This window comes from Panthera onca, chromosome E2, assembly GCF_046562875.1.
Source record: "Panthera onca isolate mPanOnc1 chromosome E2, mPanOnc1 haplotype 2, whole genome shotgun sequence".
NCBI lineage: Eukaryota > Metazoa > Chordata > Mammalia > Carnivora > Felidae > Panthera > Panthera onca.
The window spans coordinates 3437854-3581158 of NC_138353.1; the positions used below are offsets into that span (position 1 = coordinate 3437854).

General features: G+C 45.6%; 7 protein-coding genes across 30 annotated transcripts in view; 2 read left to right on the forward strand and 5 right to left on the reverse strand.

Moving 5' to 3' along the window:
- The first annotated feature begins 302 nt into the window (after positions 1-302).
- On the forward strand, positions 303-29169 carry LOC144614672 (NACHT, LRR and PYD domains-containing protein 7-like). The gene is given in 9 exon segments (XM_081791424.1): positions 303-356; positions 13788-15460; positions 15506-15631; positions 17571-17819; positions 20385-20556; positions 21984-22231; positions 22548-22780; positions 24689-25037; positions 28031-29169. Coding segments are annotated over 9 exon segments (3504 nt in total). The 3' UTR covers positions 28431-29169.
- Positions 29170-41520: 12351 nt separating this feature from the next.
- On the reverse strand, positions 41521-48415 carry LOC132691189 (natural cytotoxicity triggering receptor 1). The gene is given in 8 exon segments (XM_060652632.3): positions 41521-41694; positions 41697-41813; positions 41935-41982; positions 43182-43232; positions 43497-43775; positions 45780-46064; positions 46248-46283; positions 46367-48415. Coding segments are annotated over 8 exon segments (912 nt in total). The 5' UTR covers positions 46401-48415; the 3' UTR covers positions 41521-41632.
- Positions 48415-56125, reverse strand: LOC144614693 (immunoglobulin alpha Fc receptor). Its single transcript, XM_081791459.1, is given in 4 exon segments — positions 48415-49998; positions 50891-51098; positions 53519-53806; positions 55922-56125. Coding segments are annotated over 4 exon segments (648 nt in total). The 5' UTR covers positions 56016-56125; the 3' UTR covers positions 48415-49940.
- Positions 56126-56131: 6 nt separating this feature from the next.
- KIR3DL3 (killer cell immunoglobulin like receptor, three Ig domains and long cytoplasmic tail 3) lies at positions 56132-82480 on the reverse strand. Its single transcript, XM_078439325.2, is given in 14 exon segments — positions 56132-56206; positions 59110-59145; positions 59560-64334; positions 64432-64484; positions 65471-65546; positions 65548-65576; positions 76706-76756; positions 77356-77512; positions 77515-77663; positions 79425-79457; positions 79460-79723; positions 80978-81268; positions 82050-82082; positions 82280-82480. Coding segments are annotated over 12 exon segments (1383 nt in total). The 5' UTR covers positions 82371-82480; the 3' UTR covers positions 56132-56206; positions 59110-59145; positions 59560-64178.
- A 3386-nt stretch (positions 82481-85866) lies between these two features.
- Positions 85867-101875, reverse strand: LOC132676678 (leukocyte immunoglobulin-like receptor subfamily A member 6). 5 transcript variants are annotated; one of them, XM_078439323.2, is made up of 9 exons: positions 94042-101875; positions 93717-93850; positions 93523-93558; positions 93049-93333; positions 92596-92898; positions 92075-92371; positions 91555-91857; positions 86535-86582; positions 85867-86389 (listed from the first exon to the last, which is right to left on the reverse strand). In XM_078439323.2, exons 1-9 carry the CDS (start codon positions 94065-94067, stop codon positions 86244-86246), a joined length of 1578 nt encoding a protein of 525 aa, XP_078295449.2. In that variant the 5' UTR covers positions 94068-101875; the 3' UTR covers positions 85867-86243. The 5 variants fall into 5 exon arrangements, with proteins under 5 accessions (XP_078295449.2, XP_078295448.2, XP_078295447.2 ...); XM_078439322.2 differs by having other exon boundaries at positions 86535-86585; XM_078439321.2 differs by lacking the exons at positions 85867-86389; positions 86535-86582 and adding an exon at positions 90534-90821.
- A 92-nt stretch (positions 101876-101967) lies between these two features.
- On the reverse strand, positions 101968-111076 carry LOC132675856 (leukocyte immunoglobulin-like receptor subfamily B member 3). 16 transcript variants are annotated; one of them, XR_014136202.1, is made up of 14 exons: positions 110953-111023; positions 110761-110796; positions 110295-110579; positions 109846-110148; positions 109325-109621; positions 108809-109111; positions 108444-108494; positions 107418-107534; positions 107046-107088; positions 106931-106968; positions 106694-106749; positions 105889-105933; positions 105413-105680; positions 101968-102127 (listed from the first exon to the last, which is right to left on the reverse strand). XR_014136202.1 is itself a non-coding variant. In XM_078439309.2 (13 exons), the coding sequence occupies exons 1-13, from the start codon at positions 110984-110986 to the stop codon at positions 105534-105536; spliced, it is 1749 nt and encodes a 582-aa protein (XP_078295435.2). In that variant the 5' UTR covers positions 110987-111023; the 3' UTR covers positions 105314-105533. The 16 variants fall into 16 exon arrangements, 11 of the variants coding, with proteins under 11 accessions (XP_078295435.2, XP_078295433.2, XP_078295434.2 ...); XM_078439309.2 differs by lacking the exon at positions 101968-102127 and having other exon boundaries at positions 105314-105680; positions 105889-105930; positions 106694-106746; XM_078439307.2 differs by lacking the exon at positions 101968-102127 and having other exon boundaries at positions 105314-105680; positions 106694-106746.
- Positions 111077-141912: 30836 nt separating this feature from the next.
- The window catches only part of CDC42EP5 (CDC42 effector protein 5), a 5203-nt gene continuing 3810 nt past the window's right edge, over positions 141913-143305 (forward strand). The window contains exons 1-2 of one of the 5 annotated variants that reach the window (XM_060652696.3): positions 141913-142354; positions 142610-142745. The gene's annotated coding sequence lies outside the window, so the exon portion shown is untranslated. Of the gene's footprint in view, positions 142355-142587; positions 142746-143305 lie in introns of all 5 variants that reach the window. The other 4 variants (XM_060652695.3, XM_060652694.3, XR_013552675.2 and 1 more) reach the window with 4 other exon arrangements.

Here is a 143305-nt window from a genome sequence, read left to right on the forward strand (position 1 = left end):
TCAAGTCTCTTTTTTAATAAAGAAGGGTAGTGGTCCAGGAGACAGAGACAAGGCAGGAGCAATGCAAAAGATACATGGAAGACACACACCCCTTCATGGTAATCTCCCACATCTCTGGTTTATTTATACTTACCAGCATCTAACACCAATTTCACATTCAGGCAAGTCCACTTTTGCATTCCTCCTGGGGTGTGGTGATGACTTTTTCCCCCATGGGAATGGAAAATGCTAGGTGGTCCTCCCCTAGCCTCCATCCCATGAAATCGACTGTTCTGGACATGAACAGATAAGCTGGCTTTGACATGGAGTACCCATGCCCCTCGTGGCTGCAGGGTGCTGATGCTGGCACTGCCATGGTGAGTGATTGCAGTGAAACAAGGCTCCTGTTGTGGATATCACAGCAGCGGAAGCTGGAACACATTGTGGTCTGTCGTAGAAACAGCATTAACCCCATATGACCTGGCCTGTGGCGGGATTTAGGGAATAAGACTTGAGCCTCATTCATCAGCCCTATGAATCTGAAACATCGCACTGTTATTGAATACTTGTTTTAAATGAATCAATAGTGATAGATTCCATGACACGAACAAATGGAAAGATATTCCATGCTCATGGGTTGGAAGAATTATTATTAAAATGTCCATACTACTCAAAGCAGTCTACAGATTCAATGAAATCCCTATCAAAATACCAACAGCAGTTTTCATAGAACTAGGATAAATAACCAAAAATTTGTATGGAATGACAAAAGACCCCAAATAGCCAAAGCAATCTTGAAAAAGAACAACAAAACTGGAGGTATCACAAAAACAGTATGGTATTGGTACAGAAATAGGCACACAGATCATTGGAACAGGATAGAGAGCCCAGAGATAAACCCCTGCTTTCATGGTCAATTAATATATGACAGAGACAAGAATATCCAAAGGGAAAAAGACAGTTTCTTAAACAAATGGCATTGGGAAAACTGGATAGCAACATGCAAAGGAATGAAACCGGACCATTTTCTTACACCACACACAAAAATAAATTCAAAATAGATGAAAGACCTAAATGTGCGACCTGAAATCATAAGAATTCTAGAAGGGGCTCCTGGGTGGCTCAGTCAGTTGAGCGTCTGACTTCGGCTTAGGTCATGATCTCGCAGTCTATGAGTCCGCGTCCCACGTCGGGCTCTGTGCTGACAGCTTGGAGCCTGGAGCCTGCTTCAGATTCTGTGTCTCCCTCTCTCTGCCCCTCCCCCGCTCATGCGCGCGCGCGCGCTCTCTCTCTCTCTCTCTCTCTGTCAAAAATAAACATTAAAAAAAAACTTCTAGAAGAAAACATAGGCAGTAATTTGTTTGACATTGGCTATAGCAACATCTTTCTAGATATGTCTCCAGAGGCAAGGGAAACAAAAACAAAATAAACTATTGGGACTTCATCAAGATAAAAAGCTTTCACACAGCAAAGAAAACAATCAATAAAACAAAAAGACAACCTACTGAATGGGAGAAGATATTTGCCAACAACGTATATGATTAGGGGTTAGTATCCAAAATCTTTAAAGAACTTAGTCAACACTCAAAAACAAATAATCCAGTAAAAAAAATGGGCAGAAGACATGAACAGGCATTTTTCCAAAGAAGACATCCAGATGGTCGACAGACACATGAAATGATGCTCAACATCACTTATCATCAGGGAAATGCAAATCAAAAACACGATGAGATATCACCTCATATGTGTCATAACGGCTAAAATAAAAAACACAAGAAACAAGTGTTGGTGAGAATGCAGAGGAAAAGGAACACTCATGCATTGTTGGTGGGAATGTAAACTGCTATAGCCACTCTGGAAAACAGTGTGATGGTTCCACAAAAAATAAACATAGAATTACCATGTGATACAGTAATTTCACTGCTGGGTATTTGCCCAAAGAAAACAAAAACACTAATTCAAAGAGATCTTCTGAACTCTATGTTTATTGCAGCATTATTTACAATAGGCAAATTATGGAAACAGCCCAAATGTCCACTGATAGACAAATGGATAAAGAAGATGTGGTATATATGTCCAATGGAAAATTACCCAGTCACAAAAAATAATGAGATCTTGTCATTTGCAACAACATGGATGAAGCTAGACAGCATTATGGTGAATGAAATGAGTCAGTCAGAGAAAGACAAATACTATATGATCTCACTTATATGTGGAATAAAAAAAAAATGGGGGCACCTGGGTGATGGCTCAGTCAGTTAAGTGTCTAGTTTCGGTTCAGGTCATGATCTCATAGTTTGTGGGTTCGAACCCCACATCGGGCTCTGTGCTGACAGCTTGGAGCCTGGAGCCTGCTTTGGATTCTCTATCTCCCTCTCTGTCTCTCTCTGCCCCTCCCTTGCTCGTTCTTTCTCTCTCTCTCAGATATAAATAAACATTAAAAAAATGAACAAATAATGAAAAAATAATTGAAAAAATAGATTCTTCAATACAGAGAACAATTTGGTGATTGCCGAGGGGAGGAGTGTAGTGGGATGTGTGAAATAGATAAAGGAGATTAAAATCACACTTATCATGATGAGTACTGAGTAATGTATAGAATTGTTCAATAATTATATTGTACATCTGAAACTAATATAACACTGTAAATTAATTATACTTCAATACATAAAAAATAGTGATAGCTTTGGCTGATGCCATCTAAAAACCACAGATTAAAAAATTTTTTTAAACGTTTATTTATTACTGAGAAACAGAGAGACACAGAGCGTGAGCAGGGGAGGGGCAGAGAGAGAGGGAGACACAGAATCTGAAACGGGCTCCAGGCTCTGAGCTGTTGGCACAGAGCCCCACACGGGGCTCGAACTCACAAACTGTGAGATCATGACCTGAGCAGAAGTTGGTCGCTTAACCAACTGAGCCACCCAGGCACCCCCACAGATTTTTTTTTTAAGGTTTAATGTATTTGTTTTGAGAGAAAGATTGCATGTGCTCACATGAGTTGGGGAGGGGCAGAGAGAGGAGGGGCAGAGAGAGAGAGAGAGAGAGAGAGAGACAAAGAGGGAGAGGGAGTGAGGGAGAGGGAACCCCAAGCAGGCTCTTTGCTGTCAGTGCAGAGCCAGGAGCAGGACTCCATCTCATGAACCATGAGATCATGACCTGAGCTGAAATTAAGAGTCAGAGCTTAACCTCCTGAGCCACTCAGGCGCCCCTAAAAACAACACATTTAATGAATGGTTGGTTCTGGGGCTGATAAGACAGGGAGATAAGGATAGATGTCTCCCAGATTTTACTTGAGTTACTGAGTGGAGGCTGGTGTCATAAGCAAGGAGAGGCTGAGCTTGTGTGGGTGCGTACATGCGTGTGTGTGTGCATGCGTGTTGTGTCAATGTGACTTTTGTATTCACTGTATTACCTCAAGGTTCTATGCCTTCAGAACAGAGGTGGGCCCTGGAGGGCCGGGGCTGCGATGCTTGATGTTATGGCACCAAACTCATGCTACCATTTATTTAGGGATCGCCTTTACCTATTTAAAATACCTCTGTGTTTATAATCAGCTGCATCACACAGAGTCTTACATTCCCTTTGACCTTGGCCATCTCTTGCTAAAGTCCCTAGGACGGGTCCATATACCCCGTGTCAACAGCTCTTCATTTATTTGCTTCTGTGGCCTTTGTAGACAGCGGTAGAATCATACGCAGTTCTTCAATTTCAGAAACAGCTCTTACTTCCACTAGGATTTCCCTTTGGTTATCATATATCAGTAGCAGCATGAGGGCCTGGCCAATTAGGCCCAGACAATCAGACAATTTTTAAAAAAATGGTGCATACATTGTAATTTTTGAGATGCCTATGGCTGAAGAGAAGGAGTTTCCCTAAGGACTGAGAAGATAATCGAATGTTCCAACCCAGAGGAGGAGCCAGACAGGTTTTGTTGGCAGTGTTTGTCTTTCTCTGCCTGACTTGCTTCACTTAGCGTGAGACCCTCAAAGCCCACCCATGTTGTGGCAAGTGGCAGGGTTTAGAGAGCCTACTTGGAATCAGGTGACTTACATGGTGGGTTCTAGTTCTCCTTCTGAGGATCACAGTCCTGCGTTGTCCAGGAGATTCATCTGCCTGCCCGCTGGCAGGGACTTATGGCCTGGCTTGGACAGGTTCTAATGGCACTGGGCATTCTATTGAATTATTTATTATTTTTTTTTTTTTAATTTTTTTTTTTTAACATTTATTTATTTTTGAGACAGAGAGAGACAGAGCATGAACAGGGGAGGGGCAGAGAGAGAGGGAGACACAGAATCTGAAACAGGCTCCAGGCTCTGAGCTGTCAGCACAGAGCCCGATGCGGGGCTCGAACTCACAGACCGTGAGATCATGACCTGAGCCGAAGTCGGGCGCTTAACCGACCAAGCCACCCAGGCGCCCCTATTGAATTATTTTTTGATTGTGGCTTCTAATCAGTTCACCCACTGCTCTGGACACATAGTTCCTCTTTTACATACTCAATCACCTTTGCAGTCTGTGTCTGCCCGTCACAAAACTCACTTATTCCAACAGAAGTCTGCTTAAATCTATCTTTCTCCCCTGTTGCCTATCGACTTGGGGATGTTGCTTATCAGTTCTGTCTCACTGTCTTCATTTATAAGTGAGGATGTTAGAGCCCTAAGAATTATAGGGTGACTAAGTGAAAAAATGTAATGACCAACGCATGGTACCTATGATTCCCGAAATAGATACATACGAGATTATTTGCCTTTCTAGTTGTTTTTCTGAACTCAAAGGTGTGTGTGTGTGTGTGTGTGTGTGTGTGTGTGTGTGAATAAACAACTGTACACTTCATGCATTTGGTTAGTTAGCTAGCCAGCTAGTGTTCTTAGTTTTATAGTTCAAGGCACTGACAGTCATTATACACTATCTTTTGATTTGAATCCTGGATCGGCCAGTTATAATCCTGTAAGTAACATCAGTCAAACTGAAATGTTAATTGTACGTCCGTCAAAATTAATACACCTGAGATTGAATACAAAATAAATCAAATGAATTCACATTTAAATGTCAACACAAATCAATATCATCAACCATAGAACCAATGAGCTTGACTGTTAGGATATATAAATTTTATTTAACATAGGCTATGGATGGATTTCAATATGCTATGTATGATGGCAAGGGGTGGCTAATTGCAGCTACATCAGTGATTCTCAACCGGGGGTGACTGCACCCCTTGGGGGACATTTGGCAATGTTTGGAGACATTTCTGGTTGTCAAAATTGGAAGGTGCTATTGACATTGAGGGAGAGGAGGCCAAAACATCCTACAGCATATAGGACGGTTCCCTTGGTAAACAATTGTCCATCTCAAAGTGTTGACAGTGCGGAAGTCGAAAACCCCGATTCTAGATGGTCTAGAACACAGTCTGTGCATTAGAATTTCCTGGGTGAGATTTTGAAGGCTCCTGATTGCCTGAAGCCTACCCCAGACCTATTCAATTAGGATCCCTGAAATAGGGCCCAGGTAATTTCAGTGTGTCTCATTTTAAAGGTTGAGAACCAGCCACTGGTAATCATAGTGGGAGTCATTCTACCCTGGGCAGGAAGACGTGCCCCCACCCAGGGTCCCGCCCGTTGGTCATGGAGCTTGAGTCAGAGGAATAATTCTTTTTGGAGATTTTGTTTGCAATGAATATCCACAGGCTGCAGGTAAGCCCTAGCCTAAGAGAAGTGAGTACCAGTTCCTTTGGTTTTGGTTTCTTCCCATTTACAGTATTGTTTTTCTTTTTTTGAGTATAGTTGACACACGGTGTTGCACTGTTTTCAGGGGTACACCACGGTGACTCCACAAGTCCATACACTGTGCTGTGCAGTGTCATTGATATATTCCAATTCTCATGCCTATTTAAGTCAACAGCAGTGCTTGGTTGAGTCTCTACCACAGAACTTTGGAAGCTTACATGGGCAGCCTGAGGCTTTTTGGAAGGGTTATTGAGGTCCTCGAGCTGAAATCTCTGTTAAGTACAAGAAAACAGATTTGGAGTAGACAGCTGCCAGCGATTTCATCTATAATGTTTTTCTTATGTTATTTTAAAGTGTTCTGCTGAGGTGAAAATTACCCTGTAAAACCCACCCATTTTAAGTGAGCAATTTTTGAGCAGACTTAGAGTTGTGCAACCATCCCCACAATCCATAGTCAGAGCATCTCCCTCACCCCCAAATGTGCCCTCGTGCCCACATGCGGTGTCCTTGTGTTGTGGCAGGGCACCCCTGCCTGTGAGCCTCCGTATTCCATCTGTAATATGGGATGGTATCCTTGATCCCCAAAAATGGGTGTGGTGTCAGTCATGTAGACAGAAGGAGAGTCGTCTGCTCATGGAATTTACGGGTTTGTAATCCACACCCCCCCAATACTTGAAATGACAGAGCATCAAGGAAAGGGCTACTGCTAATTATATGGGCTACATCTAACAATTCTGTAGTTCTAGGCTGCAGGCTCCAGCTTGCTTGCTTGCCAAGGGCACCTTCCTTTTTACTTTGCAAGGACAGAGCCCCTCAGGCTATTCAGGCTCAGCTCCAAGTTTATCAATGCCTGGTCTTCCTCGGAAGTCATTGACCCCTGTTTAAAACAAATGCTTGCACTCCAGGCTGAGGATCCCTACCTGGAGACCTCTGGGATTCGGTTCCTCCATGAACCCACTTGCTGTCCTTCTTCTAAGGCTGCCTCTCTCCATCTGTGCACATACCCATTCCTTCTGGGTGGAAGCAACCATTGTCCACAGTGGCAACACCAGAAAGAAAGACGTAACCAAGGGTGCGTCTGCTGCCCTGATGAGAGGGCATATGACCCAGGAAAGGAGCCTCAGTGTTTCTGGCATCGCAGGGCTCCACGCAAAGCTGGAGCATATCAATGGGAACTGGAATTAAATGACCTACTATCCACCGTTAGTTGAGCAGGGGCAGTGTGGGAAGCAGAAGTCTTACGATACTCCCCAGTCATGGGGTTCTTAAATGTGCATGTCTTAAATGTTCTTACGCATTCGTATGAAACCAGGAATTCCTCTCTTGCCTCCTTCTCTGACTTTGTCGCGGTTTGCATCCACTCTGTCCCTCGAGATGTTATGCACCATCGCCTGGGTGGTCCCTGGAGCTAACCTCGTCTGTGCACCATTCAGGCTTGGGTGTTCACCTTGCTTTCCACACGGCTCTGATACAGTTTTGCTGTCCTGGGCTACCTCGTCTAGTGAGTGAGTAGTTCTCGGTGTTAACTGAAGAGCTAGCTGGTGGTCTTTCAGTTATGCGAGAGCTACGCTATTGATCTGTAAGCGGCACTCTGGATGGAACTGGATGCTGACTTCCTGCCTGTTTCATACTGTTTTTCTGTGTGTTTGGTCTTTAGGTACAAATCTTTTCCTCCCAACGCACTGTCTACATCTAAAATTCCATCGGACTTCATCTTCCCTCACGTTGGTATGCTTGTCAAGGAACCTCACCCTGCCCTTCACCTTGTGGGCACTTAGAGCTGGAACCGAGGGTCCCATTCTCCCACTTGGGTCCCTATAAATACCCATACACATCCCATGTCCTCTACACCTGTGTCTCTTGGGTCTGGCTTCTAATGTCGTAACCTTGCTACCTCCCTGAGATGGCTTCCTTCAGATCTTAGCTGAAAAACGTAACCGATATAGTGTGTTCTCCTTTCCTGACTATGACCCAGTGATCCCCTTCTAAGACTTTTCCCGCAAAACCAAACACCTCCTGATGAGCACTGGGTAATGGATGGAAGTGTTGAATCACTATAGTGTATACCTGAAACTAATATTACATTGTATGTTAGCTGGAGTGTATTTTTTAAAAATTTAAACTCAAGTTAGTTAACATAGAGTATAGTCTTGGCTTCAGGAGTAGAGCCCAGTGATTGGTCTCTCACATAGGACACCCAGTGCGCATCCCCAAAAGCACTCTCCTTAACGCCCATCACCCATTTAACTGGAATTTAAATAAAAACTTAACAACCCTCCCCAACCCCAAAGGCATGATGATCAAAGACAGCATTGAAAAAAAGACCATAAAGATAAAATCATCTGTGACCTTGACATTCAAGCACAGTTGTTGGGGGCTTCTTTCCGACTTGGCATTTTAGTCTGAATATTTTTATATTAAATATTTCATACCAATCATGAGCCCTCATAATCCTTTGTGTTTTGGGACACAAAACACAACTTAGATTTGCCTAATCTAACTTACGATTGGATGTGTTCTACCCTTTCTCCATGTACTTACTAAATGGCTCATCCCTAGTGTTGCCCATTTAATGCCTGAGGGTGTAGAGATGATTTGCTTTTTATTTAGTTAAGTGGTTCAGGCAGTGTATAAGTGACTGAGAAAACCAGTTCTTGAGTTAAACTCCTTCTCATGATGATCTGGGTTTCACCTTCAGCAGGTGTGTTCTTGTGGACCTTGATCTGACTTTCCTTGGCTGGTGGTCCTGAAACTAGCATTTATCATAATCACCTGGACGCCCTTAAACTAGATTCCTGGGCCCATCTCCAGACTTCCTGATGGGTAGGTCTGGGATGGGGCCCCAGAATCTGGATTTTCTGTAAGTTCCCAGACAATGCTGCTGGTCTGAGTACCACACTTGGGGCACCACTGCCCTATCCCTCAGCTGCACCATAAAAAGCACAGATAATAGAATTTACCTGATCAGATTGTTGCAAGGCTTAAATATGATTTAAAAACGTTTATTTATTTTTGAGAGAGAAAGAGAGAGAGAGAGAGGGAGGAGAGGGAGTGAGGGAGAGAGAGAAGGAGAGAGAGAGAAAGAGAGAGAGAAAGAGAGAGAGAGAAAGAGAGAGAGAGAAAGAGAGAAAGAGAAAGAAAGAGAGAGAGAGAAAGAGAGAGAGAGAAAGAGAGAGAGAGAAAGAGAGAAAGAGAAAGAGAGAGAGAGAAAGAGAGAAAGAGAGAAAGAGAGAGAGAGAGAATCCCAAGCAGACTGTTGTCCACATGGAGCCCAATGCAGGACTTGAACTCATAAACTGTGAGATCATGACCTTGAGCTGAAATCAAGAGTTGGATGCTTAACTGACTGAGCCACCCAGGCACCCTTAAATGTGATTTTTTAAATAGTCCCTAACAGATAGAAATACTAAGATGTTAATTATCATAATAACTCCTTCAAAAGACAGGGATTATAGAAACATGTAAAGGAAATTATCCAGATACAGGGATTACATTTATAGCGTGAACATTTAATGCAGTCCTAGTTTTCCCTTTGTTTCATTCTGTCACTTCTAAGGCAAAAAAGCTATGCTAACTTCCTCTTATTTTTTTTTTTCTTGAGAGAGAGAGAGAGAGAAAGAAAGGGAGAGAGCGAGCGAGAGAGAGAGAGAAAGAGAAAGGGAGAGAGGGAGCTCCAGCAGGGAAGAGGGGTGGGTGGAGGGAGAGAGAGAATCCCAAGCATGACGCAGGGCTTGAACTGACAACCATGAGAGCGTGACCTGAGCTGAAATCAAGTCAGACGCGTAACAGACTGAGCTGCCCAGGTGCCCCTAACTTCCTCTTAATCTTTAAAAACGTGTTTACATGTGTGTGTGTGTACGTACATAGAAGTTTCTAGCTGTTTATACAAACCAACGCTAACCATCATAATTAATATGAATAATCCACTTAGTCGTCACACACCCAAGCCACCACTCACCAGATGGCTCTTCGGACACTGTGGATGCCTGCTCTTTTCTGCCCGGCAACGCCCGACTTCTGTTCAAAACCAGTCTGCTGACCAAGGCCACCTTAGACCAGTTTTCCCCAGTAGGAGCTTTGCATGGGCTGAATCCATACAATTTGAGGGTTCCTTCTGTGTGGTTTCTTGGACGGCTACATTCTGGGGACACGATGAGGACAGGCACCGTGAATGGATGTGCATGCCCCTTCTGCAGATGTCTGCACTAACTTAATGCCAGGGGTAAAGCTGCTCGTCACGGAATGCATGGGTATGGCTGGCTGCAGGAGAAACCTCTGTGTTTGGCAATGCAAGTTTTTTTTTTTCAGTTTAAACCTGACATGGGGCTTGAACTCAAGAACTGTGAGGTCATGACCCGAGCTGAAGTTGGATGCTCAACCGACTGAGCCCCCTAGGTGCCCTCCCCTTTTTTAATGTTTATTTATTTTTGAGAGAGCTCGAGAGCTCGAGAACGAGCAGGGGAGGGGCAGAGAGCGAGGGAGATACAGAACCTGAAGCAGGCTCCAGGTTCTGAGCCGCTTGAGCTCACGGAGTGCGAGATCATGACCTGAGCCAAAGTCAGACGCTTAACCGACTGAGCCACCCAGGCCACCACCACCGCCCCCCCCCTCCTTAATTTTAACCATTCTGATGGGGGCGGGGTCGATCTCTATCATTAGGGTCTTCGTTTGCATTTCCCTTAGGTCTATTGAGGTTGAATGCCTTTCAATGTGCTTATTGGCCATTCTCTTCTTTGAGGTGTCTTTTCCAGTCTTCGGATTTCTTTCCACCAAGTGTTACCTTGTTTTAGTGCATGCTTGCTGGAATTCCTTGCATGCCTTAACATTCCTTCTGAAAATAGGGATTTCAAAGTATCCGTACTTTGAGTGCATATGCTCTCAGCTCGTAGCTTGCAGCTGCCCTTTTACCTTCTGTGCCTTTTGTCTTCCTTTCTTTGGAGGAACCTAAGGTCCTGATTCAAAATCGAATTCAGGTTATCGGTTTTTACCTTTATGGCTAGTACGTTATTTTGATTACTGCCAAGCAGTGGAGATAGTTGTGTTTCTTGTTGTTTGCTTTTGTGTGTGTTTTGTGTTCTTGGTTTTTTGTTTTTTTTTTGTGGTGCCATATAAATTTTTTTAAAAAAATTTTAAGTTGGGGCGCCTGGGTGGCTTGGTTGGTTAAGCGTCCGACTTCGGCTCAGGTCACGATCTCGCGGTCCGTGAGTTCGAGCCCCGCGTCGGGCTCTGGGCTGACAGCTCAGAGCCTGGAGCCTGTTTCAGATTCTGTGTCTCCCTCTCTCTGTGACCCTCCCCCATTCATGCTCTGTCTCTCTCTGTCTCAAAAATAAATAAACGTTAAAAAAAATTTAAAAAAAATTTTTAAGTTTATTTTTCCCTTCATTTACATTATTTTTATTTATTTATGTATTTATTTAGTTTTTAATTTACATCCAAGTTAGTTAGCAGATAGTGCTATACTGATTTTAGGAGTAGATTCCAGTGATTCATCCCCTATGTATAACACCCAGTGCTCATCCCAACAAGTGTCCTCCCTTATGCCCCTTACCCATTTAGCCCATGCCCCCCCCCCAACCACTCCAGTAACCCTCAGTTTTCTGTATTTAAGAGTGTCTTTTATGTTTTGTCTCCCTCCTTGTTATTATTTTTGTTTCCCTTAAGTTCATCTGTTTTGTATCTTAAATTCCTCATATGAGTGAAGTCATATGATATTTGTCTTTCTCTGACTGGCTAATTTCACTTAGCATAATACACTCTAGTTCCATCCATGTAATTGCAAATGGCAAGATTTCATTCTTTTTGATTGCCAAGTAATACTCTGTTGTATATATATACCACATCTTCTTTATCCATTCATCCATTGATGGACATCTGGGCTCTTTCCATACTTTGGCTATTGTTGATAGTGCTGCTATAAACATTGGGGTGCAGGTGTCCCTTCGAAACAGCACATCTGTATCCCGTGGTTAAATACCTAGTAGTGCAATTGCTGGGTCGTAGGGTAGTTCTATTTTTAATTTTTTGAGGAACCTCCATACTGTTTTGCAGAGTGGCTGCACCAGCTTGCATTCCCACCAGCAGTGAAAAAGGGTTCTCCTTTCTCCACATCCTTGCCAACATCTGTTGTTGCCTGAGTTGTTAATGTTAGCCATTCTGACAGGTGTGAGGTGGGATCTCATTGTGGTTTTGATTTCTATTTCCCTGATGATGAATGATGTTGAGCATTTTTTCATGTCTGTTAGCCATCTGGATGTCTTTTTTTTTTATATGAAATTTATTGTCAAATTGGTTTCCATACAACACCTAGTGCTCATCCCAACAGGTTATCTCCTCAATGCCCATCATCCACTTTCCCTTCTTTCCCACCCCCCACTAACCCTCAGTTTATTTTCAGATTTTAAGAGTCTCTTATGGTTTGCCTCCCTCCCTCTCTTCCCTCCCCCCTTCCTCTCCCCCATGGTCTTCTGTTAAGTTTCTCAGGATCCACATAAGAGTGAAAACATATGGTATCTTTCTCTGTATGACTTATTTCACTTAGCATTATATCCTCCAGTTCCATCCATGTTGTTGCAAATGGCAAGATTTCATTCTTTCTCACTGCTAAGTAGTATTCCATTGTATATATAAACCAGTTTTCTTTATCCATTCATCAGTTGATGGACATTTAGGCTCTTTCCATAATTTGGCTGCAGTTGAAAGTGCTGCTATAAACACTGGGGTACAAGTGCCCCTATGCATCAGCACTCCTGTATCCCTTGGGTCAATTCCTAGCAGTGCTATTGTTGGGTCATAGGGTAGATCTATTTTTAATTTTTTGAGGAACCTCCACACTGTTCTCCAGAGCGGCTGCACCAGTTTGCATTCCCACCAACAGTGCAAGAGGGTTCCCGTTTCTCCACATCCTCTCCAGCATCTATATTTTCCTGATTTGTTCATTTTAGCCACTCTGACCGGCATGAAGTGATACCTCAGTGTGGTTTTGATTTGTATTTCCCTGATGAGGAGTGACGTTGAGCATCTTTTCATGTGCCTGTTGGCCATCTGGATGTCTTCTTTGGAAAAGTGTCTATTCGTCTTTTGCCCATTTCTTCACTGGATTATTTGTTTTTTGGGTACTGAATTTGAGAAGTTCTCTATAGATTTTGGATACTAACCCTTGATCTGAGATGTCATTGGCAAATATCTTCTCCCCAGTGGGGACAGTTTTTATTTTTCTTCTTATGAGCTTTATGGACTTGCTGTTCACAATTGAGATTATAATTGATCTCAAATTAGTTGTGTGCTGTGATGTAGGGATCCGAGTTTACTTTTTATGTGGCTATCTAATTGATGCAGCACCGTTTATGGAAGACTGGTCTTTCCCTACTGCTCTGCACTGTAAGATGTTGACCTTGTGAGTCACCAGTGAGCTCGTGGTTCTGTCTCCTGGGTCCTTTGTTTACCTTCTACCAGTTTCCTATCATCTGCTCTAGTTTGTAGTAAGTCTTTGCCAGGGTCAGCACAAGGGTGAATCAAGTGAATGACACCTTAAATTGGGCCCTGGGATGGGGCACTTGGGTGGCTCAGTTGGTTAAGCGTCTGACTTCAGCTCGGCTCAGGTCATGATCTCACAGTTCATGAGTTCAAGCCCCATGTTGGGCTTTGTGCTGACAGCTCAGAGCATGGAGCCTGCTTCGGATTCTGTGTCTCCCTCTCTCTTTGCCCCTCCCCTGCTCATGCTCTGTCTCTCTCTCTCTCAAAAATAAGTAAAAACATTAAAAAAAATTCTTCTAGGGGCACCGAGGTGACTCAGTCAGTTAAGCATTCGACTTCCGCTCAGGTCATGATCTCACGGTTCATGTGTTCGAGCCCCACATCAGGCTCTGTGCTGACAGCTCCGAGCCTGGAGACTGCTTCCGATTCTGTGTCTCCCTTGCTCTCTGCCCCTTTCCTGCTCACTTGTGTGCACTCTCTCTCTCAAAAGTAAGTAAACATTCAAAAAAATAAACATAAAAAAAGGGATGGGGGGGCTGGCAGGTTACAAGAGCCAGAGGGTCAATACTGTCTGGTAGCGGAAGGTAACTCGCCTGTTCTTGATAGTCCTCATTTCTGGTCCTTTACAAAGTGTGTTTTCAAGTTGAGTTGAATCCCTGGCACCCCAACGTTGTCTCGTCGCATAGCCTTACAGGTGCAGAGGAGCGAGACAGGAACGCGATGGAGAAATCCTCCATCCAGAAGGACACTCCTTGGCCAGGAGATGACGACGACGTTCACGACCATGTGACCCAGAGAAGCCAAGGGTTCCTATCCCTCTTGAACGCCAGGACGTCCACAGAGCTAATGTCACAGACGGTGGTGCTGCACGGTGCCGCGGGCGTCGGGAAGACCACGCTGGCCAAGAAGTGCATGCTGGACTGGACGCAGGCCGGCCAGGCCCGCGCCCGCCCCACCGCCCTCTACCTCAGCTGCAAGGCGCTCAGCCGCAGGGGGCCGTGCACCTTGGCGGAGCTGCTGGCCGACAGCGCCCCGGGCCCGCGCCGGGCCCTTCCGCGGCTGCTCGCGCGGGCGCGGACGCTCCTGCTGGTCATCGACGCTTTCGAGGAGCTGCGCGTGCCCGCCGCGGCGCTGGCGCGCGACCTGGGCGGCGACTGGGGCGCGCGGCGGCCGGCGCCCGTGCTCCTGGGGGGCCTGCTCAAGAGGAAGCTGCTCCCCGCGGCCACGCTCCTGGTGACCACGCGGCCCGAGGCCCTGGGGGAGCTGCGGCTGGTGGTGGAGCAGCCGCTCCTGGTGGAGGTCGAGGGGCTCTCGGAGCCGGAGCGCAGGGCGTATCTGCGGCGACAGCTGGGAGGCGAGGCTCAGGCGCGGCGCGCTTGGCAGCTGATGAGAAGCAACGCGGCGCTGCTCCGCCTGGGCTCGGCGCCCGCCGTGTGCTGGATGCTGGGCGCCTGCCTGCGGCTGCCCGCGGACGAGGGCGACGACCCGGGCCGCACGTGCCGCACCGCCACGTCGCTGCTGCTGCGCTTCCTGTGCAGCCGGTTCGCGCCCGCGCCGGGCAGCTGCCCGCGCCCGCGCCCCCGGGCCCCGCTGCGCGCCCTGTGCCTCCTGGCGGCCGAGGGCGTGTGGGCGCAGACCTCGCTGTTTGAGCCCCGGGACCTGCGCAGACTGGGCGTGCGCGAGGCCGACCTGCGCCCCTTCGTGGACCGGAGCCTCCTGCAGGAGAGCGGCGAGTGCGCGGGCTGCTACCGCTTCCTGCACCTGAGCCTGCAGCACCTCCTGGCGGCCGCGCTCTACGTCCTGGGCGGCGGCGAGGGCGGCCCCGGCTGGAGCGCTCGCGGGGTGCGGAGGGTGCTCTGCAAGGAGGAAGGGCGGCGGAACCCCCACCTGGCCCACGTGGGGCGCTTCTTGTTCGACCTCGCCAACGAAGACAGGGTCAGGGAGCTGGGGGCCGCCTTCGGCTGCCCGGTGTCCACGGAGCTCAAGCGCGAGCTGTTGGCGTGCACCGTGAGGTCCCCCGAGAACGGCCCCTTCTCCTCGGTGACGGACACGAGGGAGACCTTGTGCCGTCTCTACGAATCGCAGGACGAACCGCTGGTGAAGGAAGCCGTGGCCCAGGTCACGGAAGTGTCCCTGCACTTGAAAGACCCCACGGACCTCGCGCACGCGTCCTTCTGCCTCAAGCATTGCGAACGGCTGCAGAAGCTGTGTCTGCGGGTGGAAAAGGGCGTGTTCCTGGACGACGACACCGCGTCGGGGTCCGAGGCCCGGGCTGCCGGGTAAGGAGCCTAACGGTTCACTTTGTTAATTGCCCCCGCCCTCAGCCTCCCACCCTGCGGCACCCGGAACCGGGCCGACTTCCCGCTCCGTGTGGCTGAGGGTCAGAACGGGCTTCTGGCCAGAATTTCTCCTGCCAGCTTGCCACTCAAGGTGCAGGTCGTGATGTTCAGGTTAGGAATGGAACCTTAGTGTTAATGGGACCAGGTTCAGGGTATCCCTAGACCATCTGGATATTTCCTTAACAATTTTTTCCTTAACAATTGTTTTTAAAAAATTTTTTAATTAAAATTTTTAATGGTTATTTTTGAGACCGTGAGACACTGTGAGTGGGGAGGGGGGCAGAGAGAGAGACACACACACAATCCGAAGCAGGCTCCAGGCTCTGAGCTGCCAACGCAGAGCCCCACATGGGTCTCGAACCCAGGAACTGGGAGATCATGACCTGAGCCCAAGTCGGACGCTCACCCAACTGAGCCACCCAGGCGCCCCAATGATTCTCTTTTTCTCAAACTAGAGCCGCCATACCATACATCACACCCTCAGGACCTCTGTCTGGAAGTTTGTACTTTTTGACCACTTTGACCCATTTTATCCACATCCTGCCTCTGGCAACCACCAATCTGTTCTATGATTTCGTGTTTGTTTCTTTTGGGTTCCATGTATAAGTGAGACCATTCAGTATTTGTCTTTCTGCCTTGCCAGGCTTACTTCACTTAGCGTAATGCTCCCGGGATCCATCCATGTTGCCACAAATGGCAAAATTTCCTTTTTTTTTTTTTTTTTTTTTTTTGTGGCTGCATAATATTCTGTCGCATACACACACATTTTCTTTATCCATTCATCCATCAGTGGACACTTAGGTTGCTTCCCTATTTTGAGTATTGTAAATAATGGTGCCATGAACATGGGAGGGCAGATATCTTTTCAAGATAGTGATTTCATTCTCTCCGGCAAAATAGCCAGAAATAGGATTCCTGGATCATAGTGTAGTTCTATTTTTTTTTTCAACGTTTTTTTTTTTTTTTAATTTATTTTTGGGACAGAGAGAGACAGAGCATGAACGGGGGAGGGGCAGAGAGAGAGAGAGAGACACAGAATCGGAAACAGGCTTCAGGCTCTGAGCCATCAGCCCAGAGCCTGACGCGGGGCTCGAACTCACGGACCGCGAGATCGTGACCTGGCTGAAGTCGGACGCTTAACCGACTGCGCCACCCAGGCGCCCCAGTGTAGTTCTATTTTTAAGGTTTTGAGGAACCTCCAGACATTTTCCATGGTGGCTGTGCCAATTTACATTCCCACCAACAGGGCGAGAGGATTCCCTTTTCTCCATACCCTCGCCAACACTTTTTTTTTCTTGTCTTTTGAGTCCAGCCATTCTGACAGATGCGAGGTGCAATTTCCATGATGATGAGTGATGTTGAGCATCATTTCATGTGCCTGTTGGGCGTCTGAATGTCTTCTTTGGAAAAATGTCTTTTCAGATCCTCTACCCATTTTTAAGTCTTTTTTTTTTTTTTTTTTTTTTTTGACTTGTAGGTGTTCTTTACATGTTTTGGATATTAACCCCTTATCAGATGATATGATTTGCCAATATTTCCTCCCATTCCATAGGCTGCCTTTTCATTTTGTCGGTGGTTTCCTTTGTGGTACAGCCTGCCAGTTCCTACTCTTCCCATAAATGCTTTTCTTTGTTTTTTCTTTTAAATATAATTTATTGTCAGATTGGCTTCCATACAACACCCAGTGCTCATCCCAACAGGTGCCTGCCTCAATGCCCATCACCCACTTTCCCCTCTCCCCCACTCCCATCAACCCTCAGTTTGTTCTCTGTATTTAAGTCTCTTACGGTTTGTCTCCCTCCCTCTCTGTTTGTAACTATTTTCCCCTTCCCTTCCCCCATGGTCTTACGTTTCTCAAGATCCACATGTGAGTGAAAACATATGCTGTCTGTATTTTTCTGACTTATTTCACTTAGCATAATACCCTCCAGTTCCATCCACGTTGCTGCAAATGGCCAGATTTCATTCTTTCTCATTGCCATGTAGTATTCCATTGTATATATAAACCACATCTGTATCCATTTGTTGGTTGATGGACAATGTGGGCTCTTTCCATAATTTGGCTATTGTTGAAAGTGCTGCCATACATGGTTTTCAGCAGACGCTCTTGTCCATCCCTTCCTTCTAGGTCACAGTATGACCATCTCTCTCTCCAGCTCTGGGCGGATCTCTGCTCGGTGTTCAGTTCAAACAAGAGCCTGTGCTTCTTGGATGTGAGCCAAAGCTTCTTGAGTCCCTCCTCCATGAGGATTCTTTGTGAGCAAATAACCCGTGCCACCTGTCATCTCCAGAAAGTGGTGTGAGTAGAAACTAATCCCCAGGCATTTTTAATGTGGCAGCAGTCTGGATGCCTGACCAGGCTGACTAACCAGGTGCCCAGAATACAACATATTGACATGGCTCCTAGTGAAAGAATTGTATGTTACCTTGAGTTATTTTCATGAAACTTGGCCAAGTGTTTGGAGGTTTCCATACATCTGCTATGGGCATAGTTGAAACTCTCCTATAGGAAATATAGGTACATGCATGTCAGAAGGAGACCCAGGTGGAAATTGGGGGAAACAGTTGTTTTTTTTTTTAAATATGAAATTTATTGTCAAATTGGTTTCCATACAACACTCAGTGCTCATCCCAACAGGTGCCCTCCTCAATACCTGTCACCTCCCCTCCCCTCCCTCCCACCCCCCATCAACCCTCAGTTTGTTCTCAGTTTTTAAGAGTCTCTTACGGTTTGGCTCCCTCCCTCTTGGGAGAAACAGTTTTAAATAATGTGAATAAGGAAGCGTTGATAGGGCAATGGTGAATTTATAACTAGTATGTGGGATGGGATTGAGAAAGGAGTCCAGGTAGTGAGGTAGGTTGGGGCACAAGTAAATCATGATGGGGCCGCCTGGGCAGGTGACTGTTAGGGTATTCTTTAAAACCAATACTTGTGCAAGTGATAAACTTTAGAAGTTGTGTTCAAAATTACAGACCGCTACACTGCTGAAACTCCCTACCATCACCTTCTCCAAACCAACATGCCTTAGAAAGTTTACTTAAGCCACCCGAAATGTGCTATATACTTGGAAGGAATAGCTCTGGCAAACATCAGTTGACTGTACCTGGTGATGTCAGGAGATCGGTAGCTTGCTTTTCTCAGAATGCCACGGGACTTGTGTGTTCAAAGTGATCTGACATAGGTTGGTGGCTGGAAAGATGTTAGTTTCTTCTGTATGGCCTTGAAAGTTTACATTGGTCTGGTTGTATAAGGCTTTACATGAGAAAACAAGAATTCGATGGCACCCATAACCTGTTCCACTAAGAGTTTTGGACAATGTAAGCAGAGGTCCTGAACAGCCGGCATCCGCCTTACTCTGGCACTCGGTGCTGAAAATTTCATTTTGAGGCCTCTTTTGGATAAACTGATGGGAATGTTCGTTATCTAAACATGAAGGGTCATGCGTTATTAGACCAGTTGTGGGTTTAGGGAGTGTTTTACAACAGGGGGATGGAGTGCCAGGTTTGGAGGTACAAAAACAGGAGAAGAACCTCTAAAAATATAAGTGTAAATGAAGATCTGCAATTACAGGGTAGAAGAGGCAGTCGTGGCGGGTGTTGAGTCGATGTCAAATTAGGATTCGTTAATGATGCCTCAGAAAGGCCCTGAAAGAAAAATTTCCCCCAGTTATTTCCTGCTGTGCACACAGGATAACTTAGGAGCTAGATTTCATGATGCATAACACCAGGTTGATTAACTCTTACTCTGAAGAAGGTGGCATAGAGTCCAGATGCCAGAAACAAAAAATCTTATCATTTTTTTTTTTAGTGCTGAATTGTTTCTTGAAGTCCACAGTTGGATTGGAGGAAATTCATGTTCTACTCCGTTTAAGATTTCTTGTAATCCTATTTAACATTCCACAATCCATGATTTGGCTATTGTTGATAGCGCTGCTATAAACACGGGGGTGCAGGTGCCCCTTGGAATCAGCATGTTTGTATCCTTTGGATAAGTACCTAATAGTTCAATTGCTGGGTCGTAGGGTGGTTCTATTTTTAACTTCTTGAGGAACCTCCATACTGTTCTCCAGAGTGGCTGCATCGGTTTGCATTCCCACCAGCAGTGCACGAGGGTTCCCCTTTCTCGGCATCCTTGCCAATGTCTGCGGTCTCCCGACTTGTTAACTTTAGCCGATGTGGCAAGCATCGGGTGACTCTTCGTGGCCCATACCCTCAGGGAGTCTAGTTTGTTTTCTAACTCATAAACCATAACGTGCTGTAGCCTTAGTGGAAACACCTTTGTGGAAATGGAAACGGCTACCGGGAGTGGCAGTCAGAAATCCTTTATTCTTGGGGCGCCTGGGTGGCTCAGTCAGTTAAGCGTCTGACTTTGGCTCAGGTCATGATCTCGCGGTCCGTGAGTTCGAGCCCCGCGTCAGGCTCTGTGCTGACAGCTCAGAGCCTGGAGCCTGTTTTGGATCCTGTGTCTCCCTCTCTCTGACCCTCCCCCATTCATGCTCTGTCTCTATCTCAAAAATAAATAAACGTTAAAAAATTTTTTTTAAAAAATAATAAAAGAAGTCCTTTATTCTTGCTAGGGAAGGTCAGTAGACATTGAAGGTGAGGGGAAGAAGGCTGTGAGCTGAAGGAGACACATGGCAGGACACAAAAACACAAGGAGAGCGCATTTCATCAGCATGAACTAAGACAATGGTGATGACCCCTTCAGCCGTCCTTGCTTTTCTTCTTTCCAGCCATCACTCTATTGACTCGCTCTCCTCGTCCGCTTTCCTGACCATCTTCCCCCGTCCACCTTGACCCCGAGACTGCTCACCTCTCTGTGTCCACAGCACTCAAGACGGAACCCCTTTTTGTTTTTCCCTAGGATCAAAAAGGTCTCCCCTGCCGATGCTTATCGGAACTTGTGTCTAGCTGTCATTGGTAAGAAGACTCTGACCTACCTGGTCCTGGACGGTGGTAGCCACAGTGACAAGCTGCTGCTGCTGCTGTTGTGTGAGCCACTGAAACACTCCAGATGTAACCTGCAGTATCTGAGATAGATCTCCCGGTCCTTGCTTTTCTCAGCAGTCATCTGATGCCGTGCGCTAGCTACCCCATACCCCTGGGTGAACGGGAAAGGAGACAGACCTACTCGGATCGGATGCCACGTTAAACAGGGGACGTAGTCTCGAACAGAGGCAGAAACCCCATCCACATTCTTTTTTCTCCAGCTAGCTCGTCTTGTGCATTGAATAACGAGCCCCGAGGGCAAAGAAACACCCAGAATTCCGCACTGTCCTCTGGCTCAGGGACATGGTGTCTTAGACTCCAGGTTGTCTACATGGTAGGATTCAGAGCAACCATCAACCCTAACTGACCACTCAGCAATACCACAGAAGCATCAAGTATCCTGGCTGCTGGTATTTCACTGATTTGAGCAATTCCTCAGAGACCGCCTCCCACCCCCATGAGCACTCTGATGATCATCACCCACCTAGGGAACCGTTTTTCCTTCCTTTGGTTTAGTTGGGTGGCAGCCTGAGGTACAGGCTAGCAGCACAGGTTTGTTTTGTTTTGTTTTTGGATTTGAGCTCACTTCCAAATACCATTTTTTACCTCTAGGATTCTGAGCTGTTTCCTCATCCATAAAACGGGGTCTTGAGCATTGAATGAAACAGGAATATGACCTGTTTTGCACAGGGGGAAGACACAAAGGGTAGCTCTTTCCCTATGGATGATTTTTGATGTTGTTCCTCATTTAATTAGAAAAAAAAATGTTACTCTAAAGTTTTGTTAAGTGATGTTTCTAAGTGGGTACACTAAACCTTAGCAAATGTCTGAATCAGAATCTCCCACTTAGGCTCACAGGATTCGAGACCCTTCACATTCCACCCTGTCTGTATTCCAATGACTTAAGCAAATTTATAACCTCTTCATTATAGGCTAATCTCTGAGGCCAGAAAGGTACTAATTTTAAGAACTCCCTATGGGGCGCCTGGGTGGCTCAGTTGGTGAAGCGTCTGACCTTGGCTCAGGTCATGATCTTGTGGTTTGTGAGTTGGAGCCCCGCCTCGGGCCCTGTGCTGACAGCTCGGAGCGTGGAGCCTGCTTCCGATTCTGTGTCTCATCTCTCTCTGCCCCTCCTCCGCTCATGCTCTGTTTCTCAATAATAAACGTTAATTTTTTTTTTTTTTTTAAAAAGGCAGTTTCACCTTTTGGGATGAGCACTGGGTGTTGTATGGAAACCAATTTGACAATAAATTTCATATTTAAAAAAAAAGCAGAGTTTGAGCAGTAACAGGCCACGTTAGTGAAACTTCATGCCTAATTGTATTATAGATTTTTTTTCTCTTACATGAGGTTGGATGTTGATCAAATGGCAATGGGGACATTTGAAGAAGCAAAGGAGATCAATTCTCAGTACTAATTCAGGTCAGGGTTGGGCACCTATTGGAGTAGAATGAAATGGAAATCCAGTATATAGTCTTCAGGGAAGCATAGTAAGCTGATGTGGCCTCTCTGTCCTCCCAGAAGAATGGCTTTCCCCCATTTATCTCACAGGCTGGGATCCTGTTCTGACACCACTCAGCAGTGGGCTTATTTCTTCTCAGCCCTTGAAGTCAACTAGTCCCTCACATGCCTGAACCTCACAGCAAATGAGCTTACAGATGAGAGTGCCAGGTTGCTGTGCAAGACTCTGAGACACCCCAAGTGCTTCCTGCAGAGGCTGTCGTAAGTGCTGCCTCTGTTCCCATGGAGCATCTCCACACTGGGTCTGGGGCCACAATGGGGAACAGCATTGGTAACACCTGGATTTGCTGGGCGACCCATATGGGGCTTCCCCAACATAGACCCCTAGCTCTCAGTTTTGCTCCCAGGTGGATAATTCAAGCATCTTTCTTGCCCTTCTCCCATTCCTGGTCCTTCGGGCTTTGATCATGAGCACATGTTATAGGGGGTGCTGAATTAACAAGAAGGGATGTCAGCCAAGAAGGCTGGGCTTTGGAAATGTTCTCACGGTCTTGCTACTTGTGCGGTGCTTTTGCAGGTTAGAAAACTGTCATCTTACAGAAGCCTGTTGCGAGGAGCTCTCTTCTGCTTTGATCGTCAACCAGGTGCTGACATACCTGTGCTTGGCCAACAACAACCTTGGGGATGGTGGGGTGAAACTTTTATGTGGGGGTCTGAGTCACCCTGTCAACTACAGAACCTGGTTTAAGTCTGTGTGTGTGCGCACCTGCATTCAGGTAGGACAGATAGGAGAGCACTTGATGATTCTACGTGAATGAAATTGGCTAGACCCTGGTACAAATTAGGGAAAGGACAGGTAGAAACAGATAGGAATATTCACATGCCTTTCAGAGCAGGGCTTACCTTCTGACCTCTTCCTATGTCGGAAATTTGGGATAGACAGTTGGTTCTCGGGTCTGATGTTTTGTGTATGTTTTTAAAGTCCACATGACCTACTTGTTCCTACAACTGTGAAGGGGTTGAGTTATGTGGTAGGGTTCAATACTTTCTTTCTTTCCTGCAAATGGCTAGATGGTAAAGATTTTAGACTTTATGGGCCATAGGGTCTCTCTTGCAAGTATTCAACTGTGCCATTGCTGAGCTGAACATGTAAGGAAATGAAGTGTGGTTGTGTTACACTAAAACCTTATTCACCAGAAACAGGTGGTGGGCTGGATTTGACCCATGGGCTGTAATTTGCTGATCCTTGTTATATGGGGATAATCCCAGCATGGGATACCTGTTCCCATTAGAAGCATAGTTAGGGTAACATTCAACAGACTGGGCAGAGTTAGAGGCTTATTTCTGTTCAGATTTTTTTTTCTTGGCTTTGATTTCCCTGAGGTCCTTATTCTCCTGGGGGCACTTCTGTCTGCCCATTAGCCTTATGGCTTCTAGCTGGATTAATCTAGGCTCTCCTTTAATCCAGATGTGCTCCAGTCATTTAAGACTAAAAAGAGAAAACAAGTTTTCGGCTTATAGTGGCATATAAAGAAAATGAAAAGATCTAATGAATACTGTTTAGGTAGGATATAGGAAGAACACAAAATTCTACAAGGCTGTCTGTGTAGTGACATCATCATGTCTTTAGAGTTGGCTTAGGCATCTAAACAAAAAATGCCCAGGGGCGCCTGGGTGGTGCAGTCAGTTAAGCATCCTACTTTGGCTCAGGTCATGATCTCGCGGTTCGTGAGTTTGAGCCCCTTGTCAGGCTCTGTGCTGACAGCTCAGAGCCTGGAGCCTGCTTTGGATTCTGTGTGTGTCTCTCTTTCTCTGCCCCTCTACTGCTTGTGCTATCTCTCAAAAATAAATAAATGTCAAATTTTAAATAAAAAATGTCCAGTGCTCGTTAAGCTAACTCACTGTGTGCGAGGAACTTTACTAAATTTTACAAAGATTTTTAAAAAATTCTTACAACCCATGAGATAGTTACCTTTATTTCAGATTTACTAATTGGAAAACCAACACTTAGCCACTTAGCTTGCCTGTGGTCACATCTATGTGGTAGGTATAAAGCCCCCTCTAGAAACTGAAATGCCAAAGATCATTACTTTAAATACATAGAGTTGATGTTGGACCAAGCCTCCACTTAGCCTACAAAACTCAATCTTATATTTTGTTTGAGTTCCCCTCCCTAAACTTCTCGGGTTCACCGATGACTTTAGGATTTCACATACTACAAAGCATGGTGTCTTTTGGTCTAGTTATCATCCCTGAACTTCAGGGTCTGTGGCCACGGTTGCAATTATGCCATGGTTGGGGCACAGGGCTGGGACGGTTGATTACAGACCCACCTGTCTAAATGTACCATGTGACCATCCTTCTGTGTGGTCTGGCCTCCTAGTCAGAGGGCTTTGTAGAAACCTAAGCTTGTAGGAAAGTCTACAGAGTTTAAACGACAAACCCAGTCACTAGGTATCCGGAAACTTGAGCTTTTGGTACACCACAGTCCTGTTGGGATGATTTAAATACAAGCCATGAAATAAAATCTCTCTGTCTCTCTACAGCAAGAGTAGAACCCTGGTGGCCTAACCACACAGAAAATAAATGGGACCTCAGATTCAGTCTTGGGTCTGTCTGACCCTAGAGCCTAAGCTCTTGACTTATAGGACATGCTGCTGTTCTAGGAACATCTGTATCTTAAGCGTATGTCTGTGTCTGCATAATAAAAGGTGGCAGACAAAGGTCAGTTGAACCCTCTAACACTCAGGCAGGGTGGGCATGATGTAATGATTTCACGTGCACGTTTTCACGTACAGGCCTGCCTGAAAGTCTGTAGCTCACAGTGGAAGGTGTGTGCTGTTGGAAGGAGCAACCACTTTGCAGGGCGTAAGTCAGAAGGATCCAACGGTCTTTGCAGGTTATCACGTTGCAACATAACCAGACGTGGCTGTAGACACCTCTCAAAGCTGCTCCAGGAAGACTCCAGCTTAACAAACTTGGATCTGGGGTTCAGCCCCATAGCTACGGGACCGTGGTATCTCTGCGAGGCCTTGAAGAAGCCAAATTGTAACCTAAGATGTCGCAGGTAGGTACTTTGGCTCGTTTTTTAAGGTGCTGTGGAGATACATAATCTTCCTGAGGTGTTTTAGAATGCAGACTGCAATAGTCTCTCCCCTCCAATTTAGGAGGCAAATCCCTGCAGAAATCCTAAGCACCCGGTTTACCTGTATTGACAGTCATTCAGAGGGCCTGGAGGAGTAGGCTAGAGGTGTGGACAGCCCCCAGTAGAGTGGGCTTCAGGGGCACACAGCTTCTGTGTAAGCAGGATCCAGTGAGCAGGACACAGTGGGCCTGCCTCAACTCAGTGATCAGGGGACCATGGATGGATACTGCCCCCAGGAAAGGCGGTGACTCCATCGATGGGACGGTAGGCTCCACACCACCTTCTCCCTCCCACGTCTCGGTCAATTGCATCTCACTGATGCAAAGTACTTTGCAACTAGAACACTATTGGAAAGAGAATCTGGGTCATGTAACAGCTTCTCTGCCCTTGCGGAGATGAGAAAGTACACCAGAACGCAGGGTGATTCTGTTTAACATCTTGGCTGTACTGGAGAACTCTTAAAATTCCTGATGGTCAGGCTGCCTCCCAAAACTGATGAAATTTAGGGGAAGTGGAACCCGGCATCCAAGTCTTCAGAGGTATTCCAGACGATTCCAGTTTTCACGAAGTTTGAGCTCCCTTGAATTAGACGTTGGGGAAGACGCTGAACAAGCAAATCCAGTGTCCACAGGTTAGGGTTGATCTTTTTTTTGATCATGGAACGAGGACCTGGCATCCTAGCCGAGGTATTGAACAGGGGCTCTGACCTCAAACTGGGGTTCAGATGCCATCTGATACTCATTGGCAGTGACATCCAATGTTCCAATTTCCCCTTTATGGAATGTGTGATTCTATAGGATTCCTCCTCACAATTTCACACCTAACGCATTTATGGAGTTACTTTGTGGGCTCATCAACCTCGCGATAAAGTTTCATGCAGCAGGCGCGTGAATCCATATTTATTACAGAATCTCAGAGTGTTCCCTGTGACCAAGGCTCTTTGTGTCTACCTTCATCTCAGGCTTTTTTCCCCAGCTTGGGGTGCATCTTCAACTGACTTTTCAGTTCCCAGAACACACCCAGCTCCTTCCCACTGTGCAAAGTCTTTGTTCTTACTCTTTGGTTTCCTTTGTTCTGGGTAGAGCACTCAGACCCTTCAATTTGCAGAGATATCTGCTAACATTTCACTTCTTAGCTTGGCTATTATAGGGGGCAACAAACTAGTTTCGATCATTCCAGATCTCCTGATTATCCTACCATGGCACACTCTGTTCTCTATAAATTGTGGCATTTTCCTACCCAATCACTGGGTCTATAAGTCTTTTAAAAATGTGTATTTTTGATAGGCATGAAGTTTGTGCATATGTGTGAGTAGGGGAGGGGCAGAGAGAGAATCCCAAGCAGGCTTTGCGCTGTTAGCTCAGAGCCTGACATGGGGCTTGAACTCATGAACTGTGAGATCGTGACCTGACCCAAAATCAAGAAATGGATGCTTAACTGACTGAGCCACCCAGCTGCCCCTATAATTTGTTAAATTGAAAATTCACACAATATAAAATCCGCCATTTAAAAGTGTATAACTTGGTGGCTTTTGCTATACTTATTATCTGTTTTATCACCCCAAATGGGGACTCCAGACTTCTTGGCCCCTGGTGACCACACATCTATTTTCTGTCTCCATTCTATACCTATCTTGCTATCCATATACAATTCGGTATATTCCGTATAAACAGAGTCCTACATACAGTAAGTAGCTTTTCTTGTTGGGCTTCTTTCAGTGAGTATAATATTTTCAAGATTGATCTACACTGGAGCAGATATAAATCCTTCATTCCTTTATATGGCGGAACAATATCCCATTGTAGGGATCTACCACAATTTGTTAATCCATTTATCCATTGTGAGTTTTATTTCTGAGGGGGATGGAATTTATTTCTTGTATCTGCAGTGCCTGTTACAGCACCTGGGGCAGCAGAATGATGGTTAGTGATGTGGGGCATAGACGTGCAGATGGTTCAGAGCTCAAGGGTACATGGCTGAGGGGGCGGTCTGGCTTGAGTCAGCCCACTGGGCTCTTTATAAGCTAGCATGAACCGTATCAACCATAAAGGGTCCCACCCTCTGTTTCCCACTGGCAAACGCATCTTTTAGTCTAGGAAGAGCTCTAGAACAAGGAGGTGAGGAACGGAGGCGATGTTCACATACCATGCCTTACTGAGTATAATTGATTCACTGGAAAGTCTAGGACAAAACAGTCCATCTCTTCACCAACTAGAAGGCTTCTGTCCTCTTCTTCCTGCTTTCCTTTCGCACCTCACGTTCATTTTGAGACCCCTCCTTCCAGACACCTAGCAGATGACCATCGACGCCTCCACTGCTTAACGCTCGCATTGAGGCCACCAACTCTCCCGTGGAGTGTGGCATGATCCCTGAGATGGTCCTTGATTTCCTGAAGTTTGTTCTCAACCCATCTCCCTGAAGTACCTGTCAAGCTTCAAGCCAGACCACGGGCAGCTGCTTCAAAAGACCCAAAAGCTCCTTCCCTGTGCCACTGCAGGTCAAATCTGAAGGTTTTTCCAGGAGTCTACAAGACCCTCCCCCAGCTTGGCATTTCAGCTACAGTGAAATTGTATCAGTGGCTTAGGTCCCCCACTTACCATAATGGCCCACTCTCCTCCTTTTACTTTTTTTCTCCTATCATCTTCCCAATGAGGGATTCACCAACCACCATAAAGCTACCGAATGCTTCTCTGGCCAGTTGACCCTAATCCTGCTAACGTGGCTTCTCTACCACCATCCACTGTCTTCCACGTTCTGAGGGAAGTCTGATGTCACTAAAATAAGCTCCATGAAGAAAATAATTTTTTTCTTTCCTATCTTCACTACTAGGTCCCCAGCCAGCAAAACGAGTGCATCTAGCAACACGGTAGGTTCTAAGTGAGTACTGACTGGGTCTCTGTGCTTTTTCCCCACAGGCTCTGTGGCTGCTCCATCACCCCCTCCTGTTGTCAGGGTCTTGCACTGGTGGTAGTCAGCGCTCAGAGGCTGGAAACTCTGGACCTGAGCTGGAATACCTTGGGGCAGAGTGGAATAATGATGCTCTTTGAGGCTTTAAAACAGAATAACGGCCCCTTAAAGATACTCAGGTTGGAGATGGATGAATCTAGCATGGAAGTCCAGAAGCTACTGAAGGATGTAAAAGACAGCAATCCAAATCTGACAATCGAAAGAAGTGATGCCAGAACCACCAGATCCCCACGGTGCAACTTTGTCTTTAATACCCTGAGATCCTTCTTAATGACTACGTGTCTTAAAGGGGGTGATCTGAGAGCTCTAAGACCCACCATGAATGAAGACCAGAGGGTCAAATGTTAATCACTGGGTCAAATAGGTACAATTTAGTGCTGGCTTTCCCTCTCTGGTTTCACAGTAAATTCTGCACAAGTCACATACCGACTTTATGTCACAATGTCTATCTCACAAGGACACAAGCATAATAAAAGGCAAAGAACTTTGAGATTGTGCTTATACACCTGAGACCTAACTTAGACTTAACTTTATACTTGGTATACTTTGTCTAGGAAGAAATATTACTTAGTTCACCGATGGTTATGTTGGTTTCTTTCATTTTTCTGCCCTCGCTCAGGTATTTCTTGGCCAAATTAAAAATTTTTTAATGTTTATCTTGAGAGAGAGAGAGAGAGAGCACGAGCAGGGGAGGGGAAGAGAGAGGGAGGGAGGGAGAGAGAGAATCCCAAGCAGGCTCTGTGCCAGCGCACAGGGCTCAAACTCATGAACCGCGAGATCATGACCTGACCTGAAACCAAGAGTCAGACGCTTTTTTTTTTTTTAATTGGAAGAATATTTTTATTAGAGTCAGATGCTTAACGAACTGAGTCACCCAGGCACCTCTCTTGGCCAAATTTAATAGGTGCCTGATGGGTCTACATGATCAGTGTGGTGTGTACCCTCCTTAGTCAGTTTTAGGATATTCTAAGCCAGAACTTTTTCTGTAAAAAGCCAGATAGCTAAAATGTTAGGTCACTCTCACAACGATTCCACTTTGCTATTGTAGGGTGAAAACAGCCATAGACAATTCATAAATAAATGGGCATGGCTGTGTTCCAATAAAACTTTATTTATAAAAATAGGCAAGGGGCCAGATTTGGCCTATGGGCCATAGTTTGCCAACCCATGTTCTAATCTATACTAATACTTATGAAATACAAATCTGATCGCATCATTGTTGTTTTTAACCTTTCAGTGATTGTGTGTGTCTGTGTGTAATCCATTGCATTAGAAACCACAGCTTTCCCTGTTACCACATCCCTATTGCTGATAGAGAGGGTGCAAAGGCCACTTTCGAACTTTCTTGAAAAAAAAATGCAGAATCACCATTTAGCACTAATCCCCAGGCACTGACAAAAGTGGGTGATCTATATCCTCACTTGATTTTTCTACCAAACTTAAAGTAGTCCAATCACGTATCTCTGAGGAATGACAACACTGATATGGGGATGTTACAAAAACAGTGACCTACAGTTGGTGACTTAAGCGGAGAGCTTAAATAACACAGAACTGCTTCCTTTGGATTTAGGATAATATTTTGGTGAAGTTTTCTTCCCTGACATTTTCACGTGATGGATCTATTAAAAAATCCCAAATTTTTAGGGGAGACAAAAAGGTCTTTCTAAAGCCTCATTCTTGAAGAATGATTGCCTGCCATATAATTGAAAGCTGACAGGTGTTGTCCCTCAGCATTTTGGAGGTACCATTCAATGCTTTGTCCTTTATTGTGGGTGTTGGGATTTCTGCTAATTGCCGCTACTTTGTAGTTGATTATTCCTTTCATCCTGGCTGTTGTCGAGATGATCTCCTGTCTGCACACTGACTTCTTTTTAAAAACTTTAAAAAATATGTATTTATTCTTGAGACAAAGCACAAGCAGGAAGGGGAAGAAAGAGAGGGAGAGAGAGAGAGAATACCAAGCAGGGTCCATATTGACAGCACAGAGTCCGACGCAGGGTTCGCACCCACAAGCTGTGAGATCATGACCCGAGCTGAAGTCAGATGCTTCACCGACGGAGTCTCCCAGGCACCCCATGTACACTGATGTTTTTGATAGGGATTTCATTTCCTACTTTTTATTTGTTTTATGCTGTAGGGATTCAGAATTTGGGGGGGAAAAAAAACCTCAGCTCAGCCCCTTTATCTCTTTGTGTATTGTCCCCCTTCCAAGTTCTAGATCGTCTCCTCGTTTCATCTTTTCATCTCTCTTGTGCATTTTTCTCTGGGCTGTGTTGTGGGTTAAGCATCACATTAGTTCGTTGAAAGAGAACTAGTCAGCCAGAAGTTAAAGTCCACAAATTAACACAGGATTCTTCTTACTATCTCAAGGGTGGAAACAGTGTGGCTTAAGGTAGCAACTCAGTGGTACCAGGAAGGACCTGGGTTTTTTTTGTTTTTGTTGTTTTAACTATTTGGCATGACCATTTCATTAAGATAAATCTGCTCCGTGCTCAAGGTTGCTGTAGTATTGGGTGTTCCACCCAGCAGATACCAGTTCACTAGGCTTCTGCGCATAACTGTGTTTACTGGGGTGTGGACAGACAACGATTTCAAGGAAAGAGGCCGTGGAGGATTTGCGTCGGGCTCAGGAGAAGTGATCAAGTTATTGGAGGCAGTGCTGAGTCAGAATCCAAGTTTCCACTTGGATACGGGGCCTTTAAAAAAAAAAAAAAAAAAGATACAAACATTGTGGCGGCTGGTCCCGACTGAACACGTCTGGCTCAGACCCTGTGTTGGATATTGGGTATTTAAAATACGTTTTTGCTGAAACGTTGCTGCAGCCCTCCAAACGCCCCCCAAAAGGTCCTATTATCTTACCTATCTGTAAATAAACACGTTGGATTCAACGGTCCACTATGACATAGCATCTAAGAAGCAGGCAGACTTGGGGCACCTGGGTGGCTTGGTCGGTTAAGCGTCCGACTTCGGCTCAGGTCATGATCTCACGGTCCGTGAGTTCAAGCCCCGCGTCGGGCTCTGTGCTGACCGCTCAGAGCCTGGAGCCTGTTTCAGATTCTGTGTCTCCCTCTCTCTCTGCCCCTCCCCTGTTCATGCTCTGTCTCTCTCTGTCTCAAAAATAAATAAACGTTAAAAAAAAATTTAAAAAAAAGAAGCAGACAGACTCGAAACCAATGTTCGCTACATCGTAAAGTTTAGCTTCCTTTGTGCAGGAATTTAAAAGTCTTAAGGATTTGGGGGTCAAACAGCATAAAATTTTAGTGGTTCTCAGGAGTGACTTTGCCACCCATGGATCATTGGACAACGTTTGCAAATATTTTTATTGTCACAACTAGAGGGTGCTCCTGGCATCTAGTGGGCAGAGCCCGGGGATGCTGCTGGACATTTACAAGGCATGGGACAGTCCCTGCAACAAAGAATGAGCCACTCAAAATTTCAGTTGTGCTAAAATTGAGACCCTCTACAGGCTCTGCATTCATTACTACAGACTAAGTGTCCTCAACCAGGGGATACTTCACAATGTCTGTAGGCTTTTGGTGATAAAATACACATATCAAATTTACCACTGTCATCACTTAAAAGTGTGCAATTTAGGGGCACCTGGGTGGCTCAGCTTATGCGTCCAACTTCGGCTCAGGTCATGGTCTCAGAGTTCATGGGATCGAGCCCCACATTGGGCTCTGTGCAGCTCAGAGCCTGGAGTCTGCTTTGGATTCTGTGTCTCCTTCTCCTTCTCTCTCTCTCCTCTACTTGTGCTCTCTCTCAAAAATAAACATTAAAAAACAAAAAAGCCAAAAGTGTACAATTTAGCAGCAGTTAGAGTTCTGCTAACCATCCTACGACACACACGACAGCCCCATAAAACAAAACCAAAAAAAAAAAAACAAAACCATAAACACCCATAAACACAGAGAATAAACAGGTGGTTGCCAGAGGAGAGGTGGGGGAGGGGGGATGATCAGCATAGGTGAAGGGGTTTAAGAGGTACAAATTTAGAGTTACAAAATAAGTCACAGGGATGAAAAGTCCAGCAGAGGGAATATGATCAACAATATTGCAGTAACAGAAATTGACAGATAGTAGCTACACTCGCAGTGAGCATCGAAGCGCATAGAATTGAAGCCCAGTGTTGCACACCTGAAGCTAATCAAACGTCGTCAATCATTCTTCAATAATAACGATAGAAAAACTCACTCCATCTTTCTGAGGTTGAAACCCCCGCAGCAGCGGACAGCCCGCCAGGCCTCCTGGCTGATCTGAGGTCCTCAGGGCACTGCACCACGCTGGGTAAAAACACCAAGGAGGAGGACTCTACTCTTCCTTCTCTATCTTTCAGACAGCAGGTGTGTGTGTGGGGGGGGGGGGGGGCACTGCCCACACCTGTGCCTCCAGCAGACCCCCGCCCCCAGCCTCAGCCCCTCACTAGCTCAGCTCTGCAGGCGCCAGTGGGCCTCTGGGCTGAACCTTGCACCTCCTACCCTCCAAGCCTGCAGAGCCTGGGGAATCCAGACAGAAAGTGCAGGACCATCCTGTGCCCGGGAAAGGACAGACACCCTGCAGGTGTGGGGTGATCTCACCTGGGCTTCTCTTCCAGCGCTGAGTCCCAGGGGAGGATCCCGGCGTCGGAGGGTCAGTCCTGTCCCCAACCGCACGCTTTGTTGACCCTCTTCTTGCTTAGCACGGAGTAGCTGGGAAAGACAGATGTGGGTTAGAAGCTCACTTCTCCTATAAAAAGACTCAGTGCAGAATTTGGCATGGAAAGCTGAATCCTCAGGAAGATTCAGGGTTTGATCCTCCTTCCCAGACACTTGCTAGACCTTCTCTTTCAGCTCATCCCAATTTCATGATTGCAAACAGGTTACCTGAGAATGCCACGTGTCTGGGTCAATCCATGATAGACCCTGGGAGGGGGGCAGAGGTGGAACATTCCATCATGCATCGGGGGGGGGGGAGCCAGAAGTGGAACATTCCATCACAGACCCAGCCAGGGGACAGCAAGAGGTGGAACATTCAACCATACACCCACGGGCAGCTAGAGCTGGAACATTCCATCATAGACCCAGGGGAGCAAGAAGTGGAACATTCCTTCATGAGCTAAGGGGGGGGGGGGGGGAAGCCAGAAGTGGAACATTCCATAATGGGCCAAGGGGAGGAGCTGAAAGTGGGACAATCCATCACAGACTGGGGGGGAGGGTAGCCAGAAGTGGAACATTCTATCATGAGCTAAGGGGGGGGGGGGGAAAATCCAGAAATGGAACAATCCATCATAGACAGAAGGGGTAGGGGAGAACCCGAAGTGGAATATTCCATCACAAACCCAGGAGGGAGCCAGAGGTGGAACATTCCACCATGGGCAAAGGGGGTGAGCCAGAAGTGGATCATTCCATCATAGACCCAGGGGGGAGCCAGAGGTGGCACATTCCATCATAGACCCAAGGGGCAGTCAGAAGTGGCACATTCCACCACAGACCCAGGGGGGAAGCCAGAAATGGAACATTCCACCATAGACAGGGTGGGAAGGGACAGCCAGAAGTGGAACAGTCTATCTTTGGACAAGGGAAGAGCCAGTGGAACATTCCATCATGGGCCAAGGGGAGGAGCTAAAAGTGGGACATTCCATCACAGACCTGGGGGGGGTAGCCAGAAGTGGAATATTCCATCACATACCCATGGGGGAGCTAGAAATGGAACATTCCACCATAGACAGGGTGGGGAGGGAGAGCCAGAAGTGGAACAGTCTATCTTAGGACACCCAGTGGAACATTCCATGATAGATGGGCAGGGCGTGCTGGCGGAGCCAGAAGTGGAATGTTACACAACAGACAAGGGGGATAACCAGAAGTAGAATGTTCTATGACAGACCAGGGTGGAGCCAAAAGTGGAACAACCCATCATAGACCTGGGCAGGGGGAGACAGAAGTGGAACAATCCATCATAGACCGGGGGGGGGGGGGGGGGAGACCCAAAGTATAACATTCCATCACTAGCTAAGGGGGGGAGCCAGAAGTGGAATATTTCATCATGGGCCAAGGGGAGGAGCTAAAAGTGGAACATTCCATCACAGACCTAGGGGGCAGCTAGAGGTGGAACATTCCATCATAGACCAAGGGGGGGCCAGAAGTGGAACATTCCACCATAGGTTAAGTGGGGAGCTAGAAGTGGAACATCCATCACGGACAGAGGAAGGAGGCAAAAATGGAACCTTCCATTATAGACAGAATGGGGAGGGAGAGCCAGAAGTGGAACAGTCTATCTTAGGACAAGGGGGGAAGCCAGAAATGGAATGTTCTACGACATACAGGGGGGGGAGCCAGAAGTGGAACATTCCACAACAGACAAGTGGGGGGAGAGCCAGAAGTGGAATGTTCCACAACGGACAAGGGGGGAAGCCAGAAGTGGAATGTTCCACAACAGACCAGGGTGGGGAGCCAGAAGTAGAACGTTCGAATAAGGCGGGGAGCCAGAAGTGGATCATCCCATCATAGATGAAGGGGGGAACCAAAAGTGGAACATTCCATCATAGACCCAGTGGGAAGCCAGAAATGGAACATTCCATCACAGACCCAGGAGGGAGCCAGAGGTGGAACATTGCACCATGGGCCAAGGGGGTGAGCCAGAAGTAGATCATTCCATCATAGACCCAAGGGGGAGCCAGAGTTGGAGCATTCCATCACAGACCCAGGGAGGAGCCAGAGGTGGAACATTGCAACCTAGACTAAAGTTGTAGCCCTCACACTTGGGTAGGGAGAAACCCGCAGTATGCAGAGCACAGGTACAATGCACTCCTTGAGGACGGATGCAGACAGACTAGGGAAATGCCCTTCTTCCTGAAGAGGCAGAGGCCCCTGTGCATAGCTCAGGACCCCAGGAGCAGACAGCTATGGTGATGGGTGAGTGGAACTCACTGGGACAGAGCTGGGCTGGGCTCTCTCCATCAGATCCACTGCCCAATATCCCTTCCTACATCTCTGCCCACTGGGGTTCTCACTCAGACTCTCTCAGAGCTTGCCAAAGTCCTGCTCTGACGCCCAGGCTAACCTCCCGGATCTCTCTCTAGCCCCCGTGGTTCTCACGTTGGGGTGATTCTTCTCCCACCCCATCAATGTCCAGAGACACTGTCTGGCTGTCACCCTTGGGGAAGAGGGTTCTACTGGTGTCTGGCGAGTAGAGGCTGAGATGCTGTTAAACATTCTGTCCTGCACAGGGTCAGTACTCCCTACCCCTATAACAAAGAATGATCTGGCCCCAAATATCAGTAGTGTTGAGGTTGAGAAACACTGGCTTAGATGATTCTCTGCCAGAAAGTAAGAACCACCTTGGACCATTCAATCTGGAACAGATGCAGGGTTGCACTCCAAGGCAATTCTCCAGACTCAGCTGAGTCAGACATCTCTGTATTGTAGAGGACTAGCCATAGGTCTCATGTCAATGAGAAGAGATAAATCAAAGCTGGAAACGATGCATAAACAAAAAACGATACATTTTACAAAGAAGGAAGTTTAAAAGTCCTCTATCTGGCCCTGCTGACTTCATCACCCCCTTCCCCGAGCTCACTTCCTGCAGCCACGCTGGGCGCCCACTGTTTTCCCAAGCATGCTTCCTTCATTCCGCATGCACTGTTCCCTCTGCCTGGAGGTGGGGGGCGGTCACCAGCTGTCCCCTGGCCGGAGCTCATGCAGCTCCCCCCCCCCCAGCTCCTCCCACCACCCTGTTTATATCCTTCTGGGCCTGAGTTTCTTAACTAGGGGTAGTTTTGTCCCCAAAGGGACATTGGCATTATCCGGGGTCGCGGGTAGGGGGGTGCCCCTGGCATCTAGTGGATAGAGGCCATGGATCCAGCTAAACATAATGCTCAGGACAGTCACTGCTATGGACTGAACTGTGCCCCCTTTCCCCCAGAGGTATAAGTTGAAGCCCTAATCCCCATGGGACTGCATTTGGGGCTAGGGTTTTTAGGAGATCATGAAGGCGAAATGAGACCATAATGATGGGCTTCTAATCTGACAGGAGTGCCAGTCTTACCAGAACGGGAAGGGAGAGATCTCTGTCTCCCTGTGCCCACACCAAGGAAAGGCCATCTCCCCAGCAGGAAGAGGCCCTTATGTTGGCCAGCACCTCAATCTGGGACTTCCCAGTCTCAGGACTACAAGGAAATAAGTTTCTGTTCTTAAGCCACCCAATCTGTGGTATTTTGTTATGGCAGCTGAGCTGATTTAGGGAATCCCCCCACAGTACAGGATCATCTGGCCCCGGATTAGAGGGGTGCAGAGGTTGAGAGGTGCCCCTAACATGCTGCATTTGGGGGTCTCAGACGTGCATGTGCAAGCCGAGATGTCCTGGTGGGTGTCTGACTTGCAGGCAGGTGACCGTCCTGGTGTTTCACACTATCCACAATGTTAGGTAGCAATTTATATAACAGTTACATTGTTACCTTAAACAACTACCACCGTGTGAACATATGATTTAGATGCAGGTATGGTATGTGCGTATGTAAGGAAATAGCTAATCTAAACATAAAGGTGCTTGACAGAAATATCGAGGACATTGTGTGTTGGAGTTTCCAAGGGCTTTTAAATGGATTATAGGAATATAGAGGTCAAAAGCATTTAGCAAAAAACCCAAAAAACAAAACACAAAAAGGCATTTACCGACTATGACTCATAAACCAAAGTGCGAATTGCAGTATAACATATATCAGAAAAACACCGTGACTTGAATACAACTAAAGAAATTATACATATAACATGGGCATTGAACACTCTTAAAATCTATAAGGCAATCTTTTAAAAATATTTATGTGTAAGAGCTCTTTACCTGATCAGAATTCCAAAAGGCAAACTGACTGTCAGAAAGGACAGTTGTTAGGAGAAATAATAAAAGTCTGTATATCTCCACCAATAAACTCATGAATCATAAATGTATCATTACCTGCTGATTTGTGTAGCACTTCATTCAGCAGTGAGCAGGGCACAAGCATAGGTATAGAAAAGCGACTGTGAACTGGGGCACCTGGGTGGCTCAGTCGGTTGAGCGTCTGACTTCAGCTCAGGTCATGAGCTCGCAGTCTGCGGGTTTGAGCCCTGCCTTGGGCCCTGTGCTGACAGCTCAGAGACTCCAGCCTGCTTCTGATTCTGTGTCACCCTCTCTCTCTGCTGCTCCCCCGCTCATGCTCTCTTTATCAAAATAAATAAAAATTTTTAAAAAAAGAAAGAAAAGCGACTGTGAACAGAGCTGGGATTTTTCCAAATTAGAACAACTTTGGTGGTAGGAAAATGATGAGTCCAGGTTGGTTAGAAGATGCCGATAAAATAACCCAAAGATTCTCCCCCCCCCCCCCACCAAAAAAAATGGGGTTCAGAGAGACGGATTCGATTTGGGCATGTGTCTTAGAGAAACTGAAACCGTGGCATTAAGTGAGATACACCCATACTTGTGTCCAGGGAAAGGCGGGTCTACTGTGGAACCCATAAGCCCTGAGGGTGGAGATCCTTTCAAGGAGGAAGTGGTCATACCACTGGCAAAGGAACAAAGGTGAGCTGGGAGGCATCCGCCGCAAGTTCCAGAAGGCCCAATAGCGTTTTTGGTTTTTTCTTCACAACAACAGCTTCAGCGGAAGTATGGAGGTGGAGAAACCAGATCTCAGAGGGTTGACACCTGAGTGCGAGAGGCTAAGCAGAACGCTGGTCTTTAGAGCCACAGGCCAGTAAGAGTAGAGGGGGTGGACGCTTCCCCACATAACCGTCTTTGTTCTGAAGCTTGAGCTCTCATTCCTAACTCAGGGTTGGAATAGTTGGGCCCTGGGGGGACTGACGTATCCCTAGGGTGGCACCACGTCCCGATGACATTGCTAACAAGGAGATACTGTTTTTCCTTTTGGCAAATGGAAGGTAGAAACAGAGAGGACATAGCTTGGCTTAGGAACACAGGTTTTATTAATTTATTTTTTTCATCATTCCCCATCTTTTAAAATATAATTTATTGTCATATTGGTTTCCATACAACACCCAGTGCTCATGCCAACAGGTGACCTCCTCAATGCCCATCACCCACTTTTCCCTCTCCCCCACCCCCCATCAACCCTCATCTCGTTCTCAGTATTTAAGGGTCTCTTATGGTTTGCCTCCTTCCCTCTCTGTAACTGTTTCTTCCCTCCTTCCCTTCCCCCATGGTCTTCTGTTAAGTTTCTCAGGATCCACGTATGAGTGAAAACATACGGTATGTGTCTTTCTCCCCCTGACTTATTTCACTTAGCATAACACTCTCCAGTTCCATCCACGTTGCTGCAAATGGCCAGATTTTATTCTTTCTCATTGCCAAGTAGTATTCTATTGTATATATAAACCACATCTTTATTCATTTGTCAGTGGATGGACATTTAGGCTCTCTCCATAATTTGGCTATTGTTCAAAGTGCTGCTGTAAACATTGGGGTACAAGTGCCCCTATGCATCAGCACTCCTGTATCCCTTGGGTAAATTCCTAGCAGTGCTATTGCTATTTATTTATTTATTTAAGCTTTTAACACATTTACTCATCATATCATCCTTTAAATATGTTTTCTTCCAGATATTAAAGATAGCAACACTAAAACATTCTATAGTAAAATATGATACATATGAAAGACAAGAAAAAAGGAAGACACACCTGTGTTTTCATGAAATATTATAGTACCAGCAGCAATGTTGGTAAGATTATTTAAAGAATTATACCGCTTACAAAATAAAAGTCACGTAACTAGGGGATCTGGAGGTGATATAGCCAAGGACATAATCTGGTGGATATATTCAGAGAAATCAGGGAACCTGTAAGTACAGGCAAAAATATAACACGCTGAGGGTTCAGGCTTGCACGGATTGGAAGACTGAAGAGATGATAATTCTCCCTAAATCGATCTGTAGCTTTAGTACAATCTCATGCACAACCCCGGGCTGGTCTTTTGTGAAAGCTGGCATCCTAAAGTTAATATTGGAACCTAAAGGGCCCAGAATAACCTAGGCCATCCCAAGAAATACCAAAAGTGCCGAATATTAACCATCTTAGGACCAGTACCCATCACCCATCACTGGGCCTCCCTCTGGGTTACCAGGATTTGTTTTAGTCATCTTCCTGGTTGTCAAGCCCAGAAAGAGGTGATATTCTCAACTTTTCTGTTGTCTGTTTCTCCGTGGTTTTGTTTTCTCCTGCATAATCCTTTCCTCATCTATACACCTTGTTCAATGTCTCTATGTCATTGAATTTATTTACTTATTGATTGATGGATTGATTGATTGAAAGTGCGACTGGCTGAGGGCCAGAAACAAAGGGAGCGAGAGAGACAGAGAGAGAGAGACAGAAAGAGAGAGAGAGAGAGAGAGAGAGAGAGAGAATCCCAAGCAGGCTCTACACTGCCAGCATGGAGCCCGATGCGGGGCTTGAATCCATGAACCATGAGATCATGACCTGAGCTGAAGTCAGATGCTTAACCATCTGAGCCACCCAGGGACCCCTCTAGGTCTTGGAATTCTGCACAGAAAGAGGCTCCATTGGCATCCTGTATTTCTTCATATCCCCTTTCACTGCATTTACTCACTTTCTTTAAGATCTAGCACCTGTGGACAATCAATTCTGTTCTCACAAGGATGTTTGCTTTGATGTGTGGTCCCTTCATCAGTGCCCGGCACACAGTAGGGTCTTGTAACAGAGACTGTAGGTGCCTGTCACAGCTCTGTCACATGCCTCCTCACTCCACAGAAATACCAGCATTTATCTTGTCACAGAGACACCTGGAATAAAGGTTATCTTTCCCAACCTCCCTTGCATCCAAGTGGATGCAAGCTATTAGGCTCTAACCATTGAGAAATAAATGGAAATGTTTTTGAGTGTTTCCAATAAACCTCATAACACAATTCACCAGTACTACATCCCCTTTCCCTCCGTCCCTTCCTCCTTGTGCTTCGTTTTTCTGTCTGGAGCACAAACCAGGTTTAACATTTCAAAAAGAGTAATGCTCTACTTAGCCATTTGGCTTTGTGCTGTTCACCAGTTTTGGAAGATTTCGCCTTGGAGCAGTGGGGAGAACAGCCCTGTGTGAAGAGAGCCCTCCATTCCTCTAAGGAGGCTCTCAAGCCCCTGCATTTATATCTGGAGACCCAAAATTCTTCCACCTGACACATGACACCCCCCCCCCCTTGAAATTGTAGGTTTCCTGCCATCAGAATATGAAATATTTGGACTATCACAAACATACTCCACTCAAGTCCATCACGTCTTGGGATGAAGTCTATGATTCAGCATCAACAGAAATTCTTGGCCCTTCACACCCAGCAGATGAGGAACAACAACAAAAATAAAGAACGTTCAGTATTTGTCCACTGGTAGTGAGATAGCAGTTGGTGCTATTTTCAACTCCTGTAGTTGGGAATGATAAGGGTTACCACATGTTGAGTTAACTTACATGTTTCAGAGCCTATGCTGGGTTTCTTGATATTCTTTATCTCATTAAATATGCATGTTACCCTTTTGAGGTTGGAAATAAAGTTCTCTGATATATAACAGAAAACTCAAGATTTAGAGAATGGATTTGACCCATGTGAGGTGTCAGAATCTTGAGGGGGGACAGGGACCCATAAAATGTTTACATTAATGGGTTGGTCAAGTAGAAATTCTCAAGGAACAAAGGGTCTGGACAGCATTTCAAGGACCGTAATCAGGAATCTCAAGTTCTGAGCTTGTGCCATAGCCTCACTTATATATCCGTTGATCTGACGCGTATTTCCTGAGAACTCTCTTTGTGCGGGAGCTGTGAGCACAGCCGTCATACCTGACACGGACTTAATTCACACAAGTTGACTGTAGAGACAGGAAAATGGATACGTATGCAGTGTGACAGTCTCAGTGCTGTTCTAGATAAAAATAGGTGCTTTGGGGGCATGGGAGAGATATCTTAAGTCAAACTGGAGGGTTTGGGGGACTTTTCTGGAGGAGCCCTGAGGAACAAGGCAAAGTATGGATAAAGAAGTGAAGAAGACAGAACCTTGTGGTGGCGTAGGGGCAGAGGAGTTGGGGCAAGGCTGACACCCAGCCAGGATACACACTCAGATGGCTGGCCCATTTGTTCACAGCCCACATCTCTGTCAGCCAGCAGTTGCCTCTCTGGCTCCTGGTCCAGCTCATAAATGCTTATTCTGTACTGGTTGTTAAATATCTTCAATGACATGTTGCAGCAAAGGAAAGAAGAAATATGGATAAAGACCAAAGTAGGAAAGAAATACTCCGTGGCCATGCTGTTAATGAAGGAGATATTTTTGGGGAAGGCCAGTGAGGTTAAAACTTTGCTTTGCATTAGGCAGGCACAAAAATGCTTAGAGCCCAGAAGAGACAGTGCAATCTGTCTGCGGGAGAAATTTAACATCTGCCTCCTGCCTCCCCCAGGAAGTTTCTCCGAACCCAACTCAGCTGTCTTGCGGTGAACCCCCCTCCGCGGGCACAACACAGAGCTCACACAGCCCGAGGTCAAGATCAGCTTTCAGCTCTACCTGTGGCCAACCCATCCCTTGGTCATTTGCCCAGGAGTCACTGTGTTCTGAACCTTCTCCTGTGTTCCTGACTTGAAGCCCTGTTCCTTGAAGTTCCTGTTGTATTCTCTTCCTGCAAAGCCAGCCTTCAGTCAGGAGGTACCCAAGAACCACCAGGACCAGGAAAGCCAGACCCATCCGAAGGAGATTCTGGGCAGTGTGATTCCAGAGGGCAGGGTCTGGGGGCAGAAACACAGAGTGGACACTGTCAAACACCGCCTCACCTCATCTCTGTCCCTCATGTCCTTTCCAGATCACACACTTTCACAGCCTGCAGCCCCCCGCCCCCTGCTTGCCTACCTTGCTGGACTGCTGTGTTCGTGGTTAGCAGGTGGGGGTCCCAAGAGTCTGCGGATGACAAGGAGAGTGAAGAAGGGGGGCAAGAGAGAGATGGTACTGACCCCTTCAGTCCCAGCCTCTCCTGCCCTCAGACGGACCCCATGGCCCTCTGCAGCTTTTCTAGGTCCCCACCCCATGCTTCTGGTCCTCGTGGATTCATCTGGCAGGTAGAGAGGAAGAGCCAAGGGGCAGGTGAACCCTGAGGGGGGAATTCAGCCCCAGGACTTTGAGCGAGGCATGTCTTATGTCTGAGCCTCAGTTCCCTCATTAAGTCGATCAACATGGCTTCTCGTTCCTCATCCCACTGGCCATCTCACTGTCTTGGGGCAAACACAGTGGCTGATCCCTCTCTCTGGAATGTTCTTTCTCTGCATAGCCACAGGACCAATGCCCTCAGCTCTCTCAGATATTTGCTCTGTGAGTCTGATTCAGACAACTCTATTCAATATTGCCATCTGCCCACGCCCACCCAAGTCACTATAACCCCATTCGTTCTTTGTCTGTCGTCCACACCACTGTTTGCTCCTCATGTGCTATGTGATTGGCTTCTTTTTTTTTTTTAATTTTTTTTAACGTTTATTTATTTTTCAGACAGAGAGAGACAGAGCATGAATGGGGGAGGGTCAGAGAAAGAGGGGGACACAGAATCGGAAGCAGGCTCCAGGCTCTGAGCCATCAGCCCAGAGCCCCACGTGGGGCTCGAACCCGCGGACCGCGAGATCGTGACCTGAGCCGAAGTCGGACGCTTAACCGACTGAGCCACCCAGGTGCCCCTGTGATTGGCTTCTTTATCTGACTTTGACTTATGGTCTGTCTCCCGCTGGGATGAAAGCAAGGATGCTTGTCTGCTCGACCGCTGGTGCTGCAGGTCACGGCAAGTGCTATGCAGTCAATGGATATTTTGGGTGAACGCCATGTTTGTGCTGTCACTGAGAGGCTCTGATCCCTCCTCCAAGTTTACATTTTTTTTTAACGTTCATTCATTTTTTGAGAGACAGAGAGAGACAGAGCATGAATGGGAAAGGGGCAGAGAGAGGGAGACAGAGAATCTGAAGCAGGCTCCAGGCTCCGAGCTGTCAGCACAGAGCCCGACGCGGGGCTCCAACTCACAGACTGTGAGATCATGATCTGAGCCGAAGTCAGACGCTCAACCGACTGAGCCACTCAGGTGCCCCCCTCCTCCAAGTTTACAAGTACATGTTACTTACCAGAAAAAGAGGTGTGTTCTGTGGGTGCAAGGCTGGTGTCCCCAGCATCTTCTGGTAACGGAAATGAAGAAAGCAAGTAAGGGTTTGGGGTTTCCTCCGGCCTTCCCACCTGGTCTCTGTACCCTCCCCCCATCCCTCTGGCCTTCTTCCTCAGGAACAACCGACAGAGCCTCCGGAAAATGCATGTGGATGAGGGCATTGGTGGGAGGACACTCTAAATCTTCCCACCTGTCCCTTAGCTGCCTCCCTCGTTTCTGGTTGGGGTTCACTCGGGGTTCCAAAGAGCACGTGGGGGAAATTTGAGAGCTTCCTCACCTGTGACCAGGAGCTTCACAGGCTCACTGGGGAAAGACCAGGCGTGGTTGTTATAAGAGCCAAAGCATCTGTATGTCCCTCTGTGGGCTGTGCTCACAGGGCCCACGGGGAACCCCACCTGGGTGTTCCCGTATCTGGGCTGTGGGCGGCTGGATCTTCCCTCCTTGAGCAGAAAGAACATGTTTGTTGCAGTCTCTAGACGGCAATAGAAGGTCACATTGTCTCCTGAGCTCACCTCAGGCCTGGGATGAACAGAGAGGGTGGGTGTGTCATACATTTCTGTGGGAGAAGGAGACAGGTAGGTTAAAAGTCATTATCCCGCTTCCCATATCTCCCATCCCCCCTTCGCCTTAAGACTGGGACGTCACTCACCACAATCTCTCTCTCTTCTGTTTTGGTCATGGACACACCCTCCCCGATGTCTCCCTTCAAGACTGAGACACTCCCTCCTCCAGCTTTCAGGAGCATTAATATGAATCTCTCTCTGGGAATTGCCCCACATCAGTGGTTCTGAGTTAGAGATCCTTGGGTCCAGTGACATCAGCATCACCTGGAAGCTTTTTTTTTTTTTTTGAAATGCAGATTACCAGGCTCCACCCCAGACCCGCTGCATCAGAAACTCAGGGGTAGGGCAGCCATCTTTGTTTTTAAAACCTATTATTGTTTTCAATTGTTATAAAATACACATAACATAGCATTTACCACCTTAACCATTAAAAAATTTTTTTTTGATACTTATTTATTTTTGAGAGACAAAGTGGCAGAGTGCAAGCAGAGGAGGGGCAGAGAGCAAGGGAGACACAGAATCTGAAACAGGCTCCAGGCTCTGAGCTGTCAGCACAGAGCTCCATGCAGGGCTTAGAACCCACGAACCGTGAGATCATGACCTGAGTCGAAGTCGGACACTTAACCGATTGAGCCACCTAGGCGCCCCTGCCCACATCTTAACCATTTTTTTAATTTTTTTTTTAACGTTTATTTATTTTTGAGACAGAGAGAGACAGAGCATGAACAGGGGAGGGGCAGAGAGAGAGGGAGACACAGAATCTGAAACAGGCTCCAGGCTCTGAGCTGTCAGCACAGAGCCCGACGCGGAGCTCGAACTCACGGACCGCGAGATCATGACCTGAGCCGAAGTCGGCCGCTTAACCGTCTGAGCCACCCAGGCGCCCCACATCTTAACCATTTTTAAGGGTACAGTTCAGTGGCACTAAGCACATTCACATTGCTTTGTGTAGGCATCCTCACCCTCGGTCTTCAGAAATCTTTTCATCTTGCAAATCTGAAACTCTGTCCCCATTACTAAACACCATCTCCCCATCCCCGTCCCCCAGCCCCTGACAGCCACCATTCTGCTTTCTGTCTCTATGTATTTGACCATCCTGGGTCCTACACGGAAGTGGAACCAGACAGTATTTGTCCGTGTGTGACTGTCTTATCTCACCGTGCGTGATATCCTCAAGGTTCATCCATATTGTAGCAGGTGTCAGAATTTCCTTCCTTTTTAAGGCCAAACAATATTCCATTGTGTGTATAGACCACGTTTTATCTGTTCCTTGGTCAATAGACACTGGGGTTGTTGCTACCTTTTGGCCACTGTGACTAGGGCTTTGGTGCACATGGGTGCACTAAAGCCGTCTGTGTTATCACAAACCCTCCAAGTGGTTCTGATACCTGCTTAAGTGGGAGAATGGCATCCCTCAGCTTCCTTAACTGAGACAGCCTTCCCTCCCAACTCCGTTCTATCTGGTCTTTTTCCATACCGTTATTTCCTCCTCATGTGCTTATGATTGATAGATTTACCCTAAAACTTGACTCATGGTCTGTCTTCTCCCGCTAGAAATCAAGTGCCACAAAAACAGATGTTTGCATGGAACCCCCAGAGGAGGGGTTCTCATCCACTCCCTGGTTGACCCTGGTGGGTACAGAGCCCCTAGCCTCAGTTCGAGACTGCTAGGAAGGGCCATCCCGGGTCCGGAGTTCCACATTGATTTGGCTGAGATGTCGGTTGAAACTACCCCAGGGTCCACCTTCGCCTCCTGTCCAGCCTGTTTCCCTCACTTTTCATCACAGAGGTCACTTTTGAGGATACTCCCCAGATACATGCAAACATCCATCTCAGAACATCTCACCTGGAGAGGCCTGACCTATGACAAATCCGCTCCTAGACCACAGATAACCAAGGAGTGAGGTTTGGATGACACTAAAGGAGATTAATAAATGATGACCCTCCCCGGGATTCAGGCTTGGGGGATGACCACAGATAGAGGATGGGACATTTACCTGTTACCACCAGGTCCAGAGGGTCACTAGGATTTGACCAGAGCTCCCCGCTTCGGTAAATGCACCTGTATTGCCCTGCAGTGAGCAGGGTCATGGCTGAGATGGGGAATGAGACTATGTTCCTTATTCCAGGCTGTCTTGGGCTCTGCCAGGCAGAGAGGCGTCCCTCGAAATACAGCTGGTACTCAGTGGCCTCAGGAATCCCCTGGCATAAGATCTTTACTGGCCTTCCCTTCGGAATCATGAAATTGGGCTTGGCCCAGATGATGGGTTTTGAAAGAATCTCTGTAAGGGAATCAGAGGCAGGAGTTCTACATAAAGCCCCTTCCCACCCACATTTCCACCCGGTTGCTGGCCTCAAGCCTTCCTAGAAAACCAGAGCCCCTGTCCCCTCCTCCGGTTGCTTGTAGGTGGATACTTAGCCTGAGCCCAGAAAAGAGACCCTGGGGCTCTGACGGAGGGACTCACGTGTCTGGGCGCTGATGGTCTGGCTCAGATATAGCCCTGGAAGATAGGAACAGTGAGCCATGCCACCCCACCCATGTCCAGACCCCAGGATTGTGTCTCCCTCTCAGGAGAGAACTCACCAAGGCAGAGCAGGGCAGTGAATGTGGAGGTCATAGCCTAGATTCTTCCAGGCGAATGTGGAGATGGAGGCCAGCAGGCCAGCAGGCCAGGAAGATGCCACAGGATGTGGTGGGTAAAGCCTAACACTAATTGCCATGGGGCTTTCACCTGACCTTTTTTTTTTTTTTTTTTTTTTTAAACAAGAGAAGGTTCACGGTTTTCCCTCTACCTCTGACCATGAGGTATAAAGACACATCTGATCATATCTGTGGTCTAACCAGATCCTCTGACAGTTGTGTGCCCCACCTGAAACTCATTCGTTTCAGGGCCCACTTTTAAAATCTGAAATGTGGACATTACACCCAGGGAAGGCAGAAGACGATGTACAGAGAAGAAACCTTAGAATCATTTAAAAAATATGTGTTTAGGGGCACCTGGGTGGCTCAGTCGGTTGAGTGTCCAACTTTGGCTCAGGTCATGATGTCACAGTCCGTGGGTTCTAGCCCCGTGTCGGGCTCTGTGCTGACAGCTCAGAGCCTGGAGCCTACTTCAGATTCTGTGTCTCCCTCTCTCTCTGCTCTGCCCCCGCTCATGCTTTGTCTGTCTGTCTGTCTGTCTCTCTCTCAAAAATAAATCAACATTAAAAGAAAGTTTTTTTAAATATGTGCTTAGCCTTGGCTCCCCTCTGTTTGTTGTGCATGTGCTTGGGAAAGTTAATTGGTGTCATCAGAATGGAATGATAACACTATCTTCTCCAAAGTTTCATTATGATGTTTCAACAAAATGCTGTTTTTTAAATGAAAATGTCCTGTTTTTTACACGAGTATATTCCTTTAGTCTGTTATAAAGCAGAAATTAAATATTAAAATATTTAACATTTTAACATATTTTGAAATTCAAAATGTGTTCATATTTTTCCTTCCAAAGGTCTAAACGATGTTTGAAAATGAAATGTTATGCCAATTTATGTTGTGCCTTACGTTCTATGAGGAAATCTCTCTCAATCTGGTATCTTTTGTTCTTATTTCTTGATTTTGTGGTTGAACATATTCCATTCACTTTCTTATTTATATATAGCAAAATCCACTCTTTTCCTGTTCAGTTCTGTATGAGTTGTGATAAACGTATACAGTCATGTAACCGACACCTAAGTCAAAATGTAGGACAGTTTCGCCTTCATATAAGTGGTGTCAGTAGTGTTTATCCTTGTGTGTCTGACTTATCTCACTTAGCATGGTGTCCTCTGGGTTCATTCCTGTGGTTGCAAATGACAGGATTTCTATTCCATTCTTTTCTGTGGCCTCCAGTCCTCAGCTCCAAATTCCAGGACCCCTCTTCTCTAGCCAGCCAACGTTCACCCATGCTCCCCTGTCTAGATGGTCTCCACCAAAATATCCTTATAACGTTTGGAGGAAAGGCACTGTCCTCATGTGCCTATAACATCTTTCTCTTGGGTAAAGAAAAGATCAAGCAAGATGATCACTGTTGATTGAGATGGTAGCTGGCACATCCAATTCTTGGGCAGATTCTGACCTAAAATCGGTAGCTCTCCTCTCCCTGTGAAAAGGTCATGTACTGGATTGCCACTGTCTTGTCTTCCCATAGAGGATTTGCCAAGGACACAGTTGGGGGCTTCTTCCAGCTGACTTCCTGTGTTGCATCATTTAGGGAACTTAGCCTCGATAGACTTACAGGAAAAACGAGTGCAGAAGAAGCAGTGGGTGGGGACCAAGGGCCACCTACCGGAATGTTTACATTGACCACATTTCTAGAGAGAGGACACAGCCTACACATGTGAGAAACCTGGCTGTGTGCTATGGGTTTTTTGTTTTTAAGTCACTCTTGGCTTGTGGAAACGTTTAGATACCAAAGCATGGGAGAGGGAGGGCAGTGGTTGCTAGCCCACAGGAGACAATGAGGCAGGCTCATCTGTAGATGACAAAGATGTCTCTAGGCCAAGAGGGCATCTTGTCTCACCTCTCTTCCACGATACATCTTAATTTGCTCATCATTGTCAGCCTAAAGTCCATCCATAGCATGAAGGTAAGGCTCCTGATGAATGGGTCCCTGCGTCAGGAAAGAGGTGGTCATCCTTTGGGGACAAAGTGACCAGGGGTAGAGAAGTAGTTCTCTTGGAATTGTGAAAGTTCTGCTACCCCTTGCTTCAGAGATTTCTAGATTCTCTTCAAGAGGCTGGTTGCCTGATAACATGTTCCTTTGAAATTATTTTCAAAGTTGGCGGGAACTCCCTGGGATTGAAGTCAACCTGCTGGCACCAGAGAGGATCAGGCTAACATCTCCATGGCATGGCCCTAGTTGGGGTGGGATCTGGACTTTAGAGAATGGGTCTAGCCTCAGTTTCCTGATGGGTTTCCTCTCTACTTACTATTTTAATAATTTACACATGCATAATGACAGTTCTATATCTCAAGTGTTTTGGCGTGCTAGTTCTCCCATTATATTTTGAGGGTTCTTTGTTTCTTCACGAAGTTTGCAATATTTTATTGCTGGTCATTTATGGGTCAACTTTTTGCAAATTGTGGTAAAATATACATAACCAAATTTTACCATTTTAACTACTTTTTTATTGTAGCAAAAAAATACATAACATGAAATTCACCATCTTCGCCAAGTCTAAGTGTACAGTTCAGTAGTGTGCAGTACGTTTCATTTTTAAGTAATCTCTACACCCAATATGGGGCTCAAACTCACAACCCTGAGATCAAGTGTTGCACACTCCACTGCTGAGCCGGCCAGGCGCCCTTCAAATCATATCATTTCTAAGCCTCTGTTTGTTCATGTGACACATGGATTGATTAAAATAAAATTCACAGGGCTGTAGTAAGCTTTTGTAAATGAAATGACTAACATAAAGCCCAACATAGAGGTGAAGGTAATGGAATATAAGTCCTCATACTCTTTTCCCCAAGCCACGCCTTCCATTTAACCTAAATCAGCCCAATATATGAACTATCAAAGGTAAATGCACTCACCATCCAGTGCCTGGAATAAAAAAGGCAAAGCAGAATTTATTTTTACTGTTAAGGGAGTTATGTTGGCTAGACATGATGCCTCTGAGTCTCTGAGCAGAGCCTACAGGGTTTTTGGGAAATATGGATTCTCAGGGCCTCTTGTGGATTGGCATCATCTGTAAAAGATGTTTCTTGAAGGGGGACTTTATTTTATTTTATTTTTTATCTTTTATTTTGTAAAATTTACATCCAAATTAGTTAGCATGTAGTGAAACAATGATTTCAGGAGTAGATTCCTTAATGCCCCTTACTTATTTAGCCCATCCCTGCTCCCACAATCCCTCCAGTAACTCTTTGTTCTCTGTATTTAAGAGTCTCTTATGTTTTGTCCCCCTCCCTGTTTTTATATTACTTTTGTTTCCCTTCTGAAGGGTTGGCTGTCACTCACAGGTGCAGTTACTGAAGTAAATCCGTTTCTGATTGGCTGACATTTAGAAGCAAGGAACTGACTGGTTGAATCACCAGGGCGTTTTTCATTGAGGGGAGTGGTCATTGCTGATGGGTGAAAAACTGGCTCCGGCGGCTTTTTGTCATCATGGCTACCAGACAACGTAGTCTTTTTCTAGAAGGGGAGGGTCTTTTTATTCCCAGGTTTACAGTATGCTTTTCCACACAAGGCCCTGGTGTGGACACAACCAAGTGTGTGAGGTTGATCCTATCTCTCTGTGGGATCAAATCTCATTGCATCTCTCAGGTCCAAATCCTGGCTCTGATGTAAAGTCTCTGATTAGCCTTCCTCTGAAACTGTGGCACTTCCTCATGGTTTTATCTGGCCCAATATCTAACATGTCCTTCATCAACTTATTTGTTCATAATCTCAATAAATATTTCCAGTATTTTATGTTTTGCATACCTCACGATAGATACTACAAAGAGATGATTCGATAGACTAAGCAGCTCAAAGGACTGAGATAACCCAGAGGAGATGCTTGTTGGGGCTGTTTTCACAAGTCTATCAACTTTGCATTGGAGGCATGAGACATCTTGAAATGTTAGTTTCATAAGAACAGGAAAGTCTTTTTAACAACAGGGAAAGCATGTGTTAATACGCAGATGTCATCGTAGGGAAAACTAGAAGCACTCATGTCATGGGAAATATGGTATGTTGAATGGACAGTATTAATAATTAATTGGTGGTATTAATAATTAATGGCATTCTGAATGTTAAGGTCTTACCTAGGAGGATGTAAGGGTACCTGGTTTGGCTGATAAATTTAAGACAGATTAAAGTCTTGAGCCAGACCTTCTGTAGAGGCTGGAAAAAAAGTCAGGATTGAGAACTAGGAATACGTTGAATAATTTTTATCACAGACAAGACTGTACCAAGGATTTTATCACCAAATCTAGAAAAGTGGTGTACAACTGTATTAGATACATATAAGAGAATACGATTGGATTGGTTTGAAAATGGATCCAAAATTGTCAGTGCCTCTTTCTCCCTTATGTTCTCCCAGTAGTTCTGCAGGGCTCCACAAGTGCTGACTCATTTCTCTTTCAGTGACAGGTGGCTACCTGGTGTCTCTTAAGGCTTTGTCCAAAGGTCCAGTCTGACATTTGTGTTTACTCCGGCTCAGTTCAGGAAAATCTGGCCAGTCTTCCTTGTTTGGAACCTTATGGCTGTGCCAATTTCCAATGACTATGGCCAAGAGAACCACAAGGACCAGTCCTGCCATGCCCATACGGATCAAATTCTCCATTGTGTAATCTTGGTTCATTATATCTGTGGACATAATTCAAGGGAGATGAGCAATCATTGGTCATGTTCCATTTCATCCCAACACAGAGCCCTGAAAAGGAGCTCATTTCCCTATTTGTGCTTCCACTAACCTCCCCCCCCCCCCCCCCCCGCCCAATAAGCTCATGCATTCACGAGTGCCATACTTAGTCTGTGAGCCTGGATCCAAGGGGCATCTTGTGAACAGGAAAGGAGGTGATTATGGGGATGTTGTGTTGGCTCTTGAATCCCTCTTCATGTAGTAATTTCCCTCAAAGTCTAGTCAAAGCCTTGCAGTCAAATGTTCTGCTCCTGAGCTATATCCCCTACATGCACTCCAATGTTTATAGAAGCACAATCAATAATAGCCAAAGTATGGAAAGAGCCCAAATGCCCATTGACTGGTGAATGGATACAAAGATGTGGTATGTATATACAATAGAATATTACTCAGTGATAAAAAAGAATGAAATCTTGCCATTTGCAACAACATAGATCCAACCAAAGTGTATTATGCTAAGCGAAATGAGTCCGTCAGAGAAAGACAAATATCGTATGATTTCATTCATATATGGAATTTAAGAAACACAAAAGATGAACATATAGGAAGGAAAGGAAAAATAAGATAAAAACAGAGAGGAGGCAAACTATAAGAGACTCTTAGATACAGAGAACAACCTGAGTGTTGCTGGAGAGGAGGTTGTGGGGTGGGGTGGTGAGCCAAATGGGTGATAGACATTAAGGAGAACGCTTGTTGGGATGAGTATTGGGTATCATATGTAAGTGATGAATCATTGGGTTCTACTCCTGAAGCCAAGACTATAATGTATGTTAACTACCTTGAATTTAAATAAATAAATTTAAAAACCCACAGCCTTGCAACACCTGCATGTATTCAGAATAGTACATTTTCTCTACACTTTCCTCACCCCACATAACAATTGGTGTTCCTCTCCCATGCGTGACAAAGGATATGGTACGGTTGGTATCTGGGAAGTAGCTAGGAGAAAGTCTTCAGATAATCTTTGGTAAAATTTATCTCCACTCTTGTGTGACTGTTCACTAGACATTGCTGTTCTCTGAAACTTTAAGAAAATTTTCTTCATTTGTTATATGGGCTTCATAGGCCTATGTGCCAGGAATTAATAAAGTACTGTGAGATTACAGTGCTCATAAATTGTAGTAACTCTCTCTGGTTAAAATACAGAAATTAGGGGCACCTGGGTGGCTCAGTCGGTTAAGTCCGACTTTAGCTCAGGTCATGATTTCATGGTTCGTGAGTTCAAGTCCCGCTGTCAGAGCAGGGTCTGCTTCAAATCCTCTGTCCCCTTCTCTCTCTGCCCCTCCCCCACTCGTGCTCTCCCTCTCCCTCTCTCAAAAATAAATAGACATTAGTAAATACAGAAATTAATTTCAAACGGATTTGGATTTTCAGATTAGAAGATAATACAAGATACTATCATCCCGACACTGGGACAGATGATTTTTAAAACAAGACAAGGTGACTATCTACTCTAAAGAAAAAGACTAATAGATTCGCTCCTCCTCCATTGATGCCCAACTATCCATGCACTGTTAAATGAAAAGAGCACTCTAGCCTGCATGATCTTACAGAGCCATGACTACTGTATCTGCTCAGCTTGTGGAGTGATTGGACAAAGTGGCCACAGGAGATGAATGCGGTCGCCCCACTCAGCGGTCCGCAGTTACTTTCTTTTGCTCGAACTTGTCTTCTCTCGCTGAGCTGAGTAATGCAAACAGTATAATAATTTGGCTTATGCTAGAGTTTCTAGCCAATCACTCAGAGTGGAGTCTAGTACTGAAGGTCAGTTTAAGGGTTCCCAGATGCAGCTAAGCATATGAAAAAAGAGAAGTGGGTTAGTCTAAGGTGGTGTCTGGGATCTATGTCTCAACCACACCCCTTAACATGATTCTAAACGTTGGACTCTCCATTCTCAACAGACCACATGTTTTTTTTTTAATTGTTCTTTAATGTTTATTTATTTTTGAGAGAGAGAGAGAGAGAGAGAGAGAGAGAGAGGGCATGAGTGGGAGAGGGGCAGAAAGAGAGAGAGGGAAACACAGAATCCTTAGCAGGCTGCAGGCTCTGAGATGTCAGCACAGAGCCAGACTCGGAGCTCAAACTCATGAGCTGTGAAATCATGACCTGAGCCGAAGTCAGACACTCAACTGACTGAGCCACCCAAGTGCCCCCAGACCACGTTTTTAAAGGGCGCTGTCTACAGAACTCTAGGAGAGGATGTGAATGTTGAATGGGATGTGGATGAAAGTCTTTTTCTCTTCACAGTCCTCTGCTTAATGGCCCTCTACTACCCCACTGTTTTTTCTCAGTGTACTTTTCCATATTCCTGCCTAATGCCAAGGCCCCAAGAGGAGGATTCAGGGCTGGGCTGGGGTGCACCTACCTGTGACCACAAGCCCCAGGGCATCACTGGGGGCTGACCACACATAAGGGCTGCCACTGTACCAACCATAATACCTTTAGTTCCCTGAGAAGTTGTGGTTCACAGGGCCTAGAATAAAGTTGCCTTGGTGTACCCCATTTTGGTGCTGTGACAGGGTGGCTCCTCCTTCTTTGGTCAGTAAAAATCTATCAAATGGGATGTCTGTTGAGCTGCACTGCAGGGAAATATTCTCTCCCAGCATCACCACCATGCCCTGCACCGCTGAGAGGGAGGGTTTGTCGTACAAGCCTTAAAGAAAAGAGAGTGAGCTATTAGCAAGATTTTTCATCCTTTTCCCTTTATCCTCAACACTCATGTTGGGTCCATCCTAAGGGAAGGCAAGATGCTGATATTCCTTGATTCAAAGGAATGGGAGCTGGGAACTTCCCATTTTCCTACCCCAGGACATATACTCTGTCCCACATTATTGCAGACAGGGCTGAGCAAACAAGCAGCCTGTGAGACTTGGGTGAGATACCATTTTCAAGAGATAGAGATCTTGTTTCTAAAGCCACAAGACCCACATGATTCTGTTCCCAATTACAACCTGTGGGGCTTTCCCCCACACCACCAGGAAATTCTGAGACACCCAATGGGCATCCCATAATTCAACTTAATTCTGACATTATCTCCCTGGAGATAACCTCAGATCCCATAGGTTAGGAGCTCAGTCCTATGAGACCACCCCCACTTCAGATGCCAATCACAAGCCCTTGCTGTCACCTGTGCTTCTGACGGAATGGCTATAAATCAGAAGTTCCCAGAACTCCTTCCTTGGGTTCGCTTAATTTGCTAGAATGGCTTATAGGACTCAAGAAATCAGTTTACCCGCTAGATCACTGGTTTATTCTAAAGGATGAAATCAGGGACAGCCAAATGGTAGAGGTAAATAAGGCCCAGGTGCCATATCTTTGTTCCCTGCTCTACCAGTACCTCCTTGTGCTTACCAACCTGGATTCTTTCCTTTTGGGTTCTTATGGAGGCTTCATTACATAGGCATGATTGATTGAACCTTTGGCCATTGGTGATTGATTCAATCTCCACCCCCTCTCCTCTCCTTGGAGGTAGTCCAAAAGTTATCTCTTTGACATAACCTCAGGAGTGGTCAAAAGGGGTTGTTAGGAATATCAAAACATCTTTGTCATTCATATAACTCAGGAAATTCCAAGGGATTTAGGAGCTCTGTGCCAGGAACAGGAATGAAGACCATATATATAGTTCTTACTATAAATCACAATATCACAAGCCACATGTTAAGGAAAAGGGCGGATAGTATCCAAAGAATTTGAGGAGCTATGTCAGGGACAGAGAGAGTCGACATTATGTAAAAAGAATGTCAGCAGGTAGAAATTCAGGGTGGACTCTTCTAGAAAAAAGATGCTTCTAGAAGCACGGGGTCAAGCCACCTTGAATAGAGAGGGCTTAAAACCAAGGGCTGGATTCATGCAGGGAGCATAGGGAGCATAACTACCTCACCCGCCTCAGGTACAGGCTGCATATAATGATTTCCTTCCATATGGAAAGGGTTGGGAGAGAAACCTGCCTATGCCACCTCAGCCAGGTGCTCAATCTCAGCATCAACAGCCATATTCATTTGCATGGTATGTACCCTCAGTGTGATGTGGTGAAAATGTTACTGTGCTTCTGTGGTCTCCCTCACAGTGATCTAATGACCCTTGTCTTAAAACACCAGACAACGGGGCACCTGGGTGGCTCAGTCGGTTAAGCGTCCGACTTCGGCTCAGGTCATGATCTCACAGTTCTTGAGTTCAAGCCCCGCGTCGGGCTCTGTGCTGACAGCTCAGAGCCTGGGGCCTGCTTTGGATACTGTGTGTGTCTCTCTCTCTGCCCCTCCCCTGCTCATGCTCTGTCTCTGTCTCAAAAATAAATAAAACATTAAAAAAAAAGTAAGTAAACTTAGGTTTAAAAAAAAACTAAGATTAAAAAAAAAAAGAAAACAAACACCAGACAACTTCCAATATTGGGGCATTGTACAAAATACCTGACCAGCACTCCTTAAAACTTCCACATCCTAGGGGAACCTAAGCAGACATGATAACTCTATGCAGCGTGGGATAGGATCCTGGGACAGATGAAGGACACTGGATAAAAGCTAAGGAAATCTAAATAAACTGTGGACTTCAGTGCATGCTAAGTTATCCATATTGGTTCATTAATAGGAAGAAAAGTCCGTACTAATGGAAGATGTTAACAGCAGGGGAGAGTGGGTGACAGGTCTATGGGAATGCCTCTGTCTTATCTTCTCAACTTTTCTGTAAACCCAAACTGTTCTAAAAGTAAAGCCTTTGAAAGAATAAGAAAGAAACAACACCCAAGGGCTGGAGACGCTGGATGTGTCCTCACCTGTCACCACCAGCTCCAGGGTTTTGCTGTGCTCGGATAATTTGTACTCTTTCCTATATTGGCACTGATAACGCCCTGCAGTGTTGGTATTCATGTGGCTAATGAGGAATTCAGCCTTCTCCTGAAATCCCAATTTCTTCTCTACCACCTCAAATGTGGAGTTTCTCAGGATTTCCAGTTGGTACAAGTAAGACTCAGGAGTCCCCCAACACAGGATCTTCACAGACTCATTCCAGGGAATCACAGAACCAGGTGTGGCAGATATAATAGGAATGGGAAAACACCCTGGAAGAAAATAGAGCCCAGAGTCAGGTGCCGGCCATGGAGAAACTATAGTGCTTTTCTTATCTGTGGGGGAAATGCAAATAAGTTAAGGTCTGAAAGACCCAGGATTCCTTCCTTTTTAAAATCTTTTCCTTTTTTTGGTATATTTCAATTGTAGTAAAATATATATAACATAAAATTCACCATTTCAACCATTAATTTTTTTTTTTTATTTTAGAGAAAGTGAGAGCACGAGTGGGACAGAGGGGCAGAAGGAGAGAGAAAGAGAATCCCAAGGAGGCTTCATGCTCATCATGGAGCCCAACCCGGGGCTCAATCCCATGGCCCTGGGATCCTGACCTGAGCTGAAATCGAGTCAGCTGCTCAATGCACGGGGCCACCCAGGTGCCTCTCGACCATTTTTTAAATGTACAGTTCAGTGGAATTAATTACATTCATCATATTGCACAACCATGACCTCTATTTTCAGAATTTTTTCATGACCCCAAACAGAAACTCTGTAATTATTAGGCAATAACTCCCTCTTTCCACATCTGATCTACTTCCTGTCTATGAATTTGCCCATTCAAGGTACCCCGTATCAAATACAGTATTTGTTTTTCCATGTCTGGTGTACTGCACTTAGCATAATATCTTCGAGGTTCATGCATGTGTACCACGTGTCAGAATACCCTTCTTTTTGATGGCCAAGTCACATTCCCTTGTATGTGTAGACCACATTTTGATTATCCACTCATGCCAATGAATATTTGGATTGTTTCTATCTTTCGCTATTGTGAATAATGCTGCTGTGACCATTGGTGTACAAATCTCTGTTCAAGTTCCTGTTTTCAATTCCTTTGGTTGTATATGTAGGAGTGGAATTGTTAGATCACATGATAATTCTATGTTTAGCCTTTTGAGGAACTGAACCCCTTCCTTTTCACATGTTCATTTTCTTTTTGAGATTAAGTTCACATAACATACAATTAACCATTTTTAAAGTGTATGATTCGGTGGCATTTGGCGCATTCACAATGTTGTCCAATCATCACCTCTATCTTCTTGCATTTTTATCACCCCGAAGGAGACCCTGTATACACCAAGAGGTCACTCCCCACTCTACCTTCCCACAGCCCTTAGCAACCACTAGTCTGCCACAAAGTCTGTTTGGTGTTCCGTTGCCATGGCAACCCTCATGAACAACTCCAAGCCTGCTGGTTCCTTTATCAAGGTGTATCATCTCTTTTAGACCTGATAGTGGTGTGCTCAACTGCAGCTCTGTGAGGAGGGGTTGGGGGGGTAGAAAGGGAATTTGCCATTCCCATGAGGATTGCTGTGAAGGAAGACCAACTTGCTATAGGTGGCTGTGGAAGGTGTTGACTGTATTTACCAAAAATTGCAGGACTTCCTTTTATTTAATAGTATTCACTCACCAATACCTCCATGCTTTTGTTCTTCCAAAACAGATGAAGAGATCATGGATATCTCCATTAATGCAGATACAATGTTTATTTAATATAATGACCTAAACCAGTGGTTCTCAACAGGAGGCAATTTTGCCTCCCAGGGGACAATTCGGTAATGCCTAGGGACATTTTTGGTTGTCACATGGGGGCAGAAGGCACTGTTGGCATCTTCTGGGTAAAGGCCAGGGATCTTACAATGCACAGGACTTCCCTCCAAACAACACCTGCTCCCAAATGTCAATAGGACTGAGGTTGGGAAACCCTGACCTAAACAACCTGGTTAAGACCTTTAGGGGAATGATAATATGGGAAATGTCAGGTACTACTCTTAAAAATAGACAAGTGTAGGGGCACTTGTGGTTCAGTTGGTTGAGCGTCCGACTTCAGCTCAGGTCACGATCTCGCAGTCTGTGAGTTCAAGCCCTGCGTCGGGCTCTGTGCTGACAGCCCAGAGCCTGGAGGCTTCGGATTCTGTGTCTCCCTGTCTCTCTGCTCCTCTCCCATTGTGCTCTGTTTCTCTCTCAAAAATAAACATTAAAAAAATAGGCAAGTATATAATCACAGGTCATGACACAGTCTGCAGTACAGAGACACAGATCTTGGAAATCTGATAACAGATGTGAGGGTTCAGCTGATACATGAAGATGAGTAGCCTAGGCAATGTGGACAGACAGGTTAGGAGCATTGTGGATCACAGGAACAACAGGAGAAGGTCCTGGATAATAAAGTACAAATAAGTATGGGACACATGAAAATAAGGTCAGAGTGATTGAGAAGCAGAGACTCGGTGGGAGAATGGAAAATGGGCTTGGGGGAGCAGAAGCAGCCCAGCACAGCTAGGGAGCCACGGCCATGGCCATGTCAGTAGGTTTATCTGAAGTTAGACCCCTGATGGGTTCTATGAAGGTGATAAACATACTTGTGTTTTAAACACACAAGTAATTCAGACTACAGTCTTTAGAAGGAACTGGAAGAGAAAAGACATGGATAGACATGGGATTCCATCCAAGGCAGTAACAGAGGTGACTGACTATACAGTTGTAATTGAGAGCTACTTCATACTAGTACACAGACTGCACAGGAGGGCAGGACTAAGGCAACATCTTGCTGAGTGAAGCAAAGTGGAGAGAGTGGAGAGAATCAGGTTGTGAAAACAAGTAGGTCTGACATAGGGACAGATATTGGGCAATCACTGATGGCTCCCAACTTCCTCACCCTTGGAGTTGTGAACATTCAGTGAAATACATGTCTTAGATATGGAACAGACAGCCTCATGGAAGCAAACACTAAACCCAGGGCTGAGTATGATGCTTTTGAGGGGTCTGGAGAGGGGGGCACAGCAGAGATGGCTTAAATGGGGAATAAAATTGGAATTCATTTGGGCTTTTGACTGTCTTTTCAACCCTTCTGTTCCAAAGTAGAAGGTGTCTGGGAAAGATTTAGGGGAACACTTACCTTCCTGTGCCCAAAGCTTCTGGCTCAGACAGAGCACTGGAAGAGAGAGATTCACAAAAGATCAGTTTTCCAGTTTCAACAGTAGTCCTTGTTCCAATTCATGCTGACTAATGACATGCAGGGTGTCAATTTTTTCCCCCCACAGAAAGGATAGTTTTCAGGTTCATCTTTTAGTTTTACCTCCTAGATTCCAGGCCACAAGGCTCTCATCTATAGGAACTCTGGACCCACCATGGATCTCTAGACAGCATGATGTGGGTTGAACAGGCCCCACAAGCCACTTGGACTTGAGCAGACACAGTTACAGACATCTGAACAAGGCCCAACTCTCTACTAAGGAGGCCAGAATCTCCTTGGCAGCCACTAAAGTCACTGAGTCCTCATAGTAAGAGGACATGGACAGTTTTGGGACATCTTCCCCCCCTGACCCACTTGCATTACAGGACTCACCGAGACAGAGATGGATGGTGTCTCTGGGGGCCCTTATTCTGTCAGAACCTCAGCCCAGTTAGTCTCTTGTTGGGGCACATTAGCAGAATGACAGATCCTCATAAAACAGTAAGATAAATCAGCAGGAAGTATGAGGTAAGAGTTCCTTGTCAGAGAATTCCTACATCTATTGCCTCACAAGTAATGGTTCCCTCCTAAAGAACTTAGCTCTGGATAGCTCTTGGGTGGGGTCTGAAGGAGACCAAACGTCCTGTTTAAGTTTCCGACAAGAAGTGAGTGTTTTCCTTGACCAATGTCTAATGGGTTCAAATCCTTATTCAAACCAGATCCCACAACCAAGTGGAAGGCTCTGGGGCAGAATGTAAGATGGTGCCATAGGGACAGAGGTTCTTCTCCATTGGACCATTAGTCAACAGCCATGTGGCCTTGCCTGTTATGGACCCATGTACCTTCTCTGGAATTCAGGGACTGAGTATATCCACTTGGGCTTGACTAGCAAGAGAGTATACTCTTGCACTGGGATTTTCTCAATGCCAGCATGTAGGGGAATCTTTTCAGGAGCTATTCATCATCTGTAAAGAAAGAAACTCCTATGCCTATACTTATCCGTATATCCATATCTCCATCTATCTATACATGTAGATACAGATAGTGGGGTATATAGATAGTTAGATGTAGACTAGCTGTAGTTAGCTGTAGACTCCTGGCATCACTAATTCTTCAAGAATGGGAAGCCAAATATTCCAAATCAAATTCTCTACCAAGTACACTTCATTTTAACTGTAATACATCACTCTTGCCTTTCAATACACCAAGTGTCCTGGGCTTCTCCCATCTTTTGGAAGACACCACTGACAGATTTTAAAAATAGTGAAAATGAGTCTTTAAGAGAAGTGACTTTGCCAAAGACACTGCACCTAAGAAAGCACAAAGCAAAATCTGAATGCTAAACCTCCAAAAAATATCCATCTCTGAAGCATGTTTTGGACCCTTCAGGGGAGATGCTAGGGTTACTTGGTCACTTCATCCTGGGACAAAATGAACATGACAAACACGTTATATTCCAGTGATAGACAGATGGTGAATTTGCTTATTTGTCTGTAGTAACATAGCGACAGAAGTCAGAACTTACTCTTTCTTAAAAAATTATTTTATTTTTTAATATGAAATTTATTGTCAAATTGGTTTCCATGCAACACCCAGTGTTCATCCCAACAGGTGCCCTCTGCAATAGAACTTACTCTTGAGGGAAATGCGGAACTGAAAAGAGATGAGGGATATGTTTTGAGAAATGGCAAAACCTACTTTTCTTTGTATATTCTGATATGTGAAATATTTGATATTGTATATCAGAGGGTACATGGAAATGTTACTATACACACACACACACACACACACACACAGAGTCACTGTCTAATAAAACATGGCTTTATCGCTGTAAAAAATGAGTTTATCTCAGGGTATAACACATTTTCCAGGGGTTCATGGCACATTTTTCAGCTAGTTTTTGGAAATGGTGACCAGCATTGCATCCTAGACAAGGTTTTGGGTTTTTTTTTCAACTTTAACATTATTGACAGGGTTAGATAGTGATTCTCTGCTGTGTGTGCGGGGGTGGGGGGCAGGGAGCACCATCCTGGGCATTGCAGGATGTTGACAAGCATCCCTGGCTTCTGTCCACTAGATGCCAGTAGAACCCCCTCCACAGTCGTGACAACTAAAAATGTCTCCAGACGCTATTATAATGGTCCATGTGTGGACACAGCCATGTTGCCCCAGCTGAGAACAAGTGTCCTGTGTTGTCTGCTGGCATGTATAGGCTGAGGAACCAGAACTTGCTTTGGGACATTACTGAACTTCATGCATTCCACAGCATCCTTTCCTTGAGGAATTCAGGCTCTACAGAATGTAGACCCCATTTAGGGTCACAGAACCTAGATCATTCCAGTGGGAAGGTCTCTAGAACATCTTTCTAGGCACAAATCCCCAAAACCTTTCTTTAATCTTCTCTTCCCTGGGATCTCAACAGCCAACTTGTTCTCAGAATCAAACTTATCCCTAAACACCTTTTTTTTTTTTTTTTTGCCTCCCAGGTGTCCTGGAAGGAGCCTCTTACTTCTCTACTGAGAAAGAGGACATTGTGGTCTGAGAGAAGGATTCGCCTTCTCATATTCATTCATAACACTGTAAGAGAAGTCACATGGAGACTTAAACTCTTTTCCAAATTCTTGCCTTAACCCTAGCATCCAAGCTGAAACCTTGTGTTCAAACTGAGGTTGTGGAAAACCTCAGTTGTCCATGTGATTGCTATGGGTCCATGCCCCAGTCTCTGGGGAGTTCCAGGTAACTTCCCCATGCCTCCCCTTGTAGATCTCAGTAGGACCTAATACACTTACTTTCCTTCCTTGGCTATTGTACACCTCTGTTGTGCAGAAACAAGGAGCCCCACAGAACTGACCCATGCACGGGTGCTGTCTGTCTGTTAGGTCCTCTCATCCTTGTTTAGGTCCCTCTACAAACTGTTGATAGAGAAAGCTGAACAACTTCCTTTCTCAATAATAGCTTTGGTTTCCCTGCAACATGTGCTGAACAAAAATATCTGACTTCCTGGAAATATTTTTGAGCCAAGCCCAAGGTCTCCCCTGGTTCCAAAACCCAAGTGTGTCTTAAAGTCCATACCTGGACCAATCCCCTAAATCCAAGGTATGATATATGTTTACAGGAGGTGGTTTCACCAGACAGTGGTTGGGTTCAGGGGTCTTCTTTTTGGGGCCCCATCATGGTCAACAAACATGCCATGTTGTGTGACCTTTGACAAGGTACTTAATCTCTTTGAATTTCCCTACTTAGCAAAGTACAGATAACAAGGAGCCCTGATAAATTTTACAGAAAGATTCATTGAAGAAATATATGTGAAACAGATTTTGTTGAAGAGGTGCTCAAAAATGTGAATTCCTGTCATTGCTGCACAGAAACTGTCATTTTCACTGTTGATCTCTAACAAGGTTAACTTTGATGCTAGTTCTGCATCCAAAATATTGCCGAGTCTCCCAAACTCTGATGTCTTAATTTCTTGCACTGTTTTGTTTTTTCCAGAATTATCCTGATAGATCCACAACCTGCTACTGGATTTCCTTGATTGAGCCTTGGGGGCAATCGTCTATACTAAATTGAGACATGGGGTGCATGGGACTCCCTAATGTGCCCTGAAGGAGTTAGCTGCAAAGGTGATGGGCGAGAGCCAGACTCCATGATGGAGACACCAGCCAGGTGCTCTCTGGCCACCAGAGCTTCCAGTATCTCTCACTTGAGGATGCCTGGACCTGCCCCAGCATGGCTTCCCGGATTCCAGTAAGATTGGGTAGATCTATCTGGATGGTTCTGGAAGGACATAAGAGTGTGAGAAATTAAGGCATCAGAGTTTGGGACACTCACCACAACTAGATACATAATTGTGACATAGTCACACAATGGATTTTTACACAGGATGGAAAATAATTTTTCACATGCAAAGATGTGATGAAATATCAAACATATAATGTTGAACGAAAGGTGCCAGTCACAAAAATACATAGTATATGGTTCCATGTAGGTGAAATTCAGTAATAGCTAGGAAGAAAGATGATTAATAGTAGATAGATGATAGCTTTGTTTATTTGTTTATAGTAGCATAGTAACGGAAGTCAGAACTTACCCACAAAATGGCCAAGAAAGTTTTCTGGGGTGTTAAGAATATTCTACATTTTGGCACAGGTAGTGGTTGCAAAGGTGCAAATGCGTAAAATTCTGTCGAACCACACACATGAGTACTTTAAGCCAAAATTAAAGCAACAAGTGTTTAAAATGATTATCTGATGATAAATTTATTGGTGATTTTTCTTTTTTCTGTATCTATTTTCCAACTTTTATACAAAGAATGAATGTCTTTTCTGTAATGAGAAAAGACCATCAACATTAAAAAAAACAACACATCTCTGACCCCCTAGTGTGTTTCACATTTTAGCCTGTGAGAGCAATACAGTTGTTTACCCTGTAAACAATGAAGAACAAAATTATTTACAGTCTTAGCCTGGGGACACATTACTTCACACTATACATCGTGTCTTAATTCATGGGTAAGATATTTGGTCCTGTCACAGGCAAATGGTCTTGGAGAATTCTTAATATCATAATTCTTGATTTTGGCAGTATGTAGATAATTCACTTTAAGGTGGAGTTATATAAATGGTAGCAGTTAAAGATAGCACTAAGTAAGAAATTGACTCAGCATAATTACAGGGAGGTCTCTATTGACAGGGTCCAATGGAGCCAGACAGCAAGGAAGCCAAAGTCAAAATCAATAGGGATCAGCTCCTACCCTTTACCATAACACAACCATAGCACAGAGCAGGGCAGAGAACTTAGGGAATAGATGGTAGAGATGAGAATAACAAGGACAACAATCCTACGAATGTTTTCTAGGGGGTCCTGAGGTTTTTATCTCATCTTAGGGTGAGATGAATCTGAAGACATAATTTGTTGTTAGGACGGAGTTGTCAAGCGAGGTTTCAGAAAGGCTTATGGCGTCCATGGGTCTAAAGCCTCCTCAGGGTCTTTCTGGGTGTGCTCAGGCATAGGATTCAAGCCTTGATTGGCCTTACAAATTCCATGTATACACTGGCATCACTCGAGTGTTCCTTGGGCCCCTGGGAAGTGGGGGTGGTTTTTTGCTGTGTGAAAATGCAATGACCCAACTCTGTGTATGTCACCTCCTGTGGGTCTTCTGCTGGAGGATCCTGCATAATGGTAAATGGGAAGGACGGTGTGCACACATTTGTGGGCAGTAGGAGGAAGTGAGACTGCACTGAAGAGGGTGAGCTGAGGAGGACCTACCTCCCTACTCACCATTATGTCCACCTCAGGCTCTCTGTTCATTATAGCAGCATCTGTAGGGAATAGAAGTCATCAAAAACACATGGAAGGGCATTTTTGGGTCTTCATTTAATAGATACAGATACCCATGCACAGAGGTGCAGTATTTTTTTAAATATAATTTATTGTCAAATTGGCTTACAAAAAATACCCAGTGTTCATCCCAACAAGTGCCCTCCTCAATGCCCATCACCCATTTTCTCCTCTCCTCCACTCCCCCATCCACCCTCAGTTTGTTCTCTGTATTTAAGAGTCTCTTGTGGTTTGCCTCCCTCTCTCTCTGTTTGTAACTATTTTTTCCCCTTCCCTTCCCCCATGGACTTCTGTTAAGTTTCTCAAGATCCACATGAGTGAAAACATATGATATCTGTCCTTCTCTGACTAACTTATTTCACTCAGCATACACAATGGAATACCACCTGGCAATGAGAAAGAATGAAATCATGCCATTTTCAGCAACATGGATTGAACCAGAGAGGTGCAGTATTGCCTGGAATTACTACCAAAAAGTAGAGTCAGAAATTCTACCTCTCTAGGGGCGCCTGGGTGGCTCAGTCAGTTGAGCATCCAACTTCAGCTCAGGTCATGGTCTCACATTTCGTGACTTTGAGCCCAGCATCGGGCTCTGTGCTGACAGCTCAGAGCCTGGAGCCTGCTTCAGATTCTATGTCTCCCTCTGTCTCTGCCCCTCCCCCACTCATGCTCTCTCTCTCTCTCTCTCTCTCTCTCTCTCTGTCTCTCAAAGATCAATAAACGTTAAAAAAAAAAAAGAAATTCTACCTCTCGAAAGGTTCACAGACCCATCCCATTAATATCTCCCTATTTCCATTCCATTGATAAGGATGGAGGGCACTGGTGTTCTCTCTAGAAAACCTGACCTCTGTGGCTCCTGCCTTGAACCAGGCATCAGCCTGCAAACAGAGAACTCACACCTGAGCACTCTCATCCTAGCTCCCTGCTCTGCTTAGATGGAAACTAGCCTCTTCTTCCCAAGACTCACTCTTTGTGGCATGGCTCCAGCGATGAGTGAGGAAAAAAAGAAGGATGGTGAGGAAGATGATGGCCACTAAAGGGCCCAGCCAGAACATGCAAGTGTTTGGGGTTACCTGCAGGAAGATGTGAATCTAAGAAGGAGAAAATCACAGTAGCTCTCCTTTATTGATTGTCTCCCATCTATTGATTGTTGGATAAATACATACAGTATCTCTACCTCAACCCTGAATTGAACAACGTTCTTTAACAAAAGAAAGACTAAATTCTTTAACAAAAGAAAAAGTTGAAACCAAAGTAAAAGTAAGTAGAGTTATTTTATGTTGTACAGGCAGGAAATGATAACAAAATGGGTGAGCAAGGGCTGCACAGTGCGATGTGTTTGCTTTGCGTGGTCTCATGAGTCATATATTAGGTTACTGCTCATCTGATCCTCTCTACCAGCTATTACTGAACATATTTTGTTGTCCATTCATCCAACAAAACCAGTCCTTTTGGGAATTAAGAGGAAAGTTGACTCTTAATTAAGCAGTCTTAATTAAGTAGTGCTTGTTCCTGTCTCTAAGATTTGAACTGACTCAAAAGGGTATTGGTATTCACCTCCAAGGGATCTATCATATGTTCACAGATGACTGGAAGTAGGGGTGAGGTAGAGGTTTGAGGTGAGCGGAATGGAGTGGGGGCAATTTACATCATGTATACAGCACTTTCTCTGTTGCAGAAGCATGTGAAATGCTTTCACGTTTTTGTCCTGACCTCATCCACACAGAGAACCTAAAACGGGGAGATTTAACCTCATTTTATTGTGGATAAAATAGAAGATAAATGAGCTTATCATACAGAAGTAGAAAAATGACTATTTGAAGCCAAGTGCCTTTGTCTTTCTGGTATACTATACTGTCACACTAAGCATCCTCATTTGCACACACTTCCCCCCACATGATTCCTCTCTCCTGACAAGTATAGGCTTAGTTGCAGTGAAAATTAATTGCACAAAGGAATGAATGAATCCAAGAGCAAGCAACTAGGAAAAACCAGATCCAACAGAACCTCCTCCAAATGGTTCTACCTCAAGAACATGTCTTGTATTTATCTACTTCATTCATTTGGTGTCTAACTTGGCACCACACTTCACCAGGAGGGTGGCAATTGCATTTTCTGTGGTCTCTCGGCTCCCAGTTATATGCCTTACAACCCATTTTCATATAAGTCACTATTAATCATATATGGATTCCCAGTAGATGCTTAGACGATTTGCAATGGGACTGAACATGTAGCACACATTCCTTGTTCTTACTCAGCTCCTTTATACAATCTGGTTCCTCTCTGTCTCATTCCATTGATCTTGTCACTCTCTCCACCTCCCCTGCAGCATTTAGACTCTTCCTTGAGCATAAGATTATTCTCACCTTAGTGTCTTCTTGGGTGATAGCTCTGGGATATGTTTCCAACAATCTTCAAAGAATTAAACGCTTCTTGTCATTAAGGTCATGACCTAATACTGCCCAAAAGTGAGTCTCTGCCACTCACTCTAAACCATCCACAAAGCACTATCTATCACTTTATTTAAATTTTCATGTATAGTTTCCTCATAATTGATCATTCATCCATTCATGCTCTCATTTTCTTCCCTTCCACTTAAGCTGCAATACCAGCTTCCCAAGATGCATTCCCAAGGTATCCTGTTTACTATTGGTAGTAGGCAGAAGAATGCATCCCTCAAAAGTTCCATGTGCTAATTCCCATAACTTGCAATTATGTCATGTTACATGACAAGGAGGAATATGGTTGCAGATGTAATTAAGGTTGCTAATCCACTGGCTTTAAAATTGAGAGGTTATCCCACATTATCTGGATGGCCCCAACGTAATCACAAGAGTCCTTAATAGAGAAGATGTGATGAAGGGGGGGGGGGGGTCTAAGTGGTTCAATGTCAGTTAGACTTGACCAATCATTGTTGGCTTTGAAGATGGAAAGGGACCATGAGCAGAGGAACACAGGCTCTAAAAGCTGGAAAGGCAAGGAAGTGGACTGTCCCCCAGAGCCTCCAGAAGGCACGCAGCCTGCTGCCATCTTGGTTTCAGCCTCATGAGACCCATTTCAGAACTATGAACTATAGAACTATGAGATCATTTTTCAACTGTGTTGTTTTGGGGCACCTGGGTGGCTCAGTTGGTTAAGCATCCAACTCTTGATTTGGGCTCAGGTCATGATCTCATGGTTTGTGAGTTCAAGCCCCACATTGGTCTCTCTGCTATCAGTGCAGAGCCCACTTTAGTCCCTCTGTGTCCCTCTCTCTGCCCCTCCCCTGTTCATGCTCACTCACTCTCTCTCTCTCCCTCTCTCTCTCTCTCTTTCTAAAAAAAAAAAAAAAACTGTGTTGTTTTAATGTACTGAGCTTGTGGAAATTTGCTATAGCACCAATAGGAAATGACTACCTATGGCATATCCAGCACATGGACATACATGTGCACTGGAACAGTGCATGAACAAATAAATGAAGGAATCACATGTATGGGTGAGAGACTGGGTTCTGAGTTCTCCCTCACTCTACTAAGCATATCCGTGTTGCATCCTGACAGACAGGAGCTCATTTCTTGGCAAATGGAACTTCTCTAAGCACTACCTACCCCCACCAGCTGTTCTCTTCCTTTCTCTCCTCCAAGATCCCATGATTCTTGTGGGGGGCCGGGCCCCGGTGCCAGGCTGAGACCGGGTCGAGCAACGGTTCCCTGTTGACTCAGCCAACCCAGTGGTTCCCCCTACCATTCCCCCACTTTCAATGGCATACGAAAGCCTCGTCAAGGCTGAGAAAGTTAATTCCTGAAGCCTGTGGTCTGCAGGTGTTGGCAGTAATGCTACCTCCCTTTTTCTACCCCAAGTCAGATAGAAACAAACATGGGAATTGTGTTTTGCTAGCAATCTTATCAACAAGGTCTTGTTGTGACCCGTCTAGAAAATTCACAAGAAACACAGAACTAAATGTTTTGGTTGGCAGCGATTATGTGAAACCTGATTATTCTTAGAATGACCTGATCCATAAGAGTCTTATATTATAAAAGATTGTGTACAGCAACAATAAAGCCGTCACTTGGGCCATCAGCCCAGGGGACCCTCCTGTTCCCAAACTTTCTCTTCTCTCTTTTTTTCTTACATTCTCCTACCCTCAGGACCCTGATCTCGGTGTTTGTTGCTCTGGTCGCGACAAGTGGCGCCCGAACAGGGACCTGAGACAACAAGGAGGAAAGCGAAAGCTGACCGAGCGGCGTCTAATTCAGGTAGGGGAACTGTGCCAGCAGCACAGATGACGGGAGTAAAACTATGGGACAGAAACAGTCTATGGAACAAGGATGTTTTGTAACTGCCTTGCAGGCTCTTATGAAGGAGAAGGGAATTAAGGTTTCTCAGTCAGCCCTTAGGGAATTTTTTGACATGGTGAGCGATTATTGCCCATGGTTTCCAGACGGGGGTACAGTTGATTTAAAGGATTGGCATCGAGTTGGTCAGGAACTTAAGAATCAAATGAAGATTCGTGGGGCTGCTGTTCCAGGGACTTTGTGGTCTACTTGGACCTGTATTAAGGAGGTCCTTGATCCGCAGGATTCTATTGAAATAGTTTCTCTTAGCTCGGAAGTAGCCCAACCCTTAGTGACTTCAGATACTCCTCTCCCTCCAGAAACTACTTTCAATGCCCTTTCGGGACAGTCAGGGGTGCCTTCACCTTTACCTCCTCTCCCCCTTCTAGTACAGTTATCTATGCAAGATCCAGAAAATAATGATGACTCTCCTTCTGGGGATCAGGGGGATGATGGGCCGTATTTGGAAGACCAGAGGAAGCCTGCTTCTTGGCCCCTCTGGTTCAGAAGGTACCTTTAAAACGACCTTCTTTTCAGGCACAAGATAAAGGCTTACCTCGGCTGGCTTTCCCTATTACTCAGAATCAACAGTCCACTGAACCTTACTTACCCCGTTACGGGAGCTACTCCTTTGCAGCGGACTCTGTATCAAGCAACACAGTATGGGGAAGACACCTCTGCTTTTCACGCTGACCCTGTTATTCAGCAGGGGGGACAGAGAGTGTACTCCGCCCTAAGTTTTCAATTGCTGAAAGATTCAAAATCCTCTACAGCCCAGTATGGTCCAACAGCTCCCTTTACCCTGTCTATGCTTGATAATTTGAGCAGGGAGGCATTATGCCCAGGAGATTGGAAAGTCATTGCTCAGGCTTGTTTGAGTGTGGGAGATACTGGAAAGCAGATTCTGGAAAGCAGAATTTGCAGAGAATGCTGAAAAACAGGCTATGTATAATAAAAGAACTAACATACCAGTGGATTTCAACATGCTCACAGGTACAGGACAATATTATGATGTGGGCCTCCAGCTGAATTATCCTGAAATTGTGTATAATCAAATTAATACCTGTGCCATTACAGCTTGTAAAAAACTCCCCTCCACAGGTGGCAGAACTGAGGAATTGTCTAAAATTAGGCAAGGGCCAGATGAGAAGTACCAGGATTTCGTTGGGCGCCTTTTGACTGCAGTCAGTCGTATCGTTACTGATGGGGAGGCAGGTACCATTATTGTAAAACAACTGGCTTATGAAAATGCTAATTCTGCATGTCAGGCAGCCATTCGTCCTTGGAAAAATCAGGGTAATTTGGAGGATTATGTCAGACTATGTGCTGAGATTGGACCATCTTATATTCAGGGCATTACTTTGGCAGCCGCCTTAAAGGGAATAGATCCCTTACAGGTGCATGCCCAGCTTCAGGGTAAAAACGTAAGAACTAATCCAAGGAAGTTGGGTGGAGTAGTGTGTTTCAAATGTGGCCAAAAGGGCCATATGAAGGCCCAATGTCATAGTACAAAAATAATTCCAACCACCCCCAGTTTGCCAAGTGGCCCTAACATTAATAATAAGCCGGCAATTATTTGTCCCAGATGTAGACGGGGGTATCACTGGGTCAATGAATGCCGCTCTAAAACTGATTGTAATGGCAATCCTCTTCAGGGAGACTGGAAGCGGGGCCAGCCGCAGGCCCCTCAAACAATTGCGGCAATGTTCCCACAGACACCTTCTCACCCATTGTGTCCAACACTGGAGACCTCCCAGGTATTAGCCAACTACACCGCGGTACCCCCACCAGTGCAGGACTAGATCTTATCCCAGCTCAGTCTGTTTACCTAGAAGGAGGGCAGCCCCCTAAAGCCATTCCCACAGGGATATGGGGGCCTCTACCCAGGAATACTTGGGGGTTATTATTGGGAAGATCTAGCTGGACTCTTAAGGGATTGATGATCTATCCTGGAGTTATTGATGAAGATTACACTGGAGAAATAAAAATTTTGGCCAGCTTAACTATGGGAACTTTGGTGCTTGAGCCCAAGACTCCCATAGCACAATTGATCTTGATACCCCGGATATCTTTCAATAATAAGGCTGTTAAACCTTACCGGGGAAATCAGGGGTTCGGCTCCACAGATCTTTATTGGGCTAAAATGATCTCTGTAGAAAAGCCCATGCTTACATTGCATATCCAAGGAGTCCCTTTTGAGGGACTAGTGGATACAGGTGCAGATGTCTCAGTTATTGCTCAAAAAAATTGACCTGTCACATGGCCTACTCAAGTGACTAATATTCCAATTAAAGGTGTTGGTTATGCCTCTGCTCCATTGCAAAGCTCTGATTATTTACATTGGAGACTGCCTGATGGTATGACTGGAACTTTTCAGCCTTTTGTTTTGAATATAGATCTTAATCTTTGGGGCAGGGACATATTAACTGCAATGGATTTGACTCTGGAGACTAAGGCAGTCCCGATTCAAAAACAGACTAATCTTGCTATGCACCTTATGAAGGAAATGGGCTATATTGAGGGGAAAGGCTTAGAGAAGGAGTTGCAAGGGAATCCTGAGCTGTATGTCCCCGAGCCTAAAAGAGACCATTTCGGATTGGGTTTTTCCTAGGGCCATTGGAAACTCCCCACGCTATGCGTCTCCAGTGGATGACTTCCACTCCAGTGTGGGTTGACCAATGGCCCTTACCTACTGTTAAGAGGGAGGCTGCTGCTCACCTCATAGAGGAACAACTGCAATTAGGTCATTTAGTTCCCTCCACCAGTCCCTGGAACACCCCAATCTTTGTGATGAGAAAAAAGTCAAATAAATGGAGATTGCTGCACGATTTGAGAGCAATTAATGCTGTCATGAAGCCCATGGGGGCTTTGCAACCCGGCCTCCCTTCCCCATCGGCCATTCCTTTACAATATCAATTACTAGTTTTGGACTTAAAAGATTGTTTTTTTACCATTCCGTTGGCCCCTGGCGATGGAGAACATTTTGCATTCTCCCTGCCTCCCACTAACTTACAGGAACCTGCTAAGCGGTATCAGTGGCAGGTCTTACCACAAGGCATGGCTAACAGTCCGACTTTATGTCAAGAGTTTGTGGCCAGAACAATTACCCCTTTTAGACAGAGTTTTCCCCATGTATATTGTATCCATTATATGGATGACTTACTTTTGGCTGCTGAAACTGAGGAATTATTACAGGAGGCTTTTATTTCTCTTCAAAGATGCCTTAAAGCATATAATTTGATTGTTGCCCCTGAGAAAATTCAAAGGGAAGCACCTTTTGAATACCTAGGGTATCTCATCTCCAAATCAACTGTCCGACCTCAGAAAGTATCAATTAGAACTGGACATTTGACTACTCTAAATGATTTTCAGAAATTATTAGGAGATATAAACTGGATTAGAAATACACTAGGGGTCACCACAGAACAATTACTGCCTTTGTTTAATATTCTAAAAGGAGATAGTTCTCCAGCGTCCCCTCGAAGTCTCACTCAAGAAGCTAAAGAAGCTATAAGACATATAGAACAGGCCATTCAGCAGGCCCAAGTCACTAGAATTGACCCTTCTCAGCCTTTGTATCTAATAATATTAAAACCTCAGGTCATCCCTTTGCAATTCTGTGGCAATCTCATGGCCCACTTGAATGGCTACATTTAGCCTTACACTCTCTGCATGTCATTAATCCTTTGCTATCTATGGTTTGTCTTCTCATCATTAGAGGAAGATCCCGAGCTGTTCAGCTCTTTGGACACGATCCAGAATTTATTGCATGTGCCTTTCTGACACAGAAGCTGGTGGACGCTGCTTTTGCCCAGTCCATCGAATGGCAACTTGCCTTGGCTAATTTTACAGGTCAAATTAAATTTCATTTACCTTCTGATTCTTTAATACAAGGTTTCAGTCTTATAGATATTTTGCCCTATAATCCTATTGTTTGTCAGCCGATTGAAGATGCTGCCTCCATTTTTGTGGATGCTAGTAAAGAGGGTAAAATTGCAGTGTATTATGTCACTTCCCAACATAAAAATTTGATCACTTTAAATTATACGACTAAATCTGTCCAAAGGGCCGAGCTTTATGCTGTACAGGTAGCCCTAAAAACTTACCTGGAATCTATAAATGTCTATTCTGACAGTCAATACGTTGTCAAAGCCGTATTGCAGCTTCCCACTGCCTTTATACTGACAGCAGATGAGGAACTTTATCATCTATTTCATGCTATACAAAAACTTCTTAATTTACGGCACAGTCCAATTTATATTTCCCACATTCGAGCTCACACCGATCTGCCTGGTCCCCTAGTTGCTGGGAATCGGATAGCCGATGCAGCAACCCATTTACTGCAAGTTCTGCCCATTACCACTCCTTTGGAAACAGCCGAAAGGAGTCATGATAATTTTCATCAGAATGCAGCAGCCCTTCGACGAGAATTCAAAATATCTCGTGAAGCGGCCAGACAAATTGTTAAACAATGTGGCATCTGTCCGCAATTCTTCCCACAGCCAGTCTATGCCATTAATCCCCGAGGTCTTCGACCCAATGATTTGTGGCAAATGGACGTCACCCAATATTTACCTTTTGGGAAATTGCAATATATACATGTGTCTGTAGATACTTGCTCAGGCTATATACATGCTTCAGCCCACTCGGGAGAAGCATTTGTTGATGTTCAAAATCACCTATTTTCTGCCTTTGCAGCAATGGGCAAACCTCATAAAATAAAAACTGACAATGGTAGTGCTTATACTTCTAAATCTTCTGCAGAATTTTGCCACCGACTCCGAATTGACCGTACAACTGGCATTGCTTATAATTCCACAGGACAGGCTATTGTTGAGCGAGCTCATCTGACTCTAAAACAGTATCTGCAAAAACTTAAAGAAGGGGAGATATTAAAGGGAAAGATAAAGTATTCCCCCCATGTGCATCTCACTCTTGTGTTGTATGTTTTAAATTTTTTAAATGTCAATGAAGCAGGGATGACTGCTGCAGAGCGTCGCTGGGGAAGGAATCAAGAACCTCTCTTGATGGCAAGATGGAAAGATATGCTGGAAGGCATTTGGCAAGGCCCAGACCCAATCCTTCGGAAAGGGTGAGGGTATGCTTGTGTTTTTCCACAGGATGAGGAAGCGCCGTGCTGGGTCCTGCTTCGGCTCCTCAGAGATATTACGGTTGCGCCGAAAAATGGCCAAACCCCCCCAAAAGCGACGACGGCGGAGTCATAAGGCGAGTACACCCACCTGGGGACAGATAAAGAACCTGCTGACCCAGGCCACTGATGTAGTGATGGCCTCAGGTAGAGAGGTAACGGCCACACATGTCTTCTTGGCATGCCTGTGCATTCTCACTACAGCCGGGAGTCTGCCCTCTATTGGGCATACATGGTAGGTGCTCCTACAGTACAACCTGTAACATGGAGAGACCCCACACCCAAAGTATACACCAACCTCACCTTTATGGGAGGGGAAGATGCAGGGTTTTTGCCCACTGTGTCGGCCTCTATAAATTGGACGGCGCTCTCTGCAGGAGTACCCATCTGCCTGCAAAGGGAGTCTACGCCGTACAAACTTGCTTATGGGTGTTTGGGTACGAAACCAGTAGGGCGCTCTATTACTTATACTATGTGGCAAAATGGCGAGCATAATTCTGAATGGGTGGCCCGCTCCGTTGCCGCTTATTGACAAAAGAGAGAATTATTAGGAGAATGGATGTTTTTTGGACCGCGTGATCCCCCTCAGAATCTTCCTATATGTCCCTCAGTTGGTCAAGGCCTTACTGGGGACTCACCTTGGGGTAAATGTGCCCAATCCTCTTCATTGAGGATGACTCCTAAAGGCATAAACTATACCATTACAGATTATTCCCGAAAGGTCTGGCATTCATTCCTTCAAGAAACACCTATGGCTATTTTGGAAGTGCAAAGGGAAACAAGGAGACCTTTAGTGGCTCCTTTAAGAGATATGGGTCCACCTCCTAATGAGGTACAGGTACACCACAAGGTTATCCCACAAACCATTTTGCAATCCCCTGAAGGAAGAATTCATTCTGATCTTTGGAAGTTATATGCTGCCTTTGATAAAATATATACTAATGACAGCTTTAGTTTTCCAGAATATTATGTTTCTCCAGTTCTGCAATTGCGTGCCTGTGTTCCTCCACCCTACTATCTAATTGTTGGAGATGGGACCATTACTCCAGTGAAAGAAGATGGTCATCAGTTATACCGGCTGACGTGTCCTGCTTGTGCTTTGACCAATTGTCTACCAGTAGATGGACCCTCTAGAAGTGAAATGAAGGTTTATCTGGTCTTACAACCTCCCTATTGGATGTTGCCAGTAAATGTTACAGGACCTTGGTATCCTAATTATGGGATGCAATTGGCCTTAGAAATCAGTAAACGGCTGCGCAGGACCAAACGGTTTCTTGGACTCTTAATTGTTGGACTCATAGCAGCAGTGACTGTAATTGCCTCTGCAACTGTATCTGTAATATCCTTACATGAAAGCGCCCAAACAGCATCCCATGTAAATGAATTGGCTCATAATGCATCCAAGGTGTTTGCCACTCAAGAACGAATAGACCATAAATTGGAAGCCCAATTAGAGGCACTACAAGAAGCATTAATGTATCTTGGTGATCAGTTTGCTGTTTTGCATACCAGACTTTCTTTAATTTGTCATGATGCATATAAGCATATCTGTGTTACCCCTTTAGAGTATACCAATGTGACATGGGGACAAGTGTGTCGTCATTTACAAGGGGTTTGGCATGATGTTAATACTAGCTTAGACCTCTTACAGCTACAAGAAGAGATAAATGCTGTTGCAAGTAGCTCACTCAGTTTCCCTGACCCTGGAGATCTCGCTGAAACCATACTGCACCAACTTAATGGGTTTAATCCATTCAATATTCTTCAGCATTCCTTTTAGATCTTTATTGGAATTGTTTCTGTAATATCTGTTATACTTGTCTTGCTGTGTTATTTCTGGAGATGGGGTCTTACTGCCTTTACCACATACCAGGCCAGGATGCACATGTTGCAATTACAAACAATAGGGGGACATGTGGGGGGCCGGGCCCCGGTGCCAGGCTGAGACCAGGTCGAGCAACGGTTCCCTGTTGACTCAGCCAACCCGGTGGTTCCCCCTACCATTCCCCCACTTTCAATGGCATACGAAAGCCTCGTCAAGGCTGAGAAAGTTAATTCCTGAAGCCTGTGGTCTGCAGGTGTTGGCAGTAATGCTACCTCCCTTTTTCTAACCCGAGTCAGATAGAAACAAACATGGGAATTGTGTTTTGCTAGCAATCTTATCAACAAGGTCTTGTTGTGACCCATCTAGAAAATTCACAAGAAACACAGAACTAAATGTTTTGGTTGGCAGCGATTATGTGAAACCTGATTATTCTTAGAATGACCTGATCCATAAGAGTCTTATATTATAAAAGATTGTGTACAGCAACAATAAAGCCATCACTTGGGCCATCAGCCCAGGGGACCCTCCTGTTCCCAAACTTTCTCTTCTCTCTTTTTTTCTTACATTCCCCTACCCTCAGGACCCTGATCTCGGTGTTTGTTGCGCCGGTCGCAACAGATTCTCATCTCTACTTAGGAATGGGGAAAGAGCAGGTATGGCGTTATTCCTGGCAAGCGGATCAGGTTTATTTTCACTCTCTTCTTTTGGAGGAGGTCTCTGCTGCAGAAAATTAGAGTTTAAGAGTCCTCACTGGCCTCATGCTGACCCCAACCCCTTCTGCCATTGTAGAGTCTGGGGATCAGAAAGGCATGGTAATGAGCCCAAGATCACAGAGCTGGAAGGTGGCTGAGCCAACACTCAAACCCAAGGCTTCTCTTTGTCTACAAACAAGGATAAAAGAGATCCTTCACTTACCAGTTTTGGAGTTTGGTTCTCTGTATGGAAGGCAACTACTTGACAGGTTTCCTAGAAGACAAGTCAGGAGAGAGGTGGGGATGTGGAGTTGCCCATATTCTACCCACTGAAGCTCATTGTCATCTAACGCTGAGTTCCTGGGAGCTCCTGGGACCCCTCCCCATAATCCCTGGGGACTGAATCCCTGAGACTTCAAGATGCAGAGAGAAAACAGGAGAGGTTGGGGATGAAAGGGGCCTCTCTACTTAAGAGGAGGTTTCTTGATCTTTCCCCAAAGTCACCTGTACCACCTTGGAGATCTCTCTGTGGGTGGGAGGTCAGGAGGGGCTCCTGGGAAATGAGTAGTGGTGAGGGGCCAATGTAAGCTATGATATCCCCAAACTGAGCCCCTTTTATCCCCCTCCTGGGCCCGCCTTGACCCCTTTCCATCTTCCTCTGTACACAGACCCCCCAGTGTGGGTCTCTGTGCAAGATGCACAGGAGGAGGCTGGAGGTGAGTCCTCAGTCTCTCCTTCCCTGTTTCTTTATCTATGTTTCTCTCTCTCCAGAACTCCTAAGCATCCTCCCATTATCAGTAGAACACCCTTCACATATAGCCTTCAGATATATCCTGAATCACTGGGCACAGAGCAGGTTGTGTGCTTCCTCACCTGTGACAGAAAGGTACAGTGGGTCACTTGGGCCTGACCATTCACAGGGAGAGGAGTTGAAAGAGCCATGGCATATGTAGGTCCCACCCAGGGCTGGTTTTGCGGGACCCAGAAGGAAGTGGGCCCAGGATGCACCATCACGCCTCTGCCCCTCAGCCCCTCAGCCAGCTGGTGCCCACGGAGCTGCCCGTCCCTGGGTAGATGGTACACGTCAAAGTTGCTCTCTGAGCAGCAGGACAGGGTCATGTTCTCTCCTGAACACAGCACGGCACCCAGCTGGGCCCAGAGAGAAAGTTTCTTATGTAGACGTGGAGGAAACGGAGGCAGTTCAGTTAGAGAGGCTTTTCCTTGCTCACAGGGTACTTCACACCTGGACTGAGAATTCTCTTTCCTGTTCCCAGAGCCTAATGTCCACTTTGTCCCCTTGTGTCCACCTCTCTATTTCCTGTTCTTGCCTTCCTCCATCTTTTCCCTTTTTGTGTTGGCTTACTCTCTCTGCCTCTGTGGGATCTGTCAGTTTGATCTGTCTTTTTCTTTCATGAGTCTCTTATTTCATCTTGTCTCTTTCTGCATTATCTATCTATCTATATATCTTTTTTTTCTATGATTTATCCTTTATTTTTTTTTAATATATGAAATTTATTGTCAAATTGGTTCCCATACAACACCCAGTGCTCATCCCAAAAGGTGCCCTCCTCAATACCCATCACCCACCCTCCCCTCCCTCCCACCCCCCATAAACCCTCAGTTTGTTCTCAGTTTTTAACAGTCTCTTATGCTTTGGCTCTCTCCCACTCTAACCTCTTTTTTTTTTTCCTTCCCCTCCCCCATGGGTTTCTGTTAAGTTTCTCAGGATCCACATAAGAGTGAAACCATATCTATCTATCTATCTATCTATCTATCTATCTATCAATCATCTATCTACCATCTGTTTATTATCTATTATCTATCTATCTATCTATCTATCTATCTATCTATCTTTCTATCATCTATCTATCTATCTATCTATCTATCATCTATCTACCTGTCTGTCTCTATTACCACCGTCTTGGTGACTTTCTCCGCTTCTATATCCCTAGTTCTCTTTTGGGATCTCTGTTATCTACCCCACATTATCGTCTTTCTCTATCTTTGTGCTCCCGCTCAGGTCTCTGTCTTTTAGGGCTTTTATCTGTCCCCTCCATCTTTATGTCTACTTCTCTATCCCTTTTTCTTTCTTCTGTTTTATGTGTCACTGAGCCAGTGTCTGTCTATCAATCTGTCAGTCTCTCTCTGTCTCCCCTCCATTGTGTGTCTGTGTGTGTGTGCATGTGTACACATTGCATTTCTGTGTCTCTTTACATGAAAGACTTTATATGGCCATTGATGTACATTGACTCTGCTTTCTCTCTGATTGCATCTTTCTGTGGGCTTTGACCTCAGTAATCCTGTAGCATCTCGAGCAACCTTGAACATTGGCCCAAGAAACAGCTTTGGGAACCCATAAAACATACCACATATAGGAGCTAGTGACTGTCTCCTCCACCTGGGACCATAGTATCCAGGGTCACATTGTGGTTCAACTACATGGGATGAAGTCATGTAGGAGGGAATACCACACCTGTGGGTGCCACGTGAGGAGAGGACCCAGGGCCCATGGGGAATCAGCCTGAGAAAGGCCAACCTGGCCTCAAAACTTGGTCATATACGTGCTATGTCTTTAGGTTCTCCTGGTAGAGAAGAGGGTGTGGAGATTAACTGGAAACCACGTTCTAAACTGTCCCAGGTTTCTGAACAAAGTCAGAGTGGAAGGGCACCTGTCTCTGATGTGAATGTACCCATCTGTGCCCCTTCCTTCACTCTTTGTGTCCACTACTGACTCCCTATTTCTGCCCCTTATCTGTCCTTTATGTTATAACTAATGGTTTGTACTGTCACCCTTCTGTCATTGTCTCTCTTGGTGTAGCTCTTGCCAAGGCTATCTCTCTGCATAAAAACCTGTGTGCGTGTCCCTCATCACCACCCGGGGCTTCCAAGTCTTAGAACACCCTGTCTGTATCCCAAAGAGGATGGGAGCAGGACATTCTCACCTGTGATCATGATGTCCAGGAGGTCGCTGGGGTAGACCACTCATAGAAGGAGTGATTCAGAAAACCGAAGCACCTGTAGGTCCCTGCATGGGCAGCTGTCACAGGACCCATGATGAAGTTAGCATGGGAACCCTCACGATGGGGCTGCCCGGGAAGGTGCCAAGGGGCCTTGGATAGCTCCTCACTGTGAAGAACGAAGCTTTCAAACTAGATCTCTGAGCGACAATGCAAGGTCATGTTCCCTTCTGATTTCACCAGGGGACCTGGCTGAGCTGAGAGGGAAGGTTTTCTGTAGACTCCTAAGAACATGGACATTGTAAGTTTACAAAGAGCGACGCTGCCTCACCCCATTCCCTGGGACCCTAAATGAGTGAGGGTGCCCCTGTGTCTGTCTTTCGCCTCCTTCTTTGTGTCTCTGTGTCTTTTTCTGTCTGCATGTCCCCCTCTGTCTCTGCCCCTCCTATGCTCTGCTTCTCCATCAGAAGAAACAGCACCAGATTCCATTACCACCGTTCTCATCCTTGACACATTAACTGTTGCACCTGTTTCCCACAGACCCCTTTTCTGCTTTGTATGGTGGGAGTGGGAGAATGACACTGCAGGCTGCATTTCCAGACTCTTTTATCAGACCAGTTCCTGCTCTGTTTGATGAGTTGGAATCCCTGGTAGGAGACAGGAATTAAGCAGTAAAGCAGGTACCACAGTAACTCCCAGTGCCTACCAAGCCTGTGCCTAGTGGGGATGGGCACATCTTCTGCCATGTCTGTGACTTCTCCAAGGCCCCAGCTTCCACAGGGCACCCCTGAGCCTGGCTTTGGGAACACTCCCCCCATTATGTCACTGCAGTCTAGTGGTGGCATCAACATCCTGCCCTTACGTTTGCTGGGAGCAGCTTCACTTTCCCTGTTTGGCTTCCTAATTTGTTCCTCACCTAGGTATCTTTATTGGTTACCTGTTGTTGCTGTAATAAATTGCTACAAACATAATGGCTCAAAAGAGCACCAATCTGTTGTCTTATAGTTCTGGATGTCAGAAGTCCAACATGGGTCTTATGGGCTGGGATCAAGGACAGCGTGGACAGGACTGTTTCCTTCTGAAGGCTCAAGGGGAGAATCTGCTCCTGTGTCTTTTCCAGCTCCTAGGAGCTGCCTGTATTCCTTGTCTTATGACCCCTTCCTCCAACGTCAGAGCTGGCAATGGCTGGTGGAGTCTTTTTCATGCTGCATGACTCTGAAGCTCATTCTCCTGCTTCCTTCTACCCTTATAATTACAGTAAGTCCGCCTGGATAATCCAGGATAATCTCTCCATCTCCAGGTCATCTGCTTAATGACCTTCATTCCATATTCAACCTTAATTGGCCTTGGACTATTCATAGATTTGGAGTATTATGGTGTAGACATCATTGGGGGCCATTATTCTGCCCACATACATTAAATGCCCTTGGAGCAGCTCCTATGGTTATAATTGGACCTGACTGACACTCCCACCAGGAAACTCTGAGATTAGGAAGATCAGGTCAGGAAATAGTTCCTCTAGAGAAGCGCTCTCTGACCTGTGACCACAATCAACAGGGGGTCACTGGGTGGTGACCGCACAGAAGAGGAGCCAAGGTAGGATCCACAACATCTGTAAGTTCCTGCATGTGCTGGGGTTACAGGGCCAGCGAGGAAGCTGTCCTGCAACATTATGCTGTGGAGTTCAGGAATGAGGGCACCAGTGACCTTGTACAGTCTGAACATGCCAAACCTGCAATGAGAGTGGCACTGAAGAGTCACACATTGTCCTTGAGGAACCACTGGGCTTGGCCAGGCAGACAGGGAGGAGCACAGCACAGGAGGACCACCTGGGGGAGAAGGAAGCACAGCATTGGTCTCCTCTCCCTAAGCTCAGAGGCTCCCCCTCCTTCCATGTCTCTAAGTCTCCTTTCCAATCCAAGGGTGCCCATGCCACACAAAGACTCCCCACACCACAGAGACACGGCATCTCTTACAAGTAACCTGTTGACCGAGAATTCTGAGTGAGCACTGAATAGTGGGCTCTTAGTAGGTGTTGATAGTGTGAAGTTTGTTACATAAAAGAAGACAAAGTAGACACTGAAGAGGAGAGTAATGACCTATGTGAATGCCACGTCAGCGAACACATGAGGCATGTTACACGACAGAGCCATGTCAGAACATGCTGGAATTCCAGGTGTTCTGGCATGTGGATTTTGTACCTCTGTCATGGAACAATGTCAGCAGCAGCATGGGGCTCCTACTCTCATGGGCGTGCTGAGGAGCTTTAGTGGCTGTCTTGTCCTCAGACATTCTGTTGCTCCTGGTACCTTTTGCATCCCCTGCTCTACAGATGGCTTCTCCCAGACATCTCAGCTCTGAGCAGCAGTGTCTTCCAGATGGCTTTAGAGCATGGCTCAGCCAAGGAGAAGAGAGTCTAGGAAGGGTCTCTGGACCAGAACTAAGACTAAGTTTTCCCTGGGCCCCCACTTTCTATTTCACAAGAGATTCTCCCATCAGGCCTCCTGCAGTCAACCCATCACCCAGCCTCCTGTGCCATCTGCCCTCCTGTTATAGGGATACTCTTATCCTGAGTGCATGGCAACCCAAGTTTTGGAGGGAAAGACTCACCCACTTGTGTCCAGATCCTTTGGATGAAGAACTCTGGAAAGAAAGACTCATGATAGGTGGTCCATCTCGATAGAAGACTTGGCCTCCCTCTCTTTCCCCTGCCTGGCCTGAGCCTTACCATCAAGGTCCACCTTGCCTCCAAGGGAGCAGTCTGCTGTGGGGATGCCCAGCCTTCCAGGCCAATATTTCCACCATAGTGTCCCCTCCCTTCATCCCCTTCCAGGACTCACCAAGACATGCCAGGCTGATGACTATGGGTGGTATGACGCTGCTTCTGCTGAGCGGTGACCCAGCAAAGTTGAGAAGTACACAGGATGCCATGAAATGGGGCCCAGCTCATGTTTATAAGTTGACTGCAATAAGGGAAGGTGATGCATACAGGCTCTTTTTGCTTTGCCTATGGGTGGTGCAGGGCAGGGGGGTGGGGTGGGGTGGGGTGGTTCAGCTTAGGGTAAAGCCAGGCTTCCTGGAAATTGTTCAGAGCTGTTGTGTCGCATCATTTACTGTGGTCAGACTTGAAACACAGACACAATCCCTCATACTCAGAATGATGAAATGATAGTTTTTTTTTAATCTAAGCTGCAAAACTTTCATATGTAATGTGCAACATTTGTAGTAGATACTATCATAAAAAGAATTATGGCCCCTGGGTGGCTCAGTCGGTTAAGTGTCCGACTTTGGCTCAGGTCATGATCTCACGGTCGGTGAGTTCGAGCCCCACGTTAGGCTCTGTGCTGACAGCTCAGAGCCTGGAACCTGCTTCAGATTCTGTGTCTCCCTCTGTCTGTCCCTCCCCTGCTTGCACTCTGTCTGTCTCTCTGTCCCAAAAATAAATAAACATTAAAATTAAAAAAATTAAAAAAAAGAATTACACTGTATAAATCAAAATGATGTTCTAAGCTGATATTTTTAGTATTGAGCTAATACTTGTCAAAAATTATTTAATTTCCCTGTAGAAGGAATATGCAGTTATTTAGAGTCATAGAGTTTCACTTTATTAGCAAAGAATAATGCATGTAAATTCTGGATCTTATGGTTTTATCTGAAATTCATCTTATGACCCAGAAATCCAAACTCAGAGATTCATCTATCTGTATCTCTCTGTAAATTTTATATAAATATATAAATATCCATTAACATGATGCTATAGGAAATTCACTTTCTAATAGCCAATTAAGAATGTCAAAAAACTCACCCTAAAACATTTTATGATCAAAAACCCAAAACAGCAATACTCTCCAACTTAAAACAAGAAGGTTGCAATGACCACATAACCTAATCCATCTACATATTTTCTCTTATCCCATCTCCTCCTTTAACTTCATATCTTGATATTTGTTGGAAATACAGTTTTAAGGCACTCACCTCTCCTTGTAAAATATGTAATTGTGAATATGGTTTTAAGGCACTTATCTCTCTTTGTAAAATATGTAATTGTAATAAATGTAAACATATATATTTTCACACACATACATACATATATGCACCCAAATACATAATTCTTTCAAATTTTTTAAATTACCGGCTTCGCATCTTTTTTGTACTTCAGTTTATATTGCTATGATATACACATAATGATTTTTTTAGCTCTATTTCATTGGATTGCAATATAAGATTTCTTGCATAAATATATCAACATGTATTTATCCATTCTCATTATTATAGACATCTGGCTAACATGGACATCTGGGTAATATGGGTGATATAGGTATCTGAACAATAATATTCTTCCAGTCCATGAACATGGGATATCTTTCCATGTGTTTTCATCTTCATTTTTTTTCATCAAAGTCTCACAGTTTCCAGAGTACAGCTCTTTCACCTTTTGGGTTAAATTTGTTCCCAACTATTTTATTATTTTTATGTCATTGTAAATGAAATTATTTTCTTTTTTTCCTCTCATCAGTACAGCTTTTATTGAATCTTTAAAATATCACAAAAAAAGTCTGAAAAATAATCTGGTATCTTGCTGTTTCTGTAGCTGGACAACTTAGATATTGTTCATCAGCCTGCTGAACTGTTCCTTTTTCAGAAACATAGATATCATCCAAAAATTTTCTGATAATCCTTGTTTCCAACTATTGTGGCTCACTGAATCAAAGCAACTAAATTTGATGATGATATTGTCCTTCCTTTCTTGTAAGACTGTTCTCAGTCTTTCTGTTCTGCTGTGTCGCTAAAACTTCCTAAGTGGACTCTATAGTCTCCCAGAGCTGTTTTGTTCACGGCATTTGCAATGCCCACAGTTATTGATTGGGGTCTACTGTCTTGTTCTGGGACCTCAGAGAACCTGGTTATTCTGGAGCTCAGAGCATCACTCTTTCCATAGGTGTGGAGGGTCACATGATCACTGCCATAGAAAGGGACCAGCACATCTGGGACCCTGCTGCAAGGAAAGCCCAGGAAGGAATGGGAGCCTCTCTTCAAGGGGCCCTAATTTTTTTCTCTTCTCCACAAGGAAGGTCAATAAAGGAAGGATTACTGTCTGTGGAGCATAAATTATTTCAAAAGCCTGTCATTGGAGATTTCCTTGTGTCAGAAACTCTCCACCACCAAAATATCATTTCCACTTTTCATGACAACACTAAGGCTGAGGGAATCTGCCTCTGTTTTCAAGGTCAAGCCTCCAGTAAGTTTCTGCTGGGAATGGAGTGCAGAGACCCTGTCCCCATATGCCAGCATCCCTGAACACAGCTGCCTGCCCTAAAATTACTGAGACTGAGGGAAAGACAGTCCACAAATGAGCTGGGAGTGATGGTCCAGCTGAGCCAGCTGCTCAGGAAAGTGCTTGGATAGGGCAGAGGGGGAGGTAGTGAGGTGGAACAGGCAGACTCTTAAGGACAGACCTATATGAAGCTCAGGCATTTATATGGTTACCACCATAATGGATTGCATAGGAAGCTTTTCCTTCCATTCTTTATAGGGCTGAAGTTAGTCATGCCTGCTTAAATAATAACTGTGGTCTCTTCTTGACATTAAGTATGTGATGGAATAATCCTACATACAGGCTTCTTGATGTTTTCTTTCATTTTATTTAATGTGGTGTTTGAAACTGTTGATTTGTTTGTATGGTTTTATCTACACTAAATGACACCCTTGTCAATATTCTCATGCATATATCAGCATGCATATGCACACGGTTTCCTCTAGGGCATAGAGTTGTGGGACAGAGCTGTGTCTCTTCCTTTGACCAGGTGAATCTGACCTACTCCCCAAATTGAATGGAACAATTTATACTCCTACCAGTAATGTATTGGAATTCTAAGTACAAGGTATTTTCTCCAACAATCGATTTTGCAATTGTGTTCTCTTGCCTCTCATGTGAATGTACTAGGAATGGAGATTACAATTCACTGAAACTGTGGCATTACACTGAGGTGGTAAATCCAAGGATCTTACAAATAGAAGGAAGCATACGTACATGCTGGGGTTACCAGTGAGGTGTCCCACAGCTGGATCACACTCACCTGTGAAAGATGACTGTGTCCATGCTGGGCACACAGTGCATTCACATGAAATCTTGATGTTGGCCATGAAGGGCATGTTTACACCGAAGAAATGGGCAAATGCCGTGGGAAGCAGCTTTCTAAAAAATGGTTATTTCGTGAACCAGTGTAACAGCACAGCACCAGGCTGTCACTTCAGACAACCCTGTGCCCAGTCCAACTACAGGTATTTCTGGAAAATACCCCAGGAATCATTGGATGAGGAGCAAAGAGCTTTATGAGTCCGGAGGGAGTTAAGGCATTAGTTTTGGATTTCTCTGTCACAAAGTGGATCTGATTTTCACCCACTTACTCACTTATTAAAACAGATATTTTGTTTGGTGCTGAAGGAATGGAAGTAGACAGCACACATTAGGGAATGTGAAAATTGAAAATAAAGGAAAATGTATCCCAATAAAGTGGACCAGAACATGACACTGTAGGAAGGTATGAACCTAAACCAGTGTGAGATGTACCCTCCTGTCACAGGGATGAAAAAAGACAGGGTGGCAGTGAAGGGAATCCATCAATGGCAGGAGGGAAAGTACCACAGTTCATGGACGAAGAGTCCTGGCCAGGCAACAGCCCAGACAGTTTCTCAGCAGACAGTTCTGCTGGCAAAGCTGCAGATTTTCTTCCAGAACCCCCTGGACCATTAGGTTCATTCCCAGAGCTCTGCCACAAAGAGTGGTGGGTTGCCTCCATTTTCTCATTGTGTTTGTCTCCTGGTTGCATCTGGGGTTCTTCTGTGGCTGTGTCGAGGCTGAAATAGCAGAATCCCGAGGACCACCAGGATCAAGCCTGCCACACCCATGCGGATGAGATTCTCCATCGTGTAATCTTTGGGGTTGGAGGCTAGGAATGAGGACCAAGAGGTTACAGAGGTCAGGGGAGACCCAAATCACCCCGGATCCTGGATGTCCACCAAAGTCACCCACCTCCCCTTGATAGGACTTTACCCTCCATGCCAGTCCCAAAACTGAGATTTTCTTCTACTCACCAATGTTGGGGTCTGACTTGTTTTGGGGTGGGCTGATGGTGTCAGCTGCTACTGTGGGGAAAATAGAAGCAGATGCTCAGGTGCCTGAGACCACTGTCCAGCCTGTCTTCTGACTCTGTGTTCTATATCCCTCATTTCCTCATTACATAGTTTTTATACAGTTCCTGAACAACCCCTTCTCTGCAGTAATGGGGTTTCCTCTGGCATACTCATTGGATTTCTTCCATCTCCATGTCTTTTTTGAATTCAGACTTTGCTTATGAGTCACTCTGGAGTAGATGCTACCTGTGCCCTAGGAACTCAGGGTTGGGGAGAAAAATATCCTCCCAACACAGAAATAATTGTGTCCTTATATGTCCCCTGTTCAGTCTGGGATACAAAACCCCATGTGCTCATGTCCCCACAGCTGAGAGTTCCCATTTATTCAACAGCCAAGGATCCAGCATCCATGGATGAGGGGTTGGTATCAGGGGCTCCTGAAGGTTAGGAGCACAGAGGGACCGGATATTCCGGGGCAGGGTCTCCTTCCCTCCATCTCAGCCAGCTCCCATCTTTCTGGGACTGCATTTTATAAAATTTTTTTTTAACGTTTATTTATTTTTGAGACAGAGAGAGACAGCGCGTGAACAGGGGAGGGGCAGAGAGAGAGGGAGACACAGGATCTGAAACAGTCTCCAGGCTCTGAGCTGTCAGCACAGAGCCCGACACGGGGCTCGAACTCACAGACCGTGAGATCATGACCTGAGCCGAAGTCGGACGCCCAACCGACCGAGCCACCCAGGCGCCCCATCTGGGATTGCATTTTAATCTGTACCTGGAACTTTACATCCTTGTGTGCTTCCATTAATTCATTTTTCATATAATTAGAAATGCCCACACTGGTTGATAGATATACACATAGATAGGTGCACACATCTATACAAAACACATTAGTATGTATTTCCTAAAGGTGATGTTCATTTAGTGGGTCACATAAACACCATTATTCCTTGCTTGTGTGTGGGTCTAGGCAGGGAGATCCTATTGTGAAAAGCTATTGAATGAAGAGTATGGCCATGAAGATGAATATCTGTATATATATATATATATATATATATATATATATATATATATGTGTGTGTGTGTGTGTGTGTGTGTGTGTGTGTGTGTGTGTGTTATATTCATAGATCATTTGTATATACATATATAACCATATATATTTATATTAACAGAAATATTATAGACATATGATATATAATAATGTGTATTTGTATGGGTATATAGATCTTCCTGTCTAGAGAAAGGGAGAGACAGAGAGGTGTGGTCTGTCTGTTCCTCAACAGAACTGCAGTCATGTCTGTGGCCTGGGGGCAGGAAGACGACAGGAACACCTGGTCTCAGGCTTGGTGAATGGAGACAATTCAGGGAGGCATGCCCATAATGGGAGGCTCCATCATCATCTTGGTGTTTTGGGACAAACTCTAGAAATCTGGTGATGTTTCCAGTAAGGATAGCTAATCATTTTATTTACATTGTCAAAGACAAACTTTGCTCCCACTATCTCACAGGGTCAAACTGAGGAAGTCCCTATGTATGGTTTTCATCTTCAAGGAACAGAGAAGTTCAGTGGAATTATAATATCAAGTGAACACAAAGACAAGGAAATCATGAAAAACTATTACCTCATTTTAATATGAAAATCAAAATAGCAAAAAAAAAAAAAAAAAGAGAGAGAGACAAAAATTACAGACCCCAAATACTGAAAGTAATGTTGAAAAAGAAACCAAAGCAGGAGGCATCACAATTCTGGACTTCTAGCTGTACTACAAAGCTATAATCAACAAGACAGTATGGTACTGGCACAGAAACAGACACATAGATCAGTTGAACCCAGTAATGGACTGACACATTTATGGCCAACTAATCTTCAACAATATAGGAAAGAGTATCCAATGCAAAAGAGACAGTCTTTTCAGCAAATGGTGCTGGGAAAACTGGACAGCTACATGCAGAAGAATGAAACTGGACCACTTTCTTACACCATACAGATAAATAAATTCAAAATGAATAAAAGACCTAAAGATAAGACAGGAAACCATCAAAATCCCAGAGGAAAACACAGGAAGTAGCCTCTTTGACCTTCGCCACAGCAACTTCTTACTAGACATGTCTGGAGGCAAGGGAAACAAAAACAAAAATGAACTGTAAGGACCTCATCAAGATGAAAAGCTTCTGCACAATGAAGGAAACAGTCAACAAAACTAAAAGGCAACCAATGGACTGGGAGAAGTATTTTCAAATGATATATCAGATAAAGAATAGTATCTAAAATCTATAAAGAACGCATCACACTCAATCCCACGAAACCAAATAATCCAGTGAAGAAATGGGCAGAAACCATGAATAGGCAATTTTCCAAAGAAGACATCCAGATGGCTAACAGACACATGAAAAGATCCTCAACATCTCTCATTTCAGAGAAATATAAATCAAAACCAGAATGATAACCACCTCACACCTGTCAGAATTGCTAATGTTAACACCTCAAGAAACAACAGATGTTGGCCAGGATGGGGAGAAGGGGGAACCCTTTACACTGCTGGTGGGAATGCAAACTGTTGTACCCACTCTGGAAAACAGTATGGAGGGTCCTCAAAAAACTAAAAATAGAAGTATGTTAGACCCAGAAATTGTAATTGTAGGTGTTATCCAAAGAATAGAAAAATGTTGATTCAAAGGGGAACATGCACTCCAAGGTTTATAGCAGCACTATCAACAATAGCCAAATTATGAAAAAAGCCCAATGTCCATTTTCTGATGAATGGATAAAGAAGATGTGGTGTGTATGTGTGTGTGTAAGATACATACACACACACACACACACACACACACACACGAAATACTACTCTGCGATGGAAAAGAATAAAATCTTGCCATTTGCAACAATGTGGATGGAGCTAGAGTGTATTATGCTAAGGCTAAATAAGTGAGTCAGAGAAAAACAAATATCATATAATTTCACTCACATGTGAAACTTAAGACAGACAACAGATGAACACAGGGGAAGGGAAGGAAAATAAGATAAAAATAGAGAATGATTTTAAGTGATACATCACTGGGTTCTGCTACTGAAGCCAATACTACATAGTGTGTTAACTAACTTGAATTAAAAAAATATTTTTAATGTTTACTTATTTTTGAGAGAGAAGGAGAGACAGAGTGCAAGCAGGGGAGGGGCAGAGAGAGGGGGAGAGACAGAATCCAGAGCACGTTCCAGGCTCTGAGCCATCAGCACAGAGCCCAATGTGGGGCTCACACCCACGAACCACGAGATCATGACCTGTGCTGAATTTGGACGCTCAACTGATTGAGCCACCCAGGTGCCCCAATAAATAAATTAATTAGAAAAAAAAAAAACAGCAATGGGAAGTCAGAGAGTGCATAGTGAGTTAACGGCACATAAAAATATGCCCAAACCAATAGCTCCCTTAGGCATACTTAGCTATTATTCAGACAACTTACTTTGTGGTATTAAAGTAGTTAACCAATTCTTAAAACAAGCTATGAATTGACACCATTTTTACGAATAAAGTTGAAAAGCTTTGAACCTGGTATCAGGTGTGCACCCAGTGGCAGTGGGGCCCCCAGGTAAGCATAGGGGGCAGCAGAGCAGAGCCCACAGGTATAGAGACTTCCCTCTAGGGGAGAGTCCATGGGGCCTGACACCACAGTTCAGATTCTGATATGGAGGCATCAGGAAGAGAGTAGGAGGCCTCTGTCTACTCAGAATCCTTCATCCACCCCTCACCCACACCCTAACTCTCATCTCTGCTGAGACTGAAGGATGGGGGAGCCTGGGTGGAGGTCCCTGCTCTTTCCAACTTCTCCTGGGCTGGACCCTACTCTACGGAGTCCCCTGAACCCTTCATTTGTCACTGTCTCAGGTTTTCCTGAGGATTGGGCCCTGAGCTGATGGAGTCAGTAAGGACAGGGTTGGGGACCCCTCACCTGAGACCTGGAGCTCCAGGGTCACTGGGGTGTGACAACAGGTGGGGGGAGGTGCTGTATGAGCCATAGCACCTGTAGGTCCCAACCTGGGCTGAGGTCACAGGATCATGGAGAATTTGGCCTGGTAATGCCCATCTCGGTACTCTGATCTAAGACGCAGGGGGGGATTGGCTTCCCCCTCCTTGGACAGAAGGAAAGTGTCCACAGAGCTCCAGGACTGACACAGCAGGGTCACATTCTCTCCTGAGGCCACCATGGGTCCTGGCTGCACTGAGAGGGAGGGTGTGGAGGGGAGCTGTCCTGGAGAGAGGAAGGCAGGTGAGGGGCTGTCCATCCTTGCTCTGACTGTCTGTCTGTCTGTCCTCTGAGTCTCTCCCCTTCCCCATCCCCTGTCTCTCTGTCTCCCTCCCTCCCTGGGGACCCCACACCCCTGATCCCAGCCACCACCACCTGGGACGCCCCCAGCAGGGCCTGTGCAGAGTCTGGGGCCCTGACTGAACCCGTGTCCCCTCACCTGTGACCAGGATGTCCAGGGGGTCACTGGGGGCCGACCACTCGGAGGAGAGGTTGTGTCCACCATAGCATGTGTACCGGCCCCCGTGGGAGCTGTTCACTGGGCCCAGGGGGAAGTCGGCCCCCGAGAGCCCAGCCTGGGGCTGCAGGCTAAGGTGCTGGGGAAGGTCACATGCCCCCTCCTTGTACAGAGTGAATCTGTCATAGCCAACATCAGAGCAACACTGGAGGGTCAACCTCTGTCCAGGGGTCAAGAAAGGGCTCTGCTGGGTCAGGAGGGAAGGCTTCCTGGACACACTTGGGAGACAACCAGTCGTGGATTGAGGAGCAGATTCTCCCCAAACGTCTCTTCTCCTATCCTGGCCCCCAGGTCTCAGTGTCTCTCACATTCTGTCTCTGACCTGTGAGATCCCCATGTCTCCTCCCCCCACCCTCTGATCTGGGGCTCCCCTGGGAGCAGAGCCTCCATAACCTGTCTGGTGGTCAAAACACGGATGGAACAAAAATCAGCTTCCCTCACCTGAGACCAGGAGCTCCAGGGCATCACTGGGGTGTGACAACAGGTAGGGGAAGTTGCTATATGAGCCGTAGCACCTGTAGGTCCCCCCCTGGGCTGAGGTCACAGGACTCATGGAGAATTTGGCCTGGTAATGTCCAGCTCGGTACTTTGATCTAAGACGCAGGGGAGGGTCGGCTGCCCCCTCCTTGGACAGAAAGAAAGTGTTCACAGAGCTCCAGGACTGACACAGCAGGGTCACGTTCTCTCCTGAGGCCACCGTGGGTCCTGGCTGCACTGAGAGGGAGGGTGTGTAGGAGAGCTGCCCTAGAGAGAGGAAGGCAGGTGAGGGGCTGTCCATCCTTGCCCTGAACTGAGTCTGTCTGTCTGTCCTCTGAGTCTCTCCCCTTCCCCATCCCCTGTCTCTCTGTCTCCCTCCCTCCCTGGGGACCCCACACCCCTGATCCCAGCCACCACCACCTGGGACACCCCCAGCAGGGCCTGTGCAGAGTCTGGGGCCCTGACTGAACCCGTGTCCCCTCACCTGTGACCAGGATGTCCAGGGGGTCACTGGGGGCCGACCACTCGGAGGAGAGGTTGTGTCCACCATAGCATGTGTACCGGCCCCCGTGGGAGCTGTTCACTGGGCCCAGGGGGAAGTCGGCCCCCGAGAGCCCAGCCTGGGGCTGTAGGCTAAGGTGCTGGGGAAGGTCACGTGCCGCCTCCTTGTATAGAGCGAATCTGTCATAGCCGACGTCAGAGCGACACTGGAGGGTCAGCCTCTGTCCAGGGGTCAAGAAAGGGCTCTGCTGGGTCAGGAGGGAGGGCTTCCTGGACACACCTGGGAGACAACCAGTCGTGGATTGAGGAGCAGATTCTCCCCAAACCTCTCTTCTCCTGTCCTGACCCCCAGGTCTCAGTGTCTCTCACATTCTGTCTCTCTGACCTGTGAGATCCCCGTGTCTCCTCCCCCCACCCTCTGATCTGGGGCTCCCCTGGAAGCAGAGCCTCCATAACCTGTCTGGTGGTCAAAACATGGGTGCAACAAAAATCAGACTCCCTCACCTGAGACCAGCAGTTCTAGGGGGTCACTGGGCTGTGACCACAACTGGGGAGTGTTGTTGAAATAGCCATGGCATCTGAAAGTCCACCTGGCGCTGGGGGTCACAGGGCCCACAGGAAACAGGGCCTGGAACTGTCCACTGGTGTGTCGCTGGGAGTCCAGGATCCAGGCGGGTCTGGGCTCTCCTTCCCTCATCAGGATGAACCTATGGAATCCTACCCATGAGGTGCACTGGAGGGTCACCTTCCCTCCTGAGGTCACGACGGGGCTGGGCAGGGCTGAGAGACGGGGTTTGCCATAGAATCCTAGGAGAGGAGGAAGGGGCGTGTTAAATGGGGCTCAGATTCCACCCCCCACAATACCCCCAGGGCTGGACTGTGAGAGGGAGACGCTCTGGGAGCAGACCCCCTCCCTGAAGGCAGAGCCTGGGGCGGGGACCCTGAGGGGGCTCGCACCTGTCACCACCAGCTCCAGGGGGTCACTGCGCTCTGACAAGCCAGCGGGGCTTCGATAGTAACAGTGATACCGTCCTGCATGTCTATCTGTCATGTGTGCGATGGAGAACTTGGCCATGTTCCCAGGCTTCTTTGGGATATGAACATCCCGAAGCCCTAATCTTCCCTCTTCATCCAGAAGGAACACTTGGGACTCCAGAGTCCCCTGACAGCAGATGGTCACAGGTGTCCCCCAGGGGACCACAAGGCCTGGCTCAGCCCAGATGGTGGGTTTGGGGAGGGCCCCTGGAAGGAAACAGAGGCAAAATCACAAGACCTTCCCCACCCCCAGTTCTCAGCTCAGACCCAATCCCCCAGACGTCCCCTCTCCATCTGCCCAGAACTGCTGTTCTCCATTTGCAGCTGCCTGGTGGGTGACCCCTGTCTCCAGTGAGGAGGGGACATGCTCCTAGGGACCCCTAGGGACACACTTACCTGCCTGCCCTCGGGTCCTGGGGCCCACACTCAGTCCTGGAAGAGAGTTCCTGTGAGAGGATGGCCCCAAATCCTGAGCAGAACCCCTCCTCCCCATGAGCCTCCTGTGCCTGGGGTCTCTGAAACCCCAGGGCCTGGCTGTGACTGCGGGCCCCTCCCAGACTAGGGCGTCCCCTCCCCTCCTGAGATCTCACCGAGGAGAAGCAGGGCTGTGAGGGTGGGGGTCATGGCGTCTCCTGCCTCTGTCCCTGGTTTTGCAGATGGAGGGATCTCAGTGCCCGCAGGACAGAGAGAAGCACAGGGTGTGGCCACTTGGGGGCTGGTCCGCCTGGTCATGGGGTTGTCACGTCAGCAGCCCCACAGGAAGGAGAACAGCCTGTCCCCAGGGGGTGGCTCTGGTGTCCATGAAGGTGCAGTAAGTGGACCCCGAGTTTTCCTGAGATGCCCTGTCTAGGTGAGGAGACCAGGGCACGTCCTTCCCTCCCAGAGACTCCCCTATGGGTTCTCCGTCATTCTCACCACATCCTGGGGGTGCCACCACACATGGGGTTCCCAGGCTCCGGAGATGCTGTAGGTGACGAGGGTTCTAGATCTTCTGTGGCCTCATGTCAGTGCAGACATACCTGTGGCATTTCTGCATGATTCAGGTCAAGGTCACCATGGCAATGCACACAGAGGAGAAATACAGGGAAATAGGGAAGGAAACACAACCCTCTCCTGGCCTTAGAGTGTGGGCTTTCTTTCTGTCACAGCCTTCATGGACTTCTCTATTTTCCTGTGTCATCATCCACCTCCACTTCCTGGGAACACGCCCATGAGTCCCTCCTGTCTCTCAGTGCCCCTTGTGTCTGGGGCAGAGTCCTCCTTTCCATTCTGGGACCCTGCATGCAAGATGTAGGGGACAATGCATGGGTGAGTGCCCTGATCTGGGGGACAAAGCTAATTCTAATGTAAATATTACTCCATCATCTGCTGCCCATGTGACCTTAGCAGAGGGACCTGGTCTGTAGCACTTTGTCCTTAACCCCACTCCTCACAATGGGTGTGGGGTCAGGGGTACCCAGAACATGGCAGAGTCAATCATTGTTAGTTTCCCAACCTGAATAAGAGGGGTGTGGTTGGGACGGGAGAGGACCAGGTGTTGGGCCCCACAGTCAGGTTGGACCAGGGATATACCCTCTCTAGAGGACCCATCTGCTTCTAACGTGGAGAAATGCTATTTATGATGTTTCTGAAGTAGCTGGCATCCATCAACTGCAAGAAAGGGGAAACAAACGTTTCTAGAATTGACAGGACCACAAGAGAAAAAGAGGCCAAAGCCAAGTGACCACCAGTCCCTGGGATCCAGCTGGGGGTCATCCAATTTGACTTCTGCCTCTGTGTGGCCAGGAGGGGCAGCCAGGTGTTCACAGGCAGGAAGGGCATGTGCTTTCTGGGTGACTGTGGAAGCTTCATGGCCCTCCACCATGTGTGGGGTGGGACCTGACATGTCTCTGCCCACTGATCCAGCCCAAGGTCAGCACTGAGCCATGTTCCCTCTGTCTGTGTGTAAAGTGCTTCCTTCCGTTGGAGCCCCACATGGGTGTCAGTGCATGTGTGAATGTGTGGCTCCCATGGGAGCCATCAGTGCCCAAATTTCCCTCATCAGATGCTATGTTGGGAGAGTGGAGGCCACAGGACAAGGTTTCCATGACTATCCACCCCTTACAGCTTCAAGACAGCCCTGGGAGCAACTGTCTCTGGAAATAGGTGTGTGGAGGTGAGTGTACAATATGAATGGACGTCAGACTCTCTATAAGTCATTTATCATAGCTGAGATTATAGAACAGTAAGAATATAGGAAACTCATTATGTTATCCATGTTACACATCTGAAAGAGTAGAGAAGAAAACTGAAGTTTTGAAGCCATAACAGAGATTATATTATAGAAGATACATAAATTTAGAAATGCATTAGTGAATACGCTGGAGGTAAAAACCTATAGATCAGCTCTAGCTGTTTTTGGTGGAGACTTTCAGGTTTTCCATGAAGACTATCATGTCATCTGCAAAGTGCAGGATATAAAATCAATCTACAGAAATCAGCTGCATTTCTTTACACCAATAATGAAGCAGCAAAAAGAGATATCAAGGAATTGATCCCATTTAGAAACTGCACCAAAACCCTTAAGATATCTAGAAATGAACCTAAGCAAAGAGATAAAAAGATCTGTTTGCTTAACTATAGAAAGCTTATGAAAAAATTGAAGAGGAAACAAAGAAATAGAAAATTATTCCATGTTCATGGATTGGAAGAACAAATATTGTTCAAATGTTCATACTGCCCAAAGCAATCTACTCATTTAATGCAACCCTATCAAAATAATACCAGCATTCTTCACAGAGCTAGAATAAAGAGTTCTAAAATTTGTGTGGAAACAGAAAAGACTCTGAATGGCCAAAGGAATGTTGAAAAAGAAAACCAAACCTGGAGGCATCACAATTCTGGACTTCAAGATGCATTACAAAGCTGTAATCATCAAGACGGTATAGTACTGGCACAAAAAAACGGACACATAGATCAATGGAATGTAATGGAGAGCTCAGAAATGGACCCACAAGTCTATGGCCAACTAATTTTGACAAAGCAGGAAAGAATATCCAATGGAAAAAGACAGTTTCTTCAGCAAATGGTGTTAGGACAACTGGACAGCGACGTACAGAAGAATGAACCTGGACCCTTTCTTACCCCATACACAAAAATAGATTGAAAATGGATGAAAGACCTAAATGTGAGACAGGAAACCATCAAAATTCTACAGGAGAAAATAGACAGCAACTTCTTTGACCTAGGATGCAGCCACTTCTTATTGAACATTTCTCCAGAGGCAAGGGAAATAAAAGCAAAAATGAACTATTGGGACCTCATCAATATAAAAAGCTTCTGCACAGCAAAGCAAACAATCAACAAAACTAAAAGGCAACCGACAGAATGGAAGAAGAAATTCTCAAATGACATATTGGATAAATGGCTCATATCCAAAATCTGTAAAGAACTTCTCAAACTCAACACCCAAAAAACAAATACTCCAGTGAAGAAATGGGCAGAAGACATGAATAGACACTTCTCCAAAGAAGACATCCAGATGGCCAACAGACACATGAAAAGATGCTCAACATCACTCATCATCAAGAAAATACAAATCAAAACCACAATGAGATACCATCTCACACCTGTCTGAATGCCTAAAATTAACAACTCAGGAAATAACAAATGTTGTAGAGGATGTGGAGAAAAGGGAACCCTGGTGCACTGCTGGGGGGAATGCAAACCAGTGTGGCCACTCTGGAGAACAGTGTAGAGGTTCCTCAAAAAATTAAAAATAGAACTACCTTACAACCCAGCAATTGCATTAATAGGTATTTAATCAAAGGATACAAAAATGCTGATTCAAAGGGGCACATGTACCCCAATGTTTCTAGCAGTACTATCAACAATAGCCAAAGTATGGAAAGAGTCCAAATATCCACTGACAGAAGAATGGATAAAGATGTACTCAATGGAATACTACTCAGGGAACAAAAAAGATTAAATCTTGCCATTTGCCACAATGTGGATGGAACTAGAGAGCATTACGCGAAGTGAATTATGTCAGTCCGAGAAAGACAGATATCAAATAATTTCACTCATATGTGAAATTTTAAAAAGACAACAGATGAACATGGCAAAAGGGAAGGAAAAACAAGATAAAAACAGAGGGAGGCAAACCATGAGACTGTTAAAAACCAAGAACAAACTGAAGGTTGCTGGAGGGGAGGTGGGTGGGGTAATGGGCTGAGTGGGTGATGGGTATTAAGAAGGGCACTTTTCGGATGAGCACTGGGTGTCATATGTAAGAGATGAATCACTGGGTTCCTCTCCTGAAACCAAAACGGCACTGTATGCTAATTAACTTGAATTTAACTTTAAAAAAAAGACTAGATGGAACAGTCTCAAACTATTTTTACCATCATTGAGAAGACACAGATGAATATAAAGACACAGAATATAAAATTGGAAAACAATGTTGAGGACACTTTGTCAGGTGCAATGCACAGACTGAAGTACTTGGGGAACAGGGAGTCTGGTGGATATGGTGAGTTCTGGAAGGAGAGCAGTGAGGAGGATATTGGACAGCCATCAAGGGGTCACTGGCTGGGAATTTTGCAGAGATGGAGACAGGAGACTGCTGGTGTGCACAGTATATCCATGACATCTGTGTCTTGATATTTCGTGGTGGAGTTCATAGTGGGAAATTTCTCAGTTTTTCCTCATTGAGGATGATATTAGTTGCGTGTCTTTTGCATATGGCCTTTATGATCTTGAGGTATGTTCCTTCTACCCCTACTTTCTTTTTTATATATTAAATGTAATTTATTGTCAAATTGGTTTCCATACAACACCCAGTGCCCATCCCAACAGGTGCCCTCCTCAATGCTCATCACCCATTTTCCCCTCTCCCCCACCCTCCATCAACTCTAGCTTTGTTCTCAGTATTTAAGAGTCTCTTATGGTTTGCCTCCTTCCCTCTCTGTAACATTTTCCCCCACCCCTCCCCCCATGGTCTTCTGTTAAGTTTCTCAGGATCCACATATGAGTGAAAACATACGTTATCTATCTTTCTCTGCCTGACTTATTTCACTTAGCATAATACCCCCCAGTTCCATCCACGTTGCCGCAAATGGCCGGATTTCATTCTTTCTCATTGCCAAGTAGTATTCCATTGTATATATAAACCACATCTTCTTTATCCATTTGTCAGTTGATGGGCATTTGGGCTCTTCCCATAATTTGGCTATTGTTGAAAGTGCTGCTATAAACATTGGGGTAGAAGTGCCCCTATGCATCAGCACTCCTATATCCCCTGGGTAAATTCCTAGCAGTGCTATTGCTGGGTCATAGGGTAGATCTATTTTTAATTTTTTGAGGAACCTCCACACTGTTTTCCAGAGCAGCTGCACCAGTTTGCATTCCCACCAACTGTGGAAGAGGGTTCCTGTTTCTCCACATCCTCGCCAACATCTATAGTCTCCTGATTTGTTCATTTTAGCCACTCTGACCAGCGTAAGGTGTTATCTCAATGTGGTTTTGATTTGTATTTCCCTGATGAGGAGTGACGTTGAGCTTCTTTTCATGTGTCTGTTGGCCATCTGGATGTCTTCTTTAGAAAAGTGTCTGTTCATGTCTTCTGCTCATTTCTTCACTGGATTTTTTTGTTTTTAAGGTGTGGAGTTTGGTGAGTTCCTTACAGATTTTGGATACTAGCCCTTTATCCGATATGTCATTGGCAAATATCTTTTCCCATTCTGTCAGTTGCCTTTTAGTTTTGTTGATTGTTTCCTTTGCAGTGCAGAAACTTTTTATCTTGATGAGGTCCCAATAGTTCATTTTTGCTTTTAATTCCCTTGCCTTTGGAGATGTGTCGAGTAAGAAATTGCTGCGGCTGAGGTCAAAGAGGTCTTTTCCTGCTTTCTCCTCTAGGGTTTTAATGGTTTCCTGTTTCACATTCAGGTCCTTCATCCATTTTGAGTTTATTTTTGTGAATGGTGTAAGAAAGTGGTCTAGTTTCATTCTTCTGCATGTTGCTGTCCAGTTCTCCCAGCACCATTTGTTAGAAGACTGTCTTTTTTCCATTGGATACTCTTTCCTGCTTTGTCAAAGATTAGTTGGCCATATATTTGTGGGTCCAATTCTGGGGTCTCTATTCTATTCCATTGGTCTATGTGTCTGTTTTTGTGCCAACACCATACTGTCTTGATGATTACAGGCTAAAGTCTGGGATTGTGATGCCTCCCACTTTGGTTTTCTTCTTCAATATTACTTTGGTGGGCCACCTGTGTGGCTCAGTTGGTTGAGGGTCTGACTTCGGCTCAGGTCATGATCTCGCTGTCTGTGAGTTCGAGCATCAGGCTCTGTGCTGACAGCTCAGAGCCTGGGGCCTGTTTCAGATTCTTTGTCTCCCTCTCTCTCTGCCCCCTCCCCCACTCATGCTCTGTCTGTCTCTCTCTCTGCAAAAATAAATAAACATTAAAAACTTTTTAAATTTAATAATACTTTAGCTATTCGGGGTCTTTTGTAATTCCATACAAATTTTAGGATCGCTTGTTCTAGCTTTGAGAAGAATGCTGGTGCAATTTTGATTGCTATTGCATTGAATGCCACACACTTCCAAAACTCAAAGGGAAGAAATAGAAAATTTGAACAGATGCATAACCAGTGAAGAAATGGAATCAGTTATCAAAAATCTCGCAACAAATAAGTCCTGGACCAGATGGCTTCCCTGGGGAATTCTACCAGATATTTAAAGCAGAAATAATACCTATCCTTCTCAGGCTGTTCCAAAAAATAGAAAGGGAAGGAAAGCTTCCAGACTCATACTATGAGGCCAGCATTACTTTGATTCCCAAACCAGACAGAGATCCAGCAAAGAAAGAGAACTACAGGCCAATATCCCTGATGAATATGGATGCAAAAATTCTCAACAAGATACTAGCAAATCGAAATAAACACCATATAAAAGGAATTATTCACCATGATCAAGCGGGATTCATTTCTGGGCTGCAGGGTTGCTTCAATATTCTCACATCAATCAATGTGATACATCACATTAATAAAAGAAAAGAACCATATGATCCTGTCAATCGATGCAGAAAAAGCATTTGACAAAATACAGCATCCTTTCTTAATAAAAACCCTCGAGAAAGTCGAGATAGAAGGAACATCATAAAAGCCATTTATGAAAAGCCCACAGCTAATATCATCCTCAAAGGGGAAAAACTGAGAGCTTTCCCCCTGAGATCAGGAACACAACAGGGATGCCCACTCTCACCGCTGTTGTTTAACATAGTGCTGGAAGTTCTAGCATCAGCAATCAGACAACAAAAGGAAATCAAAGGCATCAAAATTGGCATAGATGAAGTCAAGCTTTCACTTTTTGCAGACGACATGATACTGCACATGGAAAACCTGACAGACTCCACCAAAAGTCTGCTAGAACTGATACATGAATTCAGCAAAGTCGCAGGGTAGAAAATTAATGTAAAGAAATCAGTTGCATTTTTATACACCAATAATAAAGCAACGGAAAGAGAAATAAAGAAACCGATCCTATTCACAATTGCACTAAGAACCATAAAATACCTAGGAATAAACCTAAACAAAGATGTAAAAGATCTGTATGCTGAAAACTATAGAAAGCTTATGAAGGAAATTGAAGAAAATACAAAGAAATGGAAAAACACTCCATGATCATGGATTAGAAGAATAAATATTGTTAAAATGTCAATAAAATATTTTTAAAGGCAGAAGAGGAAAAATAGAAGAACAAACAAAAGAGGGGACAAACAAAAATAAAATGGGAAATCTAATAACAATCTTATCAGGAATTACACTATATGTAAATGATCTAAATACAACACTTAAAAGACAAAGATTTTAAGATGGGTTTAAGAAAAACAACTATATTAGTTTTGCTTCCCAATATAAACACTGTGAGAGGGACAAAACATAAGAGACTCTTAGATATGGAGAACAAACAGAGGGTTACTGGAGGGGTTGTGGGATGGGGGGATGGGCTAAATGAGTAAGAGGCATTAAGGAATCTACTCCTGAAATCATTGTTGCACTATATGCTAACTAACTTGGATGTAAATTTAAAAAAAATTAATTAAAGATGAAAAAAAGAAAAACAACTATAAGCAAAACTCTATTTGCAGTCTATAAGAAATTCACTTCAAATATAATGGTGTAAATGGGTGAAAAGCAAAAGAATGAACAATGTGGATGAATCTTGAAAACATTGTGCTAAGTAAAAAATCCAGACACAAAAAGTCGCATATTGTATGATTCCACTTAGATGTACTAAGTAGACAAATTCACAGACATAGGAATTGGAACAGAGATTGACAAGGGCTGGTGGCAAAGGGACATGGGAGTAATTATTTAATGTGTAGGGAGTTTCCATTTGGTATAATAACAGTGTTCTGGAAATGGATAGTGGTGATGATTATCTAAGATGGTAAATATACTTCATGCCACTGAATTATATGCTTTAGTGATGGTTAAAATGGTGAATTTTATGTAATGTAACCACATGAAAAGGTAGAAGAGGGGTGCCTGGGTGGCTCAATTAGTTGAGCATCTGACTTCAGCTCAGGTAATGATTTCACAGTTTGTGAGTTCAAGTCCCACATCGTGGTCTGTGCTGACAGTGCAGAGCCTGGAGCCTGCTTCAGATTCTGTGTTTCCTTCTCTCTCTCTCTGTCCCTCCCCCACTCACACTCTATTTCTCTCTCTCAAAAAATAAATAAAAACATAAAAAAGTAGAAGAATGAAAAGTGTACTATGCAAACATTAATCAAAAGAAAATTTAAGGGGTTGTATTAGTTTCTAATTGCTGTTGTCATAAATGACCACAAACTTGGTATCTTAAGATAACATAGATTTATTATAATTCTGGAGGTCAGAAGTAAATAATCAGTCTCACCGGTATAAAGAAATAGGGGGGCATCCACCTACTCTATCTTCATCCAGAACTGGAACTCTGAATGCAACTGATTTCTAAATATTGACCATGTATCCAGTAAATCTGGAATTTTTAAAAAAAAAATTTTTTAGTTAACATACAGTGCAATCTTGTTTTCAGGAGTAGAATTTAGTGATTCATCACCTATGTACAACACCCAGTGGTCATCCCAACAAGTGTCCTCCTTAATACCCATCACCCATCTAGCCCATCCCCCACCCACCTCCCTCCATCAACCCTGTTTGTTCTCTAAAGAGTCGTTATGGTTTGTTTCCCTCTCTTCTCTCTCCCCCCTCTACTTCCTATATGTTCATCTGTTTTCTTTCTTAAATTTCACATATGAGGGAAATCATATATTTGTCTTCTCTGATTGCCTTATTTCACTTAGCATAATGCATTCTAACTCCATCCACATCACTGCAAATGGCAAGGAAACTTTTTAATTTGGATAATACATCTTTATATTATTTTTTATCTTCTGTGCACACACCTGTATAATCTTGAAGCAATACAATTATTATTCTTATCCATTTCAGTGCTTATCACTTTGTTTTGCTTCATTTAATTGGTTGGTACCTCCAATTAAATAAATTCAATGCCATGCTGAATACAAATGGTCATAGGAAACATACTTGCATCATTTCCAATCAGAGAGAGGACTTAAAGTTCTCACCTTTAAAAATGATTGGCTAAGTGGTGATTGCTAAATATGCCTCTGTAAGTTCTAAGAAACAACCTTTTATATATCTGATGAGTTTTTATTTTCATGATGAATTGTTGGTGTATTTTATCAAAAGCTTTGTCTGCACCTGTTGAGATTTCTTCATTTTTTTTAATTTTTAACTAAAGTACAGTTGACATATTAGTTTCAGGTGAACAGTATAGTGATTCAACAATTACATGCATTATGAAATGCTCACTATATGAAGTGTAGTTATTTAGTGTCAGAACAAAATTATTACAGTATTATTGACTATATTCCCTATGCTGTATTTTTCATCCCTGTGGCTCATTTTATAGCTCGAAGTTTATGCCTTTTAAGCTCTTTCATTTGCTTCACCCATCCCCACCCTCTTCCCCTCTGGCAACCACTAGTTTGTGAGATGGTCATTTTTTTTAACTTATTCTGTTAATGTATTGGATTATATTGATTGATTTTTAATACTTTAAGCTACTCTGTTCTTCCTCTCCCCTGCAAAATCCAGTATGGTCATGATGTATTGTCCTTTTTATATACTGCTGAATCTTATTTGTGAATGTTTTGTTTAGAGATTTACATCTAAGTTTATGTGAGACATCGTTCCGTGCCTTTCCCATTCTATAAATTCCTTTCCAGGCTTTGGTGTCAATATTTTCCTAACCTGATAAAATATTACTTCCTTTTTTTATTATTATTCTCAAGAAAGGCTTGTGTAATTCTGGTGTGTGTGTGTGTTTTGTAAGTGTTTGGAGGAAATTGCCAATGAAGCCTCCTCAACAGACACATGTATATATTACAAGATGATTATCACTATGGGATTAGCTAACACTTCCATCCCATAACATAGCTGCCTTTTTTATATGATGAGAACATCTTAGATCTACCCTCTTTGCCACATTCAAGATGATACAGTATAGCTATGGTCACCATGCTGTACATTAGATCCCCAGAATGTATAATCTTAGAACTAACTATATATCTCTTAATCTTATACCTATAATCTTGACCAACACTTCACCATTTCTGCACCCCCAGACCTGACAGCCACCATTCTGCTCTCCATTTCTGTCAGTTTCCTCACACTTCAGTTGGGGGGTGATTTTTGATCACAGAGTCAATGCATTTAATGTATACATAAGGTGATACATATTTTCTACTTATCCTTCATCATTTTGGAAACTTGTATTTTTGGGGATTGTGTTCATTTCATCTACATTTTCTAATATATTGGCATACAATCGATCATCATGTTCTATTATTGATTTAAAGTCTGTAGGATGTGATGCCCTCCTGAAAATGATAATGGGTGGCCCCCACTCTTGGCCATTTTGACTAGGATTTATAAATGTGATTAATGTTTTAAAAAATGAACATTTTGGGCTTTATTGATTCTTCTTTATTTTTTGTTTGTCCTCATTAGTAGCTACTCTTATCACTATAATTTCCTTCCTTCTATCTTCATTTGGAATAATTTGCTTCTTTCCTCCTCTAAATTCTTGGTATGATAACTTGGATCATTGACTTTTTAGGCTTTTTTCTTTTCCTTTCTTCTTCTTTTTTAAAAATTACATCCAAGTTAGTTAACATATAGTGTAAAAATGATTTCAAGAATAGAATTTAGTGATTCATCACTTACATATAACACCCAGTGCTCATCCCAACAAGTGTCCTCCTTAATGTCCCTTGCCCATTTAGCCCCCCACCTCCTCCCCTCCAGCAACCCTCAGTTTGTTCCCTGTATTTAAGAGTCTCTTATGGTTTGTCTCCCTCCCTGTTTATTATTATTTTTGCTTCCCTTCCTTTATGTTAATCTGTTTTGTATCTTAAAATTCCACATGAGTGAAATAATATATTTGTCTTTCTGACTGACTTAGGTCGCTTAGCATAATACCCTCCAGTTCCATCCACATAGTTGCAAATGGCAAGATTTCATTCTTTTTGATTGCCGAGTAATACTCCATTATATGTATGTATATATATATATATATATATATATATATATATATATACACACACACACACACACACACACACACACACATATATATATATATATATATACACATATATATATACACACACACACACAAACACACACCCCACATCTTCTTTATCCATTCATCTATCAATGGACGTTTGGGCTCTTTACATACTTTGGCTATTGTTGATAGTGCTGCTGTAAACATTGGGGCGCATGTGTCCCTTTGAAACAGCATACCTCTGTCCCTTGGCTAAATACCTAACTAGCACAATTGCTGGGTCGTAGGTTAGTTCTATTTTTAGTTTTTTAAGGAACCTCCATACTGTTTTCCAGAGTGGCTGCACCAGTTTGCATTCCCACCAGCAGCGCAAAAGAGATCCTCTTTCTCCGCATCCTTGCCAACATCTCTTGTTGCCTGAGTTGTTAATTTTAGGCTTTTTCTTTTCTAATATATTCGTTCCTGGTTGTTAATTTTCCTGCACCATAGGTCTGATGAGTAACATTTGCATTATCATTCAGCGTAAGCATTCTCCCATTTCCATTTTGGGTTTCTCATTTCGCTCACGGATTATCGAGAAGTCTGTTGCTTTATTTCCAAAATGTAGAGGCTCTAGCTATCTTTGATGGCAGAATCCGGTCACTCCCAGAGGGTCCCAGGAGTTCTTACTGGTCTATGTTAGGAGTCCAGGCTGGCCGGGGCCATTAGGCGGCCTCTGTGGGCAGCTCCCGCGCCTCCTGGGGTCCCCGCGGTCCCCTCCCTGGAGTGTGGGGTGTGGGTCCTTCCTGGGCTAGCGGATGGCCAGAGCAGCATACACGCTGGGCTCTGCTGGAGGCTCCCCGGCTTGGGAGGAATGGGGTGCACTCGTCTCCCGTCTGAGCGTCAAGCGGTTCAGCTGGGCGTAGGTCACATCTGGGGGGGCGTCAGATGCGGCAGCCTGCCGTGGGCGGAGGGAGAGGGGAGGTGTGTGGTTAGCGTGGGGGGAGCCTGGGAGCCTGGAGAAGAGAGGACCCACCTGACTGTCCATCTGCCTGTCTTCCTCTGCTTGTTTGTCTTCTGTGTCCGGCAATCCCCCCCACAGGGGGGAAGGAGAAGTGGCCGGTCCCCGACTGAGTCTTGATTCAAGATCACTCAAGGTGGCTCACCTGGGCATACGTCGTTCCTTGGGGGTCTCCATCCTCCGCGTCCTGCTGGAGACAGACAGTGAGGGGGAGATTCGTCTCCTTGATCCCACTCGACAGCCTCGGTGAGTTTTCCACACTATTGCCAGAGTGATGCTTTCGAACTTTTAGGCAGCTTAGGTCAATCTCCTGGTGGACTCCTCAGGGACTTCCTGAGCCTTGGGGCATCTGGGTGCTTCCTACGGCTCTGAATCTGTTCCTGACACTGTTTTCTTGCTCATTTGGCTCCAACCACATGGCCGTCACCCCCACCTTCCTGAAAACGCATGTTGCTGCCTAAGGACCTTTGCGCCTGCTACCCCCACCTCCTGCCTTATTTTCCCCAGCCACGCTTTGCACTCCAGGACACTGCCCACTTCCTCGCATATGGTCTGTCGCCCACAAGGTGAGCTCGCCGAGCGTGGGTCAGGTTTGCTCACTGTCGTGCCTGCAGCACTAGGTGGGGCCTGGTAAACGGTGGGCTCTCCGTGCACATTTGCCGGGCAAATGAACGAACGGGGCCTAGAGACCTGCGGGTGTTCACGCACCCTCTTGAGACCTGAGCGAGCACCCCAACAACCGGAAGTCCGACGGCGGGTGAGGACCAGTCACGGGGGGCATGTGGGAGGTCCCGCGAGGTCACGGCAAGAGGCCCCGGGGTGCCCAAGGAGGGAGAGGGCACCCGTGGGACACCGCCACGACCGGGTGGTGTGAGGACACAGGAGTGTCCGTTGGTTTACGTTTGGCACCAGGAGGGCCCTCGGGGTCTGCACGGGAGCAGGGGTCTCACCCGCTGGTCCAGCTCCACCCCCTCCTCGGGCTGTGCGTCTTGCACGGCGGCATCTGCTGGGGCAGAAAGGGGGGCGTGTCTCTTGGCAAGGTCCCCTGGGCTCACACCCCACCCCGCCGTCCAGGGGCTCCAGTGGCGGGTGAGGGGCCGAGGCCACGCGTGCAGGAACGCGGTCCTCACTCCCAGCCACCAGCCCCTCCCAGCCCCCACCCCCCGGGGTGCCCCCACTCCTCTCACAGAGGGTCTCCTCCTGGGTGGCGGCAGCTGGCCCGGAGCTGGGGAGGAGATGGGGTGTTAGGGGGCATAGACGGGCAGGCGGGTGGGGGCCCGGGGGTCTGCGGGCACGAGTTACCTGTCCTGCAGGCCTCTGTCCTGGGGCTCTGGGTCTGCGGCCCCTGCAGGAAGTTGGAAATCAGCCTCCCCCCGGGCTGGGAGGTTACGACCCCCGCCACATAATCCCAGAGGAAAGGAACCCTTCACACATATTGCCCGTGTTTCAACATCTCCCGAGACGGAAAAGAGGAAAACACCTTCAACTGGCACATGGGTGCCGACCTTACGTGTTTTCTTTCTAGCCTCTCCGACGTGAGACTCTGCAGAAGTGTCTTTCTACGCTGGCCTTTCCCGCATCTGGTTTCCCTCTGGCTGGTGCCCTGAGCCACTCTCCATCCACCCACGGGAGAGCCACCACCCCCTGGGGCTGGTCACCCCCGTCCCTTCTCACCCGGCTTCCTGCCTTTGCCCTGACGCCGGCGACGGACGAGGAGGACGACGAGGAGGCAGAGCAGCAGGACGAAGGCCCCCGCGGCCCCGATGAGGACGTACAGGTACCGGTTGGGACCTTGGGCAGAGCCACACCGTGAAGGAGCCAGTGATGCCATTTAACTGGGCGCCTGCTGTGTGCCAGGCACGTGCTGGGCTCTGGGCATTCACCTCTGACCCTGTCAAGGGTCACGCAGCAGGGGACTGCCGCCCCGCCCCCGCCCCCCCCCACTCCACAGACAGGAAAGTGAGGCACAGGGAGGCTGACCACGTGTCCCAGGTGGCCCAGCGTGGAGGCGGCAGGGCTGGGACTGGAACCCAGGCTGTGGGTTCCCTGCGCTCTCCTCATGCTGCCCCCCCAGGCCGACACCAGCTTGGGGCTCTGGGCTCCTTATCTGCAGGCGGGTCTGTCCCAGCATCTTCGTCTGGGGCCGAGGGTCCTTCCAGATTCCCCTCACTACCTGAAGGCCCCCAGCCATTGTCCTCCCGTCCCTCCCCATCCAGGGTCATCCCACCGCTGCAGAGGGCCAGGTCCCCATAGAATCCCGACCCGGAGGGGCTTCCCCGTGAGCCCTCCTCTCCCCCTGGAGGGGGCCAGAGCCACGGCCAGAACTGAGGGGAAATCTAATCTGGGCCACGACTCTCTCCTTTACACCTGGGGAAACTGAGGCCCAGGCAGGGGAGGGGCGTGTCCAAGCCAGCGTCTCCAGAGGTGCCTGAACTGACGGTGTAACCAATCCCTGCTCCCATGGACCCACCTGCCTCCTCCTGACAGAGACCTTCACTTGCCCGCAGAGGCTCCTGGGGTCGGGGGGGGGGGGGGGCAGAGGGGGCTGCCTCTTCCCCAGCTGGGCCCCCACCCTCTCCCTCTGCCATGACCACCCCAGCCCTCCTCCCCCTGGCCTCAGAGCCCCTGGAGCCTGGTGGCCGCCCTGGCATCTCTGAAACACAGGAAGGAAAGCCCTGGACAGAAGCCACCGTGACTCACCAGCTGTTGAGCTGGGATCTGTGGCTGGGGGGCCGGGCTCTCCAGAGGATCCTGGGGAGAAAGGCAGTAGTAGAGGAGGGGGCTGGAGTTTCCCTTCAAGACCCTGTCTCTGCTTATAGTCTTCTCCCTCATGTGCCCTGCGGCCCCCAGGGCCCTCCTCTTCCACCTGGAGAATTGTGGTGACGGGGACAAGGGAAGGGGCAGGGAGGGAGGGGCGTGTTTCCCTCCTGTGCTCTGAGGGGCGGACCCCTCGGGTGACACTTCCCCTGAGCCCCTTCCATTATGTCTCAGCCCAGGGCTCTCTTGGGCACAGGGCCCTGAAGACAACATTGGGACACAGAGGGGACAGGGCTGGGGCCCCTCACCTGAGACCTGGAGCTCCAGGGGGTCACTGGGGTGTGACAACAGGTGGGGGGAGGTGCTATATGAGCCGTAGCACCTGTAGGTCCCCCCCTGGGCTGAGGTCACAGGACTCATGGAGAATTTGGCCTGGTAATGTCCAACTCGGTACTTTGATCTAAGACGCAGGGGAGGGTCGGCTGCCCCCTCCTTGGACAGAAGGAAAGTGTCCACAAAGCTCCAGGACTGACACAGCAGGGTCACATTCTCTCCTGAGGCCACCATGGGTCCCGGCTGCACCGAGAGGGAGGGTGTGGAGAGGAGCTGTCCTGGAGAGAGGAAGGCGGGTGAAGGGCTGTCCATCCTTGCTCTGAACTGAGTCTGTCTGTCCTCTGAGTCTCTCCCCTTCCCCATCCCCTGTCTCTCTGTCTCTCTCCCTCCCTGGGGACCCCACACCCCTGATCCCAGCCACCACCACCTGGGACGCCCCCAGCAGGGCCTGTGCAGAGTCTGGGGCCCTGACTGAACCCGTGTCCCCTCACCTGTGACCAGGATGTCCAGGGGGTCACTGGGGGCCGACCACTCGGAGGAGAGGTTGTGTCCACCATAGCATGTGTACCGGCCCCCGTGGGAGCTGCTCACTGGGCCCAGGGGGAAGTCGGCCCCCGAGAGCCCAGCCTGGGGCTGTAGGCTAAGGTGCTGGGGAAGGTCACGTGCCGCCTCCTTGTATAGAGCGAATCTGTCATAGCCGACGTCAGAGCGACACTGGAGGGTCAGCCTCTGTCCAGGGGTCACGACAGGGCTCTGCTGGGTCAGGAGGGAGGGCTTCCTGGACACACCTGGGAGACAACCAGTCGTGGATTGAGGAGCAGATTCTCCCCAAACCTCTCTTCTCCTGTCCTGACCCCCAGGTCTCAGTGTCTCTCACATTCTGTCTCTCTGACCTGTGAGATCCCCGTGTCTCCTCCCCCCACCCTCTGATCTGGGGCTCCCCTGGAAGCAGAGCCTCCATAACCTGTCTGGTGGTCAAAACATGGATGCAACAAAAATCAGACTCCCTCACCTGAGACCAGCAGTTCTAGGGGGTCACTGGGCTGTGACCACAACTGGGGAGTGTTGTTGAAATAGCCATGGCATCTGAATGTCCACCTGGCGCGGGGGGTCACAGGGCCCACAAGAAACAGGGCCTGGAACTGTCTACTGGTGGGTTCCTGGGAGTCCAGGGTCCAGACGGGCCTGGGTTCTCCTTCCTTCATCAGGACGAACCTATGGAATCCCATCCATGAGGTGCACTGGAGGGTCACCTTCCCTCCTGAAGTCACCATGGGGTTGGGCAGGGCTGAGAGAGTGGGTTCAGCATGGAAACCTAGGAGAGGAGGAAGGGACACGTTAAATAGGACCCAGATCCCCCCACGGTATGCCCAGCGCTGGACTCTGAAAGGGAGACGCTCTGGGAGCAGACCCCCTCCCTGAGGGCAGAGCCTGGGGCGGGGACCCTGAGGGGGCTCGCACCTGTCACCACCAGCTCCAGGGGGTCACTGCGCTCTGAGGAGCCAGTGGAGCTTTGATAGGAACAGTGATATCGGCCTGCATACTGCTCTCTCACGTATGTGATGGAGAACTTGGCTTTGTTCCCAGGCTCCAGTGGCCTCTGTCTGTCCCAGGGCATTGAGTGTCCGTCTTTATCCAGATGGAACTCGTGGGCCTCCAGGATTCCCTGACACCAGATGGTCACAGCGCTACCCCAAGGGACCACAGAGCCTGGCTCAGCCCAGAGGGAGGGTGCAGGGAGGGCCCCTGGAAGGAAACAGAGGCTGGGTCACAAGACCTTCCCCATCCCCAGTTCCCAGCTCAGCCCCAAACCCCAGACGTCCCCTCTCCATCCGCCCAGAACTGCTGTTCTCCATTCCCAGCTGCCTGGTGGGTGACCCCTGTCCTCAGTGAGGAGGTGGGATGGAACACCTGGGGACACACTCACCTGCCTGAGCTCGGGTCCTGGGTCCCACACTCAGCCCTGGAAAAGAGTTCCTGTGAGAGGGTTGCCCCAAATCCTGAGCAGAACCCCTCCTTCCCAGAGCTTCCTGTGGTTGGGGTCTCTAACAGCCCAGGGCCTGGCTGTGACGCAGGTTCCTCCCAGACTAGGGCGTCCTCTCCCCTCCTGAGATCTCACCGAGGAGAAGCAGGGTCGTGAGGGTGGGGGTCATGGCGTCTCCTGCCTCTGTCCCTGTTGTGCAGATGGAGGGACCTTGGTGCTTGGAGGACAGACAGAAGCACAGGGCGTGGCCACTCGGAGGCTGGTCTGCCTGGTCATGGGGTTGTCACATCAGCAGCCAGGCAGGAAGGGGAACAGCCTGGCTGTCATTTCCCCAGGGCTGAGGCTGGAGAAGGCAGCAGGCTTTGCAGATATTTTGACCACATCCGAGGCCTCACCTGATCCATAAACTGTTGTCTTCCTGGCCTGTCTTCCTGGTCACCCCCTTGTGACCCAAGCTTCAACACGTATTTATTAAGTATTTGCAATGTATCTGGCCCAGAAATACATCACTGGACAGGACTGATTCAAACTAGTTTGCAGAGCTCAGACTACCAAAACAAAACCCCCAGACTAAAAAAGAAACATAATTTAAAATGGAGTATCTGGTGTATTATTTTCCTGTTGTGTTGTTACCATAACCAGTCACTACAAGCTAGTGGGTAAAACTGTGAAGATTTACAATGGTACAGTTTTGGAGGGTTGAAGTCCGAAATGGACACCCCTGAGCTAAAATCTGGGGGTCCTCAGGCTGTGCTCCTTATTTTTTTAATGTATATTTTTGAGAGAGAGAGAGAGAGAGAGAGAGAGAGAGCGCAGAGGAGGGGCAGGGAAAGAGGGAGACACAGAATCGGAAGCAGGCTCCAGGCTCTGAGCTGTCAGCACAGAACCCGACGCGGGGCCTGAACTCACGAGCTATGAGTCATGACCTGAGCCAAAGTCGGACGCCCAACCAACTGTGCCACCCAGGCGCCCCAGACCGTGTTCCTTCTAGAGGCCCCAGGAGTGAATCCATTCACATCTTCCCTGCCATCTTCAGGACATCACATCACTCCACCTGCTCTGGGGTCACTTCTTTGGCTCTGACCCCCTGCCTCCTTCTTTCACTCATTAGGACCTTTATGATGACTCATGTCCAGACATTCTGTGTCTACTGGAGTCCAGGAGCACCCCAGAAGGTCTTTCACAAAGGAGACTAGTTCTCTACGGAAATGGCATAGTGTGGTTCCAAAATCTCTAATATCTATGCCCTCCTTCTTCCATGTAGTTCTCTGCTGAAGGATGTTGACCTCATCTGCCACAGGTGCTCCAAACCCCACTGCATGTCTTCAGTCATGCAACTCAGGCCAGGGCCCACTGCAAGGGTTTCTCTTGTTTCTCGCCACTCAAAGCCAACAGCCTCTCAAGACACTCAGTAAGTGGGTGGAGGTCGCAAGCCCAGGGAGCTGTATGTGGTCTCCACGTTCCCAAGTTGGCCCACTAGGGAGTGAATTTTTGTCTCATTAGCAGGAGGATGAGACAGAGCAATGAGTCTTCACCTTGGATGGGGTATCTCTCAACATGCCTCAGGCAGCTGTCCTCCTAGAGATTTCACCGAGGCAGCAGGAACCTGAGATTTGGGGAGATTTCTTTCCCAAACTCTTACAAAGCACCTAGAAGAGTTGCTACTCCCTGTTTCACAGATCCAATCAGCATGGTGCGTTCCTGTGTGATGTCTTGTGTAATGGAGGGGCAGTCACGGTCCCCACAGCCTTGATAACACAGGGCTGGAGACATAACGTGGCCCCGAATGTGGACAGTGACAGCGTACAACTGGCCCTGACGGCTAACCACACACTGAACCTGATGGCTTTTACAGAAAGAGCCAAGAAAATAAACCCACCAATCAGGAGCTGCACAGCAGGTGCCAAGGGGATTGGTGGGTTTTTTCTATGGGTCTTCAGATGGAGTAGAAGTGGAAACTGGAATGACCTGACACACAAGAGTCTGCTTCTCCAAGGCCCGTCTATGCCTTCCGTGAAAACCAAGTAGGCAAGTTGAGTGGGGATGTCTGAGACACCTACCTCTGTATCTTTTTGAGTCCTCGATAGCGGTGCAACTCTGTGCAATCTCTTCAAGAGTGCAGAATTACCAGGGTCCCTGGGTGGCTCAGGTGGTTGAGCGTCTGATTTCAGCTCAGGTCATGATCACGCAGTTCATGAGTTCGAGCCCCACGTTGGGCTCACTGCTGTCAGCCTGTCAGCACAGAGCCCGCTTCAGATCCTCTGCCCCTCCCCCCACTTGTGCTTTCCCCCCAAAAATAAATAAATATTTTTTAAAAAAGAATGCAGAATTACCTTCGTTCCACTATTTCGGTAGGGAGACGTGTTTCCAGAGCCTTCCACATGGCCTTTCCTTTGCCAAATCTCTTACTCCACGTGTCAGAAAACCACTGCCCGTTGTTGAGGATATCTGTGCCGCCTAAAGATTCCAGAACTAGGGGCGCCTGGGTGGCTCAGTCGGTTAAGCGTCCGACTTCGGCTCAGGTCACGATCTCACAGTATGTGAGTTCAAGCCCCGCGATGGGCTCTGTGCTGACCGCTCAGAGCCTGGAGCCTGCTTCGGATTCTGTGTCTCCCTCTCTCTCTGACCCTCCCCCGTTCATGCTCTGTCTCTCTCTGTCTCAAAAATAAATAAACGTTTAAAAAAAAAATTAAAAAAAAAAAAAAAAAAGATTCCAGAACTAGAAAACTAACTACAAGGGTGGGTTCAGGGACCCACTAATCACACCTCCTCTTTATGCCTTTACTCTCACTGGCCCACTCAGACATCAGTAGTTTGGGGGTCTCCAGAAGTAATTGAATATTTATAACCAAATGGTAAGGTCAACAATGCATTTTTAGGAAAAAAAAAAATCCGCAGGAGACTAAAGGTTACTATTTTACCAGTAAAGAAGGCAATGGCATTGTTCTTAAGTGAGGGGAGACAAAATGCTCAGAAACTGAAAAGCCTGCACGTAGGGCATGGCGATACCATCCGCTCTCAACTTCCAACACACGTTCCAAAACGTGAATGTGCATGAGGCGCGGGTCCTAACTTCCTCCTCTCTGGAGAAACAGATTCTCCTGGGAAGAGCTCTTCATCCCCATTTCTCCTACGCAGAAATTCTTACTGTTACTTCCCATTTCAGGGTAGATACCAGATCTGAATCTGCCTCTCTTGGTGACTCTCCACTCGTATCTTGGCCTAACGGTCTCCTGAATCCCTCCCCGCTAGGCTCCCCTTCACCTACAGATCCAATATAATCTCACCTGGTGTCTAGGACTTTCATGGAAGTGACTAATTTTGCACTTCATGCTATTAACATGCTATTAACACATAGATTTTTTTTATGTGTTTTATGCTATTAACACATAGATTGTCTATCCCTGCCTCGTAAATAATTGTCCCTGACAGCGTAGCGGGTGCATTTCAGAATTTGTTATAATGACTCTGTAGACAAACAAAAGGAATTCAGCAACAGATTGCCCCGTGGAAATCTTGGTTTTTAAATTTTTGGTAATCTTTATTTATTTTTGAGAGAGAGAGACAGAGCACGAGTAGAGGAGAGTTAGAGAGAGGGAGTCACAGAATCCGAAGCAGGGTCCAGGCTCTGAGCTGTCAGCACAGAGCCTGACGCAAGGCTCGAACCCACAGACTGTGGACTGTGAGATTGTGACCTGAGCCGAAGTCGGATGCTTAACCGACTGAGCCACGCAGGCGCCCCACCCCACCCCCGCCACGGAATTCTAAGCCACATCTTCTCAGTGCTGAATCATCAGCAGACCTCACACTGTGCTCCAGTATGTGAAAGATAATACGTGAACGTTTATATAGCAAACAAACACATTATTAATGCTTGGATAATATTTGCTTAGGTGATCGCCAATGCTTAGACTATTTGTGAATGAATAGTAAATTGGTAACACACCACCAAGAAGATAAATTTGAGGGGAATTTTAAAGTAGAATTCAAGGGGGCACCTGGGTGGCTCAGTCAGTTAAGCATCTGACTTCGGCTCAGGTCATGATCTCACGGTTTGTGGGTTCGAGCCCCACGTCAGGCTCTGTGCTGACAGCTCGGAGCCTGGAGCCTGCTTTGGATTCTATGTCTCCCTCTCTGTCTGCACTCCCCCTGTTCATGCTCTGTCTCTCTGGGTCTCTTAAAAATAAATAAAAATGTTAAAAAAAAAATAAAGTGGAATTCAAGGCTCATTCTAAAAGTACAAAGTGATATCATAAATATGACTCACTTTCCTTCCCCACAGAGTACAGCAGTGAGTTTCACAACCTCAGTGACTTTCCTGCCAGCCCCGGGCTGTGTGGAGGGGCCAGGGGACAGAGCCTGGAAGGCCACACTGAGCAAGAGGGTGCATGAGTAGGCATCATTACCCTCCGCCTCTGTCCACATTTTGACACTGAAATTTTACAGGAAGCAGAACAGCTATTTCCCCATTTGTCAGTCCCTATAGTGGTCCCAAATGTGATGTGGACTTCTCCTTTCTCAGGTAACCATTTCTACCTGTCATAAGCACACAGTTGTGCATTGCAGGCGCTGTCCAAATGTGCCATCAAGTGAAGAGTGCCCGGAGCCAGGTTCAGAGCTGGACAGTCAGAAGGTTTGTGGTTCCTGCCCAGGTGACCGGCTCCCCCTGCACTTTGGTGGTAGACGTTGAGTACCTTTCCTCGCAGCTGCTGGTCACGGCTGGGGTGGTGAATGGAGAAGACCGAGGGCTGATGAGAAGAGGTAGGCTCTGCAGAGGAAGAAACCATGGTGCACACGAAAGAAGAAGTTTGTCGGACGGCACCTCACGTTTAGATTCGGGATGTACATTTTGGGGTGGAGTACCACTCCAGCGACGTTGTCCTCATTTTTTCTTGGGATTTTTGCTTTCAGAACTTGCTTAACTTTGGCACCCCCCAGGTTTGTCCACAGTGAAGTTGCCATTAGCCCTTTGTAATCAGTCACTGATTTGTGGGGAGCTAGTTTGAGACTAGGTACATATCACGTTCCCCCATGAAATTTCCACCAGCTGATTCTGTCAGCCACTGACCATCATGCTGAAGCAAATGCCTTCTCTTCTCCCAGAGGTATTCATTTTTATATAAATAATATTGTGGATTTCACTGTTTTTAAATGCCTATGAAACATAGCTGGAGCTACTGGTATTTCTTTCTTTTTAAAAATGTGTATTTATTTATTTTTGAGAGAGAGCCCAAGCAGGGTAGGGGCAGTGAGAGACAGAGAGAGAGAGAGAGAGAGAGAGAGAGAGAGAGAGAGGAACCCAAGCAGGCTCCACACTGTCAGCACAGAGCCTGATGTGGGGCTTGAACTCATGAACCATGCATGAGATCATGACCTGAGTCAAAATCAAGAGTCGGCCACTTAATGGACTGAGCCACCCAGGGGCCGCTCCTAATATTCCACAATAAGCAGCGGCATCTGGGCTTTCTGATTCCCCCATATCTTCATATTGATATCTGATGTTCTTACAGCACCATTTTTTCTTCTCTTTACTAGTATGTTCTTTTCATTTAACAGTTCACCCTAAAATTCAGTTTATGTAAAGATAACTTTCTTGCAAAAGGGTGAAGTTGGACCACTTTCTTAACACCATGCACAAAAATACACTCAAAATGGATTAAAGACCTCATTGTGAGACCTGAAACCATAAAAATCCTAGAAGAGAACGCAAGCAGTAATTTCTCTAAAATTGGCCATAACAACATTTTTCTAGCTATGTCTCCTCAGGCAAGAGGAAAGTTAAATCGTTGGGACCACATCACAGTAACAAGCTCTCATAGCAAAAGAAACCATCAACAAAATAAAAAGGCAACCTACTGAATGGGAAAAGATATTTGCAAATAATGTCTCTGATAAAGGGTTAATATCCAAGATATATAAACAAACTGAGGGCTGATGGGGGGTGGGAGGGGGAGGAGGGTGGGTGATGGGTATTGAGGAGGGCACCTTTTGGGATGAGCACTGGGTGTTGTATGGAAACCAATTTGACAATAAATTTCATATATTGGGGGGAAAAAAAAGAATTTACACAATTCAACACCAAAACACAAATAATCTGATTAAAATGATCAGAAGACATGGGTAGACACTTTTCCAAAGACGACATCCAGATGGCCAACTGACACATGAAAAAATGCTCCACGTCACTCATCATCAGGGAAACACGGATCCAAACCACAATGAGATACCACCTCACACCTGTCAGAATGGCTAAAATCAACAACACAAGAAACAACAAACGTTGGCGACGATGCAGAGAAAAAGGAATCCTCACGCACTATTGGTGGGAAGGCAAACTCGTGCAGTCACGTGAAAAACAGTATGGAGGTTCCTCAAAAAGTTAAAATAGAATTACCATATGATCCAGTGATTCTGCTCCTGGGTATCTGCCCAAAGAAAATAAAAACACTAATTTGAAAAGACATATTTATCCCTATGTTTACTGCAGCATTATCTACAAAGGCCAAGATACGGAAGCAACCCAATCATGGATAAGGAAGCTGTGATGTGTACATAGACAGATACACACAATGGGATGTTACTCAGCCATGAAAAGGATGAAATCTTACCATTTGCCACAACATGGTTGGACCTAGAGTGTATTGTGCAAAGTAAAATAAGTCAGATAGAGAAAGCCAAATGCCATATGCTTTCACGTATATGCAGAATCAAAACAAAAACAAAAACAAAAACAAAAACAACCCAAAAGAAATGAATAAGCAAACAGACAAAAAGCAGAATCAGATCTATAAATACAGAAAACAAACTGGTGGTTGCCAGAGGGGAAGGGAATGGGGGTGGGGGGTGGGCAAAAGGGGTGAAGGGGAGAGGGAGGCACAGGCTTCCAGCTGTGGAACGAGTAAGTCATAGAATAAAAGGTACAACGTAGGGAATCTGGTCAATGATGTTGTGATGGCATCATGTGGTGACAGAGGGCAGCTACACTTGTGATGAACACAGCCTATCATACAGAGGAGTTGAATCACTCTCTTGTGCACCTGACACTAATATAACGTTCTGGGTCAACTATACTCTAAAAAAATAAAAGAAGAAGATAATTTTCTATTGTCTTTTACCTTTACAGTTTATCTAGCTCGATTTCCCACTAGCTCACCAGTACAAATAATGCTTCAATTGGTAACCTTGGGATATATCTTCTCATATTTTGGAGGGCATTTCCTGGGCAAAAGCGTAATTTGCATATGGTGTTTTGGTAAATAATGACAATTTCCCCTAAATGTGAACTGTCCAATTTCTTTTTCCACAAAAAAGCAATCCCTTTATTTAAAAAAAAAAATTTTTTTTAACATTTATTTATTTTTGAGACAGAGAGAGACAGAGCATGAACGGGGGAGGGTCAGAGAGAGAGGGAGACACAGAATCCGAAACAGGCTCCAGGCTCTGAGCCGTCAGCCCAGAGCCTGACATGGGGCTCAAACTCACGGACCGCGAGATCGTGACCTGAGCTGAAGTCGGACGCTTAACCGACTGAGCCACCCAGGCGCCCCAACAATCCCTTTATTTTAAGGAAATTGGTATTTCCCAAAGATATAGAACTTTGAGGGTCTGGGTTCAATTTTGCATTCCTACCAACAATATGAAAGCATTTCTGTTCCTTCTCAGATTTGTAAAACCAAGTTGGCAAGTTTCTATTTTTTGCCAAATAGAAAAAAATAACATTTCGGCTTAGTTTAAATTTGCATTTTTTATAGAAGTAAATCTGAACAGACTTTTGTGTTAAAGTGCCATTTTCTTTTTTTTTAAATTTTTGTGCTGTAAAAGAGTGTTCATTTTCATGGAAAATATTAAAATTAATTTGGAAAAGAATAGAGCACAGGCATTGGATTATTCCTTTTGTTGTTGTGAAATATTCTGAATATTTATTTTTATTATTTATTTTTTTAAGTTATTTTTATTTTTATTTTGGTATTTTTAAAAATTCCATAATAGTTAACATACAGTGTTATACTAGTCTCAGGTATACAATATAGTGATTCAACACTACTATACATTACCCAGTGCTCATCATAGTAAGTGCCATTTTAATCTTTTTTATTAATTTCCTATTCACATAGTTTGCCATGTGTCTATTTTTCTTCAATAATTGACATCCACATATATAATGTTCATATACATGTGTATGCATATACATATAAATATATGCAGAATTTTTGATATATGTTATACATATTTGATTTTCCACCTATGTTTTGATTTTTTCTTATTTTTTGTATCATGAAAAGAAGTTTATTTTAATTAAAAAAGTTTTTTTAATGTTTACTTATTTTTGAGAGAGACAGAGACAGAGCACAAGCAGGGGAAGGGAAGAGAGAGAGGGAGACACAGAATCTGAAGCAGGCTCCAGCCTCTGAGCTGTCAGCACAGAGCCCGATGCGGGGCTTGAACCCACAAGCCGTGAGATCATGACCTGAGCCGAAGTCAGACACTTAACCTACTGAGCCATCCAGGTGCCCTAAGATATGTTTATTTTTATGTAGTTCTATTTCCATTATTTTCTTGGCACTACATCTGCATTTTGAGTTATGTTTTATTTTTTTTAATATTTATTTTCTATTTTTCTCAGCTTTATTGAGAATTGGCATATAACTGAATTACATCTTGAAAGTCATGTTTACTTCACATGCCTTTGTGGGTCATTTGTTCACCTATTTTATGTTTAGGGTTTTTTTTTATGTTTGTTATTTATTTTGAAAGAGAGAGAGAGAGTGAGTGAGAGAAAGTACGTGAGCACGGGAGAGGCAGAGAGGGAGAGAGAGAATCCCAAGCAGGCTCTGTGTTGTCAGCGTGCAACCCACACGACCCTGGAATCATGACCGGAAAAGAAATCAAGAGTCTGATGCTTCATCGACTGAGACCCCCAGGTGCCGCCTAGTTTGCATTTAGATCTCTGTTTTATCTGGAGTTTAATCTGTGTACCGTGTGACCTATGGGTCTAATTTCATTCCTTTCTGCCCAATCCCATCTTTGCCCCAGTGAGTTGATACACCATCTCGTTAGTATCTATCACATACTAAATTTCCATATGCCCTGGAGTCTACATCTGAACTTTATATCACGTTGCTTTTTTCTGTTTATCATTGTGTCGACAGCAACTTGTTTTAATCACGTGGTCACTTTGGTTGAGCCAGCCCACTCCTACGTCCATACCTGCACTTTGCTTTTTTCCTCGCTCTTCTTCCGTTTTCGTTTATCTGTGTGAACTTTCGTATCAACTTGCTTAGTTTGAGGAGAGCTCCTGGGTATATTTTGGGGACTCAGTCACATTTATAAATTCGCTTACAGGGAACTCACACCCTTACCATGCCCAGTCATTCCATCCAGTGATAAAGGCACGTCTCTCTTTTTGTGCAAGTCAATTTCTGGTACCATTCAGAAATGTCTGAAAGGTATATATTTGTGTGTGTTTCAAGTTATGCACATGGTGTAAAACATCCATTCCTTAGAATTTTCTCATCTTGCTGTCATTGGTCTTTAGGGTAAAGTTGGGATTTATTTGTGTGTATGAAAGCTGTTGGTTCCTACAAATTAATTTCATAACAGCTAACACATTTGATATTTTTTACTGCTGGGTGACTTTCACTATCGGGTCTCTAGGGCTTTCCAGGTCACTTCACTTCTAGCTGTGCACTCTCGCTCAATATCTTGCCCTCCTCACCCACATCCTTGCTGTCCAATTCCCTAAGAATTACGCACTCAAATTCTCCCTGCTCCTCAAATTCTTCAAAGAACTGGCTCATCCCGCCTTTCCAACTCTGTTTTCCACTTGATATCCCCACCAGAGTAGAACCACCATAATTCATGTGAGGGCAAGGTCTTGCAATGCAAAGAATTTCAGTAAAAAAAAACAAACAAACAAACAAAAAAAAACAAGAAAAAATGGCTAGAGTCCATTCTAAGTGTTTTAATACCCACCCCCTTGGTTTTTGTTGGCAACCAGCCTGGTTTCCGGGCTCACAGAATGCAATGAAAAATTTGTGGAAATGCAAGAATTGTAAATACATGTCTAATCTGGACAGTGATGTTGCAAAATAGGAATCCAAAAGTACAAAATAGTAAGAAATGATAAGAATACGTGCTTTCTCTCTCTTTCTTTTTTTTAAGTAATCTCTACACCCAACGTGGGGCTCACACTCATGACCTCAAGATTGAGAGTCACATGCTCCTCCACCTGAGCCACCCAGATGCCCCTGTGAAAGTTTCTTTAAGAGCTGATAGAACCCAATAACATGCTGAGGCAGGAGGCCCTTTGGGTATGACCCTTTCTTTACCTTGGCCTTCCAGAAAATTCTTAGCCAGATGAATGTGGGTTCCAACGGGGATAGCCTCAAATGATGTGGTGTTGTGGTCTGTTCCAGGCTACCGTTCAGCTCTATTCTCCCTAAAGGATGATGGGAATTTCCCATTTCAGAACCGAAACAGAAGTTGGGGGGGGGGGGGGGGAAGAGGAAGCAGAGCTCAAAACAAAAATGAAATAAATTCTATCTTTGGGTTCAGAAGGCCGTGGAAATCGAGGGTTTAGCTTTCTAGGATTATGGGAGCAAATTCCAACGTCTTTGGTGAAATGACTGGGTCTCTGAAGACATTCAAAGTAAAGGGAACAATTGACCAGTGAGCTCAGTGCAGCCTGAGGTGACTGTTTATGAACCCCGAAAAGTGGAAATGCCCTCAATACTCATCTTTCAGTGAAGATATGGTCAAGCCAGCTCTGGTTAGAGACAACCTCCAGCCAGTTAAAACCAGAATTAAGGACATTTAAGCATCTGGGAAGAAACACACCATACTGAGCAAAGAGGTGAGGGAACAGAGAGGGATGTGTATTTATGGGTCATCTCAATTTTGTATTACTCCCATGGAGAGAAAAGACTAGCAACAAATACCAGGATTAATACAGGTTGGTTTGAATTGTAAGATTATCAGGTTTTTATTTCTTCTTCCTACTTTTCTGTGATTCCTGAGTGTTCTGTGATGAACGAACTGTTTATATAATAATAATAAGATACAAATGTATGAATAAAAAAAGGAAATTTGTAGAAGGTCCAGGAGTCCAATGAGCAGACACTGCATGAAATCCCCTGAATTTACATGTTAAAGCAGCCCTATTTCATTTCCCTCTGGTTGACTGCTGACTTCATATTAGATCTGCAGGTTTTAGAAGCATGTCCATGGGTACCCCATCCCAAGGATACTCATGAATCTTCACATTTGGTGTGGGGACTTCCTCTGAAGCAATGTCAACCCCAATCCCTAGCTGGGGAGAACCTTAAAGCAATAGGGGCTGGGAGCCCATAAATATATTCCCAAGTGTCTCATCATTTGGAAGGAAAACTCTGGATGGTATTCTGTTCTCTCTTGGAGATGCTGATAAAGTCTGGTCCACATGACCTACTGTAGCAACCTTAGGAAAGAATCCCTAATTCAGGAACCCCTTTCCCCATCTTATTCTTTCTTTCTTTTTTCTTTCTTTCTTATTTACTTATTTTTATTATTTTTAAATGTTTATTTTTTTGAGAGGGAGAAAGAGAGTGTGTGTGAGAGGGAGACACAGAACCTGAAGCAGGTTCCAGGCTCTGAGCTATCAGCACAGGGCCTGACATGGGGCTCGAACCCACGAACCATGAGATCATGACCTGAGCTGAAGTTGTATGTTTAACTGACTAAGCCATTCAGGTGCCCCATCATCCTTGATGCCAAAGAAACTACCTGCACTAACATATTTGCCTTAGGCGCTGATTTTAGAATCACTAACACTAATTCAAGAACTAGAAAATTCCATGAGGTTTCTCCCCCCAGTGACATGACTGCTTCTCTAATTGCTCAAGATTCCTCACCATAACTAGCCCAAGACGTCTTCTTACTGATTTATTCACCCATTCACCATTCAGTAAGTCTTACTCCTGTTCATTTCAGAAATATCGAAACATGTCAACCCACAGCCACCAAATGAAGAGATAATGTTGAGCAAAGTGGATATATTCTCTGCCCTCGTGGAAGATCTGGTGTCACTGAGAAAGCCCAATTAATAAAACAATTACACAAATAAGTCTAATGTAGGAACCAGGATTAGTCCCATGGTGGAAAGTTTTAAAGCAATAGGACAACATAAGGTAAAGAGATAACCTGTTTTATGGATTCCAGATTGAAGGTGATGAGGGAAAATTATTTAAGTTACAGCTAAATGCCAAGCATGAATTGATATTATAGGAATTAAGTGACGTTAAGAGGAAGAAGAAAGCTCATCACAAGTGCCCTCCTCAGTACCCATTACCCACCTAGCCCATCCCCCACCCACTTCCCTCCATCAACTCTGTTTGTTCTCTATCCTGAAGTGTCTCTTGTGAAGGGGGGGGGGGGGGGGGCAGAGGCAAGATGGCGGAACACCATGGAAGGTTTTTGTACAACCCTGAAATACAGCCAGATCAACACTGAACCATCCTGCACACCTAGAAAACTGATCTGAGGATTAACACAACAATCTGCACAGCCTGAATCACAGAATTCAGCAGGTACGCGGCGGGGAGAGCTGAACTGGGGGAGAAAGTCACCGACGGCAGGGAGCTGTTTGTGCTTGCGGAGAGAGGACGGAGTTAGGGGAGAGTACAGGACGCTTCCCCCCCCCCCCCCCAATGCCCGGAAGCAGCTGGAGAGAAAAGAAAGTGTATGCAAGGGACTGAACAAAAAAGGGAGAAAGGAGAAGGAGAGGGTTTAAATTCCATTAAACTCTGTAAAGGGGGGGGGGGGGGGGGCACAGAGTCCAAAGCTCTGCAGCTGCATACCTGGTGGAGCTCTGATGGGAGCGGCGAATCCCCAGGAGCAGAGAGCGAGGTCTTCGGGCCACACGGGAGGCAGTTCCCCTTCTGGGAGGAATCCCCACGGGCAAAGGTCCCAGCGGATCTTGGAAAACAACCACATTCGCTGGTGCTGGAACAGGGCCGTTGGGGGTGAAGCCTGGCGCCAGATGTGAGTTGTGATTTTCCAGAATCCCTGAAACGCTGCTGCTACACGCCCGCGTGAACTTTTTCTGGGGCGGGCTGGTACCCGGCTGCGGTCTATGGGCGTTGGCAGCAGCACAGTCTCGAGAACGTTCCCGGGGCGGCCGGCAGGTGAGACCCTCCCGCAGAAGGTCTGAGCAGGGACAAAGCCGCAGTCCCTCAGAAGTGACCGGCGGGAAACAGCCGCGTCTGAGATAAAATTCAGGAGGGAGGAGCTGCCTGGCAACCTGACAGCTTGCTCACGGACAGTGTGGAAGCGGGGAGTGGACGGAAGCCGGACACAGAGGATGAGTGCGCGATTGCTGGCGGGAGAGAACAGAGTTCCGATACAAGACACCCGCTACCTGGGTGACGCCATTTTTGCCCCTCCGCGCATGCGCACACACGCCTAGGTGCGCCGCAACATCCACCCCAGTAAGCTAAGCAGCGCCGTCTAGTGGAGAACCGAGCCGTTACACGAAGCCCCGCCCAACTGCCAAAAGCGCTCTTCAGGAACAACACGAGTCTCTCCACCTGCTTAGTTTATGGACTACAAAGTGCTTCATAGTTCAACTTCTAGGGGAAACTGATGCAATTTCAATCGTACTTCAGTCTGTTTGCTGGTCCATCTATTCAATTTTTTTTTTCTTTTCTTATTCTTCAATACAGAAAGAGAAAAAATTTATTTTTATTTTCCACTTCTACTAAAAATATTTTTCTTTAATTTTTTCTACTACGTTTTTTACTTTTTTGTAAATTTTTCAAATTCTATTTTTTTACTTCCATCATTTCATTTTATTCTCTTTCATTGTATTCATTTTTTAAAATTTTCAAACATTTTCCTTTTTTTCTTTTCTTTTTTTAATATTAAATATAGTTTATTGTCAAATTGGTTTCCATACAACACCCAGTGCTCATCCCAATAGGTGCCCTCCTCAGTGCCCATCACCCACTTTCCCCTCTCCCTCACCCCCCATCAACCCTCAGTTTGTCTTCAGTACTTAAGAGTCTCTTATGCCTCCCTCCCTCCCTGTAACTTTTTTTTCCTCTTCCCCTCCACCATGGTCTTCCGTTAAGTTTCTCAGGATCCACATATGAGTGAAAACATATGGTATCTGTCTTCCTCTGCCTGACTTATTTCACTTAGCATAATACCCCCCAGTTCCATCCACGTTGCTGCAAATGGCCAGATTTCATTCTTTCTCGTTGCCAAGAAAAAAATTTGTTTTGAAGAACCTCCACTGTACCCCAGTGTTTATAGCAGCACTTTCAACAATAGCCAAATTATGGAAAGAACCTAAATGCCCATCAACTGACAAATGGATAAAGAAGATGTGGTTTATATATACAGTGGAATACTACTTCGCAATGAGAAAGAATGAAATTTGGCCATTTGCAGCAACGTGGATGGAACTGGGGGGTATTATGCTAAGTGAAATAAGTCAGGCAGAGAAAGACAGATACCATATGTTTTCACTCATATGTGGGTCCTGAGAAACTTAACAGAAGACCATGGGGAAGGGGAAGCGGTAGGGGAAAAAGTTACAGAGAGGGAAGGAGGCAAACCATAAGAGACTCTTAAATACTGGGAACAGGGGCACCTGGGTGGCTCAGTCGGTTAAGCATCCAACTTCAGCTCAGGTCATGATCTCGCGGTCTGTGAGTTTGAGCCCCGCATAGGGCTCTGTGCTAACAGCTCAGAGCCTGGAGCCTGCTTCAGATTCTGTGTCTCCCTCTCTCTCTGTTCCTCCTCTGCTCATGGTCTCTCTCTCTCTCTCTCTCTCTCTCTCTCTCTCTCTCAAAAATAAACATTAAAAAAATACTGAGAACAAACTGAGGGTTGATGCGGGGTGAGGGAGAGGGGAAAGTGGGTGATGAGCATTGAGGAGAGCACCTGTTGGGTAAGCACTGGAAACCAATTTGACAAAAAATTATATTTTTTGATATTATAATTCAGGGGTCTGTCCACCAAGAAGATCTATCAATTTTAAACATTTATGCTCCAAATGTGACAGCACCCAAATATATAAATCAATTGATCACAAACATAAAGAAACTCATTGATAATAATACCATAATGGTAGGGGGCTTCAACATCCCACTTACAGAAATGGACAGATCATCTAAACAGAAAATCAACAAGGAAACAATGGCTTTGAAAGACACACTGGACTGGATGGACTTAACAGATATATTCAGAACATTTCATCCTAAAGCAACAGAATACACATTCTTCTCCAGTGCACATGGGACAGTCTCCAGAATAGATAACATACAAATAAACCCTCAACAAGTACAAAAAGATCGAGATTATACCATGCATATTTTCAGACCACAACGCTATGAAACTCGAAATCAACCACAAGAAAAAATGTGGAAAGATAACAAATACTTGGGGACTAATGACCATCCTACTAAAGAATGAATGGGATAACCAAGAAGTTAAAGAGGAAATTAAAAAGTACATAGAAGCCAATGAAAATGATAACACTACAGCCCAAAACCTCTGAGATGCAGCAAAGGCAGTCATGAGTGAAATATATAGCAATCCAGGCCTTCCTAAAGAAGGAAGAAAGGTCTCAGATACACAACCTAACCTTACACCTTAAAGAGCTGGAGAAAGAACAGAAAATAAAGCCCAAAACAGGCAGAAGACAGGAAATAATAAAGATCAGAGCAGAAATCAATGCAATTAAAAAAACCAACAACAACAGTAGAACAGATCAATGAAACCAGAAGCTAGTTCTTTGAAAGAATTAAGAAAATTGATAAATCCCTAGCTAGTTTGATCAAAAAGAAAAAAGGAAGGACCCAAATAAATAAAATCAAGAATGAAAGAGGAGAGATCACAACCAACACAGCAGAAATAAAAACAGTAATGAGAGAATATTATGAGCAATTATACGCCAATAAAATGGGCAATCTGGAAGAAATGGACAAATTCCTAGAAACATATAAACTACCAAACAGGAAGAAACAGAAAATTTGAACAGACCCATAACCAGTAAAGAAATCGAATTAGTAACCAAAAATCTCCCAAAAAAACAAGAGTCCAGAGCCAGATGGCTTTCCAGGGTAATTCTACCAAACATTTAAGGAAGAGTTAACACCTATTCTCTAGAAGCTGTTCAAAAAAAATAGAAATGGAAGGAAAACTTCCAAAGTCTTTCTATGAAGCCAGAATTACCTTGATTCCAAAACCAGACAGAGACCCCACTAAAAAGGAGAACTATAGACCAGTTTCCCTGATAAACATGGATACAAAAATCCTCAACAAGATATTAGCCAACTGGGTCCAACAATACATTAAAAAAATTATTCACCACAAGCAAGTGGGATTTATACGTCAGATGCAGGACTGGTTCAATATCTGCAAAACAATCAATGTGATTCATCACATCAATAAAAGAAAGGACAAGAACCATATTATCCTCTCAATAGATGCAGAGAAAGCATTTGACAAAATACAGCATCCTTTCTTGATAAAAAAAAAAAAAAAAAACCTCAAGAAAGAAGGATCATACCTCAAGATCATAAAAGCCATATAGGAAAGACCCACTGCTAATATCTTCCTCAATGGGGAAAAACTGAGAGCTTTCCCCCCTGGGATCAGGAACAAGACAGGGATGTCCGCTCTCACCACTGTTATTCAGCATAGTATTGGAAGCCTTAGCCTCTGCAATCAGACAACACAAAGAAATAAAAGGCATCCAAATCAGCCAGGAGGAAGTCAAACTTTCACTCTTTGCAGATGACATGATACTCTATGGAAAAGCCAAAAGATTACACACACACACAAAACCCTGCTAGAACGGATCCATGAATTCAGCAATGTTGCAGGATATAAAATCAATGCACAGAAATTGGTTGCATTCCTATACACCAGTAATGAAGCAACAGAAAGAGAAATCAAGGCATTGATACCATTTACAATTGCACCAAAAACCATAAAATACCTAGGAATAAATCCAACCAAAGAGTGAAAAATCTATACACTGAAAACTATAGAAAGCCAATGAAAGAAATTGAAGAAGACACAAAAAAATGGAAAAAGATTCCATGCTCCTGGATAGCAAAAACAAATGTTGTTAAAATGTCAATACTATCCCAAGTAATCTACATATTCAATGCAATCCCTATCAAAATAACACCATCATTCTTCACAGAGCTAGAACAAACAATCCTAAAATTTGTATGGAACTAGAAAAGACTCTGAATAGCCAAAGGAATGTTGAAAAAGAAAACCAAACCTGGAGGCATCACAATTCTGGACTTCAAGATGTATTACAAAGCTGTAATCATCAAAGACAATATGGTACTGGCACAAAAAACAGACACATAGATCAATGGAATGGAATGGAGAGCCCAGAAATGGACCCACAAGTATATGGCCAACTAATTTTGACAAAGCAGGAAAGAATATCCAATGGAAAAAGACAGTCTCTTCAGCAAGTGGTGCTGGGAAAACTGGACAGCGACATGCAGAAGAATGAACCTGGACCGCTTTCTTACACCATACACAAAAATAAACTCAAATGGACTTTGATCTTGGCCGCAGCAACTTCTTACTCAACACGTCTCTGGAGGCAAGGGAAACAAAAGCAAAAAGGAACTACTGGGACCTTGTCAAAATAAAAAGCTTCTGCAGAGCGAAGGAAACAATCAGCAACACTGAAAGGCAACCGACAGAATGGGAGAAGATATTTGCAAATGACATATCAGATAAAGGGTTAGTATCCAAAATCTATAGAGAACTTACCAAACTCAACACCCAAAAAACAAATAGTCCACTGAAGAAATGGGCAAAAGACATGAATAGACACTTCTCCAAAGAAGACATCCAGATGACCAACCAACATATGAAAAAAATGCTCAACATCACTCATCATCCGGGAAATACAAATCAAACCACAATGAGGGGGGTGCCTGGGTGGCTCAGTTGGTTAAGCATCCAACTTCGGCTCAGGTCATGATCTCACAGTTCACAAGTTTGAGCCCCGCATTGGGGTCTGTGTTGACAGCTGAGAGCCTGGAGCCCAATTTGGATTCTGTGTATGTCTCTCTCTCTGCCCCTCTCCTAGTCACACTCTGTCTCTGTCTCTGTCTCTCTTTCAAAAATAAATAAACATTTAAAAGAAAAATTTTTTAAGCTTGGGACACTTAGCAAGGTCACCTCCTTGCTGGGAAGTGATTATCATTTCAACTGTAAATACAGAGACAGTGTCTGCATGGGGGTTCGACATGATCTCAGAAAAACATGTGTGGGATGTTCAGATTACTGAAGGCTATTCATAGCTATTGGCAGTGATGGATCAATTGAGAGAAAGATGAAGAGAGAGAGAGGTCCAGCGGCCCCACAGGCAGAGCAAGTTACATGAAGAAGTGGCCCAGATGCACACGGTCTCCACTCCTGCTACACTATCTGTCTCACAGCCTGCACTTATGCTCATGGGGTGCTCCGTATGATCAGCTTACAGAGGACGGGAAAGCTTGGACATGTTTAACGATGGTCTTGCACAATATGCGTGCAGCACCTGAAAGTGGATGCTGCACCACTGTAGCCCCTCCCTGGGACACCCCTGAAGGACATGGTGAAGGAAATCCTCCCAGTGGACAGAATTTTGAGCAGTGCACGTGGTTGTCCACTGTGCTTGGAAAAGGAAATGACCAGAAATAGGATTATATACCAATTCGTGGGCTGTGGCCAATGGTTTGGCTGGATGGTCGGGCACTTGGAAGCAACGCAATTAGGAAATTGGTGACAAAGAAGCCTAGGGAAGAAGTAGGGGCAAAGAAAAAAGACCATGAAGATAATTGTGTCCCATCTGAGTGCTCACAAAAGAGTGACCTCAGTGGAGGAGAATTTTGATAATCACGTGAATGGGATGCCCCGTTCTGTGGATACCAGTCAGCCTCTTTCCCCAGCCACCCCTGTCATTGGGTGCATGAACAAAGTGGCCACAGTGGCAGGAATGAGGGTTGTGCATGGGCTCAGGAACAGGGACTGACACTCAATAAAGCTGACCTGGTTTTGGTCATTGCTGAGTGCCCAATCTGCCAGCAGCAGAGACCAACACTGATAGGGAATCATTCCTCAGGGTGATCAGCCAGCCACCTGGTGTCAGGATGATTGCACTGAGACTCTCCCATCATGGAAGGGGCTGTATTTTGTCCTTACTTCAGTAGAGCCTTACTCTGGATTCAAATTTGCCTTCCATGCACACAATGCTTCTGTTGAAACTACCATTGGTGGATTTACAGAATGTCTTGACTGCTATCATGCTATCCTTGCATCTGACCAAGGAACTCACTTCACAGTCAAAGAGGTGTGGCAATGGCCTCGTGCTCGAGGACCATAGGAGAAAGGAAGGAAAAATAAGATAAAAACAGAGAGGGAGGGAAACCATAAGGGACTCTTAAGTACAGAGAACAAACTGAGGGTTTATGAGGGTGGGGGCTTGGGGTGGAGAAAATGGGAGATGGGCATTGAGGAGGGCACTTGTTGGGATGAGCAGTGGGTGTTGTATGTATGTGATGAATCACGGGAATCTACTCCCAAAGCCAAGACTACATTGTGTACACTGTATGTTAGCTAACATGACAATAAATTACTAAAAAAAAAAAAAAAAAAAAAAAAAGACTATTAACTCCAGCAATAGTAAAAAGCTGTGCAATAAAGAGGAAAAAAGGGAATTCACTGGTCTTACCATGTTCCCCACCATCCTGAAGCACCTGGCTTGATAGAACGCTGGAAAGGCCTTTGAAGATTCAGCTACGGCATCAGCTAAATGGCAATATATCACAGGGCTGAGGCATTGTTTTCCAGGACGCTGTATATGCTCTGAATCAGTGTCTAATGTATGGTTCTGTTTCTCCAGTAGCCAGGATTCAAGACTCCAGCAATCGAGGGCTACAAATGGGAATGACACTATTATTCCTAATGACACACTAGCTAAACTGTTCCTTCCTGCCTTATGCTTTCCTTCCTGTGACCTTACGCTTTACTGGCCTAGAGCTCTTATTCCAAATGCGTCCACTAGGAGATGCAACCATGATTCTATTCACCTGGAAGCGAAGAATGCCTCCAGGCCACTTTGGGCTCCTCCTGCCTCTGAATCCACAGGCACAGAAAGGAATTATTGATTACCAACGGGAGACTGGATTGCTGCTCTGTTGTGACAGAGGTGAGAAAGAGTATGTCTGGAACACAGCAGATCCCTTAGGGTGTCTCTTAATACCATCTTCCCTGTGAATAAAATCAATGAGAAATCACAACAATCTAATCCAGACAGGACTACTAAACAGCCCAGTCCCTTCAGCAGGGTAGATTTGAGTCATCATACCAGGCAAAGAACCACAACCAGTTGAGGTGTTTACCCAGGACAAAGAAAATATGGAATGGGTGGTAGAAAAGGTAGTTATAGATACCAGCTATGACCACGTGACCAGTTACAGACATGAAGCCTGCAATTGTCATTAGCACTTCCTCCTAATTTTATTTTAAATTATATTATTATATTATATTATATCTTTATACGTATCTTTGTTTTCTATTTTCTTCCCTCTCCTGTCTCTTAACATCTAACATAAAATGTATTAGTTTATATCATTGTATTTATTTAAGTACTATCAACTTTACACCATAGTAATGAGTTATGAGATACAAGGAAAAGAGTGAATATCACCCAAGGACTTTGATCCTATTCTGAGGAAAGGGTTGGTGTGTTTCCAGCTGTATGAAGGGTGGTTGTATCATATCAGGTGGAAGTATGACCTCATCATGTTTATCTGGAGATTAATTATAGTTTGAGATGCATATGGGTGGCAAGTTGACAAAGGACTTTGTGAAAGTTAATTTTGTGTGTCAACTTAGCTGGGCCCATGGTCGGATGTGTAGTAAAACATTATTCTGGATGTTTCTGTGAGGGTGTTTTTGGATGCTTTAACATTTATTTGGTAAGTTTCCATCGAATGATGAATGGATAAAGAAAATGTCGTGTATATATCCAATGTAATATTACTCAGCCATCAAAAAGAACGAAATCTTGCCATTTGCAACAACATGTGTGGAGCTAGGAAGCATTATGCTAAGTAAAATATGTCAGTGAGAGAGAGACAAATACCATATGATTTCACTCATATGTGGAATTTAAGAAACAAAACAGATGAACAAAGGGGAAGGGGGGCAATGAGAGAGGGAAGCAGACCATAAGAGACTCTTAACAGTAGAGAAGAAAGTGAGGGTTAATAGATGGAGGTGGGTGGGAGATGGGCTGGATGAGTGATGGGGATTAAGGAGGGTACTTTTGATGAGCTCTGGGTGTTGGAAGTAATGAGTCACTGAATTCCACTCCTGAAACCAATTGTACCATATATGTTATCTAACTAAAATTTAAATAAAAACTTGAAATAAAAAAAATTATTTGATGAACTTTGAGTAAAGCAGGTTGCTCTCCATAATGTGAGTGGGTCTCATCCAATCAGTTAATAGAACAAAAACTGATCTCCTCTGAGCAAGAAGGAATTTTGCCAGCAGACAGCCTTTGGACCTGAACATCAGCCTTCCTGAGTCTCCAGCCCGCCAGCCCACCCTTCACATTGTGGACTTACTAGCCTCCATAATGGTATAAGCCAATTCCTTATAATAAAGCTGTTTATATATATACACACATCTTATTTGGTTCTGTTTCTGGGACAAACTCTGACTGATAACAGTGGGAACAGGGCTTCCTTTTGAGATGATGAAAACACCCTGAAACTAATTAGAGGTGACAGCTGCACAAGATTGTGAATGTACCAAATGCCACCGAATTGTACACTTTTAAATGGTTAATGGTCAATTCTATGCTATATGAACTTTCTTGCAACAGGAAGAAACAGCTATGATGTAATTAATGTTTGTTTTTAAAGCAGGCAGAACAGCCTTGACACTTTATGGGTGCGTGTACTCAGATTGTACACGTATCCAGAAAAGACAACATTACGACCAAAGTCCAGAGTACTTTCTTTATTGCTGTCTCTCTGCCTGCCCCAGTGTAGAGTAGAAATTATGTTCCCCAGACGACAGCATTCTGTGGTCAATGTGATCCGCATCTACATGTTGAGCTTCCCTCTCTCCTGCAAAATTCTGTCTCCTTCTTTGGGTGTCCCCAGCACCCTGGACCTGTGTATAAGCACCCTCCCTATTTCACCCATCAGGACCCAACCTCCAATGGGTGGGTTCTGTCTTTGCTGTCCATGGTGCTGATCGGGACCTCCCTATTCAGTACGTTTCAGCACCATGGCCAGAGTCTATCGGGGGCGGGGGGCACAAATTTGCCATATTCTGATACCCCTGTTGGCAAGCTTGGCTTACTGAGCCCCTATCTTTGGTCCTCCTATATAGTCTCCACGCAGGAGTCAAATAAAAATATTCAGTCAGAACTTAAGAGTAAGTTGCAAAAATACAGGGGGATGTCAGTATTTGAAATTAACTCAGACCCCCTTGGCAATCCGTGCATCCTGAACAGAGACAGAATTCAGAAGCTCAGAATGTTAGCCCCACACTCAGCATTAATGTTACCTCAAGCTCATTACCGCAGAAGATCCCTTACCAGACCAAGTTCAGGGTACCGACTTTTGAGCATGGCCAAAGGATAACAGACTTGGGGGTACAGCAAACTGGTTTCAAAATGTAGAGCTGCCTCTTGCTAGCTGTGTCCTTGGGAATATCATTTCACCTCTCTGAGGCTCCCTCTGCTTTTCTGTAAGATGGGTGCCTGCTTCGCAGGAATGTTCAGAAGATTGATTGATGGTCAGAGATTGTTATACTCCGCCTTTCACAGGAGACAAGAAGTTCAGCTAAGTGGGAAAGATCTGGAGCCAGGTAGCCTGGGATTTGACCATAGGTCTGTCTCATTAACTACATGACTTAGGGAGAGTCACCCCCATGCCTCTGTGTTGTCATGTATACAATGAGGATAATGCTAGGATCTATTTCACAGGGTTTTGGTAAGAAACTAAACAGTTTTATATGTGGTGTGTGGAGTAAGGTGCCTGACATAGAGTTAGCTCTCATGCAGGAATGAGAGTTGTTATTACCATCATCATCATCATCATCATCATCACCCTAGTCATTATGTGCCTAGACACAGCCTGATAAACTGCCTGTGTTCAGGAATGACGGATGCTCTTTGATAGATTACTGTTAGAACCGCTGACAACTGATACAGGTAAAGACACTGAGGCCAAGAGCTGAAAGTGACCAGCCTGGGGTCACACGGGCAAGAGTTGGTGGAAATGGGGCCCGAAGCCAAGCCTGTATGATGCCAGTGAATGGGCTTTTACCACAATCCCACCTGCTCACATTTAGCACCAAGGCAAGAAGGATCTGAGGAATCCCCTCTACCACTCCAGAGGCTCAGAGTACTTGGCCAGGACTTTGGCCCTTCCCTCCTGCCTCAGATGTTCCACTGGTACCAGAAGAGTTGCTCCTGCAGTGGAATCCCAGGACCTTCCCCGAGGTGGGGCAGAGGAGTAAGGAATTGTACATGGTCTTAGTTGCATGGGAGATACAGGCACTGGGAGATGGCTCAGTGGGAAGGAGGAAGGAGCTGAGACTCATGACAAGGCACTCCAGAGACAGAACAAGGCTGTCCTGGGAAGCAGGCAGACTGGTTGCAGACCACTCCTGGTGCCATGGTTTCTCCTGGGGTTCCCTCTGCTGGCATGGTCCTCACCCCCTCTCTTCTGCCTCCCTCTCTGTCTCCATCTTTCTGGGGCCTCTTCTCTCTGATATAGATTTCTCTCTTTCTCTTTATGTGTGTTTCTGTCTCTCTGTCTCTGTCTCTGTCTCTCTCTCTCTCTCATTCTTTCTCTGTCTCTCCTCTCTGGGCCTCTCTCCTCTCCTTCTGAACCTAGATGGAGGTGTTTCAAAGTCCTTTTGGGTGCTGGAAATCCCTTCTGGTGGCAAAACCCGACCTTGGGCTACCCTGCACCCCAACTCCCCTGTTCACATCCCTGAGCTGGTGGAGAAACCCCCATAGCTCATGCATTGACCACTGCACCCTTATGGCCTCTGACTCCCCTGGCCTCCATTTCCTCATCTGCTGCTCAGAGCCTGGAGCCTGCTTTCAAATTCTGCGTCTCCCTCTCTCTCTGCCCCTCCCCCCTCTCAAAAATAGACATTGAAATTTTTTTTAATTAAGTAAAACTAAGTAAATTTTAAATTTCAGTTCTTCAGTTCCACTAGCCACATTTTAAGAGCTCAGCAGCCACACATGGCTACCATATTGTATAATGCAGATAACAGGACACTCCCATCATTCCAGAAAGTTCTGTTGGACTGATCCCTGTCTTCCTTGCTCCTGGGGGTCCTCTCCATCGTAGAACATACCCTCTCTTGTATTTTCCATCACTCCTTCCCTGTCAGGGTCAGCCTGCCTGAATTAAAATCCCACCTGCACACCTTAACAGCTACATTAGCTAAGTTACCTAAAAATTAAAATTAATTTAAAAATGAATTTTAAAACACCTTTCTGTTGTGTGCCTCAGTTTCCTTATTTGTAATATGAGGATAATAATATCAACCTCCACCACCCACCAAACACACAATACTATTGCAAGAATTAAATGAGGTTACATACAGAGAGGGCTTAGAGCAGTTTCCAGAAGATTCTAAGCACTCGATAGATGTTAGCTGCTGTTATTATTATTATCGTTGTTGTTGTTGTACATCATTTTCAAAATGCGGAAATAAGCTCAAGCCTCCTTTTGAAATTTGTATGTAGGGGCACTTGCCTGGCTCGGTCAGTAAAGCATGAGATGCTTAATCTCCGGATCATGAGTTCAAGCCCCACATTGGGCATAGAGATTACTTCTAAAAATAAAATAAGAGGCACCTGGTGGTTCAGCCGGTTAAGCCTCCGACTCATGATTTCAGCTCAGGTCATGATCTTGCAGTTCATGAGTTTGAGCCCCACATCAGGCTCTGTGCTGACAGCTCAGAACCTGGAGCCTGCTTCATATTCTGACTGTCTGTCTGTCTGTCTCTCTCTCTCCCCCTCCCCCGCTCATCCTCTGTCTCTTAAAAATAAACAAACGTTAAAAAAATTCTTTTCAGTGTTTTCTTTGAGCACCATCTCGATCAGCAGTACTCAACAAGAGGCAATATCCCCCCTACAGGGGACATTTGAGGGGAGGCGGGGGTGATACTGGTATCCAGTGGGTGGGGGCCAGGGGATGGGGCCGCACATCCCACATGCACAGGACAGCCCACCCGTGACAAAGAATGATCTGGCTCCAAATGGCATAGGACAAAGGTGGAAAATGCTGGTCTATGTGTTTGCAAGAACCCAGACCATTTGGGAGGTGTACACCCCAAATTAATTTCAGGGGATCCACAAGATGGAGACTGGATTGGAGAATGCCATCGAAACCTTATTAGTTGAGGTTTATTTCTCGATCTTTACAAACAGGATGTGTTCATGTATTGTTCATGTAACTAAAAATTACATTAACAACAAAACAAAATAGTAGCAAATGTATCCAAAGCAACCAAAGAAACAATACTCTTTTTCTGACCCCTATCTGACTCTTATCTCTCCTCCGTTCCTGTCACTGCCAGACTCCTGGGGTCTGTACCTCCTCTCTGCCTCCTCCCCCACCCAGGGCAATCTGGCTTCCGTTGCCAGCCCCCCAGCTGCTCACCCAGGCCATTATCAGGTCTCTGGGTTGTTACTGAATCCAGTGAATCTTTTTATCACGTTGGCCTGCTTTTGAGACTGCAGTGAGAGACTGTCTGACTTCCCTGAGCTTCTGGATCCCATCTCTCTCCCCCTCTTTCTCTGGCTGCTGCCAGGACCTTGTCCTGGAAGTTTCTTTCCTTCTTGCTAGCCCTCCAATGTCACACTTCTCGGACGCTTTGTCCCAAGCCTCTGCTCTTCCCGCACTTCACCCCAGAACCAGCTACACAATCGGGGTGGGGGGTGCATTGCAAATGAAAATGTGGGGTCCCTTTTTCAAAATTGTTAATAATTTCAAGATAGTCACAGGAGATCATTAAACCAAGTGCACAGCACTTCTGAGCACAGGGCCCCAAGGGACTGTGCAGGTCAGTGGCCCATAAACTCACCTTGCTTCCTGCTTTCCTGGGTACAACTCCCAGCCTGTCTCACTCCCACCCCCCGTTCTCCACCTTGATGGTGGCCTCATCATCCCCCAGGACCTGCTTTCTGAGGGTTGTTGGGGTAGACAAAATGCACCTCTCAAGATGTCCCGGCATGAATGCCCAAAACTCACGAATATGTTGATCACAGAGCAAAGGGACTTTGCAGATACGATTAAAGTAACTTACAGACCTTCAAATAGATTATCCTGGTGTGATGGTGAATCTTGTGTCCACTTGGCCAGTCTCCAGCACCTGGTTATTTAGTCAAACACTAACCCAGGTGTTGCTATGGAAGCATTTTGTAGATGTGGTTAAATGTCTACAGTCGCTTTACTCTAAGTAAAGGAGAGAACATGGCGGGGGGAGGGGTCTCTCATCCAATCAGTTGAGCAAAATGAAGGTTTCTTTGAGGGAGAAGGAATTCTGCTTCATCTTCTCCTGACTGACAGAGCTTCCAGTCAGTCCTGTGGATTTGTGTCCTGCCAGCCCTACAAGCACAAAACCCAATTCCTTGCAACAAATCATATATATATGGTGTGTGTGTATATATATATATATATATATATATACATATATATATATATATAGTAAGTAATCATATATATATTTTAACTAATCATATATATATATATATATGCAACTAATATATATATATATATATATATTTTAACTAATCATATATATATTGCAACTAATCATATATATATTGCAACTAATCATATATATGTGCAACTAATATATATATATATTGCAACTAATCACATATATATGATTTGTTAACCGTATTCCCTAGTAATCAGTAGAAATTAATATTTTATATATATATCTTAACTATGTAGGTATCTTAATTATATATCTTCTTAGTTTGGTTTGGATACATTTGCTACTATTTTGTTTTCAATGTAATTTTTAGTTACACAACAATACATGAACACATCCTATTTGTAGAGAGAGAAATAAACTTTGACTAGTAAGGTTTTGATGACCTTCTCCAATCCAATCTCCATCTCACGTATCCCTGTATATCTTAATACGTGTGTGTATGTATATACACGTAGGATATGTCCTGGTTCCCTGGAGAACCCTGACTGATAAACCTGTGTTATCCAGGTAGGCCCATCTAATCACATGAGCCCTAGAAGCAGAGAACTTTCTGTGGCCAGAGGCAGGAGAGAGATGAAGAGAATGGGGAATCCAAGAGATTTGAAGCCTAAGAGGGATTCAACTCACTGCCGCCAGAGGGGAGCTTCATGGAAAGCATGAGAAGGAGGCAGACAGCTTGTAGGAGCAGACCAGGCCCCAGCTGACAGCTAGTCAGAGCCAGGAACCTCAGACATATGGCCACAAGGAACTGAATTCAGCCAATACCTTGAAAGAGCTTGGAAGAAGATCGCCATATCGACATCTTGATTTCAGCCCTGAGAGGCCTAAGGACCCACCCGGACTCTGACCTACAGACACCGTGGAATAAAAAAATGCAGTGGTTGGCACAAAAACAGACACATAGACCAATGGAATAGAATAGAAACCCCAGAACCAGACCCACAAACGTATGGCCAACTCATCTTTGACAAAGCAGGAAAGAACATCCAATGGAAAAAAGACAGTCTCTTTAACAAATGGTGCTGGGAGAACTGGACAGCAACATGCAGAAGGTTGAAACTAGACCACTTTCTTACACCATTCACAAAAACAAATTCAAAATGGATAAAGGACCTGAATGTGAGACAGGAAACCATCAAAACCCTAGAGGAGAAAGCAGGAAAAGACCTCTCTGACCTCAGCCGTAGCAATTTCTTACTTGACACATCCCAAAAGGCCAGGGAATTAAAAGCAAAAATGAACTATTGGGACCTCATGAAGATAAAAAGCTTCTGCACAGCAAAGGAAACAACCAACAAAACTAAAAGGCAACCAACGGAATGGGAAAAGATATTTTCAAATGACATATCGGACAAAGGGCTAGTATCCAAAATCTATAAAGAGCTCACCAAACTCCACACCCGAAAAACAAATAACCCAGTGAAGAAATGGGCAGAAAACATGAACAGACACTTCTCTAAAGAAGACATCCGGATGGCCAACAGGCACATGAAAAGATGCTCAATGTTGCTTCTCATCAGGGAAATACAAATCAAAACCACACTCAGATATCACCTCACACCAGTCAGAGTGGCCAAAATGAACAAATCAGGAGACTATAGATGCTGGAGAGGATGTGAAGAAACGGGAACCCTCTTGCACTGTTGGTGGGAATGCAAATTGGTGCAGCCACTCTGGAAAACAGTGTGGAGGTTCCTCAGAAAATTAAAAATAGACCTACCCTATGACCCAGCAATAGCACTGCTAGGAATTTACCCAAGGGATACAGGAGTACTGATGCATAGGGGCACTTGTACCCCAATGTTTATAGCAGCACTCTCAACAATAACCAAATTATGGAAAGAGCCTAAATGTCCATCAACTGGTGAATGGATAAAGAAATTGTGGTTTATATACACAATGGACTACTACATGGCAATGAGAAAGAACGAAATAGGGCCCTTTGTAGCAACGTGGATGGAACTGGAGAGTGTGATGCTAAGTGAAATAAGCCATACAGAGAAAGACAGATACCATATGGTTTCACTCTTATGTGGATCCTGAGAAACTTAACAGAAACCCATGGGGGAGGGGAAGGAAAAAAAAAAAAAAGAGGTTAGAGTGAGAGAGCCAAAGCATAAGAGACTGTTAAAAACTGAGAACAAACTGAAGGTTGATGTGGGGTGGGGGGGGGGGGGGGGAGGGTGGGTGATGGGTATTGAGGAGGGCACCTTTTGGGATGAGCACTGGGTGTTGTATGGAAACCAATTTGACAATAAATTTCATATATTGGAAAAATAAAAAAATTTTAAAAAAATGTGGTGGTTGTCAACCATATAGGTTGTGGAGATTCTTTCCACCATCAATGGAAAAACAATACTTTCATCCTTGTTTCTCTCTCTCCTGCAAATCCCTTTTGGTTCTCAAGTCCAAGTGAACCTGCCTGAATCCCTTTGCGTTGTAATTTCCTCTCCATTCTTGTGGCCCTGGCTCCAACTCAGGTCCCTCTCCAGGGTCCCTGCACCCAGCCTCACAGCTTCCTGGCCAGGGCCGGGAAAAGGACACTGCCACAAAAAAAAAAAATTAAGGAAACATCAAAGATTCAGTAACCAAGATTGACAACGCTGTAACACAACAAACGAATAAATGCGACAAAAAGGATCAATAACACATCCGTGATGAACAAAATATCAAAATCTTAAATGAAGATGGGATCAGAGTGACTGATTTTTTTCCTTTTGTCCCAGGACCCAAAAAAGCTTTCCACCAGCCCCATCCTGTCTTTCTTTGAAGTTTTGATGTTTTTTGTTCATTTTATACATCCATTTTCAAAATAGGGCATTAAAATATTTTTTATTTTAGACAAAATGTGGTCTATCTGTGCCATGGAATATCATTCAGCCATAAAATGAATTAAACACCAACACATGCTACAGTGTGGATGAACCTTGAGGACACTATGCTCAGTGAGAGAAGTGGAACACAGAAGGCCACATAGCGTAGGATTCAGTGTCTGTGAGACGTCCTGAACAAGCAAATCCACAGAGACAGAAAGCAGACTGGTGGCTGTAGGAGCTGCAGGTGGGGAAATAGGGAGGGACTGGCTTAGGGATAAGGGGCTTCCTTTAGAGGGTGATGAAAATGGTTTGGAGCTGGACAGAGGTGGTGGTTATATAACACTGGGGATGTACCAGACATCACTTTTGAATAGTTCCTTTAGTGTTGTGTGGATTTAACGCCAATAAAAGTGTTTGATAAAAATCTATATTTAAGTATATTATTTATCTTGGTTACTGAGTTTTGTGTAAGCCCCTCCCCCCCCCCCCATCCACCCTCAATCCACCCTAAAATGCTGGATTTGAAATGCAGCATTCCTCTTGTGAATCCCAGGGGGAACTTTCTTCTTTCTGTCTTTCTTTCCCTCTTTCTTTCTTTCTTTCTCCTTTCTTTCTTTCATTTTTTTTAAGCAGGGCAAAGGGACGGGGAGCTTTAAGGACTGCAATTTTATTTTATTTATTTATTTTTAAGTTTATTCATTTTGAGAGAGAGAGCATAAAAATTGGGAAAGACAGAGAGAGAGAGGGAGAGAGAATCCCAAGCAGGCTCTGAGCTGTCAGCACAGAGCCACACGCCGGGCTCAAACTCACAAACTGTGAGATCATGACCTGAGCCAAAGAGGGATGCTTAACGGACTGAGCCACCCGGCGCCCACCCTCCAGGAACTTTCTAATACCTGGATCCGACCCTGCTATCCTATCCTGGGGTACCCCTTCAGTACCCCAGGCTCCAGGACAAAAATCTAAGCTCCCAGTGGCTTTTGAGCTGATCTCTGCATTTTAGAGAGTGGTTTTTGCCTGTGGTCCTCCTCTGCTCACCTGGACTTCCAGCCTGCTCTGAGTGGTCCTCCTCTTCTTCTCAGCTCTACAACCCGCCCCTCCTTGGAGGTTTGTTCAAGCTTCACTTCCTTGTTACCTGTGAGATTGACTCTCTTCACCAGCCCCAGCTCACAACTAAGACAGCCTCCTCCCTGGGCCTCCTCCCAACCAGCCTCCTCTCTGGGGACTCCACTCTCCTGGGAAGACCCTCCCTCGTGCCTCCTAGGCGGAGGGGGTGGGAATCTTCCCAACATTCAAATCTGAGACTCCTCTTGTCACTAAAAGGTGCAAATGCTCAGAGTCATGGAATGATCTTTCCATGAGCAGTGTCAGGCAGGGACATTCGCCCAGGAAACTCTCCAAAGCAGAGTCAGAGCTGTGCGGACTCAGGGACCTTGTCTGTTTCATTCTCACATTCTCTTTCCCTCTCCCTCCCTCTCTCCTGCCCTCCCTCTACACACACACACACACACACACACACACACACACACACACACCACAGACACTCCTCCAACAGCTGCAATCTGGAAGAAATTACTCTTCTAAACAGCCAGACTTCCCCAGTTTCAGGAAATTCCAAGCTGGGCAGGAGGAGGGGCTGGGCTGGGAGGGGGGCGCGCCCTGTCCATCCCCCCACCCCTTCTGCGTGTCCTCTGTGCGCACCCGGTCCGGCCCAGGCCCGCCCCCACACTCAGCCCGGAGGCCTCTGCTTTTCCACCACCGCTTTCTAGTCCTTTAAATCCTAGAGGCAAAACTTTTGGGGGATAAGGAAGGCGGGGAGGGGCCTGGGCCTTAACCCTCTCTGCCCCAGAGGGACTGGGCTGGACTGGGCAGTGACTTCGCGGCCCGTTTGGGCTCCTACCATGGCCCCCCGAGAGGGGCTGACACTTCGGTCCCCGGTGCAGGTAAGAAGGGACTCGAGGCCAGGGCCTGCCAGGGGTGGGGGCCCGGACTCCTTGGGTCTGAGGCAGGGAGGGTCGGTGGCCTGGACCCCAGGGTCCGAGGGAGGGGGGGGGGGTTGGGACCTGGGACTCCTGGGTCTGAGGAGTAAGAGAGGTAGGAGGCAGGACCCCTGGAACCTGAGAGAGGAGGGGTCCTGAGGAGGAGGACGCCTGGGTCCTGGACCCCCCCCCTCCAGGTCCCGCATGACACTTTGCCAGGTGTGATCCGCCCGGAGGAAAAAGGAAGAAGGCGCGGACTTGGGACTCGGAGGCAGAGGTGGGCTCCGAACCAAGGAGAGGGGCGTCCCAGTCGGAGCCCGAGAGCGCGCCTGCCCCACTCCGCGAGGGCCACGAGGTAAGGGGCAGCGGGGAGCCGGGGTCCCGGGGCCCCTGCTCAGGTCCGGGGGGCACGCGGGACAAGACGCGCGAAGGGACCGCGGGCGGCAGCCACGTGGCCCCAGCAAGCGCGGCGAGCCCACGGCGGGGGGGGGGGGGGGGGGGGAAGGTGTCTCCCACCCGCGGACCCGGCCCCGCCTCGGCCCCACCCGCCTGGCCACCTCTCCCCCAGAGCCGAGAACCGGTCGGGCCGGGTCTGGAGCGGGCGGTTATTTCCGTCTTGGCGGGGCCGGGGCTGGAGGGGACGGAGGTGAACCAGCTGTGCCCTCCTCTCCTGCAGCTGCAGCTGCGGGCCTGCAGGGGCGCAGGGAGGCGGGAGGAGGGCGGCCCAGCCGAGTCTCGGGGCCAGAGCCCCCGGGCTCCCACCCTTGCGCCAGCACTCCGCCAAACAACAGCGCTCTGTACGAGCCTTGGCCGGCTGACGGAGTTTTTCCAAGCATGATCTCATTGTGTCGAGCACTCAGCTCTGCTAGAGGGAGACTAGAGCCTTCTATTTAAGAGGACACCGAGGCTGGAGCC

Excerpts from the sequence above, each read along its gene's own strand:
- LOC132676678 (XM_078439321.2), bottom strand. The coding sequence starts at position 94,067 with ATGTGTGGTGGCACCCCCAGGATGTG. Across the intron at positions 92,899-93,048 it reads CCTGGAGCTGGTGGTGACAG|GATTCTATGGCAAACCCCGT; the intron begins GTGCGAGCCCCC and ends CTCCTCTCCTAG. Across the intron at positions 92,372-92,595 it reads CCTAGAACTGCTGGTCTCAG|GTGTGTCCAGGAAGCCCTCC; the intron begins GTGAGGGAGTCT and ends GTTGTCTCCCAG.
- LOC132675856 (XM_078439300.2), bottom strand. The coding sequence starts at position 110,986 with ATGACCCCCACCCTCACGACCCTGCTTCTCCTCG. Across the intron at positions 107,535-108,443 it reads AGATCCCAGCTCAACAGCTG|GTCCCAACCGGTACCTGTAC; the intron begins GTGAGTCACGGT and ends GCTCTGCCCAAG. Across the intron at positions 107,089-107,417 it reads GGGCAAAGGCAGGAAGCCGG|GGGCCGCAGACCCAGAGCCC; the intron begins GTGAGAAGGGAC and ends AACTTCCTGCAG.